The sequence below is a fragment of the Mytilus californianus genome, unplaced genomic scaffold (assembly GCF_021869535.1).
Source record: "Mytilus californianus isolate M0D057914Y unplaced genomic scaffold, xbMytCali1.0.p SCAF_14, whole genome shotgun sequence".
NCBI lineage: Eukaryota > Metazoa > Mollusca > Bivalvia > Mytilida > Mytilidae > Mytilus > Mytilus californianus.
Window position 1 is genome coordinate 28,119,752 of NW_026262626.1, and position 144,179 is coordinate 28,263,930.

The window sequence follows — 144,179 nt, forward strand, 5'->3', positions numbered from 1 at the left end:
AAATTATTGTGTATGCTTTTATTAGGATTCCACACAAATCTATTTATAATCATGAAATCAATGAATATTCAGATGGTTAACTAGGTCATTTATATATATATATATATATATATATACAAACAAATCACACGATAAACGTGGGTTTTTCTTCTTTCTATTTTCTGTCATCTATCTCTTGGATTACACTTGATTAATAGCATTTTTTTTCTTAAAAAAGGGAAGTTAAGATAATCTAATCGTTAAAATTACACCTGTCAAAACTATATCTATCTGGATAATCATTGTGTAATATTCTGAAACTACTTTATACTTATTAACTATAATTACCTAATGACATACCCAATTCAATTAAAAACGTTTCTGATTGAAATATTCATCACAATCTTGATGTGGGAATTATAATTAATTGGCTGACGATACAAATATCGTCTGCAACTGTTTCTTACTTATATTGACCGTCTTCAACCAAAATTAAAGCTGTTAACAGGAACTTATTTTCTGCAAAGCAATAAGGCTGCATTTAACCAAAATGCAATAGATCCAACTTGTCCTCTCTGCAATGAAAACTCAGAAACCGTTGAACATTTTCTTCTAGAATGTAGCTCTGCACGATACCCGTATACCATATACCTGCATGAATTACGTAGCTTTTAAAACTGTGCTAAATGCTTTAACCTAACCAGCTTAGTAATAAATGAACAGCTTGTTTTAGATCCAAGTAGATTATTATGCGCTTGTGACTGTAGAAGCAAATGTACTTTAAAGTAGAGTATATAACCAGGAAACTCTGCTATGCCTTACATGTCCAAAGAAATGAACTATCGAAGGCTTTATACCGTCTAGCAAAAAAAACGGTCAACGAATGTAGCCAACATGTACCCCACGGGGCGTAATCCTTATATTTTTGTATATACTAGTCCACTGTTAATATAGTCCTGTAAATATAGTTATGAACTTTTAACCGATTCTGAAAAGAAATGCTCCTTTCAAGGAGGGAATTCCTTATATAGATACATTTACAGATTGACCGTTTGACCTTTATCGAAAATTCCCTCCTCCGAACAAAATGGCGGTTTTAACGTTACGCCTATGGGGAAAAAGTGGTCTACGGTAACAGGGATGACTACTCAGTATATAATTATATGAACATCACTAATTATAATAAGTAATTATTCAAATTATAACACAGATTGTTTACGCAGTGGTGTTAAGGCAATTTCGATTAGATTTGGTCAGGGGCAGATAACCCCGCAAGTACCTCATTATGTATTCATATATTCATTAATGACGGAGAGTCCGTAAGCTGCGTCTATCGATAAAACTGTATGAAATCAAATTACATGCATGCCTGTTAATTAAAAACAGGTATCCATATGGTGTAATTTGTTTACTGAAACACGAATATTGTATGTTTGTGCTTTAATTTTTATGGTAAACGGTTGCAATAGCTGTTTTTGTGCCGAGATTGTCGGCTTGTGGACACCGCCTCCTTTTGTGGATCAACCAATCAGTAGACGATTGCCGTCGAACAGATGTTTGTAGTTTGCAGAACGGAAAGCACCTTGCAGCGGAAATTATTTTCACTTCTACGTGAAAATCTAGCCAGAAAAGTAAGTGTAAGCCACCAAATATGTAAAATTTATGAAACATACGTTGCTTGTTTTGTTAATCATTCGCTTCAGAAGGAAAACGGCACAGTATTAGATAAAACGAGTTCAGTGTTGGCAGGCATGTTGTACACGTGGTCAAAACGAAACTTGACTGCAAAAAAATATCTGAAATTTGAATGATTTATCGAGTCCCGTAGGTAAATGAACAGAATATCGAATGAAACAAGTTCCCTGCATTAAACCAAGAGCCCATTCTCAACATTTACCCTGAAACTCATTTCTAATTTACGTTTTGCAGGTATCCTGGTTGGGTACATCTGTAAATTATAACACAGTTTGCTCCACCGTTCACTTCCGTCCGGAGCCCACGTTGCTGGAGCCATGATCCCTACCTTCAAATCTTGGAGCCCTTAATTTGAAGCTTAGGGCACAAAAACTTGCTCAAAGGAACCCTGAACACGTAATTTAGAGAGATCGGTCACATATGGTGTAACTCTCTGGAAAATGCCTGCACCTTGAATAAATTATTTTTGAACCAGTATTTTTAAAATCCAGAATCAAGTCAGCAATATGACCAATTGCAAGTTTATATACTTGTTGGTTATAAAATACATGTAGAACAAATTTGAACACTTACTCCAAATAATATCATTTTTCTTGAAAGGCTTTGTTAATGATTTACTGTGACGCTTTCCTATGACCGTCATTCAAAGGAAGGAATCCCAAAAAAAAATAAGGAAGCCTCTCATGACACAATAATATTAGACTTATTTAAAATATCATGACTGCCCACGTTGACATATTTAGGTCTTTCCACTTTTTGTGGAAAGGCCTATTGATTTTCTTCTGATTATTATTTTTTTTTTCTTCCGCCACTTTTATTTCTTGCGTATAAATTTAGTTTCGCAAGATGTCGCTTAGATGTTTGGTATATGATATCGCATAGTTTATGCGCCTTTGAAATTGACCCTGCTTAACCGAATACTTTTCTTTGTAGAAGTTATCTCCCCGAACACTGTTTTCCTTGTGAGTGCATCTCCTCGGTAACCGTAAAAGAAAGCGACAAATTTATTTTACCAAATTGCTCGTTATATCCTCAGAATGTTTTGTTCAACTTTGACCGAAGCAATACGAAGACTCCATATGAGAGTTATTTCCACTTTTGTATTTGACATAAGTGATATATGAATGTAACTCATGAACCGTAAGTGATAGAGACCTAGGGTATCTTGATTTGAAGTCCTCGGTCCAAAAAAAAATAAATTATGTCAAGGTCACAGGTCAAGGTCATATTCTAAATTTTGATTTTGGCTTATTCTCACTTCTTTTTATAAACCGTAAAAGATACCGACAACATTTTATCATTAAATTGTAATTTGCAACATGTAGTAACTCATACATTTTGATTGAAAGGGTGCGTACAAATTAAATGGGAGTTTTCACCCCTCTAAAACTAAGAATTGTGCGTAAAGGGATATAACTCATTAACCATGCATATAACAGACATAGGTTCTTTTGATTTGAGGTCCTTGGTTTATGACCTTGAAATTGAGGTCAAGGTCATATGTATATTTGATGTTCTAGATTTTGACCTTTGCTTTAAATTCATATTTACACATTATTAAGCCATAGGAATTTCTTCATTAAGTTGAAAGCCATATGACCTTGAAAAATAAAACCGGAAGTGACCTTGTTTTAACCGGAAGTGGCTATTTTTGTACTAATTTCATGTAAAATTATATAGAACAATATATTTTTGAAAGCAGTGTCAAATTAACTATCAAATAATACCGGGAATCACATTTTTCAGACCGGAAGTAACAAATTACCTCTCTTATTTTGAAAAGTATTGTATAGAAACTATATATTTTTGGAATCGGCAAACAATGAGCTATCATTTGACACTAGAACTGACATTTTAAACCAAATGTAAATATTTTCATATTAAAATATATCGTAAGGGGTGGAAAGACCTTCAATTGTTCTCTGAACAATTGGTTTTTAATCCTTTTAGATATGGTCATCATCAGTATTAAAATGAAAAAGAGCACTGCATGCATGCTGATGATGTCTTACGTCACAGCACCCAAATTGCACCTATTTAGCAAAAATAGCATGGAAAATCTTACAAGTTTTCTAAGGCACTAAACAATTTGTATTTTTTTAAATTATTTTACATTATGCACGTCTTTCTAATACATGTAGGTAAATATATTTAGATATTCACAAAACGTTTACAGTATATATCAACAGATGAAGTATTCACTGGAAAAGTAAAATCTACGGAAACGTCAGCATGCGATGTCCACAAAAAAACCTTCTTTTAAAAATGAACAAATAGAATATGTTACGTCATACGAGTATTAATTTCTTAAAAATTGAATAGCAAGCATAGACTAATGTCAAATTGTTCTAAATATTTTAAGCAATAAAACAAAACATCTTTTATTCGATTTTCAAGGATATGAATTAAAGCATGGTTGCAATTTGGGTACTCATCATTACAGAATCATGAATCGTTTGGAGGTCGGTTTAAACCCATTTTTCTATGATTCAATATGGATTCAAAATTAAATTGGTGGAACTAAATAGTAAATAAGGATACATCAACAAAATGAACACAGAATGGAAACTTGAACAGTTGGGGCAAAAATGGACACAATATTCGCGCTTGATACAGATCTAAATTTGGATAGTAATTAAATATTTGACACAAAATAGGTTTCTGACACAGAATAACTGTGGTCAAAGAACTTAGAGTTGGTTATATGATTTGAATTTATATTCATTTTTTTGCTTTTGTGCAATACACTATGCTGTTGCGTATTAACAACCCCCCCCCCCCCCCCCCCCCTCTACCCCACACACACTTTTTTTTGCCAAAAAAATAATATTTAAAGAATTTTTCTTTTTAATTTCTGAAATCTGAAATGAGAAATATTACCCCCCACAATTTCTTCCCCCCCCCCCCCCCCCATTTTCCCCCAAAAAAATTCTTTCCCATAATGCTAACTTAATCTATTTTATAAAAGAATTTAAAATACGGTGTCAAATCTACGAAAGCCTATTAGGGTCACAAAAAAAAATTTATCGCGTAATTACGAGATAAATATCTCGTTATTACGAGAAAACTATCGCGTAATTACGAGATAATTATCGCGTAATGACGAGAAAACTATCGCGTAATTACGAGACAATTATTGCGTAATTACGAGATAACTGTCACGTAATTACGAGATAATTATCGCGTATTTACGAGAAAACTATCGCGTAATTACGAGATAAGAAGTTTCTTATCTCGTAATTACGAGATAATTATCGCGTAATTACGAGAAAACTATCGCGTAATTACGAAATAATCAGTTTTTATCTCGTAATTACGAGATAATCATCGCGTAATTACGAGAAAACTATCGCGTAATTACGACATAATCATTTTTTTATCTCGTAATTACGAGATAATCATTTTTATACGCCCGTTTACGAGACGTATTATGGTATACTGTTGCCGTCTGTTCGTCTGTCCGTCCGTCATCAACATGTCGGAAATTAACTCAAAAACGCTTTAACCAATTTGCATAAAACTTTGGTGAATGGTTTATGTCTATTGACGTGAGCTCCCTTTCGTTTTTTATAAATTTTAAATTTTACGTTTCCGAGTTATGGAGTTCTATTCATAAAAAAAGGGGGATTTTCCAGTTTTCGGACAAAAAATAAAAAATGCTTTCAGCAGTTCTTATAAAACTTTGTTGAATTGTTTATATCTATTGATGTAAGCTCTGTTTAGAATTTTATAAATTTTTCATTTATCATTTCTGAGTAATTGGATTTTATTCATTAAGAAAGGGGTGATTTTCCAGACTTCGGACAATAACTCAAAAATGCTGTCAGCAATTGTCATGAAACTTTGGTGAATAGTTTTTATCTATTGATGTAAGCTCCCTTTACATTTACATAAATTTCTAATATGACATTGAGAATTATTTGAACTTTATTTGTTTATAGTCTGACAACAGATTTACTAAGTATTGCGCAACAGCACAGTGTATTGCACAACAACCAGAAATCTTTAATTGAATATAAATTCAATTCATATAACCAATTTCAAGTTCTTTGACTACATTTATTCAGAAACCTATAATATGTCAAATATTTAATTACAATTCAAATTCAGACCAGTATCAAGCTTGAATATTGTGTCCATTCTTGCCCCAACTGTTCAGGGTTGGACCTCTGCGGGCGTATCCAGCTGCGCTCAGCAAAGCAGTTTATTTTATCTCGTAATTACGCGATAGTTTTCTCGTAATTACGCGATAGTTTTCTCGTAATTACGCGATAATTCTCTCGTAATTACGAGATATTTATCTCGTAATTACGAGATAAATATTTATTTTTTTGTGTGACCCTAATAGGCTTCTTTCGTATGTAATAAATAATATCTTACTTTTATATAATACTGCAGACATTTACTCCATGGAACTTACTATAATTAAATTTAATATTAGAGCAATAATTGCCAATTTCTTGAATACTAGTATTGAAATAGGGAATCTCTGTCCTAAAATTTGCGACAAAAGAAATGCTTTTTCTTGCCAAACTGTTACCTTTCATTTTGGAAGGTGATGTTTCTATGGCCCTTCTTATAGTGTGTATATTTCGCAGGAATTGGCTGTACTATTGTGTGTGGTGATGTCTTGTGTTTCAGCATGTTCAGTTAATGTAATCTTATCTGTTAATTAAGTCAGGGATTTTATCACCATGTACACTACTTAATACATAAACACTGTTTAATAAATAAAAGTCTTCTTCGAAGTGTAGGCAAATATCATCAACGGGATATTGCGTCCTAGTTTTTAACATTAGTTATGATTAATGTAAACTTATTGGTGCTTTGAAAAATGTAATTTCTGAAGGTCTTGACGTTTACGAATGTTTCTGTTAGGTTCGTGTTACCCAATATATAAACCTGCACTTTTTTTTTATAAGATATCACTACAACTATGCATGTATCCACCTCAACTCACCCATACTAAACTAACCTCCCTGTCATTTGGTCTCTGGTAGATCATTGTGGATATTTGTCTCCGGAAATTTCTCATTTTTGAATTACTGTTAAATTTATTGACGTCTTGTCTGGACTGTTTGTGGTTTAGAGCTGTATAGTCATTTGCGTGTTGTTACATTGTAAAGATGTTTGCTTCGTGTTTTATGGTTGCTTGTTCAATTGCTTATTACCCAAATTCTTTTTATAGTGATATCTTTACTACGGATCTCGTGATTGCATGCTTTATTTCAGTACGGTCAGACAAAAATAAGTTATTTTAAGTTTTTAATATCTGTAAAATAAGTTGACGCACAGATAATCATACAATCTGGTATTTCATATATTTAATTCATTAGTTATCTCGAAATGTCGTATATTTCGTATACCTGGTGCATGATTATATAAGGGTTTAACCCAGCCACATTCCTTTTATGTCTGTCCAAAATAAGGAGCCTGAAATTCAGTTGTTATCGATTATCAGTCTTCGTTTTTTGTTTATTGTTTTAGCATATATCAGGACGTCGGCTTTTTCTTTTGAGTTGATTCACGTTTTGTTATGCCGATTCTTAATAGCTGGCTCTTCGATGCGAGTGTTGCTCGTTGTTAAAAGCCGTACAGTGCATGACCACTTATCGCGGTGCAAATCCTCGGCCTTTGATCTCTTGTGGATAGATGGCAATTGTACCACATATCTCCGTTAAAGTCTTTTTTTGTACTTTATCGAGAATGTGTATACTATATACGTCACGTACTATCAACTACAAAAACTTTAAATTTCATCGGCGTCGTCAATATTCTATCAACTACAAAAACTTTTTTGTTGGCGTCTTTGTTAAATTATCGAGTACAACACCTTTTTTGTTGGCGTCTTTCTTAGATTTATTTGTATTTTTGTTTTAAATTTTTAGTTAGTTGTGATGTATGTTTACACAATTTGGGCTGCTGGATACCAATATTGTCACTTATGTATGTTTGGGTTGCTTCCCCAATTTTGTCAATATAACGGAAGTTACGGAACTATGAACAATTGTCATACAAGTGGGAGGTTAAGCTAGCTATCCCACCATTTTCGTCGTAAAATGCCTGTACCAAGTCAGAATATGTTGGGGTTTTTTTTTTCACTCGTTCTGTTGATTGATGACTTTGATTTTGTCAGTTTTTATGGACTTCCCTTTTTTAATTTACCTTGGAGCTCGGTATTTTTGTCACGCTTTCTATATTAAGTATGCAAGCCAATAAAACTTACTTGTCTATCATACCGAGACAGAAAAACAGCAACAATATCCTCACAAATCTCAATTTAAAATTCCATCCATATTTGCAAAGTCTTCTGCATCTTGTGTTTTGTAACTAAAAATTTAAATATACATAAAACATAGTTATAACTGAGCTGGTTATTTTTGCCACCGCGTAACAGAACTAAACATTCCAATGTAAACACTAAGTAAAACTAATAGATTTCTTAAAATACAATCAATTCGTAATGAAAATAATGCTTTTTCCGTCAGTAAGTCTGTGTAATGTCTACATTTTGAGGATGTATTGCAATAAATCCAATTTTATTACAAAATTTTTGTTTTCTTAGATCATTAAGTTTATTTTCATATATTGCATGCATCGTTTGAATATTGCACTACTTGATTGTTAGGACACATGTGAAGAATTATCATTGTTGTCAAATTTTGGTTCTGACTATAGCCTAGCGATTTAAAAAAAAAAAGGAAGCATGCTTGTTGATTTTACAAGATCATCGTGGATGGGGGAAAGAATGCTGTCTTTATACTTTTTCATTTTCTTACACCAAACCTTTAAATGGGTTTTTATAGAAGAACATCAAGGTTAAAAACGTTGCATTTACACAGTCTGTGGATTCACCAGTTAACTTTGACAATAGACATTGAGTAGTATCCTCCATCTACACTGCATACTATTCTGTGTCCTGGTACATAGAGGAGCATTTCATCAATTTCTTTCGCTGAGTAAGAAAGATGAGAAGAAAATTACCAAAATTATAATAGGAAAGTTGTGGATACATTTAGGAAATGACCAAAGAGCTACCAAATATAGCAAACACCCTATAAAATGCCAATTAAACATAAAGACATATATCCAAAGACAACCACTGACGATATCAAATACTTTGGACAAGCACATGAACATGACTATGTCAGGATTAAACTATCTTGTAGCATGCACTCAGGTTTCCACTTTTTGATAAACAAAAGTGTTGTATAAATTGAGATATAAAGGTTGTCTAACTGGTTAAGTTATGGGAGATCTTCTTTGGTTCTGTCGGTTAGAGCGCTGCCCTTAAGATCCCCATATTGGGGGTTCGAATCCCGCTGGTACCATCCATGTATTTTTACAATAAAATGTTTATAAAATCAAGGAACTGATCATAAAATTTGTAAGCATGCAATTCTTTCGATTTTATCAGACAACAAATTACACATAGTCTCGATCTAAAACATTGCCTTATAAAAAAAATATTTTCAAATACTGAAAGTAATGTAAAAGTAATTCTTCTGTATAGAAAATACGATTTTTATATACCGCTGAACCTCAGATAATATCTATACAACTAGTATTGTATTCGGAAATGTTCTTATAAAAGAGAGGCGAAAGATACCAAAGGGACATTCAAATTCCCTTCTGAAAGTCAGAAGCAAACAAAAACGAAAAAGAGTCTAATAGTCTGTAAGTTTATAATTCTTTGCACACTTTTGAAATGGGGCAATTGCCCGCTCCTCCCCCTGGTTCTTACAACCATTTTACCATGTTCTTTAAGTTTTTGATATTTATAGTCATTCCTGACTAAATTTTCCGTTTGTCTAATGTCAAGTAGTTGTGCTTAACACGTGATTGGCATAAATCAAGTTTATTTTATGTACGTCATTGCATGCTTTCATTTTAATTGGTTGAATGGTATTTGCTGTACCATTAATCCTATCTAAGGTAAATCTGGCAAGAACTTACTCGCTGCTGTCACCGTGTCAAATCCAGACTTCCGGTATATCCAAAGACCTTTGATGCGATTACCACCTTTGTACTTTTGAGTAAGTCCACTACCCCTGCAAAAGTTCGGTGTTTACAAACCTGTGTCTATTAAACCTTCAAAAGTGAAGTCTTGTCCATGCCCGTATAAAAAACCTCGGCATTTCCCTGGTCTGTCTTGATCATAAAAGGTTGGGACCAAACCCCCTATACACCTAATCGCTATTTATTCCATTCCGGATAAGCTCTAAAATTACACAACTTTTTCATCCAGTTGAAGCTATCTGGTGCCCTGTTTAAACAATGCACCATGCATGATACTTTTTAATGAGATCTGTTTAAAACATCGTAAATACTTCAAACAAAATATTTTTTGACTATAATTTGAGTTTCGAAAAAGTGGATCATAATCTATCAAAGTTTCCTATTGATCGCTTTCTAAATTTTTCCCTCCCTCAGCTCGTTACTGATGACCTTTGTTGTTTCCCTGTTCAAGGCCTGTTGACCCAAACAGGAAGTTGTCTAAATGACTGTTTTTTCCGGATTGGACTAAATAGCGATAAGGTGTATATGGTGATAATACCTGTATAGCGTGATTACCCTTCTATAGAGGGATAAAATACGGATATATTTGTTTAGACTGGATTTACACAACATGGCAAATGCGCATTTTCTACTTATCATGGCAGTGTCAGTAACCTGCAACATTGGATGCACCAATTGATGTACTAGTCCGATTGTCCGGTACCAGACGAAAACAAGATCGGACAAATAAAAGCCATATCAAACTTGTCCAACGGGACAAGTAAAATCATTCTGTACAAAATAAATTAAATCCAACTTTGATGATCAAAGTAATAAACAAAAAACAAGAAAAGAAGATAAAAACAAATATTAAGTGGACATGTTTACTTGCGATCGATAATTTAAAACTGGTTCTTTGTCAGATACTTTATAACAGATAAAAGGCATACTATTCAAGTGTTACTTGGCCTGTATAGCTGGGCTCTGCGTATACCCCGAGGATTATGCTACATACAGGTGTAAATATGTGAGGATATTTACCTTAAGGTTGAGGTTTCCTACAAGGATTGTCTTTAGTCTTTTGAGTATCGTCTTGTTGTAACTGATACAGGTCAAGAAGAGGCTGAGCGTGGTCAGGCGTGACTCTTATGTCATGTCTCCATTCGGGACTCTCTGCTCTCTACCAGTCCATGTACGTCTCCATTTGGGTCTCTCTGCTCTCTACCAGTAGATCACACCAGACAGAGGAAACCCCCTAGATCTATGGGGCAATTACACAACACCCCCTCCATCTTAAAAAGGAGGAACTTTAGTTCCGACAAAGGACACTATAAAACTTGATAACTCCCCTGGGGAAGACTGGCAATGTCTTTTATTAACTCAACCATGACACAAGGTATCTTAAAATTTTCAACCCCATAAATCCTGGATATGGATAAAAAAAAATATTTTACTTTTCCTAGAAAAAATAAAACTAATATAAACAGTTAAACATTTAAAACTATTCCAGAATTAAATAGATCGTCAACCATCCCATTACTTGTCTAACATTGGGAACAATGTATAAGCTATACATTTCAGTTTCCTTATTACTAATTACACCTAGGAATTGTTAAGTACAACTTTAGGAATTATCACTAAAACACAGAATTGCTATAACAATCTTTTCAAATTCCTTTCAAGGAAACCTACAGTTGACTTACTTAGCCACAATAAAATAATTATAATCTTACGCAACTTTACACGTAAATATTAACAAAACATTCTCAATCAAATACTGTCCTGAAGACAAATTCATTACTACCACACTGAATTTCCAATTTTGACTACTACTACGTAAATTATTTCCCTTATAAAAATATCAACCCGACAAGAAAAAACAAAATATACAAAAAAGAAGGCATTCACTCCCAAAATTGGGATAGCAGCTCATGACCATAAAAATTGACCTCTGGTCCAAATCCCACCATCACCGAATTAACTAATAAACTACTTAAAAACTAATATTTACATTGGTCATGATGGTACTACCAAGTCTTGTCGGTTGATCTACTCCAAACGAATTATACACTGTACATGGGATGTGAGGCGAACATTTAAAATTTTCTGAATACTATAATATATCCTTTCAACAGTCTTTAACTCGACGGAATATTGCAATTGTCATAAAAAATATCCATATATAAAGTTGCACAATCAAGTTGTTACCATTAATAAGTTCAAAATCCACATATATTCTTCTATAATTCCATAAAAAAGTTCCATATTTATTCATCTGTCACTGTTGATGCACATGTATATATATAATTATAATGTCACATATAAAATAAATGTTCGATATTAACAACACATAAATGTTCCTCATTTATGATTAGATCAACTAATTCATCAGTTGATGGTATATCCTGTCTCACATCCCGGAGCTGTTACACACAGTAACGCCCATCAAGGGCCAGCCGTTTAATGCCGTATTGTTCTACTAGAGGTTTGTAGAATCCAGGAAACGGATCTCTATCGTAGGCCTAGGCGGCTCATTCTGAATAATGTCCATCAGAGTCAACAAGGGGTCTATTAGCATACCCTGTAAGAAGAGGGTGGCACAGCCATTGCCCTGAAACCTGTCCTCTGCCAATACCCTTAAATTCCTTAAGGAATACACTGGCACCATGCGGCGGTCGTCCTGGTGTTGTAGGACAACAATTAACCTCTCCTCAGGCTCTTCCTCTTCAACTAAGGCTGCCTCCTCAGTTGTAACCATTGCCGCGGCGGCACAGGGGTGCTCTACCACTTCTGGGGTATCCATAACGAAACTTCTCTCAGGGAGAGAAGCACAACTGCCTGACTCGTCTCAGTGGGGACCAAGCTGTCTATCACTGTTGTGGCTAAGAACATCTTATTCATTTTCTGTAGCACCTCAAGGCTAAGGTTATCCTCCCTCTTGCTTTATTTTTTCTGTGAACATCATATCCTGATGCGACGGCGTCAGGAAGTGGATGACACAGGACATGACCCTCCAATGCAAGATGCAGACTGGGCTGCTGATGTCACGCACCGGCTGTATCTTGAACCAAGCCTGTGTAGGCCATCCCATCTCCCTACAGACTGTTCTGAAGACAGGCATCTCCTCCCCTGCTTGGGGGTAACCAACAGACACGCTGGCATGTCTCCTTAGAAATCTCACCAAGTCATCAAAGGTAGCGACGGTCTGACCAGTGAGCCACTGTGCCAGAACCATAACCATATGTCCCCTGTACCGACGGAAACCGGGATCCCTCATGATATGTGGCTCTTGTGTAGGGGCAAACATGTAGGATAGATGTTCCTCCAACACGTGTCTCTTGACACCTCTTGTCAACAAAGGACAGCCGCGCACAGGGCAGTGTTGGTCTCTTTGGCTCAGGATATATGTTCGTTCCATCTTGCCACTTCTGGGGCACCTATAATAATCGTAGATCCCCTCAGGATCAGCTACAGGTGCACTGTCACCTACCTCCTCCTCTAAAATATCTTCAACTAGAGGCAAGGCTGCTTGTTTAAGTGGAGGCAAGGTTGCCTGTCCACCATGGACCTGGAGTGTGCTGGATGTGGAGGCCTCCTCCACTAGCACGAAGCCCACACCCGATACCAACTCATATGTTCCTCCGATGCCCTCCATGGTGGTTCCTCGTCCTAATCTGGGTTGAAGGGTCCCAGTTTGTAATGTAACATTATTGTTTTAGTCAGACCTACCTCCAAACTTGGGATCTTCCTCTACCTTTTTCATTTCTTTGTCTCCCTTGTATGACATTCTGGAAAGACAAAGATTAAAACATTAGCATTTATTTATGACCAGTTATACCCCGTTATTTACAGGGGTAGCTGTCTATCAGTTAACGAACAATTAGGACAAGTATAGATGTCTATCTCTTCCACCTCAATCACAGATATACCTATACAGGTCAGATGAAACAATTCTTTACATTGGTCACATTGCACCATAGTTTCACCAGTATATGGGCCCCTACATATACAGTATTGTTCAGTGCTAGTCTTTGTTTTTGGGGCAAGAACATCTATACCTAGAGTAAACTGTTCATGACAGGTTCTCAGCCATGCAGGAATATTCCTGTCTTTGCATAGCTTTAACCTGTCATGGTTTGTGTTTTACCTTGTACACATAGGGAGTAGCTTTACCAATAATTATGCCAGGCCCCTTCCATGGTGAGCTTAATTTTTTGCTCTTCCCCTTTATCTGGGCTGTATCTAAAACATACACGAGGTCACCGGGCGCGTATTGCCGTTCTAATACTCGAAGGTCATAATCCTTCTTCATCCTGGCCTGGGTAGTCTTTAAGGTTTTCCGCGCTATCTCATGCGCTGTCTTCATAGCTTTTTCAAGGCCTATTATATAGTCTTCAGTCCCAGTGTACTTGTGATCTTCAGCAGTACCAAACATTAGTTCAGCGGGTTGATTCGTCTCCCGTCCTAGCATTATCTTGTTAGGAGTGTAGCCAGTACTCCTATTCACACTGGCCCGCCCTTAAAGCCCCTGCTAATTGAGCTAAGTGTTCATCCCAGCTATCTTGCTGTTGGTCCACAAAACATCTCACAGCAGCCATTAAACTTCTGTTTTAACGTTCCACCTGGCCATTAGCAGAAGGTCTGTATGGTGTAGTCCTGGCCTTATGTATCTGTAGGAGGTCACAGACTGCCTTAAACAAGGAACTCTCAAAATTCCGACCTTGATCTGAGAAAATTTCGAACGGGTATCCAAATCTGGAGAACAGTTCATTGATAGCCGCTTGTGCTGTAGCCTCTGCTGTTTGCGAAGGCAAAGGGATACATTCTGTCCATTTAGAAAATTGGTCAACTAGCATCAAGATGTTCTCATGTCCATTTTTGGTCTTGGGTAGTGGTCCCATAAAATCTAAATGTACCCTCTCCATAGGTAAACCAGCGTGATAATTGGTCATAGGACATCTCCCATACCTGTTGGGTTTCTTATTCTTGTTGCAGGCAGCACAAGTTGCAACAAAGGTCTTTATGTCAGAGGTCATTCTATACCACTGATATCTTGTTTTAACCTTAGCCATGGTTCTAACCATACCCTGGTGTCCTGCACTAGGTAGCTCATGACAGAGCTCCATAACTGTGTCCTTTAGACTGGACGGAATAACTAACCGGACACTTGCTCCTTCATCTTTAGGATAACTTTTTAGGATGCCACTGTCGTCCAAAAAGAATTTCTCCATGTTTATCCAATGACTTTTGACTGCTGGTGAGGCTGAAAACAATGTGTTCTGAGTTGGCTCTACTTTATCTTTTAACCAATTTAGTAACAATAGCAGATCAGGGTCTTCTGACTGTATAATCATGATTTCCTCAGATGTGAAACATGTAAAACTTATACCCTCAGATTGTGTTATAGCTGCTACATGACAAGAATTATCATCACTGATGATGATATGAGCTGTTGTTGGTAGACATATCAAATCAATGCGTCGAGAACCATGTGTTAACTTCTTTCTGCTGATCAAGAGTGGGTGCTGAGACCGTGAGGTCGAGGTTGCAGTCCACATCAGTTAAATCAGGGACAATCTGAAATTCAGTTGTATCTAGAGCTTGGGGTGGAGCCAAGGTCTCACTTGTTGTTGCAAACAATTGTAACATGGCGCTAGACACATTTTTTTTAACTGTTTCTGTCTATTTCTTGGTTTTACCAATGGTATAACTTCGTCTATGTCTGTAAGGAATCTGGCCCAATTTCTATGGGTACATTGGCAATATTCACACCCTCCACAAGGTAATTGCTTTAGGCTTACGTTCGGCTTGTAGTGTATACACTCTTTCAACCTGTCTGATGGTCGAGACAGAGCATCTGCGTTTGCATGGAAACGTCCTGGCCGATGTTTTATAATCATGTCATATTGACTTAGTTCTTCTAGCCATCTGGCTAGTTGTCCTTGTGGCTCTTTGAAATTAATAAGCCAAGTGAGACTGCTGTGACCAGTTCTCACTGTAAACTCCTTGCCTAACAAGTAGTGGCGAAACTGACGTGTGAATCTTATTACGGCCAGTAATTCCTTTCGTGTAGTGCAGTAATTTTTCTGTTCAGTAGTCATGATAAAACTACCATAGGCTATGGTTCTCTCCCTTCCATTTTGGACTTGTATTAGCTCAGCTCCTATAGCATTCTAGGATGCATCTGTGTCCAAAATGATTCTTTCTGTGGTGTTGGGTAAGGCCAACACTGGAGCTACCATTAATTTGTGCTTTAAGGTGTCAAAAGCCAATTGTCTTTGGTGAGTCCAAAAGAATGGTTTTTTCCCTGTAACTTCATACAAAGGTGTTGAAATCTTTGCATAATCTTTGATAAAGGAACGGTGATAGTTCACAAATCCAAGGAACCTTTCGACATCTTTAGTACAAATAGGCACAGCCCAACCACTAACTGGTTGTAAATGTTGCTGTCAAATTTTAAGTCCCTTGTTACTCACACTCCTCCCCAAAAATTCGACAAAGGTTTTGAATAAAGCACATTTCCTGGGTTTAAGCTTCAAACCGTACTATCTGAACCTTTTGAATACATCCTCTAGATTTTTTATATGTTCCTCAAAGGAAGGTCCTAAGACCAAGATATCGTCCAAAAAAGCTAGTACTGTTTTCCATGTTAGTCCCCTAAGGACTAGATTCATTACTCGGGCATAGGTCTCTGGTGCATTACATAGTCCAAATGCCATTTTAACACATTCAAACAAACCATACTTGGTCACAAAGGCTGTTTTCTTCCTGTCTTCCGGCTTGATATTAATTTGCCAATAAGCACTATTTGCGTCCAGTTTGGAATACCAGACGTTTCCGGCCAAGGTGTCCAGGCACTCGTCAATGAGAGGCAAAGGAAATAAATCCCGGGATGTCACTGAATTTAATTTTCTATAGTCAATACACCAGCGCACTCCCCCGTCCTTCTTTCAGAGGCCCATTCAGACATGGAATGTTGTATCACTCCAGCATCTAACATTTTTTGTAAATGTGCTTCTTCTTCGTCTACGAAGCATGCAGGAGTTCTCCTCATTCGGTGTTGAATAGGCTTTGCTTCCCCTGTGTCGATAGTATGTTCTATGGCGCTGAAGCTGCCAAGATCAAAATCTTCTTTGGCGAAAACGTCGCTGTAATTAATGAGCAACTGTCTTAGTTGTACTCCTTGTGAACGTGACAATACAGAACACGAATCTTCGTACAAGTCTTAAAAAATGACTTGGTATCCCAGACTTGGGACTACTTTAGTACCTTTTTTCAATGTACTAGGGGTAGTGCAAGTACCAACATTTGGCAGAGGTTCTTCGTCCATTGATTGTATGATATTGACCTCTTGGGTATATCCTACCTCGTCACCCTTTGGAATTCTGACAGGATTATGTGTTATGTTTAGAAAACATAGAGTTGGTTTTTTTACCTTTTGCACATACTGTTCTAGGGACCAGTAGAGTGGTGTTGCCTTTAGGTTCAACAAGGTAATCTGAGGCCATACTTGCTGACTCCAGATCAATACGTAGAGCTGAATTCGGTGGTACTATTGCAGTTTGTTGTACTGTGACCCTGTTTACTACTGGAGCATTTGTTGGAGAAGTTTCCCCTCCCAGTCTCAAATGTACTTGTGTATTCCTTAAATTCATCTTTTTGGCAGGTACATCAAGAATAACTCCATGTTTAATTAAGAAATCTGCCCCTATCAGCATATCACAATCGATAGGTGCTACGTGTAGAGTTTCTTTGAATGCAAGGAGTTCAATTGAAAATTCAGTAAGGTTAGTAATCCTACATGTCATACGCATGTCTCTGCCTGCACCATGCATGGTAGTTTCTCTTATAATGTAAGGTTTCTGAGTCAATGCATCAAAAACACTGTCCTTTAAGATGGTTACTTCTGACGGTGTAATGGAGAACTCCTTACACTCCTTATAGGTGAGAAATCATGTTGTTGATTCTCACGAGGTCTGTTGTATTCAGGTTCTGACCTTCGCTTATTTCTGATCTGGCGGTATGCTGAAACATCTGACGTGTCAGAGTCATCTGTATATTTATGTCCAGGATCACTTCTTCGTTTTCTCCCATAGTAATCACAATTATATTCCTTCGGTCTGGCTGAAGGTTGGGTATAATGAGACTGCGGTGCTCCTGATGGTGGAGGTTGTTGCTGTGTGCCAGGTATAGGTAACTGTTGATAAGGCACGTGTAATGGTTGTGGCTGATAGCCTGAAAGGTTAGGCTGACCCAGACTTGGGTACGTTAAACCAGATATGTATTGTTGGTTGTAAGACGGTAAATTTGTTGGTGCCTGTGGCGGTGGTCCACCTCTAGGAGGCTTGAACATTGATGTTGGGTGACCAATCATCTTAGGTGGTTGGGTCCTTGGTACAGAACTGAACGGTTGAAACCTTGTTTCTTGATAAGTTGGTTGTTGATGAACAACCGCATTAACCTGTTGATGTTGTTGTTGTAGCTGCTGTTGAGGAAAAGAAACCGGCGCTGCAGCTGGATGTTGTTGCCGCACAGGTTGTGCATAGTTAATGATCCCTAGTTGAAGCTGGTCTAGTCTTTGTTGTAGGCCTTGCACTTGCAGTTGCATTTGCACACTTTGTTGAACTGGCAACAAAGGATGTTGAACTTTGTTGACGCCTTGTTGTTGGTTGGTGGGACAACTATTTTGCCGTTGAAGATAGGATAACTGATGGTGACTGACATCAGTCTGATTTTGTACGGTTGGTTGTTGACTCTGGTTGACTTCCAGTCGGTGTGGACTGTTGTAACCATGTTGACATCCTGATGACTATGTTCAAAAATTGGTTGTTGAAGGTGTGCAAAATTTGACGGTGTTGTTGGTTGATGTTCAACACTAAATGACTGGTAAAGAGGGCTGTTGACCTCTTGTTGATGGTGGTGTTCATGTTGTACACTTGGTGAAAAGTGAACATGGTCAGGTGTAGGTGTATGTAAGAACCGTGGTTGTTGGTTATAATCTGTAGTTGGTCCAGGACTGTTATATCTTGGTGGAGTCTGTTGCACCTCTTGTTGACGGTTGCAATCCTCCTGTTGATCAACTACAGGGTGTGGAATATGCCAGTTCTGGCTAAGTGGTGAGAACATTCTGTCATTTTGGTTGTTTTTGGACATCACGGTCCTGTTGACTGTCTGGTTGAGGGCGAACAACCATGTTGGTCCTTGGTGATGGAGTACGATACTCACTGTTTTCACAAACACTCAGGTTTAAACTCTCTGTAGAGAGGTTCTCCTGTGGTGGTCCACAAAGTGACTGCTCTAACATAGTTAAATGTTCAGAATGCCTTGATGGTTGTTCCAAGCGACGTTGCTCCCATTCAAGACTGGAGCAGGCTCCTTCCTCTGAGCAAGACGATGCTACCTCATCTTGTGTATCACATTCTTCTAACCATTGTCTTATGTTAGAGTTGAAATCTTGCAGATGCGCAATCTGTTTCTGATCTTCTGTCCGTCTATCTCTTGGGACAGGGTGATAAGGTGGTGCCTCATACTCTGAGCTGCATGAAATATTTGTACCCTTCAAATCCGTACCCTGACACTCCTCTGGGTCCATATCAATTATCACATGATCAGGCTTTGGAGTTGACATCACAGATCCTCCCCTACCACAGCTGGCTTCACTGACCTCAGCCTATGGTCTCGGTGAAAAATCAATAATGCCTAGGGTACCTTCTGTCACTCTCATTGTGGAATTTGGGACAAAACATCTCGATCAATGAGGATACCTTTTCCCCTCATATCCATGATCCTTGCTACTATGGCATCCCCTATGCCAGGTATGCAGGAAAGTATAACCCTAGGACAGGTGTTAATGTTGATCATATACCCTTGACCACTCTGCATAGTGACTTTGTACTTTTTACAAAGTTATTAAATTTATTTGACTTAATTTCAATATAATTTACAAAGCAATATATATATATAATCAACAATAATTCTTTATTCAATAAAAATCAAGTCAATAATAAAATACACAATGGAACAATATAAAATCAACCGCTCTTGTGTTTGTTTACATCCGTTTGTTTACATCCGTATTCCAGAATACAAGATGGCGTCCAAATCTCGCGGCAAAAAAAACTCGCGTGACCTCGCTATGAATTTAGCAAACTTTTCAAAAAGTATATTCCGGCCCAAAAGTACTCAAATACGATGTATTTCAACTAACTTTTACCCAAAAAGTTAAACCCGGGACCTGATACTACCCCCCCCCCCCCAAGATAAAACTACAATTCTCAGGGTTGACTGTCTGTACTCAAAATTTTGGAGATGCCAATATGGCGTTCAAACCCCTGCAGGACCAAAATTTAAACCACCCGCAACTACCAGTAAAGTGTTATTTGGCCTGTCTAGCTGGGCTCTGCGTATACCCCGAGGATTATGTTATATACAGGTGTAAATATGTGAGGATATTAACCTTAAGGTTGATGTTTCCTGCAAGGATTCTCTTGGGTCTTTTTAGTACCGTCTTGATGTAACTAAATACAGGTCAAGAAGAGGCTGAGCGTAGTCAGGCGTGACTCTTGTGTCATGTCTCCATTCGGGACTCTCTGCTCTCTACCAGTCCATATACGTCTCCATTTGGGCCTCTCTGCTCTCTACCAGTAGATCACACCAGACAGAGGGAACCCCCTAGATCTATGGGGCAATTACACAACAATATTTAAGGGATAGCCCACTGAAGATCTATGTCTGACTTGGGGTTACTATAGTAATAGAAAAGTCAACAAAAAGAAAAATAAATATGTAAAACAATACCATATACTAGTGAATTCCAAATTATTAACAGTTATTCCAAAAAATTACTGCAAATTGTATACTAGTATACAAAAATGATTGAATCTCATCTGGAATGAAATTTCGGTCGACACTTAAAGTCATCAAACTCTAATAAACCTTTTATCAATGTTATATTTTCAACCTATTAAAACATTGAAAGTATCAACTTAAATTCAATGTGGATTCAATGTTGACAGTTAAACGTTGATATTTTAAACCACAAATCAACGTTGATTCAACAATGTGATTTACTGAACGTTGGTAGGATTGACGTTGATACAACGTTGATTGTACGTTGATCAACGCTACAACCAAATTTCAACATATTTTCAACGTTGGTTCAATGTTGTGTGCCTGCTGGGATGGGATTGAAAAAGTTTACGTATAAAGTCTATATTAAATATTGCGTATGTGAACGCAGAATGTTTATAAAATTGATCATTATCATCAATGCTTATATGTGAGATCGTAAAAAAGAAATCTAGTTTGCATTTATGCTATTTTGTGACTTATTTGACCTATTAATTTGTAACTGTCATTAATTTTGACATATTTTTTTCTGTTGTGGTTAGCAACATTTGAGTTATAATGCTCGATATGAACTTCATAAAAAAGATGATTGCTCGATTGATGGTAGCTTTACGCTGCACCGTAAAATGCTATATCGCGGGGATGAAATAGAATAAGGATGACTAAGATATAACATTAAAATGTGAAGGCCAATTTTTCAAAGATTGTAAAATTCATACTTCAAAAATTCAAAAAGCCATTTTGAACCGTTCCTAGTCACTATTTCTGTTACTAGGTTGTTGATAGTTACTTAGTTAACTATAATTGAATAGACTTTTATTTTTTTTTTTTTACTAGTTGCCTTATTCAGATCTAGACAATCTGATTTGTATACAGGCATATTTGTGGAATAATGTCTTTAATTTGAACATGTATGGCAGTGGCTGAGCAAGGTTTGTATTGCCATGCTCTAGAAGAAACTTCGTTTAAAAAAGAAAAAGTTGATTGACACATATATGTTATAGTGTACTCAATATATGTTGATTAACATGAACTACAATTGAAACTACTTTTATTTCTTACTGTTACTTATTCTTATACGCCAATCTGATTTGCTTTTATTCTAATTTGTACAATAAAATTACAAATTCCTTTTTGTGGTTGTCTTTAATTAAATATGTTTAGCTGTTGCTAAGCAACATGTGGGTTGCTATGCTGAATATGAACTTAGAAAAAAGAATGGAAATATCATATAAGAAAAAAAAACTGTCTAGTGAAGACAAATCTTCAGATAGTGCTATATTCATACCCCAAAGGGTAGAAATCACACACAACTTTTTTAACCGTTGCTAAGCAGTATTTTTGTTGCTAGGTTGTTGCTAAGCATTTATTAGACTGAAATTGAAGTGACTTTTCATTTGAAACTTGAAGTAATTCCTTACCAAACAATTTCATTTGGAATTGTGCTAATTTGTACAGATAAAATAATTCATAAGTGATAATTTGGCTTATTAATAAAACCGTTGCTAGGCAACCTTCCTTTCACTGGAACATAAAATAATCATTGTTTTCTCAAGCTCCTATACAAAGGCTATCAATGATAAGAACAAAAACTTTACTTATTTGGGTAAAATATGTCAATTTCAAAATGTTCATTTTTCGGACGTCATAGTGACATCACATCTGACATTCTATTCTAAAGTGTCTACATTATATCATTTTATCCATTTATTAAAGGTAAATTTTGTAGTCGCATTTTTCTCAGGAACTACAAATCAGAGCATCTTGAAATTTGGAAACAACTTAATGTGAGGATGCTTCGCTGTGTATTTCGTTTTCATATTCATCATCGTCCACTGCCTGTTTACCGAATATTTATATTTTCTTACACATAATCATGATAATGGTCAAGTGTGAAATTTTCGTCGCATTGTGTTAAGAAACTACAAATTAGAGAATCCTGAAATTTACTGTCAGCTTCATGTTAACATGCTATGCTGAGTGATGCTCATCAATTTCCTGTAAACCGAATACTTATATTCATACATTTTTACAAATAATAGCCATGTATGACATTAGAGCTATTAGACATTTGCTATATACCTTGTGATGCGATTTCATAGATTCAGCGTTCATTAAATTCTTGTGTTTACTGATAATAAAGGTGGCGGGGGTATATCTTTGTGAGCAGTTGCTCACAGTGTGTCTTGTTCATGTTGTTTTTGTCACGATGTGCTCTTTTGAAATTGTATAAAATACTATTTCATTTTCTTTTTCAGTCATTGACATATCAGAACAGATGGTTTTGTAGCATTTCTGTAACTTATCCGTGGAAGTATTTATTCATGGTGATAGATTCTTGACGGAACATCAGTATGACGAATGAATTGAAACAGTTTCAAGAATGGGTTGAACTCAATGATGTTCGATCGGTTGATGGGAAGATAAATTCATCATCGAGGGATAAAATGGTAAAATTACTTAACACACAATTAAACGGGAAAACATGCATAGATATAGCTACAGGAAAGAATGTTGGCCTTGAAATGTGGAAGTTACTTTTAAATTGTTTCAACGAAAAAGAAATTTTCGGTAAAAATGTAAAATTAGACTCATTTGAACAGTTACTGCAGAGTCCTACAACACCGGGAAATGCTAATAGCTCATCTACTCCCTCGCATCAAATGCAAAAAGTGGAACATTTCCTGGATGAAACATGTAAGGTTGAAAATGAAAATATCAAACAATTGAGATTGCGGTTTCTTTGTGACCTCTGTCGGATTCAACCATCCTGGTTTTTTACAAGGTTTTTTACATCAAACGCATCAGAAGATGATGTTTTAAAGCTAGCAACAAAACTAATTGAATCGTACAAGTTTGATCTTCTTAACAGTATGGATATGACATACGGGCTATATCCAATGCACTGGGCTGTTATGACATCAAATATACCACTACTCCGTCTGTTTTTAAAGTTTCGCTGTGAAGTGAATTGTGAAGATCTCATGCTACAAGGTACACCCCTTCATCATATACAAACGATTAAGGGACACACAAATATTCTTGAAATAGTAAATATACTGGTAGAGCATAGAGCTGGATTGTATTTTGAGAGAAAACGTCGAGGATACACGGCTCTTCATTCCATTCTAATCAACTTGAGCATATCCGACGTAAGTTACTTTCTGTTAAACCACATTCAAGAAATTGTAACAGAAAGTATGCCGTATCCTGCCGTTCATGGGTTAATAGTACATACTGTTACGTCAATTTCGAAACATAAAAACGGACTAGAGGCTGAACGAAGTAGAGAAGAAATTCAAGTTGAAATTGCTGGAAAAATAAAATTCTTACACCAGAGAGGAATTGACATACACACGAAGGACATAAACGGTATGAATATTCTACACTATGCCTGTTGGTTTAGGTATACAGTGTTAGTGAAATATTTATTATCAGCCCCGTTCGTGAAGCGCGATCGGTTATTGGTTGGTGACAAATTTGGAAGAGGATGTTTGTTTTATGCTGTGGACTACCCAGCACTAAAAATATGGCCTGACGATGAAGGATCACTCACTCTTGAGTATCTACTTAAACAAAAAATCGATAGCAACAAGAACGGCTGTTTTCAACTCAATGTTGTTGATCTTGGCCATTTAGAATTTATCATCATCAATTTTTTGCGCTTGTTAAAGAAAAACGAGGCAATGCAACACATTGAATTATTCAGTAGAAAATTCAGAAACATCGGAAAACCGGTTGATCTTAAAAGCAGAAACAGTAAAGAAATATTAGGTCATGTTGAAGGTCTTGTAAACAAGTTGCATAATAGTTTGAATGAAGTTGTCCCTAAATATTTAGATACGGTTACGTTATCAGGAAGCGTAAGTGAGGACACTAAAATAAACCCACTAGATGAATTCGATTTTCTTTTCAAACTTAAAGGAATAAGTCAAGACGTGTCCGCTGGTAATTTCACTATTGGGGACGAAGTTTGCTTGAAATCAAGGACAAAACATGTATGTCACAATCAAACATTAAATCAGTATTTGTATGCTAACTTTAACAATAATGTTTACAATATGTTAAAACAAAAAACCTTCTGGGAAAACCTCCCATTTTATTGGCGAACATGTTATCATTTAGGAGGTAACCCGCCTGATGCATTGGTTGCACCGTTGTGTTTGAAACTGATCAGAGACAATCAACCTGATCTTGATGTGGACATAGATTTAGTACCTATCATTGCCTTAGATGATTTACCAGCATCAATGAAAGAACAGATTCCTCATGAAATAGTTGATTTCATAACAAGAAAGGAATGGAAATGGGATGTCATCCTCCGCGGAAAGTCGGATAATGCTCGATTATCATTCTCATCAATAGAAAAATTTATATTGAGAAGATTAAGGTCAGAAATAAAAGATGCTTATACCCTTGCAAAACGTTTACTTAGTCGTGTTGATAAAACAACAGAAATCGACCCAGAAATCATAACGTCATACATGTTCAAAAATGCACTATTTCACGAACTTGACCCGACGAATTCCTATTATCTTTTGGACAACGACAAAGATATTTGTCTCCAAACTCCAGAGTATATCAACAATGATCGGATATCATTTGTTGAGTTTTGGACGTTGAAAATATTGAATAGACTCATACAGCTGTTTTCTACGGGAAATGACGTGAAGATTTATTGTCGTCCATCAGTAGGTTTTCCTGACTGTCCATTTTTTGGGGATGATGATAATGATAATCCATACATCAAAGTCCTAAACAAATGTAAAGATTTTCTAAATAACCCTTAAATCGGCATTCGTGGATGTGGCATCTTTAAAATTGTGTTTATGACCACAAACGAGTTTTATATGACAGCAAGTTATCAGGATATTAATACACTGTTTTTATAAAAAAAGAAATACAGAAAATGCAAATGTTAGTTAAATAAATAGATAATAGGAAACTCAAAACTACACATATAGCTTATCTGCCATCAATCAGTAGAGGAAAGTGTCAGTTAGAAAACCGAAACGTTCAAAGAAACAGGTAAACTAATTCCATAATAGGATGAACATGGACAACATGAAAACTAAATAATTTTTTTAAAAACCTTAAAAACATTGAAGATAAGTGACGATTGGCTCACCACAGGGTACTGTCTTGATTATCACCCCATAGTTTCGCCGAATTGATTGCAACATTTCTATATTGTCATCATTGATTACTTAATACAAATGTTTTCTGAGAAAGTATGTTAAACTTGTGTGCATACACTTTGGCGAAACAGTTATACGAGAATACGGTTGAGTGGCGACTTCTGATGTATTGTTGGTAAAAACAGAAGCCAAAACATACGACAGACGGCAACATACATGAATGATTATTCAAATAATATATAAAGTAAATGTTCAACCAATATCAATTGATTTCCTTTAAATTTGTTAAGGTATTGACAAGAAACTGTTCGATTGTTTTATACAGTAAATTTCTTTCTTAAAGTATGATTTTCATTCTAAGAAGCCACATCCGTCTAAAGCATATAAAGGTACAGAAGAATGCCGAAAAATCTGCACAGATTGTCGACTATTTATTAATAAATCATACAAATTGAATTGTAATATCTTTTACATATGGCATCCTGACACCAAATAACACACGTTTTACCAAAATTGTCTATACTTTACCATGTATCACGCTACGCTTTTCTGGAGTAACTGCTATCATTTGTTTTCATCACTTTTTGTAGATGGCTTACATTTTATGAGGGTGTTTTGCAGATTTAGGTACCATCTGTTTGACGTGTTTTACTCAGTTTGAAACGGGTTTTTATTCGGCATTAAGGTCTCCTGAAACAAAAAAGAACAATACGCACCTTGTCTTTGCTTAAAAACTGAGCAAGGAGTTTTTTTGTCTAAATAAATGCATAGTGCTATAGTTGAGAGTGTTATCTATGCTATATTCGTTGGGATTCAGCAAAATTTGCGCTATATTGATTGGAATTTACAACCCGAACAGCTAATGCATAAAAGCAATAGTGAACAGTTGCATTATGGATAATTATAATGAACAATGGCGATACTAAATAATGAATAAAGAATACTGGTGATGATGAATACTTGTTATAATGAATAGTTAATAATGGAAACAATTAATAATGATATGCATAATAGAGAAAGCATAATGGCCATAATGAATAATGCATACTGGTCAAAATGAATAATGCGTACTGAACAATGATTTATGTATAATGCATAATGGCGTTAAGGAAAAGTGCATAATCAACTATACCGAATAGTGGCGATGATGACTAATTCATAATGAATAATGCATACTTTTAATATAATGCATATATGAAAAAGGTATAATGAAAAATGCATATGCATAATGCAAATTGCATATTAAAAATGCATAATGAATATTAAAATTGTATAATGACATATATAATGAAAAATGCATTTGCATAATGCATATTTCGTTATTCATAATGGATATTGTATTATGCATTTTGCATAATGAAAAATGTATTTTGCATTAGCATATTGCAAATTGAATTAGGTGTAATTGATATTGCATTATGCATTTTGCATTTGGAAGTTGCATCATGCATGTTGCATATCGCATTATACATATTGAATAATGCATATTGCCGTACGAAAATACATGATGAATAAGTGAAATGTATAAGGAAATATATATTATAGAAGTTTGTGGATGCCATGTGTAGTAATCGTTAGGGATAGAATAACTGGGTGGAGACTCATCCCTATATCAGGTAATTCATCTTCTGATTTGGCAGTGAAAAGTGATTGGAAGTTTTACATTCTTTTAAATCCTTTGCAATGGAACGCGATTTGTTCACCTGCTTAATGTGGTGTGGAAACCGATTATTTTTTTACGGGAAAGGGTACTTTAAAAGTCGGAATGCGAATATATATATGTTCAAACTCTTTTAGGTCATTTTAACAAACAAAAGAATTATGTCAATTGGACCTGCTTTGATACTATAACTGCCCTTGAATTTTTACTAGATAACATTTTTGTTCGCTATGGAGATTCCGTATATCGTCAGGTTATCGGAATTCCCATGGGGACTAACTGTGCACCACTATTTGCGGACCTGTTTCTGTATTGTTATGAGTTACAATTTATGACTAAAATCAGCAAAGACCCATCGAAACAACATCTGATTCAAAAATTTAATAACACTTTTAGATATTTAGATGATATATTGGCTCTCAATAATGACGACTTCAGTATGTACACTAAAGAGATTTATCCTGCCGAACTGACTTTAAATAAAGCTAATACTAACAATGAACACTGCCCTTTCCTGGATCTTGATATCTTTATCTTTAACGGGAAGCTTAATACCAAAATTTATGATAAAAGAGATGATTTTTCATTTCCTATTGTTAATTATCCATTTTTAGATTGTGACGTTCCCTTGTCGCCATCTTATGGTGTTTATATATCTCAACTTGTTCGATTCGCTCGTGTATGTAACAACGTATTTGATTTCAACGAAAGAAATCTCTGTATTACTGAAAAATTATTACACCAGGGTTTTCGATATCACAAACTAGTCAAAACATTTACTAAATTTTATCATCGGTACAAGGACATCATTCGTAAATATATATCAACATGCAGACATCTTATACGTTCAGGTATTTCACATCCAATATTTTATGGTAATATTCTTTACAAATCACAAAAATGTCGGCATTCACCTCTAAAGCTAACCAAACCTTTAAACAGACTTATTCGGAAATGATATAGTTACGATACTGTTGTCAAATCATTAAGGATTGCATATTTTGGTATTAATATTGATTCACTCATAGGGTCTTTGCATCGGAAATAAACACATTCTAAAACCAGTCGTTGGCATGATACGGGTTATGTTCTTCTCATATATTTTATGATGGTAGGATACTAAACCCCTAACGGGAGGGATTGTACTTGATTATCATATGATGAAGACATAATCTTTCAATCAGTTTAATTGAGGTCTGGAGCTGGCATGTCAGTAACTGCTAGTAGTCCTTTGTTCATTTGTGTATCATTGTCATTTTGCTTAGTTTCTTTTGTTACCTAATCCGACATCGGACTCGGACTTCTTTTAAACTGAGTTTTACTGTGCGTATTGCTATGTGTTTCTTTATTCTACATTGGCTAGAGGTATAGGGGGATGGTTGAGATCTCACAAAACATGTTTAACCCCGCCGCATTTTTGCGCCTGTCCCAAGTCAGGACCCTCTGGCCTTTGTTAGTCTTGTATGTTTTTTAATTTTAGTTCATTTATATGTTTTGGAGTTTAGTGTGACGTCCATTTTCACTGAACTAGAACACAATTTTATTTAGGGGCCAGCTGAGAACCACCTCCGGGTGCGAGATTTTCTCGCTGCATTGAAGACCCATTGGTGGCCTCCGGCTGTTGTCTGCTCTTTGGTCGGGTTGTTGTCTCTTTGACATATTCACCATTTCCATTCTCAATTCTATTCTTATATATTTAGAATAGGATACGTCTCCGAATATTTGACAGATTATATTTGATACAACTGAAGTAAACTTATATAATAATAAAATTCGGACATTAACAAAGATGTCAACGTCTACATTTATCAATATGAAAGTAACATGCGGATTATAAAGCATTTGTTTCATATTTAACAATCAGCATATTATGTTTGGCAATTCACAATACAAAAAAAATTTGTCAAGTAACGATTCAAAAACTTGTCAAGTTTCAATACAATATAAATGGAAACGCCAAGACAGATAAGATTTCTTACTATAATAACTTTAAGTGAATTGTTTAATTTGTATACACTCGACTGTTTATTTCTTGAAAGTAAAATATTTATTGACATATACATTATAATTTGAAACCATATATTCAACATCAAAGTAACCGATAAAATATCTATTCTTTATTCCTTAACTTTGAATGTACAATATTAAATTTTGATACATTTAGTATAAAACAAGTGTGGACACAGATCAGTGTGGATAGTATGTCTGAATGTTTGACAGTGTTTTATGACAAACAGAATTTTCTATGTTTTTCCCCATAGGGTTCTATGTTAAACTGTGTTCCACAGTGACATTCATCCTGAATATCAGACCAGTACCAAACACTAAAAATTAGCAGTGTCGTTTTTTCAATATTTTGTTTTAATGTTCAAGACTGTCATGGAGGAGACACTAATTGTATGGATTACCAAATGATTCTGTTAAAATATGTTCCACAACTTTGCTTTTGGATAACAGCAAAAACTCAAAATTAGTAGAGGAACACATTACTAGGTGCATTTCTGCATGATGTGATTTTAATATACGAGACGGTTTCTGAGAACCTGTATGTATGTACTTCTCGTATGTCCATTGTGGTGGTCATTTCTTACTTTGAACTGTAAATTAGTTTAGGATCATCCCAGTATCATAAGTAAAAGATTTCGTTTAAATGTTCGAAATTGTTTCTTAGAAGATGTCTAATAGTTCTACCTAGCTTCGAAATGGTTTCTTAGAAGATGTCTAATAGTTCTCTACCTGGCATGACGCTTGGGGCTAGATGAGCTAGAAAGTACACTTCTGTTATGTTACACGTGTATTTTAATTCTTTCTTTAAAAATTTCTTTTTCCTAGACTCTTTAAGGCCTGGTTGAAGTTATTTGATATAAAAGAAAATTTTACCAGTACGAAATAATTTTAATAACATGGTAAATCCAATTTATTGGTTTATGATTCTTAATTTCTAGAAATAAATTTTGACAAATAGTGTAGACTAAAATAAATATGAACTATGATTCTTTAGTATTTGAAATAAAAAAAGGTATTGCAGAATTATTCTTGTTTCAAGGTTTTTGTTATGTGGATAAAAATATAAATGGTACCTGTAGGATGCAGTTTTGTTGTGGTATAAAAATGAACAGTGCTGTAATTAACATTTATTTAACACAAATTAACAAATTAACAAATGAATGATAAAAGTTGAAAAATGAAATATAATTTTAGAAATGACTAGGCTCTATACCACTCGACCGCATCCGCTATATAAAAATATAACTTCAATAGTCGTAGTGTTGCCTTGTCACGTAAGGCGAAACTAGAGATAGACATAAGACATGTATTTTAAGCGTGTGTAGATGTTATTCTATTTTTTTATACACAATGTATTTTTTATTTGTCAGCAATCTAACTCAACAATTTTTTATATACATATTCAATATGGGATAATGATACAATTCATTATACAGTCACTTGAAATAAGTATATCATACAAACAAGTCTATATTTATGTTGTGTACAAGTTATCATTTTGTACAAATTATAATTTGTATTTTGACTTTGTAAAAATTGTAATTTGTACAAAAATTTGACTAAATTTCACTTTTAACTTGTACAATAATTTATAGTATGGATTTTGTTATAAAAAAAGCATTGATACACACTATAGAATTTGTATTTAATGACCACACAATAAACCTTATTTACAAAATACAAAAATACCCAGATGTAGACAGGAAATGTACTAAGTCTTGATACATGCATGTCAGTTAATTCTGATAGTACAAAAGAAATCGGCCCCAGTGGCAATTCTGATAGAATGATAAAAATTGTCCCCTGTGGCAATTCTGATAGTATAATAGATATTGGCCCCACTGAGAATTTTGATAGTATAATAGAAATTGGCCCGAGTAACAACCAGGATGACACTGACGTGCCAGAAAGCGTGCGTTGTCTGACTAACAGATCCAAGCTGAATATCTTAACACAGAAAACGAAACAGAAATTATCAGAACTTGCTGTGGTGGATAATGTCATTGTATCCGTTCCTCAGTATGATCGTGCCTCAATCGATCCTCGAAATATCTTAGGTGTAATTGTTGAATATGGAGATTTTGGGTTCCCCATCGGAATTTTAACAGGTTATTTGTCGAGAAATCAAATTGAAGCTGTTAAAGACACATCTTTATTCGCAGCAACGGTTCCTTAGCCTCAACTGTCGCTATGTGAATCAGTAAAAAAGCTTTCAAAAACTGGTGGTCAGTGTTTTCGTTCATGTAAATGCAAAGGGGAATGCAGATGTAAATGTAAAAAGCACAAGATGTTGTGCAATTCCCAGTGCCATAATTCACTCACATGCTCAAACAAATGATACAGAACTATTTTGTACTTTGTTAATAAGGTTTATTGTGTGGTCATTGCATTAAAATCCTATACTGTGTATCAATGCTTTTTTATAACAAAATCCATACTATAAATTATTGTACAAGTTATAAGTGAAATTGTAATTTGTACAAGCACTTTTTGTACAGATTACAATTTGTACAAAGTCAAAATACAAATTATAATTTGTACATTTTTTTGTACAAATTATAAATGTACAAAATGATAACTTGTACACATCATATATATATTGCTTAGACTTGTTTGTATGATATACTTATTTCAAGTGACATGGTAACACTACGACTATTGAAGTTATATTTTCATATAGCATATATAAATATATATACACAAGTCTAAATTGAAAACAACGTTCAAACCTATGATTGCGTTGGATAAAAACCGCAATTTTTATATGTGTGCATGCAAAACAAATTTCTTGGTAGAGGGGTCTAAATACAGAACAAACAACATTTTCCAATAGACCCAAAAAGTGAAAAAGTATATTCAAACAGAACGCATTTGACTAGCAAGTCGAACAACGGGTGTTTCTAAACCCTGCCGACTGCCATGGCGATTGCCAAATAAACGCATCACCAGATGTAGCAAAATGGATCTTAAATATTAATTTAATACCAAACAGAAAACAATAAAACTTGCGGAAAAGATGGTACTATACGCAAACATGAGGTGCAAAAATTTGTACACCATATCCAGATTTCGATAATTAATGTCTCTTCAGTGATGTTAAGAATCGAAACGGTATTTGGAAGGCCATATAATTTACCTCAATTTAGGATAGACTCTTGAATTTTGAAGAGTCGAAATAGGATGAATGGATTATATAAACCCGACGGCAAATATAATACAAGCCCAAACGAAAAAATATAAACAAGTCTAGATTAAAAACAACGTTCAAACCTATGATGAATAAAAACCGCAATTTTTATACGTGTGCATGCAAAACAAATTTCTTGGTAGAGGGGTCTAAATACAGCACAAACAACATTTTCCAAAAGACCCAAAAAGTGAAAAAGTATATTTTAACAAAACGCATTTGACTAGCAGGTCGAACAACGGATGTTCTTAAACCCTGCTGACTGCTATGGCGATTGCCAAATAAACGGATCACCAGATGTAACAAAATGAATCTTAATTATTAATTTATATCCAAACAGAAAACAATAAACTTGCGGAAAAGATGGTAAACCGCAAACAGGAGGTGCAAAATTTGTACACCATATCCGACAATTAATTCCGGATTTCGACAATTAATGTCTCTTCAGTGATGTTAGGAATCGAAACGGTATTTGGAAGGCCATATAATTTACCTCAATTTAGGATAGACTCTTGAATTTTGAAGAGTCGAAATAGGATGAACAGATTATAAAAACCCAAAGGCAAATATAATACAAGCCCAAACGAAAATATATAAACAAGTCTAGATTGAAAACAACGTTCAAACCTATGATTGCGTTGGATAAAAACCGCAATTTTTATACGTGTGCAAGCAAAACAAATTTCTTGGTAGAGGGGTCTAAATACAGCACAAACAACATTTTCCAAAAGACCCAAAAAGTGAAAAAGTATATTTTTACAAAATGCATTTCACTAGCAGGTCGAACAACGGATGTTCTTAAACCCTGCTGAATGCCATGGCGATTGCCAAATAAACGGATCACCAGATGTAACAAAATGGATCTCAATTATTAATTTAATACCAAACAGAAAACAATAAACTTGCGGAAAGGATGATATTATACTGCAAACATGAGGTGCAAAAACTTGTACACCATATCCGGATATCAACAATTAATGTTTCTTTAGTGATGTTAGGAATCGAAGAGGTATTTGGAAGGCCATATAATTTACCTCAATTTAGGATATTAGACTCTTGAATTTTGAAGAGTCGAAAAAGGATAAATATATATTTAGTACATGTATGTATTTACATCAGTGTGAAATTGGACCAACAAGTTGTAACTTGTTTTTAAATGTATATTCTCCAAATATTATACACTGTTATATGGCTGTATGAAAGTTTTTCGCACCTAAATCAATATTCATAGGAGTGGAAAAGATTTCCTGTTGATAAATATATATATATTATATGTACACGAGGCTGGTGGGGACGAGTGGATCTTCTTTTTATATATATATCTCGGCATCATGCATTTTGATATATATATATTGTTGTTTGCCAAGTCTTACAAATTACATGGACATTTGGATATATCAAACTTGTACGACTTTGTCCCCAGCAGAGCTATAGAAAAACAGTACAATAACGGGTGTTACACGGACACTTTTTATGAAGTTACACGGACACTTTTTATGAATAGAGTCACTCAGTTCAGTGAGTTCATGGGCACTTTATCGTACACCTTGTGACCTAATTACCTTGTTTTATAACTATACGGTAATTTATATGAAAAAGTGTTCATAAAAATTATATTTAAAAAAAAAAGCTAACTATGTTCCAAAATGCAGAAATTAAATAAAGTGTCTACGAAGTTACTGACTGCAAGAGTAACTGCAACTATAAAATATTTCCATGTACAAACCTCTCGAGGGTTTGCTTAGCAGTTAAGCTGAAATCTTTCAAATCGTCTAAATCGAACTATACGGAGGATTTCCCCTTTTCTCTTCATGTTCAAGGAATTTGCTTAAGTCGAATTGTGATAGCACAAAATCAGTCTCCACGTCAATTTTTTTGATATATGGATGGAAAATGAAAAAAATATTGTGTCACGTGATCAATACTTGGGTCTACTCGAAAATCACATTATTGTAATCAATCTGAATAAAATCCGATGTTGTGATACGCTACACTCCCTCGAGAGAATCGTAGCGAAAACTAACAGCTGATTTTAATGAGATTGTACTGTTTAAATGAGCATGAAATTAAAGAACGAACAAAAAGAAATTGATTTCCAAAATACGTGGATCAAATACGAGACAAATCAGTTATTTTTCATTACATGTCATTCCCCATAAAGGCAAACAGTTTGTTTTTATATTTATATATTTTGTTCTTTATTTTATTGGTTTTTTAATTACAATATTTATACATGTTGTATTTATGTTTGTCTGATTACTCTTTCTTTTGCATACGTCCTACGGCGTTGAATTTCTAAATGTCTTAAAACTGTTATTCACATTTTTGTTGTTGATTTTGTTTTTTTTTGTTTTTGTTTGGGGGGGGGGGGTGTATGAGCTGGGGAAGGGGGTAATTTCCCCCCTCCCCCAACCTTCAAAATGGGGGAGGGAGGAGGCAAAACATATTTCTTTGTTTGGCTTTGTTTGTACGTATGTATGCTTTTTTCTTAGTGTGGAGGGGTATATATAAATACAGGGGTGTAGGAGCCGGGAAAGGGGACCATACCCGCATTACACATTTGCAAAGGTGAGGGGCAAAACTATAAGCCCCTCTCCCACTTTTGGCAATTTATTTTGTTATTAAAATGTAAAATGGCTACGAAAGAGGACATTATCTTTTTTCTAGACTATTTTCATAGAAATTATATATTAAAGGTCTTTTTTTTTTGCTTGTCACTTTAAGAAGTCCCCTCCCCCCTTTTTTCAACTTTTCAATCTACTCCTACTTCACTGATATGTATCAAAGGAATAAGCAATAATTTTACTCGCACACAACTGATAGAATTGAGAAGCGCTAGTGTTAACGCATAATACCTAATTTATTAAAGACTAAATATCTCCAAACATCGTGGAACATTGACCGGTATGCACATTTTTTTGTGTTCAATCTTTTTAATTATGCAATCGTCTTGAATGCAAAATGTATTACTTTCTAATCTAAAACGTCGTACAAGTCAGATACAAAACAAAAGTAACAAAATAAACGGGATGGTAACAACCAGCCAGTTTTTTGTTACCTTTGTTCTGTATCTAATACTTATATGAGGACAGATATGTTTGGTTGACATGTTCACATGTAAAGCGGGTAAATTTGTGTTTTTATAACAGAAAATGCATCCTAAATATTTCATTTACTATTTGTCTTGATGGTAATACGTTTTATCGTTCGCGAAATGGAAAACAAGAACAATGTCCAAATGCTCCTTCTGTGAAGAGGAGTCTGATCAAGCGTATGTTATGTTTTATTACACATAAATAAAGCACCATCATACATGTAGCTTCCTTTTCATCAGAAATTAAAAGAAAAAAATGACAATGTGTCTTCTTTGTAAGGTGTATGCATATGATATACACATTTCGTTTTTTTTTTATTGTAATTTCGAAAGGATCGTATTAAAGTTTATAAATTATTTATTTCATTGTTTATTAAATTTATATATTTGATAGCTCCCCGGTGTTCTCAGTAGTCTGTACAAACCTTTCTGAAATTGTTAACCTCTAAGGGGGAGGGGGCTGGGAATAGAAATATAGTCACTTAGGTCCTCTTCCGACCGGCAGTAAAACCCTTGCCAAAGTGGGGCGTCCGTTTGGCAGTGCGAGATGCACAAGTACACAGCTACGCACGGTCAGAATGGGGCATTTGGAGAGAGTGCCACGCCTTAAATTACAGATATAACAAGTCCTTCCTATTGTATTTATTGTTAATGTGTTCTCGTTCTGAGCATGCATGAAATATTTGCCACTGGGCGTTAAGCAACCAACAATTAATCATGTAAAATTGTCCGTTTATGAATTTCAAAAAAATTGCGAAGTTGAACCTTAGATGGATTTGGCTATTTCTTAGGTCCCTTTTGGTCGTATAGCTCTTCAACTGTTTCGGGTCTTATACATTCCTAGCTTTCACAATTTCGGCTTTGAGCGTTGCGGATGAAGGTAAAACCAGAAAAGCGCTTCGGACGCATGATATTCATAAAGTGTTGTTTCCATTTTTTATTAGATATTTCATTCAATTCAAATCTTATTGTCAATGTGAAATAGAACATGAGCGGATTGAGTGTGTGTTTTTGTTTTTGTTTATTTTTTATTGTAATTTATTTTTTGGGGAGGCCTTTTTTAGAAAATTTTGGTGTGTTTTTATTGAAGTTTTGGGATTTTTTACTGCTATGAAATGAAATGAAATGATTAAGAGTCCCCTGTACTCGGTTCTAAAGACTGTTTCAAAAAGGACCCTGTGATTTCCTAGTTATCGTAATATTGCAAGGGTATTTTAAAATGTTTTCAGTACAGAAAATAAGCATTAAATCGAGCATGGTTAAATTTGATCAACATTGTAACATGTTTTTGTGATTTATTGGGAATATATAATACAGTAACTGTTCTTCACTAAATTACAGTTATAAACTACGAAAAAAAAACAGTTTTATATGCAAGGAATGCATTCTTTCTTATTCACATTTTCTTTGAAAAACCCAGACCGTTCGTTTAAAAACCTGGACGATTTAAATGTTGCTCTCGAAAAAACACGGACAATGTTAAACGCTGAATTTTAAGTGAAATTCAAGGAAATTGTGTGTAGTTTGTGCTCAAAATATGTATAGTGTACAGCATTAGATACACTGTTATGAGTAAAACTATTATACTTGCGAAATAGCAGCAAATCGATCTGATCGCATGTAATATCAATCGAAAAAACCTGATCTACACTTGAGAAAAGTGGACCGATTCACTCGAAAAACACGATCTCAGCAGGACACTACACCTACCGATGACCTGCACCAAAAAGATCGTTAGGTCTCTATTGTCGTTCATATTCGGATTATTTTACACAGCAAAGTGAAGTGTACATGTCAACTATACTTTAACCTATTATGGTTTATTTTTACAAATTTTGACTTGGATGGAGAGTTGTCTCATTGGCACTCATACCACATCTTCTTATATCTATAAATGTAATGTTTGATTTTTATGTACCTTATCATAGGCGGATCCAGGGGCCCTGGTGGGCCCCCCCCCCCCCCCTTTCGTGTGAAAAATTTGGTTTATTATATATGGAATCACTGAAGCATGACTGTAGCGGGCCCCCTCTTATGGCAGTCAGTGCCCCCACCCTCTTATAAAAAGTTCTGGATCCGCCACTGCTTATTACAAAAATTATATGTTACTCGAAAACAGCACTAAAAATATGTTATCCCTCGCCTCTGAATCTGGTCAACCCCTCAGATATAATGGTATACATATGAAATTGTCCAAAACAGGCAGTACCACCAAAAATTGCTAAAGGTGCACGATACACGTACATTCAGAATTATGCACTAAGAAATCAGATCAGAGATATAAGCCTTACGTAAAGTGAAAATACCAAAAAACTGATGATTCATCGGTTATTCAATTTGCTTGCATATGAGCCTTGAAGTGGATACTAATTATGATCATGTGTATCCTGTCAACCCCCAAAAAATAATAGTGTCTACTTCCGTTCCAATTGACCGATTTTTTTATCTATTCCTATAATGATAATAACAATTATGAAGAAATAACTGTATAGAGACATCTACCAGACTTTGACTCAGTATCATTATCTGCATAATTATACAAAAAATTTAATGAAAAAAAAAATAATTCATTCAAATTTTATTAACTGTCATGTTTAAAAGTACAGGCCAAGTACGGACTCCAATACCAACTTGTTGAATAAAAGCTTTGATTTGCAAAAATATAATTATGCTATGTTTCTGCTCAACGATAATTATGTTAATGAAAACAGTCTAAATGATTTATACATATAAAGCAAATGAATATTAGAACTGCAACGTTGCGTCCATATGTTTCTTTAGAATGGTTTAGCTTCGAGTAAATCCATCAAAATTGCCGAGCAATATCGACTAAAACGGCGATGAATAATTATAAACAAACAACTCGTTGCTTCAAGAATTTTAACATCTTACCCTGTTCTGACATATAGTCTTATCTTTCTCAACTTTTGAGAGCCATTGTCCACTTAAATAAGATCATTTCTTTTATTTGTAATTGAATGTTCAATTACTTGTGCTGTTACTATACAGTCGCTTGGTTGAATTCATAAAATATCTTGCATGTGTATGTTGTTGTTTGTACTGTAATATTGATCCAAATGAATAAAAAAGAACACTTCAGAAATATTCGGCTTTTAAGCTACCACACATTAAAAATCTGTAAGATAAATTACAGTACCCATATCAAAGGCAGTATCGAAAATAGAACATAAATATAAGAACAAGGAGATGTGGTTTGATTGCCATCTTGCTTACAACCTATATTATACTAGAAAGGCATAAAAAAAATCCTTCTTGGTTGAACACATTTCCGAACAATTGAGTATTTTCGCTAAAAAGGGAAAAGAAAGGTAGACTGATCCATGGCTACAGAAAAAAGACGAGAATACAAACAACATTCCACAAGACTTGTTTGATATCGAAGTATTATATACACGATATTTCACATTGGAAACCGTTAAACTGTTACTGAATGGCGTTGAATTATTCAGGTTCTGAAGTGCTTAAAATCTTATGTGTCTATACATCTAGCTTTAAAGTATTCTCAATTTACATATTTTCGCAGATTGAATAAATTGTAACTATTTTATGCAAGGTAATAACTTTTTTAATAATTAACAGCCAATCTTCTTTCGGTGCAAGCCTTTAAATACCTACAAATCAAATGTACACAATTAATACAATTATAAGAATCTTTGTAGGGTCATAAAAAAAATTAAATAGCCACAAATAAAAAAGGGGTGTCAAAATCATTTATAAATTTTGTTTGCCTTATTTGCTGAAAATTTCGATGCAAATGATTATGATATTTCATAATTCTAAATATTGAAGACTTATAAAAATATGAAAATAACATGATAATATGATAGTATTATAAATTACCTTCTGATATTAACAACTGTTCAACAGCTGCTTTAGCTTTATCTAATGAGGATCGATTGTTTGCCATGGCTATTCTAAATTTGTCCAGTGCATTTTCTGAAGAAAAAAATGAGAATAAGCAAGTCAGATTCCATTACCATTCTTGAGCTCTAAAACACAAAAATGTTAAATTCAAAAGTTACAGAGCATGAAGTAAAGTAATCTATATGCATGTCTCATATAAAAATTAACAATTTTTGTGGAACTCTTTTATCTACTAATGAATGTTGGGTCGTTGAAATAAAAACATACCTATATAGTCTCGAAGATTACAAAGTTCGCTTGCTATCTGTGGTGCTTCAATGCTGGCTACCAGAACACTTTCCGGTATGTTGACGTATTGTTTGGACTGGTCAAGCCAATCTACTTTGAAAGATGTAAACTGGGTGTGAATCTTTTCAAGTTCATTGTTGTGGCTTTCAATATCCGTGACTAAATAATCTTTTTTTCTCAAAGGCATTTCAATCCCTGAATTTTTGCTTCAAGAGTCTGAAAAAAATTACATAAGGATTGTCAAAAGTTGATTTTCAATTTAATAGATTAAAGAAATTTAAAATTGAAGAGTCTATCTACACGAATAGTTATTGGCATCGTGCTTATTTAACAGAGGAGAGTATCACTCTATGGAAAGTGCAAATCGAGAAATCCGTTTCTTATGTGGAGAAGCGATATTCTCTTGTGTAAATGAGATGAATTAAGGGGAATTCTCAGACAAATGTTGACATTTGTAGGATTAAAAGAAAATTCATCGGAAAGTACTTGTTTATTCTTTTTAAAACATAGACGTATTTAAAAGGACAAACGTATACACAACTTGCCATGTATTTTGAATATTTTATCCGAAGTATGTTGTATTTATACGAGTAAATATGCATTTGCATTAAATAAAACCTATTTGCACGATCTATAATGTTGAGGTGTCCAAATACTTTGACAATGATGTACTAAAGACAGTGGAATAGCCGTTAAACTTATTCGATTGCATTCTACGCCATACTCACTTGTAATAGGATAATAATGCTATTTTTTTTATATGAATGCGACGTTTTTCTAATAGAATAGCGATATGCTTTTATTATGAAAAACATTTCCAATCCGATATTTTTCTAATAGAAATGCGATACTTTTTTTCATTTGAAAAAAATAAGATAATATGGCACAATACATGAAAACAAAGTAGAAACATCGACAATTCATGACATGTTCGATGGTACAGGCGAAAAATCACTGAAATTTTGTAAAATCGATGAAGTACGTACATAATAAACCAAATATACGCTTATAAAGAAGTAGACGCGATGTTTAATATCCCCTGGGCGTCGATCAAATTTGGGTTTACAAATCAATATTCCACAGTATTTACCACCTTCCAACTTCCGCTGAAAAAAAAAATATCTGGCTAGTGTCAGTCTAGAATAATAAAGTGTTGACACAGATATATGTATCTTCTGCCATGTCTATATGTAATTTTAATAGTTAAATGCAGTTGTTGAAATTAAAAAATAAAAATACTTATCATGCATTTATTATGCAAAACATCCAAAGTCAATGAAACTTGACTGAAGTGGCAGGTCCAAATAATCTCCATAGAATTGAGAAATGATAATGCTGTTACAACTGCATACCAAATATCGTTGACCTATTGTCAATGGTTCTCCTTAAACTGACATAATCAAAAACTCTAACTATAAAAAGTAAAATAACAAAAATACTGAACTCCAAAGAAAATCCAAAACGGAAAATCCCTTATCAAATGGCAAAATGAAAAGCTCAAACACATCACACGAATGGAAAACAACTATCATATTCCTGACTTTGTAAGCGATGCAAAACTTGTGCAGTCAATGAACCGTCGTTCAGGGAACGAGGCCGTATTATCTCCATAAAAATATGCCTATGTTAATACAAATGCGTACCAAATATCCATTGACTTATCGTTAGTGGTCTCCCTTTAAAAAAAATTACCTTATTACAAATTAGAAAAAAATTGTTGCCGCCGCCGACGCCACCGGAAACAGCACGCCTCCATTACTTCGTAGAGGCGAGACAAAACATAGCTATACTAACAATTTTTCGTCCAGAAAATCTACATGTGATGTAATGTTATTGCAATTTTATCGAATTATGCATGGAGATTAAAAAAACAAAAAGCTGCATTCGATAGGTTAAAATGTGGAAAGTAAGAACATAATTTTGTAGTTGTTAACTAGGAATCGTTTTTCTTTTCAATTAATTAAAAAAGTTTTATTTTCCAGCGATCATCTATTTGACATGCCTGAAAACTCGTGTTTTAGAATTATGGTATTATGTAAACACATTTCTGAATAAACACTTTAAATGAACACAGGTCTTGAATCTAAACACTTTTAAATGTGTCAAGAATTAAAAGTTTTTATGACTTAAACACTAATTTCTAAGCTAAAGATGATCATAAACCACAATCCTAAACACTTTCTTCATTCTAAACATGTTATGAAATTAAACATGTTAAAAACTGTGCAAACGGTAAACATGTTTTTAGAATTGTGTTTAGGATTTTAACACCATTTATACAGTCTACATGTAGTAAGGATATCGGAAATGCACTCATGTATCAGGATATCGGCTTTCTCTATTGACTTGATTCACGTTTTGTTATGCCGAATCCTTTAATAGCTGGCTCTACGATGTGAGTGTTGCTCGTTGTTAAAAGCCGTACAGTGACCAATTATAGGTGTTCAAATCCTCATCCTTTGGTCTCTTGTGGAAAGTTGGCAATTGTACCACATATCTCCGTTAAAGTTTTTTTTTGTATTTTATCGAGAATGTGTATACTATATACGCCATGTATACTATCAACTACAAAAACTTTTAAATTTTATCGGCTTCTATGTCAATATTCTATCAACTACAAAAACTTTTTTGTTGGCGTCTTTTTAAAATTTACTATCCAGTACAACATCTTTTTTGTTGGCGTCTTTGTTAGGTTTATTTGTTTTTTTGTTTAAAAATTTTAGTTAGTTGTGATGTATGTTTACACAATTTTGACATCTTAATCATTGTCACTTTAACCCATTATGTATGTTTGGGTTGCTTACCAATTTTGTCAATATAACGGAACTATGAACAACTGTCATATAAGTGGGAGGTTGAACTAGCTATAAAAACATGTTTAACCCACCATTTTCTTCGGAAAATGTCTGTACCAAGTCAAAATATGTTGGGTCTTTTTTTCACTCGTTCTGTTGATTGACAGCTTTTGATTTTGTCAGTTTTTATGGACTTACCTTTTTTTAATTTACCTTAGAGCTCGGTATTTTTGTCATACTTTTATATTAAGTATGCAAGCCACTAAAACTTACTTGTCTATCATACACAGACAGAAAAACGACGACATTATTCTAACAATTCTCAATTTGAAATTCCATCCATATTTGCAAAGTCTTCTGCATCTTGTGTTCTGTAACTGAAAATTAAAATATTCATAAAACATAGTTATAACTTAGCTGGTTTTTTTTGCGACCGCGTAACAGGACTAAACATTCCAATGAAAACACGAAGTAAACTAATAGATTTCCTAAAATACAATCAAATCGTAATGAAAGTAAAGCTTTTTCCGTCAGTAAGTCTGTGTAATGTCTACATTTTGGGAATGTATTGCAATAAGTCATATTTATTTTTACAATTTTTTTGTTTTCTTAGATAATTAAGTTTATTTTCATATATTGCATCGTTTGAATATTGCACTACTTGATTACTAGTTCACATGTGAAGATTTATCATTGTTGTCAAATTTTGGTTCTGACTATATAGCCTAGCGATTTTTTTTTTGAAATGGATGCATGCTTGTGGATTTTACAAGATCATCGTGGACGGGGGGGAAATGCTGTCTTTATACTTTATTCTTGCACCAAACCTTTAAATGGGTTTTTATAGAAAAACATCAAGGTTAAAAACGTTGCATTTACCCAGTCTGTGGAGTCATCCAGTTTAATTTGACAATAGACATTGAGTAGTTTCCTCCATCTACACTGCATACTATTCTGTGTCCTGGTACATAGAGAAGCATTTCATCAATTTCTTTCGCTGAGTAAGAAAGGTGAGAAGAAAATTGCCAATATTATAATAGGGAAGTTGTGGATACATTTAAGAAATGACCAAAGAGCTACCAAATATAGCAAATACCCTAAATGTTAATTAAACATAAAGACATATATCCAAAGACAACCACTGACGATATCACTATGTCAGGGTTAAACTATCTTGTAGCATGCACTCAACTTGAGTTTCCACTTTTTGATAAACAAAAGTGTTGTATAAATGGCGATATAAAGGTAGTCTAACTGGTTGAGTTATGGGAGATCTTCTTTTGTTCTGTCGGTTAGAGCGCTGCCTTCAGATCCCCAGATTGGAGGTTCGAATCCCGCTGGTATCATCCATGTATTTTCACAATAAAATGTTTATAAAATCAAAGAATTGTTCATAAAATTTGTTAGCATGCAATTCTTTCGAGTTCATCAGACAACAACTTACACATAGTCTCGATCTAAAACACTACCTTATAAAAAAATGCTTTTAATTACTGAAAGTAATGTAAAAGTAATTCTTCTGTATAGAAAATACGATTTTTATATACCGCTGAACCTCAGATAATATTTATACAACTAGTATTGTATTCGGAAATGTTCTTATAAAAGAGAGGCGAAAGATACCAAAGGGACGTTCAAACTCCCTTCTGAAAGTCAGAAGCAATCAAAAAAGAAAAAGAGTCTAATAGTCTAAGTTTATAATTGTTTGCACACTTTTGAAATGGGGCAATTGCCCTCTCCTCCCCCAGGTTCATACAACCATTTTACCATGTTTTTTAAGTTTTTGAGATGTATAGTCATTCCTGACTAAATTTTCTGTTTGTCTAATGTCAAGTAGTTGTGCTCCACGAGATTGGCATAACCCAAGTTTATTTTATGTACGTCATTGCATGTTTTTATTTTAATTGGTTGAATGGTATTTGTTGTACCATTAATACTATCTAAGGTAAATCTGGCAAGAACTTACTCGCTGCTGTCCCCGTCTCAAATCCAGACTTCCGGTTTATCCAAAGACCTTTGATGCGATTACTACCTTTGTACCTTGGAGTAAGTCCACTACCCCTGCAAAAGTTCGGTGTTTACAAACCTGTGTCTATTAAACCTTGAAAGGCGAAGTCTTGTCCCTGTCCGTGTGAAAAAAACCTCGGCATTTCCCTTGTCTGTTTTGATCATAAGTGGTTGGGAATCTTAATCATGTTAAACATGTTAAATTTATACGGTAATTCTTCTTCTTCTTCTTCTTGTTTATAATTCAACACTCCATCAACATACTGATGATAACGTGCCGGGCACTGATGTCACTATGCCGCGCGTGCGTGGGATATATAATTTCAATATTTAAAGTTAAATATATACAAATAAAAGTTCAAAGCATTTTCTTTTTCTTCTGTTTTGTACTATACCTTGCTTCTGCTGCTTTGTGCTAGTTTTAGTAACTAACTAAATCTATATGTGCTTTTAATGTGCAAACCATTTTATTTTTGCGTTTGTGCTTTTATCTCACAAGTGCATGTTTCAGTGTGCGTTTAACTTGTAAGATGCTTTTAAGAACTTTTGTGCTGCATGTTTATATACTGATATGAACTCTTGCTTTATATGTTTAATTTATGTGTACATGACTTGATATGTATGTTTTGTTTTATTTGTTGCTCTGTCGGTTTTAAAAGCTCTTCAGAGCTTATGTTTTATAATTGTATTTGCACATACCGACTCTAAATAAAGCTGTATGTCTTATGTCTTATGTCTACTATACATTTTGGTTAAAACTATATACATCGTACTATTAATTTAAATGTGTAGGTGTTTGTTGAGAACAGATATTGGGATCTGTTCTTGGAAGCAGTCTAGTGTAGTACATTTTACTGCAGCTACAGGTAGAAGGTTCCATTGTAATATTGTTCTAGGATAAAATGAGTACTTGTATGAGAGACAACAACCTGACCAAAGAGCAGAAAACAGCAGAGGGCCACCAAAGGGGTCTTCAACACAGCTAGAAAATCCCGCACCCTGAGGAGGGCTTCAGCTGGCCCCTAAACAAAAATGTGTACTAGTTCAATGAAAATGGACGTCACACTAAACTCCAAAACATATAAATGAACTAAAATTAAAAATCATACAAGACTAACAAAGGTATTATCCCCATATAGAAGGTTTTCGTCACAACCTTTATATATCTATGTTGAACATTTGTTGAAAACACAAAGAAAAATGGCTTGGGAATCTTATTTAGGAACATACTATGCTGGAAACCCAAGGATTTCACGTAAAACTTTCTAATGATTTTTATGCCCCCGCCGTAGTGGAGGGGGCAAGTTTGCCTCAACCAAATGTTATGAATCTTAATACACAATGCTTATTACCACATAACACAAAAACACAGATCACGTTTAAAATTTGGGGGCGTCACGTTAATTGTTCTAGAGTTATGCCCCTTTACAACATGTACAAATGGAAAAATTACTGAATTTTTCGGTTCCATTCTCTTACTTACGTTTGCCTCAAACAAATGTTATGAAATTTATGTACACAATGCTTATTACCACCAAACTCAGATCAAGTACAAATTTGGGTAGCATCACTTTTACTGTTCTTGAGTTATGCCCCTTTATAACGTTATATGCAAGCAGGGGCATCATCTGTGTCCCATGGACACATTCCCCATTTATTTTCCATCTGATAATAATTGTCACATGTATTCTTAATCCCTTTTAGGAATTTCAAAAGGAATTAATATACTCTATGGTTAGTCTGATCTCTAGTCCAAATCATTATGACTTCTTGAAATTATTTAAATTTTTTGCTATGACGCCTTCCTTTAAACTTCCAACTTTATAGGAAGACGTCACTGCAAAAAATTTAAGTACATTTTGTGTACTTACCCTTTCATTTCATAGGAAGGCATCACAGCAGAAAACTTAAAGATGCATAATTATTTGGACTATCTGATATCTGATGATTGTTTTCGAAACTATTTGACCCTCATTTTAAGCATGTTGAGTACTCGGCACTAGCAACAATTACGTTGAAAATGTAACAATAACAAAAAATTGTTGCTATGTTTATTTACTTATTAATTAAATAATGATAATTACTGTTAATAAACAAATATACATGCTTTATCCCATAAAATATTTCATTTGATTTGAGTTGTAAAAACCCATATGATAATATCCTGTTCAGATTTTAATATTTTATTTTTATTTCCACTTACATATATATTCATGTCTTACAAAATATTTTCTGCATGGTCCTGTTGCAAATTAGTATGAGGTTACATAATTATTAGTAATACCATGTACTTAAAAAAAAGCTCAACAAAAACTCCTGACAAAACATAAATTTTATACACATGAGACATAATATGATAAAAATTAAACAACATAATCATCATGATCATGATCATACATTTGTACTTCAGAATTATGACAGTTATTTTTAAGATAGTCCCAATAAGTTGTAAATCAGAAATTGAAATTTCATTTAAAAATTTGCCAAAGGGAGGTAATTTTCACAGATCAAATGTTTGATGAGCTTCAACGTACAACCGCATATAAACTCTGGTTGTTTATTCACTGGTTCATGTATTAAAGCAAACAACTAATTTTTTGTCGAGCCTGCGACTTTTGTCGCAGAAAGCTCGACATAGGGATAGTGATCCGGCGGCGGCGGCGGCTACGGCGGCGGCGGCGTTAGCTAACTTCTTAAAAGCTTTATATTTTAGAAGGTGGAAGGTCTGGATGCTTCATACTTTGTATATGGATGCCTCATGTTACGAAGTTTCCGTCAGTCACATATCCAATGTCCTTGACCTCATTTTCATGGTTCAGTGACTACTTGAAAAAAAAGTTAAGATTTTTTGTAATGTTAGATTCTCTCTTATTATAAGTAATAGGATAACTATATTTGGTATGTGCGTACCTTGCAAGGTCCTCATGCCCGTCAGACAGTTTTCACTTGACCTCGACCTCATTTCATGGATCAGTGAACAAGGTTAAGTTTTGGTGGTCAAGTCCATATCTCAGATACTATAAGCAATAGGTCTAGTATATTCGGTGTATGGAAGGACTGTAAGGTGTACATGTCCAACTGGCAGGTGTCATCTGACCTTGACCTCATTTTCATGGTTCAGTGGTTATAGTGAAGTTTTTGTGTTTTGGTCTGTTTTTCTTATACTGTATGCCATAGGTCTACTATATTTGGTGTATGGAATGATTGTAAGGTGTACATGTCTAGCGGGCAGGTGTCATCTGACCTTGACCTCATTTTCATGGTTCAGTGGTCAAAGTTAAGTTTTTGAGTTTTGGTCTTTTTTTCTAATACTATATGCAATAGTTCAACTATATTTGGTATGTGCGTACCTTGCAAGGTCCTCATGCCCGTCACACAGTTTTCACTTGACCTCGACCTCATTTCATGGATCAATGAACAAGGTTAAGTTTTGGTGGTCAAGTCCATATCTCAGATACTATAAGCAATAGGTCTAGTATATTCGGTGTATGGAAGGACTGGAAGGTGTACATGTCCAACTGGCAGGTGTCATCTGACCTTGACCTCATTTTCATGGTTCAGTGGTTATAGTTAAGTTTTTGTGTTTTAGTCTGTTTTTCTTATACAGTATGCCATAGGTCTACTATATTTGGTGTATGGAATGATTGTAAGGTGTACATGTCTAGCGGGCAGGTGTCATCTGACCTTGACCTCATTTTCATGGTTCAGTGGTCAAAGTTAAGTTTTTGAGTTTTGGTCTTTTTTTCTAATACTATATGCAATAGTTCAACTATATTTGGTATGTGCGTACCTTGCAAGGTCCTCATGCCCGTCACACAGTTTTCACTTGACCTCGACCTCATTTCATGGATCAATGAACAAGGTTAAGTTTTGGTGGTCAAGTCCATATCTCAGATACTATAAGCAATAGGTCAACTATATTTGTTGTATGGAAGGATTGCAAGCTGTAGTACATGTCTGCCTGGCATTGTTCATCTGACCTTGACCTCATTTTCTTGGTTCATTGGTCAATGTTTAGTTTTCTTGGTTAAGTCTGTATCTTAGAAACTATAAACAATAGGTCAACTATATTTAGTGTATTGAATGATTGTAAGGTGTACATGTATTTCTTGTTTGGTTTATATGACCTTGACCTCATTTTCTTGGATCATGTTAAGTGTATGTGATAGTTGTAGTAAAGCTTTATATTTAGGGCTATCAACATAATATCAATGATTAGTAAAGAAGGCGAGACATTTCAGCGTGTGCACTCTTGTTTATTACAACTTAATGAATGTTTAATTAATTGAGCAACTTATGCTTAAAATTATAATTCCATTGGGATTTTCATGCTGTGTTTGACTTGTGTGCATATTTACAATATTTTATATAAAATTGTGGTTCAGTCTGCATTGCATACATTGCAAAGGATCCAAGCTACTGTTGCAGATTGTTGCCATAATTGCATGACTAATAAATGCTTACTTCATCTTTTTTGAAACATACAATGTATGGCCTCATTACCTGAAAAAAACAAAAAAATGAATACAGGAATACAATGTTTTAGGAAACTTCTAAACTATTCAGGATTACTGTATTTCTTGGCATAGCTAAGATCCATTTGTCTGTTTGTTATACTTTTTGCAGTGTTTTATTAACAATGTTTAAATCGACACCATAATTTTTTTAAAGACATTTAATTTATATTTACACATTATATTTATATTTTCAGGCCATTTATTACAACCATGAAAAGAATGAATAAAGTTATTTTATATACTGGTACTTAAAAGAGAATAGATTTGAAAATCAGCTTTTGTTGAAAACCATCAACCAGATTCTGTAACATGGACAGTAGGGGAACTCCATTATCAAACCAGTATGAACTTGATTCATTATGTATCCAGGATAGCTGTGAATTGGACAGCAGCATAACCACAAAATCAAACCAGCATGAACTGGATTCATCAGGTGATAAAGATAATTCAGGTGAGCAGGTGAATACAGGTAAACTCTTCTATTCAGGGGTTATTTTTTATGAAATACAGGTTTTTAGAAAATGTTATTCATTATATTTAAGCATGTTAAAAGACAGATGTTCTCACCCTCCTGCAGTTTTTTCACACTTTTATAGAAATAATCAAATAAGGAAACACATAAACTATTATCGGAAATACCTGATACAGGAATACATGTATGTTTTCAAACTTTAAAAAAAAAATGTTTATATTTAGCATTGCATTTTTTTATACATTTACATACATGTAGATTGATTGATTATTGGTTGGTTATTTTTAACGTCCAGTGCATTTTAATAGATGATTCTTACCTACAAATTTAGGATGAGAAATGATTTTATTTTTTATAAAGATCAGCTGTTACACAAAACTGTACATTTAGCATGTTTATGTTTAATTCAGCATTGCACAGTCGATAAAGATAAACTCATACTGTTAAGTTTTTTTGCCAAAGAATGATCATGGGTTGTAACTTTTAGTACAGTTTTGTCACAAGCTGAAATACATGATGTCTTCATTGAGCCAGTATATCATTTTAACATAATAAAAAAAGCAGATGTGGTATGATTACAAATGAGATAACTCTCCACCAGAGACCAAATCTTAAATTTTGTTACATATTTCTGTATATGATAGAATAAGTAAGCAATCACAACATCTAACATTTGTCTAATGTAGTGATAAAAAGTCTTAAAACTACAAAATGATGGTCTGTTGAACACTTAAACACCCATATTCTTTTTTATTTTGCCTTACCATTTTGTTTTAATGAAATATTTTTCCATTCTGATGTTGTTTAACAGTGTAATTATTGAAGAGCCATCTTTTTGCAGGCATTTTGATTCCGATTATGAATTGTGAGAGGGAAAATGGATCAAATAAACTTTTAAATGATGATACCTGTAATAAAAGACAGACCTTGGATTGTAGTTCTGTTGCTGAAAAAGTGGTTGCAAAGATAAATGAAAGACAATTTTGTGACACAAATATTAAAACAGATGATACCTTTCATCAAAACAATTTAAATGATAAATTCATTAACACCAAAGACAATGTTAAAATAGGTACTTCATTGGAAGCAGGAAGTAAATTACATCACCTATATGACATAAAGGTTAAAGTTGAGAAAGATGAAGAATATCAACCTAAATTATTTGATTGTAGTTCCGAAAATAATTCTGACAATTGCAGTGCAACGACTGAACTCGCGATAAAAATAGAGTGTAATGAATGGACTTTAAATGACAGCGGTGATTACCATGATAAAACAGAAAGTGTAGGGGACATCACAAATAATGTTGTCAAACAAAATCCATTTGAAAAGGCCATCACTGTTGACATAAGCAAAGTTAAACAGGAAGTCAGTGATGGGGGAAGAGCTTCAGATGAGAATCCAATAGACAGGCATACAGTAGAAGAGACAATAAATATAAATGATATCAAGCAGGAAGTTTATGATCAGATAAGTAGATTTAATGAGCAGACACCCTCCTTAAGGGATGGACAGGCAGAAAATGATGCTGTAGCTGATGATGGGGATGAGGGAAGTGAAGAACAAATTCATATGTACATTCAAGGTATAAATTATCATGTTTACAATATACATATTATCATGGTTATAGTTATATTGGGATGCAAAATGCTACATGTATAAATCAGATCATTTTCACTCTTACAGATTCTTTTTTTTTTGCATTCCACCATTTCTATAAAAATAAGAAGATGTGGAAGGATTGCCAATGAGACAACTCTACACCGGAGACCAAATGATGTAGAAGTAAATAACTATACAGCTATAGGTCACCATAAGGCCTTCCACAATGAGCAAAACCCATACCACATAGTAGCCCATTACAGGGTTTTCTCATTTTGTTGATATATTGTATATTCATATAAGAGAAAATCCCAGTTGATATTTTCACATACAGTCAGGGGTAATACTTGTACAATTCATTTTTATTTACTTATAGAAGAAGATTTGTAAGTAGCCTTTTCATCTAAATTTGGGTTTTTAATGTAAAATTAGAATAACAGGTAAAAAACCTTTTGTGAGACCTCGAAATTGAAAGTATTATCCTTTTTCTTTTATTTAACTATCATGACTATTGTTAATCAATAAAAAAAATCACATAAAAAATAATTATGCTTTGGTACTGGCTGTTATCAAAGGGAGACAATTCAATCTCAATCTCAATGTGTTTTAATCACAGGAGAGATAAATCATGTTACATGAGGAGTTATCTCATCAACTATAGTCTTTTTTTTAAAACATCTTCTAGGTATTTAGTTTGCTTACCCATGTTTTATAATTAGTTCCTCACTTTTGAAACGCAAAGTAAACTTCAATAAAAACCCTTAATCAGTCAAGGGTCTAACTTAAATAAGTTATTAGAGAAAAATAACATACAGTCAGGGGTACTACTTGTACAAGTAATTTTTATTTACTTGAAGAAGTAATTATAATATACTTATATAAGTAAATTTGTAGGATACTTATACAAGTGTATTTTATTTACTTGTATAAGTAAATTATTTTTTGGCCTAGTTATGTCCCTTAGGCATTCAGATTTTTTTACTTATACAAGTAAAAAAGTCATCCTATCTTCTTTTCTTGAATTCTTAGAACTTCTTTGCTCTAACAGAATTTTGAATTGTCTGTCCTTTGCAGATGTCTTTACTATTCATTTAAGTGTAATTTCATGGACAATGAAAATCTCATTTGTCTTTTATCTTTAGAACACTGCTCATTTACAAGCCCCCAAGGAGCAATTTTTGAAGGCCTTGCACAAATACTTAAGATCTTTGCTCAATCAGTTTCTTTGTTGAATTAATGAGATGAAACATTGAACTCTTATCAAAAATTATGAGCTAACCTGAGAAAAATTGTTAAAGGCATGATTTTACATCTCAAAACTTGAGAATTTTTGTGGGATTGTAAAAAAAATTTACTTATACAAGTAAATTTTTTAGAAAATTAAGGGGAGATTATTCAAACAATATAATTAACTTGTATAAGTATATTTTATTTACTTCCTCAAGTAAATAAAAATTACTTGTACAAGTAGTACCCCTGACTGACATACATGTGTTATTACAGATACTTTCATGAGTTGTCTGCTCTTTATTTCTTAATCTGTAGTAACATATGTTTGTTATTAGTTAACATATCAAAATATATTTTTATTTTTAGTGGGCTCTTGGGATTTCTTGAAACTTTGCGCAGAAACTTAATGCATAACCTTGATAATTAATTTTCCAATTCAATTAATACATTTTTGATCAACCATGGTAAATCAATGAGACAAGGCTTTTAAGGGATACACTAAGCTGTAATAACATGGCTTAGTTATTACAGGTATGTAACTTATAAAATGAGACACTTGGGAATTACTGGGAAGCTTGCTCAGAACCTCATTACATGCTCTGATCATTATTTCTTACAATGAATTAAAATACATTGTGATATATGTCTGAGAGATGGCTTTGAAGAGATGTAGAAAAGCTGTAATAACACTCTTTAGTTAATACAGGCATATATTTTCTGTAATAACATAGGTGTACTATACATGATTGGCAAATTATAAACAGTTATATCTTTCTAAAGTTTATAAGTATACATAAAGACAATAATAATACCAGTAGAACTTGTATACAATTTAACAAAGTAAAGGATGTATATTGCCTCTTTGAAACATGTAACACACATGTTATCACAGTTTTTTGATATTTTAGCCCACAATAACGACATGTATGTTATTTTTCTCTAATAACTTATTTAAGTTAGACCCTTGACTGTTAATATTTATTTGCTATGTAATCTTTGTGGATTCAAAAAAAAAGATTCATTATAGGGTAATAAGGGTGTGATCAAATAAATAGGTAAGAATAACAATTTAAGACATTGAAACATTCAAAATTCAATTGAGTGTATGAAAGTCTGATTCTTTTTCAATTTATTCTATAGAAAATGTTAAAAGTGACTATGAATTTATTGCAAGAATATTTATTGAAAGAGTACATTTTTATTATTTTGACAACACATTTGTGAAGAGATATTTTGTATTGTTCTTGTATGCCTTGAGGCCATTTATATAGTTGACATTAAAAAATATGCATGGGCGTTAAAAACGAGATGTGTTAAAAAAAATGGCCACTATTAAAGCAAAAGTCCTGACTGGAGACAGGGTGGTGTTATCCGTGAGGAAAGGGTTGTAGGCAAGTGACAATTTTCAAAAAGACGCTTAGTTAACGACTTTAATGCACCCACCTAACATACGGCTATATCATATATCATTCGAAAGCTTATTGCCCAGTCGTCAATAATTCGTACGGTGCAATTTTCGTTAAATCAAGGTCAAAGGTCTAAACTGAGCATTCAAAATGTTTGCTATAATTACACAAAATGCCATTTTCAGGTACTTGTATGGCATTTTATTCCCCAAAATTGATCTATACCTTATAAAACAAATTACCATGATTTCAAATCAAGTGCATTTTGCTTAAATGTTGATTGCGCTATTTTAACAAAAAATTGCATTTCTTGAAAAAACTTCCAAAAATGATAAAATTGCAATAAAATCTAAATGTTTTCTGAAATTTGAATATTTGTATGTCAAAAATAGAATAGATTTATTGTTTATGGACCGAGGGAATTTTTTCATCATTTTAAACTGCAATTAATATGATGTAGGTGCAGATGCAGCCTTCTAATGAAGCTTTTGTAGTTGCCCCAAAAAACACCATCTGCAAATCGGGATCATTTAGCTTTTTTTTTGCTAGATAATATTGCTAATATCGGCAGATAATGATCAACCACATTTAAAAAAAAAGGTTATAGAAGAACTTTAAGGAACAAAAGAAGTATATTTGGTAAAAATTAGTTTCCCAATGTGGAAAGACATGTTACGACTATTATGCTCGTTCAATGTTCGAAAGAAAACTGTCTGCACCATGCGCTTTTCAATGTCAAATCCGGCAAATTCCTTTTAATGATAACCCATTATAATATACTTTGTTAGTTGTTTTAATAAATATGACTGAAAATCAATAATTCAGATTTAATTAAGATCGAATAACCTTCATGAACAACTTTAATCACCATACTGGTTTATGTATTGTTCGAAATTCACACAATTCGGTATAGTGTTTAAAGAAGATTTGTTTGTCTGTCTTACTTTTTCGCCATGGTCATGCTGTCATCTGTTTTTCTTCGACCTTGGTTTGAGACTGCCTCCATATTATTTTATTCCTTCTTTCAATCAAAAAAAAAGAAAACCATAAATTTCAAAGCTGAGCGAAAAAAGACAACAGAACTTAAAACTCAGATATTGATGCAAAAAATAAGTTAGTAAAACAACATAAATTACCGAACTCAAAGTGAAATTTCAAAACAGAAAGTCTCTTATCACATATCAAAACCAAAAGCTGAAACACACCAAACGATTGGAAAACAGTTGTGATAGACCTCGTAGTTCTCTCTCCATATCTATCTATCTTTATATGATATAGCGGAAATGTAGGAATCATCTTGTCCTTACATCCTTTTTTCTTTTGTTCTTTCAATTCACATATCCATATGTTAGTCTCAAAATTGTAATGAGCAATATTCCTTCGACATTGCTTGGCAGAATTATTGAAGTGCAAAGTGCACATATGGAGGTTATACGTGAAGGGATTTGCTTCATAATAGACATATTCAAATAGCGCTAAAACAGTAATCGCTTTAAATTTACCAGAACATACTCATTTGATTGATCTTAATTTTAGTCAGATTGTTTTAACCCATGTATACATAACATTTTGTACGTTATTTTTCATGTCAACTTATATAACTTATTATTGTCGTAAGATCTTCGCACCATTAGAAACTTGAACCAAAAAATATGAACATGATGAAAATAAAGTAAGAAAATCGCAAAAAGTCGCTGTCAGATCAATAACAGAGGGCTCAGTGCACAATAAATATCCACGAACATAATATAAGATCAGATGACATAAAATTAAAACCAATTAAAAAAAACTGGATAAATTCAACCACATTTTTTTCATTTCTCACAATTGTATAGATATTTTAGAATAAAATAACTTCATTTTAACCGTATATATTCTTAATATACATGTACTATCTTTAATATGCCAATGATCAACCAATGCTTAATAGATGATCTACTAAAATAGTAGATCGTGCTCTTTTTTTAAATGCCTAAAATGAAAATATTATGTGGCAAATCTACATTGAAATTCTAATGCAAAATCATGCCCAATTAAATTTGAAATAAAAGTGGTTCAAATGCATTTATATTTTTGTTTCTATTAGGAAACTTTATTTGTAACATTTAGCTGAAGTAAACATCAACATTAACACTGCTGTGTTTGGTTAGAGGTTGCCTACTTTTACAAAAGGTGATCAATGCTGATTGGTATATTTGTGCTGTAACACCTACACAGTAACTTCATCCTTGACACTAGTAGCTATAACTAATGTATTTTTGATGGGGATTGCCAGTTTTCCTTCCGAAGGTCGGTGGTTCCTTGGGGATTCCATGGGCCTAAACCATTTAAAACTGGTCGCCGCAAAATACTTTAGAAGCCAAAAGTGCTAAACCGAAAATTGCGACAAACACCAACAATCAATCAATCATCTTTATATTAAAATGTATTTATATGTAAACTATTCAGGGAGTAAATTTGACTAATGGAAATATATGTATTGTTATTGCGAATTGCTAGATTTCCCAATTCAAAAATTAATGTAATTACATTTGTAAGTATAATTGCGAGGTTATCAATTTATTTACAAGAAATTACGTAGTTGGATAGGATTAAATATATTGGCCAGGCATGAAGAACATTTCAGTCGCTAGCTTATAATAGTTTTCACTTCCTCATTCAATGCAAGATGCAGTATAAGCAACCAAGAAAACATGTAAATATTGAATTATTGAATTATCAAAGTTTCACTCCCAAACTTTTCCCTAAATGCATGAATTTTCTGTGTATTGTATCCTTTAACATTTTTGCACTTTTAAAATTTGTGTTTTTCAACATAATATCGACTACATACAAATTATTTTAACAAACAACAGCTAAAAAAGCTATTTTCTTGCAGATGGCTGTATTTTGGGCAACTGCATGGTTGTTATAATTGGCTGTTTAATTAACAAGAAGCGTAATTGCAGTAATTTAATGATGTCAAAAACATCCTTAGCACTTAATAAAATATGTTATTTGGTTTTATGGTGAATACCAGTTGAATCACAGACATAAAATTTGATTTTCATGCATTTTTGTCATTTTCAATGGAATTTCTGGAAAACAGCACTATTTATTAAAAATCTGACATTAATATTTCAAAGTGCTTTTGATAAGTTACTATTAACATCTGTTCTAACAGATTTCCATATGTCCATACAAAATATCATTATTCAGAAGACAGAATATGCAAACAATGCTGACATCTTGTAAAATTAGAAGTCTGTCCTTGACCTTTCGTTGTGATTTGACAGAAACTGCACCATACAAATTTTTGACAACCGGGCAAAAAAGGTAGTGCAGATGATGTGCTTTCGAATGGTATATGATTTAGCCGTATGTTAGGTGGGTGCATTAAAAATAAAATTTTATGGTTAATTTCACTCGTCTATTGTTAAAACAGGGATAATTCATGTTGACGAAAAAATAGGAGTGCAGAGGAACAGAATACGGAGTGAAGTAGGAGTTTTGGGGAGGGAACTGGGAATCAATCCTCCCTGTTTACCCCCTTACTGATGGTCATATAAGAAAAGGGTTGGGGTCATGAATGTAGAAGGAGCAATTCTGCAGGGGATGCGGACCACAGCTTGTTCTAGTTTGTGAACTGATAAATAAGAAGACGATTAATGCTAATGTAATAGCGCTATCTTAATAAAAGAAAAACAACAATGAAAACAATATATAATGTATTCAATAAGTACAATTTGTATCATGTAGACCAAAAGTAGAGAAATGGAGCATTGAATGACTGCCTTTATTATCCGTTTTAAGAACGCATATGGCAGATGCACTAACCACATAGGGAGATTTTGGAAGAGCACAGCTTCCCATGGTTGGACTGAACGTCAGTCCACAGACAATGACAGACAATTCATCGATTATGATGGAAGATTAAAACCACCTTGACTGGCTATATAAAGCCTTCGCCTAGTCAGCCCTGCATAGCGCCATTTACAGTTTGGTTTTTTTTTTGATCGCCCTGCATACAGTCAAGGATATAACTCTATAGGGTTATTAGAGAAAAATAACATACGCTTGTTATTGTGGACAAAAAAATCAAAGAACTGTGATAACATATGCATGATATGTATGTTACATGTTTCAAAGGGACAATATATATTATTTGTTTTGTTAAAATGTATACAAGTTCTATTGATATTGCTACTGTCTTTGTGTATACTTAACTATAGAAAGATATAACAGTTCATAGTTTGCCAATCATGCATATCACACCTATGTTATTACAGAACAAATATGCCTGTAATAACTAAAGGGTGTTATTATAGCTTCTCTACATCACTTCAAAGCATTTGCTCAGACATAGATCATGCTCAATTACAATGTATTTTAATTTATTGTAAGAAGTAATGATCAGAGCATGTAATGAGGTTCTGTGCAAGCTTCCCAGTAATTCCCAAGTGTCTCATTTAATAAGTTACATGCCTTTAATAACTAAGCCTTGTTATTACAGCTAAGTTAATCACTTAAAAGCCTTGTCTCATTGATTTACCATGGTTAATGAAAAATGTATTAATCTAAATTAATAGTTAGTTATCAAGGCTATGCATTTAGTTTCTGTGCAAAGTTTCAAGAGTTCCCTAGAGCCCACTACAAATAAAAATATTTATGATTTATTTTACAAATAACAAACATATGTTATTACAGATTTAGTAAATTTAAGGATTAAAGAGTAGACAACTCATAAAAGTATCCGTAATAACACATGCAAGTTATTTTCTGTAATAACCCTATAGAGTTATATCCCTGATTGGCATAGCGCTATTTACAGTGTTTTTAAAGAATTTAATTCGATATACACAAATGTAGTAATTCCAAAAAAATTATATTAAATTATTAAGTCTTTCAACGAAGGTTATAAATGATAAGCAAGGATGCAAATACTAAACTTTAGAACCTAAATAAATATCTTTAACAAATGAATTCAAAATAGCAATATCTATTTAATTTAACAAATATGTACTGAATAAGTGTCATGTAAATCGTTAAATATAGAAACACACAATTTCTATTTTTAAACAAGGGAAATAACAATTACATATGATAATCCTATATCTGCCAAATGTTTTTTAGAAACAATTTGTTTTTATAAACAATTACTAATTAGAAAAAAACACACACACTGAAGATAACATGTGTTTTAGTTGCAACAACTTTATTGTTAATAAACAACTGCCAACTTGTATTAGAAACAAACACTGGTTTGGAACAAACTATACACTACGAACCACAACTCGACCAAGTATGTTACTCTTATTTGTTGATAATATAAACAAAAATTGATTTAAAAAAAGTGGTAATATGTAGCAATCAATAAAAATCAGAATGCTGTAGTAAAAATCACCAGGAAATTGATCTGCTTTGCCGCCCGGAGATGCCGATAAGTGAACTTGTACAAAATCATGTTTTCTGCGTAAGTTATGAATTGTCCTTGCCAAATAACAATTAATTTAGGTATCTAACATTGCTAACATATATTGATACCACGATAATACATTGATAATACTGTCTTGTTAAATATACCTTATTGTCAAAGAATGCAGCAATAGTGTTGTCATCGACGGCCAAAGAAAAATCCGTGATGATAAAGCATGCAATTCCGGAAATTGACCGTCTCTGAAAATATTAGATTCTAAAATTGAGTTATCGTCCCTTTCGCGCCAGGCGACTATTGAAAAGGCTATTGTAAGATTTTAATTTCATTTCAAGATTTGAATAATCTCCCCTTGATCTGTTCAGGAGTTATTTTGCATGAAAGCTTTTCCTTTCCATCGCCATGCTTTTGTTGTGAAATTTTCTTTCCTTGATAATGTAGATGCTTTGATGTTACTTTTGTGCTTTGTGTATGAAGTGTACATCTCCCAGCTCATAAGTTGTGCATATGTTTGTAGCCAATTCTTAGATTTTTATAAACAGATGATGAATGTAATATTTCATAACTTATAAACTTTTTCAACATGTATAGAGATACATGTATTGTGTACTAGTGTTGATATGTTTGATTGGACAATTATATCATATTTTTTAGCTCAGGGGGTAAAGTTCTTGTTGATTTTTTGCACTTTCAAAATCCAAACCAACAAAAAATCAGTACCAAATAAATACTTATGGATTTTATATGTTGTCTATAGAACACATGTGACATTTTGTCCCTTATGTTATTTTTTGTCCATCTAGCATGTCTTGTATGATCTACAATGTTATAGGGTTTACATGACCATAGTATTCTTATTTCATTGACCAACATTAAGTCAACTTGATGTAAGACCATCATTACATTTATTTTATTCAATCGTCATGGTCATATTAAAATCAATGGACAAGTATTAGTAGACATTTCAGTTTGTAAACATTTTAACTGTTTACTATTTGTTTTTCAGACAATAGTCCATGGAAGGACCAATTTCCAAAGATTGGGAAGGTGGATAAGAAGATGGTAGGATGTGAAGTTTGTCACAAATTATTCAGTGCAAAATATATCTCCATACATCGAAAAATACACAAAGATGACATGTATATGTGTAGCTATTGTGGAAAGGGGTTTAAGATAAAGGGCAGTTTAAACTGTCATGTAAAAATACACACGGGTGAAAATCCTTACAAATGTGATCAGTGTGGTAAAGCATACAGACGGTCAGACCTTCTCAAGTCACACATGATTCAACATACGGGTTACTTACCACATAAATGTGATGTCTGTGGGAAATGCTTCACATTGAAAAGTAGACTAAAAAGACATCTTATAATACATTCTGATGAGAAACCATTTAAATGTAGCGTGTGTAACCAGGGTTTTACACAACGACATCACATGACCGAGCACATGATTACACACACTGGGGTCAAAAAGTTCTGTTGTAACTTATGCGGGAAAAATTTTGGGATAAAAAGTACACTAACTAAACATCTTAGAATACACGATGATGATAGACAATATAAATGTCGAATATGTGGTAAAGGTTTCATAACTAGTTTTAATTTGAAAGTACACGAAAGAATTCATAGCGGGGAAAAACCATATAGTTGTGTCGTCTGCTATAAAAGATTTGCCAACAGTTGCCACTTAAATGAACATCTTACTGTTCATACCAAAGAAAAACGCCATCGATGTCAGGAATGTGGCAAGTCATTTTCAACTTCGTCAAAAGTTACACGACATATGTTAACACATACTGGTCAAAAGCCTTTTATTTGTCACATTTGCGGTGGCAGGTACAGTCAGAAAGGTCACTTGACAGAACATGAACGAACTCATACCAATGATTACCCTTATAGATGTAGTAAATGCGATCAAGGATTTGTGTCAAAAAGTAAACTAGAGGCTCATGATATGAAACATTTAACTTCAAGTGCATACAAGTGTACAATTTGTGGAGATATTTTCAGTACTAAAGACGAAAAATTGATTCACATGAGAAAAGACCATGAAGATGAATATAGATTTGGCTGTAATCAATGCCTAGAAGTTTATAGACAAGAAAAACAATTTGAACAACATATGAGATCACATTTAGGAATTAAACCTTACAAATGTGAAATCTGCAACAAGCACTTCACACAGACAAGTAGCTTAAACCTCCATTTGAAAATACACACAGGAGAGAAAAAGTTTTCTTGTGAAATATGTGATAAACTATTTAGGACTAAACATGGTTTAAGAAAACATTCCCTGACCCACACAAGGGTCAAAGACCCTGGAGAAGAATGTGAAACGTGTGGTTTAATGTTCAGAAATGAACAAGCTTTACAATGTCATATGCACATCCATAGTAAAGATTATGTTAACTCTACCATATCTATACTTAAATAACAAATTTCTGAGGAGAAAGTCAATAGCCAAAAAATATTTCTTTCCAGGAAAAATCACATGGCAATAATACTGACCTTAAGTATGGGTAATTTTTTATAAATGCATACTTTTGTTGTTGTTTTATGATATGGTATGGGTGTCATTGTAGTCATGGGGAGTTTTGATGTAGTAAATACAGATTAATTTCAAGTTTCCAGAAACCTGATGTGTCTATTTAAATCCATATTTATAGTACATGTATTATTGGTACATCTTTATTATCATATTTCGTCTGCAGTCACAATTAATTTTTTAAGCTTAATATTACTTCCTGGCAACTAAAGTCTATTCAAGAAATATTTTAATTTTATACTAATCTTCATACTGGTACACAAAAGGTACCTTTGGAAAAGCATTACTTACATGAATTATGTGTTTGGCAAACCCAAGTAATTTAAAATTTCAAATCTATTTAATTTGAAATTTATAGACAAAGTTGAGCAAAGTTAACCATGTTAATATTACATAAAAGGATAAATCAAAGAAATTTCAAAGGTAGAATGAAGCAATTAAGAATCACAGTTTTCTGTTCCCAATTTTTATACGACCGCAAAAAAATTTTTGCGATCGTATATTGGTATGATGTTGGCGTCGTCTTTGTCTCCGGCGGCGTCGTCGTCGTCCGAAGACACACTGGTTTTCGCACTCTAACTTTAGTTTAAGTGAATGGATCTCTATGAAATTTGAACATAAGGTTCAATACCACAAAAGGAAGGTTAGGATTGATTTTGGGGTTATGGTACCAACAGTTAAGGAATTAGGGGCCAAAAAGGGGCCAAAAATAAGCATTTTTGTAACTTCCAGACACAACTTGTGTGTTAGTGTATGGATCTCTCTGACATTGTACCACAAGGTTCCATATCACAAAGGGAATGCTGGGATTGATTTTGGGGGTAATTGCCTCAAAATTTTAGGAATAAGGGGCCATAAAAGGGGCAAAAAACAAGCATTTTTATATGGACAAATACTTTAGTACAAAACATAATTTAAAGCAGTGTAAGGGAGATAAATCAAATACATCATTTAAATTACCTCCCTTACACTGCTTTTAAACTATGTATAAAGTAATGGTTAATGAACAATTAAGGTAGATAGGGTGTCTTCCTCCATCTTGGATTTGAAATACCAGAAAATAATCAGTCTAGACCTTTAATAAAATGTGCAAATTTTGAGAGTAGTGGGTAATTCATGTGTAAGAATTTACATTTTAATATAGAAAATGACATGTTTAATTATATTTATGGTTGTATTTTACAAAAAAACAGAATACTTTTGTTTGATTCAATTTTTTCCAACTTTGCCACATAAGGGGAGGCAACTCAAATGTAAGGGCAGATAATTCAAATATTGTTACTTTTACAATAGAATGTGTTAGGAATTTATCTATTTTATTATGTAGCAAGAAAACGGGCCCGGTGACCCCATTTTTTCTTTTTCTTATCTGAAAGTATAATATTAGAGCTATTTTCTCATATTTTATCTCAAAATTCTATGGTGCAGTTTTCGTTTTATGGCAGAAAATTGCGTTTTCCATGCATAATCTATAAAAAATCTGTCAATTTTGCACAACCTGTAGCGTGAAAATAAGCCCCGTGACCCATTCTTTTTATTATTTTTTCCAAAAAACCATGATATAAACTACATTTTGGCAAATTATTAAAAAATTCTATGGATTATAATTTAGACACCCCATCTACCTTAAGACAATTTAAAACAGTGTAAGGGAGGTAATCCACATACAACACTTTGATTACTTCCCTTACACTGCTTTTAAATTATGTTTAAAGAAATGCATATTTTTAAAGGAAGACCAGTAAAAATATCTACAAATGTTGCATCTTTTTTTTTTTACAAAAAAATCCATATGAAAGATTTGACACCATATTTTAAATTCTATTATAGAATAAATTAAGTTAGCACTATGGTAAATTTAAATGGGTAATTATGGTTGCAAATTCCATTGGAAATTTGAATTGAGATTATGACCATATCTTGAGGGAAAGAATTGAGGGGGGGGTAAAAAGAAATTGTGGGAGGTCAATTTTTTCTCATTTCAGATTTCAGAAATTAAAAAGAATTATTCTTCAAATATTTTTTTTTTTTCAAATTTCAAGAAGTAATCTTAAATTGCACAGTATGGCGCATTAGATTTGTAAAATCTTTGACCACATTTATTTATTTGTTATGCCAAATCTGACTGTGTATTTAGATTTTTAATTTTGGGTCCAGTTTTCAAATTGGTCTACATTAAGGTCCAAAGGGTCAAAAATTAAACTTAGTTTGATTTTAACAAAAATTGAATATATGGGGTTCTTTGATATGCTGAATCTAAACATGTATTTAGATTTTTGATTTTGGGCCCAGTTTTCAAGTTGGTCCAAATTGGGGTCCAAAATTAAAGTTTGTTTGATTTCAACAAAAATTGAATATATGGGGTTCTTTGATATGCTGAATCTAACCATGTATTTAGATTTTTTATTTGTGGGCCCCACTATCAAATTGGTCCATATTGAGGTCAAAAGGGTCCAAAATAAAACTTTGTTTTATTTCATCAAAAATTGAATTATTGGGGTTCTTTGATATGCCAAATCTAACCGTGTATTTAGATTTTTAATTTTGGGTCCCGTTTTTTAAATTGGTCTACATTAAGGTCCAAAGGGTCCAAAATTAAACTTAGTTTGATTTCAACAAAAATTGAATTCTTGGGGTTCTTTGATATGCTGAATCTAAACATGTGTTTAGATTTTTGATTATGGGTCCAGTTTTCAAGTTTGTCCAAGTTGGGGTCCAAAATTAAACTTTGTTTGATTTCAACAAAAATTGAATATATGGGGTTCTTTGATATGCTGAATCTAACCATGTATTTTGATTTTTGGGCCCCGTTATCAAATTGGCCCACATTGAGGTCCAAAGGGTCCAAAATTAAACTTAGTTTGATTTTAACAAAAATTGAATATATGGGATTCTTTGATATGCTGAATCTAAACATGTATTTAGGTTTTTGATTTCGGGCCCAGTTTTCAAGTTGGTCCAAATTGGGGTCCAAAATTAAACTTTGTTTGATTTCAACAAAAATTGAATATATGGGGTTCTTTGATATGCTGAATCTAACCATGTATTTAGATTTTTTATTTGTGGGCCCTGCTATCAAATTGGTTCATATTGAGGTCAAAAGGGTCCAAAATTAAACTTTGTTTTATTTCATCAAAAATTGAATTATTGGGGTTCTTTGATATGCCAAATCTCACCATGTATTTAGATTTTTAATTTTGGGTCCATTTTTCAAATTGGTCTACATTAAGGTCCAAAGGGTCCAAAATTAAACTTAGTTTGATTTTAACAAAAATTGAATATATGGGGTTCTTTGATATGCTGAATCTAAACATGTATTTAGATTTTTTATTTTGGGCCCAGTTTTCAAGTTGGTCCAAATTGGGGTCCAAAATTAAACTTTGTTCGATTTCAACAAAAATTGAATATATGGGATTCTTTGATATGCTGAATCTAACCATGTATTTAGATTTTTTATTTGTGGGCCCCGCTATCAAATTGGTCCATATTGAGGTCAAAAGGGTCCAAAATTAAACTTTGTTTTATTTCATCAAAAATTGAATTATTGGGGTTCTTTGATATGCCAAATCTAACCGTGTATTTAGATTTTTAATTTTGGGTCCTGTTTTTTAAATTGGTCTACATTAAGGTCCAAAGGGTCCAAAATTAAACTTAGTTTGATTTTAACAAAAATTGAATTCTTGGGGTTCTTTAATATGCTGAATCTAAACATGTGTTTATATTTTTGATTATGGGTCCAGTTTTCAAGTTGGGGTCCAAAATTAAACTTTGTTTGATTTCAACAAAAATTGAATATATGGGGTTCTTTGATATGCTGAATCTAACCATGTATTTTGATTTTTGGGCCCCATTATCAAATTGGTCCACATTGAGGTCAAAAGTGTCAAAATTAAACTTTGTTTGATTTCATCAAAAATTGAATACTTTGGATTCTTTGATATGCTGAATCTAACCATGTATTTAGATTTTGGATATTGGACCATAATAGGTAAATTAAAAAATTTTAAGTTCTTAGACCACATTCATTCTGTGTCAGAAACCTATGCTGTGTCAAATATTTAATCACAATCTAAATTCAGAGCTGTATCAAGCTTGAATGTTGTGTCCATACTTGCCCCAACTGTTCAGGGTTCGACCTCTGCGGTCGTATCAAGCTGCGCTCGGCGGAGCATTTTATTGATTCAGCCATGCTGGATCTATGCGATCACTCCGGATTTGGAGATGGTGCAAAATTCTAAGTTGAAGACATATCATGAAAATAATTTTGTGTTTCTATGACTTGCAAAAACTTTATAGTATAAAGTTTATACACCATTTTAATCATTAACTGCCAACTTTTGACATGTCATTCCTTAGATTAAGCGTGATTAAGAAAAGATTGGTCAACAACTCTTTTATTTTAGATATACACTTGCATATAGTTCCTTTGTATATTTATAATAATTTACTATTTATGAATTAATTTAATCAGTGGAAATGAATTTTGAAAGTATCATAATAGTATCTTATGCTTGTGTAAATAATTGAATAAAATTTGGGTCAAGATGTGTATTGATATATATATATATAAGTTGATTCCCACACTTTTTTGAAATACTATCACTCCAATTCTTTCCTTAGGCAAGTAAGAGTCAGTATGATTATCAACTGTCATGATTTTCAAACAATTATCCTCAAAGGTGAAAGTATTAATTGGAATCAACTCCAGTCTTGATTCACCACAGTTAATATCTCATGACCTGTTACATTATTTAATAGCACAATTTATTACACACCTAACTGAATACACAAATTCTTGACCTCAATAGTAAACCTACAAATGTATTATTTCTTTTGATCTACACTACATTAAATTATTCTGTTAATTTTGTGTGAAAGCTGAATGATTAATCAGCTTTTGTTTTTTTTTTCAAAGAAAAGACAAAAAAATATAAAAAAATGAGCATAAAAAATGCAAGCAGATTTTATTTCACTTGTGAAATCAGTGTCATTATCACCTGACATAGGTCAATAATCAAGTTCTAAGTAATAAACAACTATCAACAATTTGGTTGAAACATCATACAAAAATTTCATAACTCTTACCAGAGCATTTTCTGCAATAAAATTTATTTGTTTATTCTTTATTTATATCTGCTTATATTGCTATTTAACAGCAATTGGAAATATCTCAGCATTAGGTATTTGTACATTTAAATACAGGATATGTATTTTTTTTCTAAATGAAGAATGAACACCACTTTAGATAAAAATTAGTAATTTATGTTTTTATGCCCCCGCCGTAGCAGAGGGGGCATTAAGTTTTACCATTGTCCGTCCATACATACGTCCATCCGTACGTCCGCCCGTACGTCCCAAAGTTGGTTACCGTTCTCTAACTTTAGTTTGCCTCAACCAAATGTTATAAAACTTATACCCATGCTTATTACCACAAAATACAGATCAAGATTAAATTTTGGTGGCGTCACTTTAACCGTTCTAGAGTTATGCCCCTTTACAAATGGAAAAAATTGCTGAATTTTTCGTTTCCGTTTTCTAACTTTAGTTTGCCTCAACCAAATGTTATGAAACTTATACACAATGCTTATTACCACAAAATACAGATCAAGTTTGAATTTTGGTGCAGTCACTTAAATAGTTCTAGAGTTATGCCCGTTTACAAATGGAAAAATTGCTGAATTTTTCTTTTCTGTTCTCTAACTTAAGTTAGCCTCAACCAAATGTTATGAAATTTATACACAATGCTTATTACCACAAAACACAGATTAAGTTTGAATTTTGGTGGTGTCACTTTTACTGTTCTAAAGTTATGCCCCTTTACAAATGGAAAAATTGCTGAATTTTTCCTTTCCGTTCTCTAACTTAAGTTTGCCTCTACCAAATGTTATGAAACTCATACACAATACTTATTACCACAAAACTCAGATCAAGTACAAATTTGGGTAGTGTCACTTTTACCGTTCTTCAGTTATGTCCCTTTATAACTTTATATGATATGCAAGCGGGGGCATCATCTGTGTCACATGGACACATTCCCCATTTATTTTTAATATTTGTTGTTGTTGAGAAAGTGCATTTCTAATGCCTCTTTCTAGAAATTATTAAGCCAATTATTAATGGCAAATAAAAAATATACTACTTTTTTGATGATTACCCTTTCCATTCTTCTCAAAATTATTAAATTGCAAATATTTATAAAAAAAAATATGTTTAAAAAATCAGACGGTGTCTAAAATTGAAATATCAAAATAAATATTTGCATCAATATTGCGAATTCTCCATCTTTGGGCAATAGCATAGAAATTTTACAGTAAGATTATGGAAATGACAAGAGCAAAAAAATATTTAAAGAAGTATAGTCAGAAAAAATATTAGACTAGCTATAAAATTGGCTGGATCACAACATTCACGATGCTTTGATTTTTTGCATGTTGTGATGAGCAGTAAAATTGTATACATGTATATTGTGATCAGATATGATGTTTTTGAAACAATAATATCTGTGTTTTGAATTGTATGTCAAAATCAACATTCGGTATTCTTTACTTATTGATGTATTGTCATATATTTTATCTTTGCATAAGGTGTTGTGCTAATATATATTTATGATTTATTAATATAATAGTTAATTGTTCAGGTATCATTCCTATAAGGCAAGTAGCTTGGAACTTTAAGAAAATTATGGAGCCAAAGACATTAGACATTTGACTTTGTTTTTCTTATTTTTGTTATTGTTTTATTCCAATTTATTAATAACATTGTTTGTTAATTTGTTAATTATTTTATTTATTACCTGTATACATTTCTTATATTGACTAAATGTTTAACATTTAGAGAAAATACAAAATACGTTCAAAATTTTGTTTATAAACTTGTCTGGTCACTGGGCTTGTGCATCATGTGTATGGCTAATATTTTTCATCATCTAGTGGCATCATCCATGCAACTTGAAAACTTTCTATTCATCAGTGACTAATGATGAGACACCAAATCAGTTGATAGAGAATCATATTTGTCTTTCCTCTGACAAAAACTGTTGAAGTGCGACTTGGACATGGTGTTCCTGGTATCAGTGGCACCAACAATTTTGTCCAAGTTTAAGATAAGATTACACAGGCAAAACATATTTATGTATTTTCATATAATTTGATGTTTTCAATTTTTCAAATATTCAGAATTCTGTTTCTATATCTTGACAACACTGCATTACATAAATACCATATTGCATGTACATGTACACTTATATAAAGCCACAGTAGTAATATATACTTTTCAATTACATATTATTAAACCATGAAATTGAAAAAAAATAGTCCCATGTTCATGAAATTCCTCAACATTATTTAGTAAATATGATGTGATTCAGTGAAAAATACTCTTAGTTGAGAATTTTCACAGTGAATGCTTCAATTGTTAATTAATTATGAAATATCTCTATTATTTTTTTTTATTTCTAACTAATTTTCATTGGAAACACACCTTTTTTCACTTACCTTATTTAATGTTGAAAATGGGCAGCTATGATGGTGTTGGTGGCCTATAGTCCACATCGCATTAACACCTTATGACAAATTAAATTTGCTCTAGAGTTAAATGCCAAACTTTAATCACACTTGGCAATGATGATGTATGAAAGGTCTTCGATAAACGTTCTCCATTTGGTTCCGAAAAGCATAATTTCTGGTTGAGCTGGTTAAGATTTTAGTGAAACTGAAAATTAAAAAAAAATACATACTCAGTAAACTTCATTGCAAACTACCGAAGATGGACAAGTTCAACTGTTAGCTATTGTTCACTTGTGATACATGTACCTTGTTATAAATAAACAATATATATACAGGAATTTGATGAATGATGTAAAACTCTGTTAAAAAGCAACACACGGTAGAGTAGAGGTGAAAGATACTAGATGAACTTTCAAGTTCTGTAAGTCGAAAACAAACGCCATTGGCAAAAAAACGATAAAAAGACCAACACCAGAATACAAATCACAACATAGAAAACTATAGACTGAGCAACACGAACCCCACTAAAACTAGTACCGCGGGTGATCTCAGGTGCTATGGAAAAGTACGCATATCCTGCTCCACATGAGGCATCCGTCGTGTTGCTCATGTAAGTCCAAACCCGGTGATAAGTCAACTCGGTAGGTCACATTCGATGAAAAGAGGACGGGGTTGTTGTTACAACAATGAAACATATTCGTCGTCATCTGTGAAACATACTAGTATTCAATATCGGTCAACCAACTCGTGATGGCGTCCGTAAAATTTTCGAAGGGATGATTTCAACTTCACCACTTGAAACTCTTGATTTAATGGCTTCCTTTTGAGCTGCAACCCTTTATCGTCAGAGTCAAGATATAATGGCAGACTTAACTGTATCAGTTGTATCATTTATTTCAAGTTCGATAGGATAGATGAGTACAACATAGTCACCAAACTTTGAATTATTTAGTGAGAGGACATCATCTTTATATTGGAAAGTGAAGTTAAATGATAATGCTAGCTTCTTTTCATTCTTTCTAAGAAGCTCCCGTATGAAGTCAGTCCCATACATAGAGCATGCTCAAAAGAAGTTTAATTTCAAATTTCCGAATGCCTTGATTAGTAGTTTCTGAAAAAGTTTGACAACAGTTACATACATGACCATTATGTGAAAGAATACATGAGTACTTAGTCAATAGGAAGTTGATAAGCGATGAAACTTATCTGGGACATAAAATATTAGTATAATAGTCCCAGATCCAATAATGCAGCTCTGAGTTGATAAGCGATGAATCTGATCTGGGACATAAAATATTAGTATAATATTCCCAGATCCGATAATGCATCTCACAGTAACGCAAGCTTACAAAAAGCGTGATACCAAATGGTTAGGTATGTTTAATTTGCAGTTTTATTTAGATGAACGCGTCCAAAATTTGATGGCCGTTATATGTTACAATATATAAGTATTTGATAAACAGGATATAGATGAGCTTTGGATGTGAAATGCATCACACAATATATTTGATATATTAGTAACATGCTCACATAAAGCTTCACCAATGTGTAAGACTATATAAGTTTGTTTTTTTTTTTTTTGTTAACAGGAGGAAGTAGACAAGCAATTAATCTAAAAAATTAATACATCACACAGTATAACAGGCTCACGTGAAGCTAGATACTAAAGTGGGCGTATGACATTTGCGCCGATTTTAAAAAGTTTCGATCTTTCATTGCGCCGATTGATTCTTTCACTTGCGCCGATTAAGCACAGGTAAATTACAGGTGAATGTTATTTTTTAGTTATCAATATAAAAACCTCTTCCGTTAGCCAGTTGTACATATGTTATAAATTGTCAATTATAACATGTATACAACTGTTGTCCCCTGCAAATAGATTGTTGTCGTTTTCATCTGGCACATAAACTGGTGGAGGAAAATCCAGTCTGTTGGTTATGTATACATTTTTAAACGGAATATAAAGACAAATCAAGTGACACTGGTAAATGGCTATCTCAATTTTTGGGCTATCATTCCTCCCCCAGAGGAAATCGAGGACTGCTTCACGTTTAACATTAGGTCTGAAGCTCCTTCTGATGACAGATGTCATGCATTCTTTGACTACGTATTTTTAAAGTATTTATATATGCTTAACTTCACGTTATTCGCCTTATTTCTTGGCAGCTACACCCGTTAAAAATTGTAAGAGGACGAATAACAGTCCTGAATCGTTTCATTCGCATAAATTGACTTCTATTGCTTGAAATCCTTATTTCACCTCCCAGTGTTGAACAGGGGACAACAGCTATATACATGTTATAATTGTAAACAGAAGAGATTTATAATGATAAATAAGAAATAAGAATTAACATTCAATTGTAATCTACCTACACAATCGGCGCAAATGAAAGAAAAAATCGGCGCAAATGAAATGCAAATCGGCGCAAATGCAAAAGTTCTGATTACAATATCTATATTTGTAGTTCCAGAAAAAACGCACCCAACATTGTATGGGACGAACGGATTGAAACACGAACAGACGTTTACCAGTATACACCCTCCTTCGTAGCAGGGGTATACAAAGTAAGATAGTTGTTCTGTAAGTTTTGAATTAACCATGTTAACCGAACAGTTTAAGAATTAAATAAATTTTAAAACAATCAAAAATAGTTTGGAAACAATTCCATTTTAAGACTAGACTAAATGCACTCTTTTTTTCTGTTGTTGTTCATCTCAGAATTTGACTACTTCTGCCTCTATTAATTTTCCATGGCGATGCAACGTAATGTGTCAAATAACTAGTTTTGAAAAAGTATTTTCTCCTTTATTGTGGTTTTTTTTTTTACGATTAGTTTTTCATTATAATGAATATATCATTTATTCCATAGTCATTTGTCAAATAAAATACAAACAGCAGCATTGTAGGTCATATACTTATGCATGTTATGCACCCTTTGCTTTCCTTTTAATTTTTTTAATTATAAATAGAAACATGTTTTTTTTTTAATCTGAAAGTTATAGTTACATGAGAAATACAAAAACCAGTTTCTAAAAATGAACATTGAGTGTATCATGTTTACAGTGACAAACAGAGCATTCAAATCATTTAAACAAAGTTGCATGTAGTATTTAGATTGAGAAGACCGAAAGTAGGAGTTGCGCAGTTGTGACTGCCTGATTGTTAGCAAAAACTAAGTAAAATTTGGCACTTTGCTGTACATAGCAATAGGCCATTGTCGACGCTTGTTTGCTATGTTTGATGGACAATAGGATTTAATTTACACACAACTCTAGTTTATAATCGGATCTAGGCGTTTATGTTTACATAACTTGTTAGTATTGCTGTGTATAAGAATTAGAAAGTGAAAGTAGAAGAATTTGATTGTGAAATATGAAAAATGCCGTATCAAGACATTCGAAAGTATTTTGAAAGTCATGTAAAACTTATCACCCTTGTTGTATTTGTTATTAACGTATTAACTCTAATAATTGTTTTGATAATTCTATGGGCTATGCCAGAACCATCAACCCCTGTAGAGAATTGTGGATACATGTGCCTTAAAATGGAAATGACTTCAGACTATATGAAATGTGGTTGTAGAGCTGAAATATTACAAGAATACACACACAAGGTAAACATTTCTTAATATTTTATCTTAGGTTTTTTAACCGGGAAGTGTTAAAATTTATAGTATTAATGTTTGACCTATTTTCATATACCCCGTTATACTCGACAGATAATTTATTTGACAATCGTTTATTATATATATTAACATATAAACCCAAAGTAGTGGAATTAATTTTTAAAATAATTAAAGTATATTAATTTTCTGAATGAAAAAAAAATCTTATCTTTTTATCAAGTATGTCATAAGCATACTTTAAATTCTCAATAACAATTGAACAACGATGCAGATCTTTTAATTAGATTAATTATACGATATAGAGTCACTGTGTGAAATTACAGAGCCCTATTGGTCTCATACAGATAAATATTTGTGGTTAAAGTCCAGCGATCAACATGCATAAAGTCAATCGCTGTAGATTTAAAGTCAAGCGCTGGAGATGTAGTACAGCGCTGGAGATGTATGCAACGTCCAGCTCTGGTGATGTAAAGTCCAGTAGATTGTAGATGCAAATACCAGCGTTAGTGATGTAAAACTCCAGCGCTGAAGATGTAAAGTCTACCGCTTGAGATGTGAAGCCCAGCGCTGTAGATATAAAGTACAGCGATGGAGACGTTAAGTCGAGCGCTAGACTTACTTTACATTTTAAGCGCGGAGTGTACATCTTTAGCGCTTGACTTTATATCTACATATATGGATATTATATATATCTCTAGCGATAAGATTTTTAATATCTTTATACCGCTAGAACTTACATTTGCAACGCTAGAGTTTACATCTTCAGCGCTTGACTTTAGATCTTCAGCACTGGTCTCTGTATCTGTATGAGACAAACAGGGCTCCGTATAAGATAATACAGTATTGTTTATTTATGTTTGTAACATATTCTTATCAATTTATGTAGTAAATTGTATTTCATACAGACTTTCGATGAAAAATTCATGACTGTATCAAAAGAATACAAAGATATGTTCAAGAGTTCTACAGGTAATAACCATAATAACTACATTTACATAATTGTCTACGTTATTGTTAGAAATACATACAAAGGATGATTTGATTATTCTCCCACTTACATTAATCTTGTAAATAAAATTGAGAATGGAAATGGGGAATGTGTCAAAGAGACAACAACCTGACCAAAGTGCAGAAAATAGCCCAAGGCCACCAATGGGCCTTCAACACAGCGAGAAAATTCCGCACCCGGAGGCGGGCTTCAACTGGCCCCTAAACAAAAATGTGTACTTGTTCAGTGAAAATGGACGTCACACTAAACCTCGAAACATATAAATGAACTAGATTTAAAAAAAAAACTAAATATCTTGATGGTAAAATAATCGTTGACTCCGTTCATCTATCCATTTGATATCCTCAATTCTAGATTGTAAGCAAAAGTCCGAGACTGAAACTTTAAGAAAACCTTCAGTACCCAATGACATTGTTCATTTTTATTTTCTTATTAACGGTTTCCAATAACAACAAAATGAAAAGTTTATATTCATTTAATTTAGAAAGGAAACTGTCGAATGCATTCGGGAACTCTGTAGAAGTTTACAGTATAAGTTTGAGTACAACTATAGAGAGGGGAATGGGACTAACTTTTTCTTATGTAATTGTATATAGAAATTATTTACTGAAATTATAGAAATGTAAAAATGATGCAAAATTCAATGACAAAACTACAAATTTTATTTTTGCTTTAATATAATGTACACAATTCCTTTTCGTTTGTCCCTATATATATATAGATATGGAAAGTCCATATTTTAATTTACTTCCCTTAATTCAATCTATTAAGGAGAAAATGCATATACAAACACTACAAAAGTCTAAAAGTCTGAAAAGACCAGTTTTTGTCTTAATTTGCATGAACTTTTACTCGACATTCTCCAAAAGTATGACTTGTGTCTTAATTTTTCTTGACAAATTCTCATTTATATTAAATTTGTATGAAATTTACTCGACATATTCTCGACATTCTGAATATGGTCTTAAAATTTCTTGACAAATTCTTGACATTTGAATACTGTCTTGAAATTTCTCGACATATTCTCGACATTCTTATTTTTTCTCAGTATGGCTTGACATATTCTGAACATTTTAAATCGTGTCTTAAATTTACTTGACAGTTCTGAGTTTTACAAATCATGACCAATATTCATGATATAACTTTAATCTTTATTTCTCTTTATATGATATACTGTTGTTTCAAGTTACACTTCTTTACAACAAAAATAAAAGCTGGGCATGTAAAATAATTGAAAATTTGGGTATATAAATATTTTTACAAATGCAAATATGGCTATGAAATCTAAAGTATAAAATAATTCAAATGTGGGTGTGTTGATATAAAACAATTTCAATGTGGGTTTTTAAATAATTACAAATTTTGATTCCTAAATCTTATAAATTAAATGATTCAAACCAATCATACTGTAGGCATATTTCATTCTACATTCATAATATTCAATGTTGATATGGTAAATAATTATTATTCCAAAATGTGGTTTATATAAATAGCAAATTATGATGATATACAAATCATTCATTTAACAGAAGAAAAATTTGTGTAATGTCATCTGTTGGAATATATTAAGTATTACACATGGACAGGATGTTCCCCATAAAATTAAGGTATTCCACACCCAAGCGTACACGCAACTGTCAAATAGAAGTTATTGCTTTACCTGTAATCAGCCATACAACTTATCAGTTGACTGACCATGCCACTACAATTTAAAAAGTTTGTTGATAGATGAAAATGAAAATCATCATTTTGATGAAAAAAAATTGAATTGAAATGGATTTTCTTCATCAAAATTATGAAGTTAATTATTTTAACATAAAAACAAATTGAATAATTCCCAAAGATTAAAAGAAAATTATTATCTACTCCAGGAATAATAAAAAAAATGTATTTATAATGGGTCCCATCAATGATTTCTATAGAAATCATCGGTCTTATGAAATGGTTCTCAAACAGACATGCCTAATATAGATCTAAACATTTTTTTCTTTTCAGGAAGGAGTTATCACAAATATTTATTTTTGATAAAAAAATTATAAAATTCAACACTCAAATTTGAATAAAAAATGTTTTTGGGTTGTTCTAAAAAATGAATAAGGTTTTTGAATCAAGACGGGAACAAATTCTTTGACCTAAACGAAAGGCCCCCCCCCCCTCTTTTTTAGCCACACAAACCCAAAAGATGAATTGTGGGGTCCAAAAGAGATACAAGACACCTATTTTAGAAAAGCAAATTTGACTGGCAGTTTTGCGAACTGCAAAAATCTAAAAAATTTAGTTTAGCCATAATAAAAAGGAGTATATAACAGCAATAGAATGTCATAAACAGTGCAGAATAAGTCTGTTCACATTTCAGGCGAAATTTATACTGTTGAGATAGTGTCAAGACATATTTAGGACTGTCAAGAATGTGTCGAGACATATTCAGACATTATTTAGAATGTCAAGAATATGTCGAGATATATTCAGACATTATTAAGAATGTCAAGAATATGTCAAGACAGATCGAGACAAATTTAAGACAGTCAAGAATTGGTCGAGACTAATCCAGACTCTTATCAGATGATACAGGAAGTGTCGAGAAATTTTAAGACAATGTTCATACTGTCAAGACACTTGTCAAGAAAAATCAAGAACCTTATTAGACAAATTCATACTATGTCAAGAATTTTTAAAAATTATTCAGACAAATTAAGAATGTCGAGTAAAAATTCATGCAAATTCAGACAAAAACTGGTCTTTTCAGACTTTTTGACTTTTGTAGTGAAAACACCTAGCATTTTTAAGAAAAAGCAAAATCCACGTTTTATCAAAAGGTTACCGTACCTCAATAAAACATTTAGTCAAAATGTGCACATTCCAATTACAGATACCACATACGTCTCTGACAGTATCCATGTATCGTTAAAATCAAGTCGTTGGTGAAGGAGACTGAAGTTGATACAAAGACGGATCCATGCATATACCCCCACTTTAGAAATAAAGAAAAAATCCAAGTTTGCTTTATTCGCAACGATTTATTTTCGCGGTTTTTTTTCTGCTCGCAAAAGTCGCGTCAATAAAATGCACACGAAAATTGATACTGTATCTATAAACATAATTCATATGCGTGTATATACTTTTTAGTCAAAGTGTATGAAGGTTACATTGGAGATGTAAAACCTGTAGCCCATTTGATTGGTGAAGAAAGAGATAAGCCAACAAAAGGTAACGCTCAGCATTCTTATCATACAGATACAAACAACAACAAAAAAAAATACCCACGGATAGAATTGGCCACAAACTATGAATTGTATTGCTTTACTTCAACTATTTGTTTTCTTCTTCTAATGTTTGCTAATTTCAAAAAGATGTTATCATTTTAGAGGAAAAAATATTGCCATCAACCTACCCACACTTAAGTCAATATAGTTCGGGTAAAAAAGGAATACACAATTGAAAAGAATTGTCTAATCAAAAGAAAAGTCTATTCAAAATGCTTAAAGGGATAACAGAAGTAAACCCCCCTCAATTGTGTACAGTATAGTAAACACCAATTACACAAACCCGGCGCCTCCGAAAAATTCCATCGATGTAAACTTTATGACTCTTCTAAATGTCTTGATTATTTTTGTCGTTTGGCTGCTGTCTCAAAGACGTACAAGTCACATCTCCTTTTATTCGTACATACAGACATACTCAAACTACAGCGCATGACAAATATAGCTTGACTAGTACATGCAGTTGTGTTAAACGACTTGTACATAGTAGATTTACGTGTAGCACAACGTCGACCATTTCACAAAATATCTTACGAAAAAAAAATACTCGCAAGTCATGAACATTTCAATATAATTTACGATCATTTTTGTTGTCGTAAGATATTTTGTGAAAAGAACTCATATGGGATAAATGAGGATTATGTATATCAAAAATACTAAATATTATAGATTGTTATAAAAGATTAATTTTTATGACTTAGAATCAAATTCGGCGACCAATTCGTACATGTATAAATAATGCTTGTGTTTTTTTTTTTAAGTTGAAACTATTCAAATAGTTAAAATAATTGAGGATCGTTTGTTATTTATGTGGTTAAACAACTGTCAAATCTTGTCAATTTAAATTCGATCAGTACAATGGTTAATTATGCATAGGAATGTGTAACAAGTACAATGGCTAATTATACATAGGAATGTGTAACATATATGGTCATATATAACGCATTGAATTTTTTAACGCTATACATTCAGAACATTTCTTCATTTATATGAATGAATTAATATCTAAATATTAAAGTGCAACCTAAGTTATAACAAACAATTATATTCAATTATCGCACCTCGGATAAATTATGACGTTATGATTCAATTTGGTTTAAGGTTGATTCATGATATACCGCCGTCTTGGATTGTACAATCGCAGTACAAAATTGGTCTAGTTATTTGCTCAATTCTGCAAATTTGGAGACAGATTTGCAATTTATTGGTTAGACTTTTATTAATATAAAGACAACTAGGCGATTTATAGTATTATACAAAATATTTAAACAAATATCAAATTTTGTGATTTTAGAATCAATTTTTTCAAATAAGCCAATTAAGGGGAGATAACTCTTTTAGTAAAAAAATATATCCTGGACTGATAGGGAAATTTTTAATTTTTACTTGTAGCAACAAAACAAGTTCGGTGACACCATATTTTCATATTATTTTTTTTTAAAACATTATAAGACCTATCTTCTCACAATTTATTAAAAATTCTATCTCATAGATTTCTTTTTATGCACACAAATGTGTTTTTTCATGAACAATCTAACCAAATTTAGGCAATTTTCAACGACTCATAGCTTGGAAAATAGCACGGTGACCCATACTTTTTATTATATTTTTGAAAAAAGCATAGTAAAACTTTCATTTTTGCAAAGTATAAGAAAATTCTGTCTCAAAAAATATATACTTATGTCAATATGATCTACCTTAACGCCGTCACGTGGTGACTCCATATGGATCCGTATTGGGTCAGTAGATTTCATATGGGGTTCATGACGTCACATTCACTATTAATGGTGACGTCATTTATTAATGTTATAGTATTTCATTGCTTATTTTTATACATAACTTAGCAGGAAAAGTCCCGTGTGCGATAAATTTGTTATACGGTTCACCACTGACCCCCTAAGGACCCATAGAGGGCGAGTAAAATCCATAGGAGATTCGGCATTCGGCCTCATCCCCTATGGATTTTACTAACCCTCTATGGATCCGTATGGGGTCAGTAGCAAACCATATACCAGTAATTATCAGCCATCCAAATAGACATGTGTATGATGCACTGTCATGATATGATACGCATTATGTTTTCATTATTGAAAAAAATATAAATAAATAGAGTTCAAATTTAGACGAAAATATAGTACGGCATGATATCAATTGACCATATTATGGCATAGATTTATTTTTAGATGACACAAAAAAGGAGATATTACCGGTCAAGAAATGGTACAGAGGAAACAACTGCCTTTTGTTAAACGGTGTAAAACTACACAGAGGGCGGGTTCGTGTCCCGGTCAGTGGTTTTTATCATGTGTACAGTGCTATTGAATTTAACTATCAGTTAATACGGGACACTGAGCACAACACAATTGAAGTACATTCTAAGAATCCGAACATGAAACATGCAATATACAAATCAAACATAAAAAATTCCAAGAAAGAGGACGAGATAATGTGCACACAACATCCGTATGAAAGTTCGAAGAATCTTATTTTCTCAAGATATGATACATACATCAGTGGTGATATTTATTTGGAAGCAGGAGATGAAATTTACGTCAAAGTGGCAAACATATCTTATGTTTTAAGTCCACCCAAAAATATATTTGGGGTACTTTTAATCTGATATCAGTGCAAACCATTTGTAACGTTTTTAGGTTGTTAAACTAACTCAAAGGACTTTTTCATTAATAACAGTTTCTGTTGCTTTTTAATCTGCTATGTTATTGGTTTTAAAAAAAATATATACGGGTTGACTTTTAATATAAAACATTAAAAAAAAGGAGTATTTTCCATAAACAAAATGAAGCAAAAATATTTCCAATGATTGTCTTTGATCATCAAGTTCGTTGTTATTACCATTCTCAAGTTTGATAACATCAAGCGATAATATCGGGTACTTTTTTTCTTGCAGCTGTTTTTGTGTCGTATATATGTTTTTCAATGAAGTATTTTGTGCCATTTTTTCTGTATATGAAAATAACACTTTATGAATTTCGTGCGTTCGAAGCGTTTCTTTTAAATTTACCTTCACCAGGAACTCTCAAACGTGAAAATGTAAAATCCAGGGATGAATAAATAAGTAGAAACATTAAGAGCTACAGATATAACCATAAAGGAACCTATAAAGAAGAGCAATATTTAACGAGTTGGCATCTTTGTTTCCTTAAGTCATATATTATTCCACGGTACATGTTTGTGCTTTTTCACCTGTAATGCGAGAGGACATTTGCGCTCCAAACTCTATGGACGTTTGCGCTTTAAACTTTGATACACCTGTATTAAATTGACAGGACATTTGCGCTTTTACCTCTAAAATGTTAATGAGTTTTCATTGTTACGCAAATTAAGATCAGCTGATATTTGTACCATTTAAACGAGTTAAGCGCGGAAACTAAATTCCTCTTGTGTTAATTCTTTTGCATAGTAAGTCCGAGGAAATCTAACATCGTTGTTTATGTAAGCTTATTTCAATTTTTGGAGATCAAAATGATTTTCCTACCAATGACTGTTTCTACATATTTACATCCCTGGCTTTCAAATGTTTGGGTTTGAGTATTTCCGAGGAAGGTGAAGCCAGAAAAAACACTTCGGACACAAGAAATTCTAAAAGTTATCTTCGTTTACAGTTCATTATGAATTTGAAGAAAAGTGTCATGGTTTTGTTATTAGGAATTTATTTTTATTCAACACGAGCATGGTGGCGAAAGATTCAGTCATTATGACTCTCTTAGGAATAGTCTATAGAAATTAAACATGTGAAGGAAAATGGTTCCATACATTTCTTCCAGCTTGGGTTAATGAGGACGAAAATCATAAAGCACATCACTTAAATGGCTAATGTCCTATAAAAAAAAGCGCAAATGTCCTATAAAAAAGCACAAACGTCCAACGTATTCCACTGAAGTCTATCCTAAAGGAGGAGGTTGAGTACTGAAAAAATATTTCGACCAGCCATATGTTTATGTGTCAGTCCAATGTAAGAAACCTTCCCAATGGTTATCCTCCTTTATAACATATCTTTCTTAAATTCTCAAATTTCTAAATTATTCAGAAACTTAGGTCCAACTCTTTTAGGAAAATTTGACCTTAGATGACGCTATTTTATCATTCTCTTTATGTCCGTTTTGGTCATCCAATGCACTTTCCGACACAAAAATAAAACAGATTGAATAATACATGATTTCATATTCAAAAGGCAAGGTTACGCTGTTCATCATAGATCAAAGGCTCTACTTTTAAAATATAATAGCTCACTCAAGGTCAAGTTAAATAGTTGTTTGAATCGACAAATATAAGTCTTGGTTGCGATTTGCTTTGCACACCATTTCCTTTTATGTCAAATGTATGTTGATAATAATAAGTATCCTGTCAATATATTGAACGACATTATGTTCTCTGGGGAGAAACCATTTTGATTTTCTTAAGGGCGGAGGTGGAAACTCTTATTCTGCATTTTTTCACTGCATAAACAGAAAATAAAAGCGCTGTTCCTTTGATATTTGGTTTTTTTTTTTTTTTTTTTTTTTTTTTTTTTTGCTGTGCATGTTCAGATTTTGTGTCATGCCGGGATGGATACCCCATATCCTTTGGTTTTTTCTATTATATTTACGGAGTTTGTCTCTCGTGCTGTGTGGAGGCCGTACAAAGTTTCCCCGTGCTTGATAGGTATGTTCTTCTGTATTTTTAAAGTTATGGTGTTTTTATTCTTGAGATAACTTCTCTTATGTGTGCCACATCATTCTTTAAATTTTAGGCCAGTTTGTTTACTAAAACTTTTACAAGACGCACACCACCTATATATATATGGCCGTCATTCCTATCCATCACGTCAAATTTTTCACTTCCAAACGTTTTATGGGGGCGGGATCAATGTACCGGTATTTATACATCAGACCGTACTGGCTACCTGAATTTTCGGATACAACATATGCCCTCAATTTTAGAATTCATTCATACATTTTTGTATTATTCAAAATTATCAGTCACTATATGTTCTACCAGGATCCTCAGTCCTTCATCTTTCATCTGATACCTTAATTACTAATATATATTCTTCATAGCTTTATATTTACACCGGCCTATGCGTTACAAAGTCTATCCAAATTATTTTTGTAAATACTTCCGCCCCCGTCGGTTCTAGGGGCCGTCTTAAACTTGCAGTGAGATGATCTTTTTTTTTTTGTTCCGTGTTGAAGGCCTCAGTGTGACTTTGAGATGAAGAACAGCAATAAAAGCGCTGTTACTTTGCTTTTTTATGGTTTTTTTTTTCTCTTTTTGCTGTGTATGTACAAAAAATGTACTGATTTTGTGTCATGGATGGATATCCCATATCCTTTGTTTTTCTATTATAAGTAAATGTTTATTCTGTATACTTACAAAACACACAATTACTTAACAAAATTGGATCACTTTAAAATTGAAAAAATGCACAACTACAAATATCAGTTTCAAAGTACATTTGTAATTTTGTCAAAAAGGTAAGAACAATTTCCCCTATATTTTTTTCACACGGGTCAATTTTAAAAAAGTTATTCAATCTTTACGAAGATCACCGTGTTTACGCCGAGGTTATAACACCGTAATGATGTATTGTATTGTTCCCAAATTTTATATGGCATTGCTTAAAAAAGAGACAAAAGATACCTAGGGACATTCGAACTCATAAGTCGGACAAAGCCATGGAAAAACACGAAAAAAGACGAAAAGACAAACTGGTTCATAAAACACTACATAAAAAACTAAAAAACCGAGCCACACTACAATTCATTAAAAGATAACCAAAAATTGCATTTTAGATATAGTTTAGCAAATTTTGAATACTGATCCAAAAATATAAAAGAATTACATTCTTAAGTCAAATTTCATTGTGTACGTAAAGCTTTATATTTACGTTAAGATACTATTATAATTCTTCATTCGTGTAAGATAAATTATTAGAAGGAAATTTGTCCTCAACATATTAAGTGAATAACATCGAAAAACAATTTTATTTAATCCATGCATGTGTATTCTTCCATTTAAACAATTAGGTGTATTTTTGTTTTGTTTCTTATATATTTGTTTAAAAACTTCCAGTTTGTAGGCAAAAAATGCATATCAACAAAAATTATTTAATGAAAAAAAAAATATATATATATATCACTGTATCTTGTTTGAAGATATACTAAAAATATTTTTTCCCGTCAATGTGTACTGTTTGTGATTGTAATAACATTAACGGTGCTAATTTTTCTGCGCCAGTGCGCATTTGGACAATACATGTCTCTTCAGTCAGGAACTATAAATCAAAATTCAAACTCTGATTATTTGCATGATATTCTACAAAAAAAAACAACACAAATATATGAACTAATGGTTTTCGCCGGTCGAAACTGGGCCTTCAAACGCATGATTTAACACTGGTATCTTTCCAGAATCCGGTCTTTTTACTGCATCTGAATGTGACCTAAAATGAAAGTTAGTTAATATAAATCTAATTTGAGATTAATAAATACATTGAGACATTTAATAGATACGATTGTAGTGTAAACATATTTATGGTACCGATTTAATTCCACAAGATACATGTTTTATCAAAAATTGTCTTCATATAGGCTTAAAGTTTGTAACTAAAAAGTATGGAAAACAAACATTAAAAAATCATCAAATATAACTAAAAAAATCTAGAGTTACCGGAACAGAAAAATTGTTTCAATTTGTTGGATTTTGAAATTAAATTTTCCGCGGCATGCTTGAACTTACTTTTCTTTCATCTCCTTTGAGTGCCTCAATTTGAACAAAAGCAAGATCACAGCGATAACAACTGTTACAGCAATTCCTATAATGACACCGATAATTATTTTTGTTTTATCTGTGTCCTTCACTGGATCTGTCAAAGAGAAAAAAATTATGTTACATTCAGTGTGTGTAAAAACACTTCATCATTCAGTTGCTGTTCATCTGTGATTATTCCTTGAATAATAATTTCGAATACCCAAACAAATTGAAATAAAGTTTCCTTGATGTAATAACTGCAACCTGTTCATTTGTCGTCTTTGTAAACGTACTTTCCAGGCACTCCGGCATCCTCTACCAATAAACACTGACCACCACGACATAGCAATTTGAAGAAAGTGGCGTTATATACCAACACTCAATCAATCAGTCAATCAATCAATCAATCCATAGAAAAAGGGTCACCACTGAAAAATGACATGTTCGATTCAGAAAGTTCTTAGATCATTTAACCGCAAGGTTTGGAGCCGTGATAACTATTTCGTTTAAAATGGTTCTTTCTTTTGGATCGCTTTTACGACATATGGTCTTGTTAAGCAAAACGAGGTTTGTACGTCAATCTCATTAGATCTTGTGCTTTAACCAAAGTGAGGCTATTTGGACCATGTCTTGTCCGTTATAGTTGGTCTTTGTTTGTACATCTATCGGGTGATGATGATAAATTGGTGTCTAAAACGTATTTAACCCACTACATGTTAAGTTTTAGGCTCCAGGTTATTAAGCGCTTGACATTGTGTAGTAACTTTTGTGATTCGTCTAATACACACGTTGATATCTAATTTTATAACGGCATTTTTGTGTTGCGTTGTTGTCTCATTGATATTTACACCACATCCCCTTTTATTCATACCAAAAACCATCATCTCATTTATTTCGATGTAAAAGACGACGAAAAACACATTACCAAAAATTCGAGTACTCAGTCTGGTTTGATAACGCTTCTGGAGGACTGGTAGTTCCCTAGGGTTTTATCAGCTCAGTATAGTAAGTGCTTCGGTATTGAGGCATTCTCTTTCTTGAATTCTACGTTGATAAGTTTTGAAATTATAAATAAATACTATGATTTCAAATCTCCTAGGACAGTTGACCTTTGATGAATTGGCTTATCCTTTAGTTCTATGTCACTTCTATGGTAAAACTCCAAGGTAAATTTAAAAAGGGGACAAACAAAGAGAGAAAACCAAACGTTAGACTTTATCAATCATCTTAGATTGCTTAAATTTTTTATTACTTTACGTCAAGTGGCATATATTTCCTGCTTCGAGTTCGAAAATCAGTGCCGATCAATGATTTTAAAAAGAATTATGCCCCTTAGAAACATTAATTATATGGAAAATTGCATCGTTAGCGCTCTCATATGTACAATTCTAGCCAGATTTTTATGAAACTTATAATGTAGGTTTATATCAGCAATGTCTCGGACAAATTGGAAAATCAGTGCCGATCAATTATTTTTAAAAGAGTTATGTCTCATGGAAACATTAATTATATGGAAAATTGCATCGTTAGTGCTGTCATGTGTACAATTCTTGCCAGATTTTTATAAAACTTATATTGTAAGTTTACATCAGCGATGTCTTTGACGAGTTGCAAAATCTGTGCTGATCAATTTTTCAATAAAGAGTTATGCCCCTTGGAAATATTAATTATAAGGAAAATTGCCTTGTAAGTGCTCTCATGTGTACAATTTCCGCCAGACTTTAATGAAATCTATAATATATGTTTATATCATCAATGTCTTGGATAGGTTCAAAAATCTTTGCCGACCAATTATTTTTAAAAGAGTTATGCCCCTTGGAGATATGGAAAATTGCATCGTTAGCCCTCTCGTATGTAATTTTTTTCCAGAATTTTCTTATTTTGATTTTTGAATTTATATCATAGGTTTATATCGGCAATGTCTTTGACACTTTCGAAAATAAGTGCTGATCAAAATTTTTTAATTAGTTATGCCCCTTGGAAATAATAATTATATTGGAAATCACATTGCATTTGCTCTGAAGCATTCATTTCTCTAATATATGTTTCAACAGTTTTAAAGAACAAAAAAAAAGTGTATTTTTTAGTTATTGCCCTTGATCCTTGGATAGATAAAATATGCGCAACGCGGGGACAATAGGAACTCTGTTCTTTTTTTTTTATTTATTGTTTTGATTTATAAAGACTAGTGTCAAGCAAGCACAACATTGACAATAATTTATGTTGAATAGTAAGTTTGACATACACAATTACTACATTATATGTCTTTCTATTTGACATTTCTACTAGAAACACGACAAATGATCAGGCATATCAAGGAGGAGAAAATGTTTTGACAAATGATTTCTCTATTTAGATAATTTTCCAGATCAAGGGTCATTTGGACACAAAATCCACCTAAATACCAAAAGTGTAATAACTTCTATTCTACCGTTTAATTTTTTCTGGTTTACTTAATAACTCTTACAAATGTTTTTTTTTAATCGTTATTTTATGCATTCGTGGAATCTGATGTTCAGTAGTTGTCGTTTTTTGATGTGGTTCATCAAAGAGAGACGAAAGATACCAGAGGGACAGTCAAACTCATAGATCGAAAACAAACTGACAACAGCATGGCCAAAAATAAAAAGACAAACAGACAAATAATAGAACAGATGACACAACATAGAAAACTAAAGACTAAATAACACGAACCCCACCAAAAACTGGGGGTGATCTCAGGTGCTCCGGAAGGGTAAGCAGAACCTGCTCCACATGTGGCACCCGTCGTGTTGCTTATGTTATTACAAATCCGGTAAATAGTCTAATTCGGTAGGTCACATTCGTGAAAAGGGAAGGGTATTGTAGTTACGACATAAGGAACATATCCGATATCATCTGTGAAACGGTTATTCCATAACGGTCACAAACTCCTGATGGCGTCCGTAACATTAACGAAGGGATGATTTCAACTTCACCATTTGGTCTCTTGGTTTAATAGCTTCCTTGTAAGTAGCAATCCTCTATCAAGGAAATCATGATAGGAAATACAAGCCCGGGAATATCGTATCAATTGGGAGATATAATACTCCGTATGCAGGCGCTGCTGGAATGTTGCTACATAGAAATGGAAGTTCACAATTGGGAAGCTGAAATCATCTCTTTTGTCGTCAAGTTTTGTTCTCAACCGACCCTCATTGTCAATTTCTAGGTGTAAATAGATATAAGAAGATGTGGTATGAGTGCCAATGAGACAACTCTCCATCCAAGTCAAAATTTATAAAAGTAAACCATTACAGGTCAAGGTACGGTATTCAACACGGAGCCTTGGCTCACACCGAACAGTAGCTATAAAGGGCCCCAAAAATTACTAGTGTAAAACCATTCAAACGGGAAAACCAACGGTCTAATCTATATAAAAAACGAGACACGAGAAACACTTATGAACCACATCATGCAACAAACGACAACTACTGAACATCAGATTCCTGACTTAGGACAGGTGCAAACACATGCAGCGGGGTTAAACGTTTTAATGGTACCAAACCTTCACCCTTTTTCTGAAACAATAGCGTAACATCACAACATAGAAAGACACACTATAAAATATCAACTGAAATAGCTTAACTCAATCAAAGGACATATTAACACCAGTGAACATACACTGAACAAATAAATTTGACCTATGATACAATGTAAATACAAAATAAATAAACTAACTAAAGGGAAGAATAATAAAAGTAACATGTTATACCGCCAAAAAATGTTAAACAATTTAAGAAAAACAATATGCTCGAATAAAAATATCAGCCATTTGCAATAACTTTAAACACAGGTAAATGAAAATAACTTTGTTGTTAGGTATACGTGTACAGTTCAAAAAGAGAAAGGAAATATTTTTACGAAATAAATAATTTTGATGTTCATAGTACGAAGTGAAAATTTATAGTAATACCAAACACTTATCAAAGCTGGTATATAAACCAGATATAGCCCTGAATAACATTAGATAACACAAAAGCATTACATTTAGTATCAACAGGTCAAATAAACAAGAAAGTACGATTTGAAAGTACTCGCAGTTACTGACAGCTAGTTAAAAGCCAAAAACAATTAATAATAAAAATTCATGCATCAGAGACTAAAATCAACTAAAACACATCCCAGGGATTTAGTATTATAACGTCATGGACAGTCAAAGAAGACATGACTTGTGCAATGCCAAAAATAAATGTATCGACAGGCAGTAGGATATTTAGGAGTTTAACCTCTTTATAGATCAAAATGAACGTGGGTGTGTCTTTATACATCCCGTTTGAAAAGAATACAATTTAGTTATTTTTTCATTTCCTGATGACAAAATCGATATTAGTGCCAATGTAAACTATATTCAAAGATCTAATTACAACATTGGTAAGATAACCTTTACTAATAAGTTTGTTTAAAGGTTCGATGAGTTTACACGGATGACATAGTGATTTCCGCGCTTTAAGTACAATATTACCGTAAAATTTAGGATGTGAAATACCGTTTTTAATCAGTAAGTCAAGATATGAGGCAGACTTAACTGTATCTGTAGTATCATTTATCTTTAGTTCGATGGGATAGATTTTTTCAACATAGTCACCAAATTTTGTATTATTTAGTGAGAGAACATCATCTATATAGCGGAACGTAAAGTTAAAGGATATTGCTAACTTCTTATCTTTCTTCCTAAGAAGTTCCTGTATGAAGTCAGCCTCATAATAATAAAGAAACAAGTCGGCAAGAATAGGGGCACAATTGGTTCCAATTGGTCTCATAAGTGTTTTTCGTTTTTTATATAGATTAAACCGTTGGTTTTCCCTTTTGAATGGTTTTACACTAGTAATTTTTGGGGCCCTTTATAGCTTGCTGTGCAGTGTGAGCCAAGGCTCCGTGTTGAAGACCGTACTTTGACCTATAATGGTTTACTTTTATAAATTGTGACTTGGATGGAGAGTTGGCACTCATACCACATCTTCTTATATCTATGTATCTTAAAGATTCAAATAGGTTTCTCGAGGTTAAAAAAACTCTAATGCCAGCACTTTTTTTAACGACTAAGAAAATTTTGACCCAAAAAATTGACGTTATAATTAAAGAATGATTGTTGCATAACCTAAGAAGGTTATTCGGAGGCAGATCTAGGGTCATTTGTAGACAAGATTCAACTAAATACTCTGAAAAATATTTTTTTTTGAATTGTCATTTCATGCATTCATATTTTTTAAGGTTCAAATAGGTTTATCCTTGATATAGGTTTTTTGAGGTAAAAAACCCAAATACTAGCATTTTTCTCTGAACCACGAAAAAAATACAGTCTAAAATTAGAAAAAGTTTGTTCATTTCAGATCTATAAACTGTTTTCGAATTAACCCATCCTAAGTGAAAAAATAGTTTTGTAAAAAGCAAAACTGAGGCAATAAGTAAGGCCATTAAAGACTGAACTAGATTTTAATGAAACTTTGTTTGCATCTGCTTAAATCGTTACATATTTCTTTTCTCGAATACCAGGCTTTATTTATGTTAAAATCCTGAAAACCCCACGGATGTCTGAAAATCAAAACATATTTACTTATATCTTTTCACCTTCTTAATATTTTTCTTAAATACACATTATACTTTACCAAAACATCCAGAAATTTCTTTTGATCCCACTGCAGATGTTTTGAGTCCTGATCCACAAGCAATGCATTTTCGCTGATTCTTTTCGGGTTGATACATACCAATATTGCATAACGAACACATACCATTGTCAAAAAACGTACCAGGAGGACATTCTATGATGATAAAATATGACTTCACATTAAAATATCTATTTTGCCTCTTTTTGTATCTTCAAATTTCATTTTGGTAAAGTTGCGGGTCATAACCTCATTGTTTTGTTTTACAATACAAAATGACTATCTGTGGTGCAATTATTGTTCGCGTGGTCACTGTGAAGACAAATTTATTCTAAAATTACTAGCTTGTATTTCTGTAATCTTTGAGTAAAACAAAACTAAAACGATTTTAAACGATATCTAGACATTAAAATGCTCAGCTTTTTGGAGAATAAATAAATAAGTGTACCTTTAACAAAAATCTCAGTGTCATTTGAGGATACATTCGCAACAATATTTTCTGCTAAACATTTGTATGTTCCTTCTTGAATTTGTTGAATATTGATTAGCAGCAGTACATCTTGATTTGCATCAAATAGTAGAGTTCCATTGTGATACCAGCTGATAATAGGTCTTGGGTCCCCTATGACATTACAAATTATACTTATGGATGATCCAAGAAGGGCTATTGTATTCGGAACTGTAATTGAAACACTTGGAGGAACTGCGCAGAATAAATTAGAATTGTTCAATCTGGTTAACAATTCAGTTACTTCTACTAAAAGTCTATTTGTATCTTTAATTGATCTACTGCTGTTGAGGAGGATCTCTGAAAACTGATCTTCAAGGATAGTTGTCACATTTCTACTGTATTCTAGGTCTGGTATTGTTTCATCATCGAGTATATCATGAAGATGAAAAAACGAGTACAAAACGCAGTCCTTAAAATCAGAGCATTCTGTTTCGTCAAAAAAGTCTCTTGAAGTATTCGTCATTCCATGAATCCAATGATCAATTACAGATATGGAATCTGCATCTGCCATCTGTGAATCAAGAAGATCCGCTGCAAAACTGGAGGTATTTGCCATTTGCGAGATATATGAATTATCCGAAGACATATCTGTAGCATTTTCAATAGCACTTTGTAAATCTTCATCTGTAATGTTGAATTCTTGCAGTGCGTATTCGGTGCTTATTCCAAGAGACTCTGCTGTTAAATTTTCGGTATTTATCGTCATATTTATATTATTTATCGTATGTCTTACATACATTACGTCATTAAGAGCAAACTTAGATTCATTTGTCATTATATTAAGGCTTTCAATTGATTCTGATAGAAATGAGTATGTGTGACGAAACGATTCACAATTGAAAGCAAAGTATTCAATCCGACTTTTAAATTTGCTTTTGAAGTATATTTCAGAGCTGTCATCAAAATATTGAAAAGAATCATTTGTATATCTACTAGAGAAATTCATATATTCAGACTGATTAGTCACATCCCTTTTATAAATTTGTATTATGTGATGCAACCTAGACATAGATTCATACAAAATTGCCCTTCTTTTACGTTTTCCAAATATGTCTCCAATGATTTCCATCAAGGTTTTGATAGTAGATTTGGCTATTCTCCACATGCTGACCGCTGGATGTTTGAAATCAAATTCAAATTTAAATTTATGCCAATGAAGGTGAAAAGCCTGAAGTTCGCACGATACATCAAAGACGGCCTTGTCTTCAGTTGAAAGTTCAAGATCGAATTTACACTTCCTGACATCAAGTAGTGATTGAAGACCATACCTCACAATTAAATCAAACACATGTAATGCTGCTCCTACAATAAACTTCACGGCTTCAACGCCAGCCTTCGCAACCTCGAGTATTCCCTTAGCCGTTTCTAGTCCAAGTTTTGCAACATCAAGCACACCTTCTGCTAAAACAAGAACAACTCTCGATTTGTCAACAACAAGCTGAGCAACAGTTACCGCGGCTTTAGCTGCATCTAATGCCAGTATTGGAACACGAACAAAAAGTTTAGCAGCTTCTAACGCAACATAGGCTACTGCCCGTACTGCTCGACATGCTACATTGGCAATCTCGCATGCAATGTTTGGTATTCGGAACATACATCTGGTCGTTCTTATGCATGGATAACGGACCCATCCCCATTTGCATATTTTAAACTTTATTCCAGGAACACATACACGATGGCAACGTTTTATTTTGCATAAACTATCCAAGTGTTTCTTTGCTTTATTGAGTTTATCGATGGCCCTTTCAAAAGGACCTTTCGCACGATCTAGGGCTTGTTTTGCCTTATTCATAGAATAAACAGCCGTATCGAAATCAGCGTTACACTTCCATACTTTTTGTTTCGCTACTGTTAATTTATCTTGGACATTTGAAATGCTATGTTGTGCTGACGATAGCTTCTCTTTAGCTGCATTTAAACGTTTATTTGCAGTATCAGCTGCCTTTTGTGATAAAATACGAAGTCCATCTAAATAACTGCCTCCAAAATCATTTTCTCCCCTTTTCACCACTAGTTCTCCTTTTATATGATAATTTAGATCGTACCAATCATTTCCTAGCTCGGTCGAAAGAGATAGTCGGGCAAAGTATACATTCCATAAATTTCCTTCAAGGGCTAGAACAAACTTGTTATTGCTTATCAACACGTCCCCTGAGGCCTTCATTCCCAAGAGTTCAGCATGTACATGCAAATGGGCGACAAACTTGTCCGATATTATACTAAAAGCAATACTTAGAGAGTCACTGAGTTCAAATTTAAGAAAATATCCCAAGCTTCTGTACTTTCCAAGACTCTGCATTTTCCCCAATCGTTTTTGAATGGTTGGACTACCAAGAATTTTTATTGATGGTTCACCGTTCAAAATTTCATACACTTTTTTGAATTTACTGCACTGACCAAGCCGGTCAACTGAATATATAAATTCAATGTCCATTTGCCCAAATCCCAATTTGATCAGATATAAATCGACTGAAAATCTTATTCCAAATCCGTTGTAATTTTTAATTGCACTAAAAACCTGACTTCTAACTTTTGACAATAATTTATCGACGTTTTGACTAATGATTTGTTGTTCGTTTTTGATAAATCGAGCGATTTTATAAGCCACGACACCTCCCTCAAACTCTAACAAATCTAAAACACCCTGTCCCTTTCTTTTAAAATTGTCGATGTAAGTAGTCCATATATTACCAGAAATTTTAGATATGTTTTTTATGTTAAATTTTCCTGTTTTTATAATATCTGCAAGCATTTGGACAAATGATAATATTAACGTCTGAAAATCATGTAGGAATGTGCGAACGGCTTGAGACAAATCCTTCCCAAATCTTTTAATTAAATCTATTAATACACCACCAAATCTATATATTGCTGCACTCAAATCCTCTATGTCAGTCAGAATATTTATTGTAGCATTCGATGTCGGAATATGGTTTGGACTTGTAGTAAAAAATGCAAACAATCTTACATTCATATCAAACACCCAGTCTTTTACAAGCGGAACATCTCGGAATGGATTTAAGTTCGACATGAAAGATAAAAAGACACCTTCTGGATTAGCATGATTTCCACACCAAGTACGTTCCGTTTGTCCTGAAACAAATAAAACATGTTATCAAGTTTATGAGATATTTGACCAAAATTTATGATCATACACTTGATCCGAAATATACTTTTTCGTCTCAATTTTCATAACGGTTATTATTATTATTATTATTATTATTATTATTATTTTTATTATTATTATTAAAGTATACAATTTTGTTTTAACTTATAATCTTAAACTTCACTGCGAGTGTTGTTTTGGAAAAACCAAACCATAAACAAAAATATGTAATACTAAATGGGATAGTAACCAAAATCAAAAAGGTTAGCTGGCTTATAATAATAAAATTAAAGGTACAATTCTCACTGCATCAAAATCCACATTCCGACAATATTTTTTTCTGCAGTAAAGCTATAGGCCAAAGTATTTGAAAACACAAAAGAAAATATAAAGTTTTAAGAGAAGATAAACAAATACAATGACTTTCATATCGGACTGTATACAAATATTCTTAGACTTAGAAACAAAGATATATTTCGAAAAAAATTCAAGCAAACTTTTCAAAATTCTGCAATAATAAAGATACATATTGTCCAGATTTAAAAGGAGCTTACTGAATATTTATTGCAATTAGAAAACAAATTTGGGCAATGAAAAATCGGGCTACTGCACGCATAGGAAATTACATTTCCCCCCAAGAGAGTGCGATTAAAAATTGTGTGTCCGCATTTGGTACAAACACTAGGTTACTAGATTGTAAAAATATGAAAAATAACACACAAAAACACCCCAGCTGTGTTTTATGATTGCAAGAATTGAAATAGACGTAAAAATAACCTCCTATTGCCAAGTAAGCTTCTATGCTGGCAGTCATTATGTCGTGAAGTGCTAAGGTTACATCTTTGTTAAACAACTTGAATTTCAATGCAGGTGTTACATCTAATTCTTTAACTTGTAATAAGGCGTTCCATTCGTCAACAAACAATCCTGTCAGCATCTACAAATAAAACAAAATATGAAAACTTAATGAAAACGTATAACGCACTGCACACTTTCTCTTTTATATTATTTTGTTTACAATATATTATAGAAGAGTTAAACTGCTCATTTAATTTTAAAATTGTTATTACATGCTTTCGACCACAAACACATACACTTTATTCAGGAGCCTGTAATTATGTGTTATTGTCATTGTCATTGGTTGCTGTTTGTCATATCTTGTTTTAATTGTTTGCATAAATCCGACCGTTGGGTTTTTCGTTTGAATCGTTTCACACTTTGTCGTGCTGTAGTCTTTAATTGTTGACTCTACAGGACGGGTTTACCTTTTGGTAAAAGCTGTCCGATGACCTAAAATGACGTACACCCCACTTCGTTTCTGGTATTAAAATGTCTTAATTTAATGAAACAAATTGCATTTGTTTTTCAGGGTATTTTATTATTGGAAGATTTGGTTAGTAGCATCTGGTGATCTCTACTTATTCATAGCAGTTTGATGAGCATACCACATATTATAGTCCTCTAATACGTTTTTCAAATCAATACACTTATGAGAATCTTTCATATCTTGTAGTTTAGTGACATATTTATCTTAAATTATATTTTGAAAATACCCAGGTATAGACTATATTACGGCAAAATACATAGATTAAAACTATTGTTTTTACTACCATTCTTCCGAAATTGAAAATATATTGATAAAACATGCTAAATTGATTCACAAGGTGTGTTTATTGAAAATTTTATAGTTTCATACATTCGATATACTTGGCATTGCTAGGAATAATTCAGTCTCCCCTTCTAACTTTATGCTGAAGAAATCTGCTTCAAATCCCCATTCAAAGCTACTGTGAAGCCATACGTTAGCGGATGGGAAAACTCTGTAAATATAAACTGAAATGAAAAAAAAATCAAATACGAAGAAAGTAAGCTTTAGGTAACATTTTTTTTTTAAATGTTTGGATATGAATGTTTTTTTTTATGAATTCAAAGTAAATCCACAAAAGCTCTTCGGACGCAATATATCTTTAAGTATTTTTTTTTTGCACTAGGTCGATAATGCTGCTGGTTTACTGCTCTTCCCGAAGGGAATAAGCAACCCACTAGTGCTTAATATGGTACTGGCATAATTTATAACGCCCATTTCATAAATTTGCCGTTGCTATATTTATATTGAAAAGAAAAATAAGAGCCAACTCCCTCAGGTAAAGTTAAACTTGAATGGAATACACAATTTTTTTTTGGAAACCTTTTTGTCAAACAGCTCATCACGTTTTAAAACACTAATTCACTCTTGGTTTTACAATTTGTACGTTTGAGCGTTACTGACCGAATAACATAAATGTCGAAAGCCTTCGTTTTATTTTCATTTTAGTTATAAATGAATAAAAAAATTGTTATCTTTATAATTCTTACATGAGAGAGGTTTAGCAAGCTATAAAACAAGGTTTAATCCACCATTTTCTACACAAGGAAAAACCTGTACAAGGTCAGAAATATGACCGTTGTTGTCCATTCGTTTGATGTGTTTGAGCTTTTGATTTTGCCATTGAATAAGGGACTTTCCTTTGAGTTCGATATTTTTGCTATTTTAGTTTTTTTCATTCATATTTACACAATCAAGAACAAATATTGTTTCACCTTAAACTTATAGTTTGTTCCCGATTACATTAAAGAGAGCTAATGTGTGATCTATCCTTGAACACATGATTGACTACTTACGAGTATTGAAAGAAATTATCTCCATTCCATGCAATTATTTGTTTTTTACTGTGAGTTACATCAATATTTTTAGCCAATGACAATCCTACCCCATAAGGTCTGAATATCACTCCATAACTCTGATGTAAAGATTTGAAGAAATCAAATTTTTCAAGAAAGCTGCGCGATTCTGGTGGTATGAGCAGAAATGCTGTTCCTCCATTATCTTGACAAATGTCAACTACAAGGCAAAATCTATTCCCTGCCAAAGGAGATGGTAAATGAACTTCGTTCTCAAATAAAGTAATTGACATATTAGTTCCAAACCTAAATACACTGTATAGACGTCCGTCGTAAACTGGAGCCCCTTTACAGTCAGAAATAGCTCTCAATTCCTCTCCGTTCAGCAAGTCTGTTTTTAAATCAGTAATTGAGAGTCCTTCTGTCCCAGATTTGCTGAAACGAATCCAATTTGGCAACACTCCATATAATTTATCAAACACTGTTGGTACAACAGATGCAATTAAGGCATGAACATCCCTTGGTGTGATTTCAAAAAAGAAACACGTATGATTTCGTCTATTGTTCAATTCCATTCCATCTGCTTGAGTGTACTTCAAAGATCCGAAAATTAATTCGAAATTAGAGATCGTTGAAATCACTTCTAACCCTGATATTGAAACTGGCAAGGCGTAGTCTCCAGATTCAACAAATACAACTCCCATTGTATAATAAATGCTTTTATTAGTTGATAGTTTAAACCAAGATGATGTCGAAGACAAAATAATATTTTTTGAAATTCCTTTTTTTCCACATGATGCTAATTCGAGAACAGCGCATCCTTTAGGTAGCAATCTGCGTGCTATCTTATGAACTTCGAATAATGTGTGTTGTAATCCACCTTCTGTGATATTTTTTTCTGATAAAATCGAGAAATAAATTAATGTTAGTGTTTTATATATATTTGTGATACATAGTGAGGACATGCGTTCTTTGTTTTGCACATTGCATAATTTTAGGAAACACTTGCGTTATACATTCAATTGTATTATTACCACGTAGTTAACTACTCTAAGTACAATCTTCCTAATAGCCAGTGATTTGTACGAACATGGTTACATTATACATTGTGATTAAATTATCTAGTTTATAACATTTCTTTTTACTTTTATTGTATTAAATTTTACATCAGCCGCTGAAGATTTCGGCTACACTTTTTGGGTAAGGTTTTGGATTCGACACCCTAAATGCTACATTTTTTGACTCTCTAAACATAATATGCATTGCGCCTAGAAAATGTAATACTTGAAACGCGTACTTTATAATCTGCCTTATGAATTCATACTATAGCTCCATGTAAATGTATTTGTATTGCACATTTTTCATTTTTCAAATAGTTTTAGACAGGTAAATTCTTAAATTTGAATTAAAAATATATAACCATTATAATGAATTATAAATGTTATCAAACTAAACAGTTCAGTGTTAAACTATCATTAATATACCTAAGTGTTGGATAGTTATCGTTTGACATTATGATAAAATAAAAGAAGAATGTGTCTTAGGACACGAATGCCCCCGATCAAGCTTTGCCATTTTACAAGTTAAAAAGGTGCATACCTCTATACGGTAAATGACTCACTCCCCAAATTTGAACTCTGTCTTCGAGTTTCGGTTCTTAGCATTGTGTATGAGTTTCATAAAATTTGCATGAGAAAAACTCAAGTAAGAGTACGGAACCAAAAAAAATAATGAAAATTTAGAAGTTAAAAAGGGGCATTAATCTAAAACGGTAAGTGGCTGACTCACTGCCCAAATTCTAGCTCTGTGCAATACAACCCAATTTTTGTCTTTAGTTTAAGCTTTAGTTACGTGTTTTGCTAGTTTTACTTTAAATTATGGTCTATTGGTTGAAGGATGTATCATAAAAATGTACAATGATGTTCAGCTTCATATATCGTATACTTTTCTTTAAATTATTATGTGTAATACTAACTCTGTGTTACCAACAAGACATATATTGTAGTACAATTGAACTTTTTTCTTTCAATCGTCGTTTAAGGATAAAGCACATAAATTTTTATCATTGAGGGTTTCCTTTCCCTGAAGTATTTATGAATATATCGTTTTCTTGTCTTCATATGTTTTCCTATAACTTTTATTTGACAGCAGATTATTTCGCTGATATATCGAATGTAAAACAAGACTTATCTAGTTTAAGCAAGATACATAGAATATCTGTACTTACTTTGGTCAAATTAATCCAGATGTTTTAATCTACCAAGAAATCGACGATAGCATAAGGCATACGCAATTTCTAGTAGAAACAGTACGGAAAAATCCTGGATGTTACAAGCATCCCTTGTAACGCTATGCAGAGGGGAACTGCATAGAAGAAAATGAAAAATGGATATCCCTTTTGATAGTTTAACAATTGCAGACAATATATATATATTGCTCATTCTGTTTTTTTTTTTTTTTTATATCTTACACTTACCTGGACATCTACCATCAGCGTTCAACAATTGTTCATTTTGACACTGACAATGATAAGAACCAGGTGTATTGACACATATTTCCTCGCAACCGCCATTGATCAGCAAACATTCATTGACATCTAAAAAAAAGCCAAACATTGCATTGGAATCATTTTATACTTCAAAAAATTTTATCAATGGTCAACTTGTCTGAAGGAGTTGGACCCTCAGTTTCTACATAATGTCTTAATTTATGAACGGGATATTCTAAATAAGTATACATTTTTCACATTGTCAGTACCGAAGCACTAACTACTTAGCTGATGCAACCCTCTGGCTCAAACAGCTCAGCGCAAGTAAATGGAATAAAAATGTTTTACATTTTGTGCTTCTGAATTGCTTTTCTGGACTTATCTTCATCAACGCTCAAACCGAAGCATTTGAAAACAGGGAAGCGTAAATACGCTGCAACGTTAGGAGCTATGTGACCCAAAAGGATCTAAATGGAATAGACAAATGTATCTAATATGAACTTTGCCTGAGGGAGTTGCAACCTTAGTTTCTAAATAATTTTCTTTACTTGTGAACGAGGAATTCTATATAAGTATATGTTATAAATCATGTCAGTACCAAAACACTAACTACTGAGCTGATTATGCCCCCTGACGATAGATTAGATATAGCGTACCTTTCTTATTATGTAAAAACTATTGACAAAAGTCTATTTTATCGACTTTTTTTTATAAAGTATAAATGAATTATTCTAATAAAGATATAACAGATAGAAGGTCTACGTCCTTTGAAAATAATGTGTGCAATAGCTGTAAAATGAGCTTCAGATTCTTCCCAAATGTAGTTAAATATCATTGGATTGATCTGCTATCTAAATCCTTTTTTTTTCAATATTACCCTATACACTAGAAGAGAGAAATACAAAACTGATCTAAATATGATATGCAAAATGTACCCTTTTCACAGTGTGGTCCATCAAACCCAGGAGCACATTTACAACTGTAAGATCCAATTTCATCTATACAGCTGCCACCATTCAGGCAGTTTACACCAACACAATTGTCAGTATCTACAATACATCATACAGTTATTGCTTCTGTTAATGTAAATAAGTAACATATAGTATTTTCTAATATAACCAGGCCCTTTACAAGTACGGACAGTAATTTATAACGACCAAGTGAAGATATTTCCATACTACTCATGCATGGTCATTGTATTTCAAAAAGATCAGCCAATATGCGATTTAGAAAAGCATACATACGCCAGAAGCATATCCTTGACGTCAGTCTACTGATTAAATGTATATTTTTTTTGGAATCCACTCTTTTAACTTATGTCAACTTTTAATTCAACTTTTAACTTAAGAACGTTTTCATCTCAAAAACTAATTTGCAATTTTCAGGTTCGAATATGCCCGCATTTTCTTCAATAACCACCATATTCGTCAGTCAGTGCATGAAACAACTTAACCGAGAAAGCTGACAAATAACATTTGATAAATTATAAAGCGCTTTATTGATAATCCTTGCACGTACACGCAAAAACAAATGTAGTGCCGTCTAATTGAACCTCTCTCACACACGTGAGAGGTTAATCTAACTATAAAACCAGGTTCAATTCACCATTTTATACATAAGAAAATGCATGTACCAAGTCAGGAACACGAAAGTTGTTTTCCTTTCGTTTGATGTGTTTGAGCTTTTGATTTTGCAATTTGATATGGGACTTTCCGTTTTGAATTTTCCTTTGAGTTCGGTATTTTGTTATTTTACTTTTTATATAATACTTGTAAATATTTCTTCTCTTTTTTTCTCCTCCATCTATTTGTTTTCATTTGTGTGTTTGCTTATTACACCACAGTTACCAAATCTTTTTTGAAATAGACATCAATATAACATTACAATTGCCGCTTATCTCGAGCCAAAAAATTAGACATAAACGTTTTCATTCTGGTTGAAGGATTCGAACCCGTTCAAATATTCATCGTTCCTATCTTTCAATACCATTGTCCATACGATCACTGCTTTTGTTTCCTGGGTCAGATATTGGATATATTCAAATCAATAATTTAGTTCTTTGTTATAGCTTACAATTGCTTTAATCTGTTTATACATTATATCTAACATCTATGAACGAACGTACTTTCGTACATTAGTAGGATCAATAGGTATTACATTTTAAATTGTTATACAGCTTACATTAAGTTGTCGGGTGCATAACCGTAGAACCGTATGGATACAATTTTTCTAAGCATAAAAGAATAAAAAAACAAATTATGGTCAAATCTTATAATAAACAGTCTTTTACATGAAATGGGTTAAGTAAGAGAATTTTGAAGAAGTGGATTCGGAAAGGATTATCAATGAAAGAAGTTAGTCTCGAGTTGATTATCATTTCAAAATTCGCTACTTCTTGTCAATTCCCTACTTCAGAAAAATATATTGGAAATTTAAAACCCTGTCTCAAACTTGAAAAATTCAATTATTTTAAAAATAAAGAAGCGATTTTTATTAATAATAGAATTATAATTGACAAGAAACATTAACGTGAAATTAGTAGATAAACACAATATACACTGGGAACAATAAATCATAAATGCAGAAAAAAAACATCTAATGTCAAAGGAGAAAGAAAACCAACATAGTTATTGTATACAAACTTAAACTCCGGGACAAAGATTCAGATGGATATCGATTAAATCATACCTTCCAAGAAAAACACTATGCAGAATTTTACCAGGAGGAAATTTAGTCGTACTTTATTCCAAGAATCACCATCATGACCATTAGCTGATTAGCTTCTTATTTTTTCCGAATGAAGCGGAAGTGGAAATGCCGGCAACCAAAGATTATTTTTGTTGCGGAGATTTAAATTCATCCATCAAAATATAGATCAATCAGTGTAGTCCACAAATTGACAGTTTCGAAAATCTTATTCTAATTAAGTAATGGAAGCATGACAACCGGAATCGAAGCTGTTACATAGAAAAATACATGTTTTATACTCTTCAATTTCGAATAAATTTACAATATATTTTTCAGCAAAAAAAATAATGCATAGCCGATACATAACATAAACGTAAAAACACCTGAGCAAGATTTTCCATCCAATGCAAGTTGGTATCCAGTTCTGCAGCTGCACCGATATGAACCAACAGTGTTTGAACAGAAATGGGCGCATTTTGAATTTGTACATTCATCAATATCTAAAAATGAAAATAAATTGATGACAATGCTCTTTGGTTAGATATTGATAGCATTTGACATACACATATGAAATACACATAAACCATGTAGACCAATTGCCCAATGACACTCCAACAACTTCATAAATCTTTCACAATTCAATAAAATAATCATAGCATGTAGAAAGTTGAACTTTTAAAAGTTAAGGCCGATAAAAATGGTTTTGTAGTAGTTTAAATCTACTTGCACCAATTTTGACTTTTACTTATTCTCCGGATTGAGTAGTTTAACTGGTTCCCGTAGAAACTATCCGATCTTAATTGTAACGTTAAAGTTTATTTATACTGCTAAATTGACAAATTTTTTTAATAGATTTTGAATATTCAGAAATAATGAAAGCGCAAATTATATAATTTGAATCGATTAGTTTTTATACGCCTGTCTTAGTCGGGGCGGAAAATGGTCTACCGTAGTCCGTCCGTATTTCTGTCCGTCCGTAAACACTTTAGTGGCGAAGGAGTAGACTTGAAAAATTGACTAGGACAAACTTCTAAAATTAAAGAGCAAAAAAAAAAAAACATCATTACCGATACGTAAATGTTATCTCTTAAAAAACCGGATAAAAAAGTAGGTGTATGTTGCTAGTTCATTTATGTATCATTGTCATTTAGCTTAGTTTCTTTTGTTACCTATTCTGACATCGGACTCGGACTTCTTTTGAACTGAGTTTTACTGTGCGTATTGCTATGTGCTTCTTAATTATACATTGGCTAAAGGTATAGGGGGAGGGTTGAGATCTCACAAAACATGCTTAACCCCGCCGCATGTTTGCGCCTGTTCCAAGTCAGGAGCCTCTGGCCTTTGTTAGTCTTGTATGTTTTTTCATTATAGTTCCTTTATATGTTTTGGAGTTTAGTGTGACGTCCATTTTCACTGAACTAGTACACTATTTTATTTAGGGGCCAGCTGAGGACCACCTCCGGGTGCGGGATTTTCTCGCTGCGTTGAAGACCCATTGGTAGCCTTCAGCTGTTGTCTGCTCTTTGGTCGGGTTGTTGTCTCTTTGACATATTCCCCATTTTCATTCTCAATTTTATGTTGTAATTTTTGCAAATAAAAAATGAAAATTGCCGGATTCTTGTACTATGACGTCTGAAACAGTGTTCTGAAAAAAGACAAACCCTTTTCTTAAAAAAAGGGAGAAAAAAATGACAAATTTAATCCTAACTTTTTTGAGAGGTCGGTGACATATATTTTGGGGCCTTTATTTGAAGGAGTACACAAAACAGTTTCCTTCTTTAAATCTTTATGAAGAAATCACTGGTTGATATCTTTTAATACTGGAAACGCTTTTCATTCCTACGTATTATTCTTGGCGGGAATGAAATAAATCATACTTTTTAAAAACAGCAAGAATCATAAACTCTAGAATCTTTAATGTATATATGTGTAAATCTACTGTTTAACGTGAAAAAAAAAGAATTATGCTTTTATGTTCACTATCATTGGATTATTTTAAATTTAAATAACAACTAAATAATTTTCATATAGGGGAAGAACACGAAACTGAGGTTGCTATGTTGACGAAACAAAGGGGGTGACCCCAAATTTTTTATTTTCATTATATTTTATTCCCCAATTCATGAAATACCATCACACAAAATTTTAAGAAAAAAATCACTGGTAGAAATGGATAGGATGTTTGGTCTTTAAGAAATTTTCGGCTACGTTCCTGGTCTAGCATTGACACATAAACATGTAACGAGTTTGAAACATTTTTTTTACATTTCATAATCCCTAATTTCAAACTCTTCTATGGACAGAACAATTGGTATCTATAATAACGTTTATTTTTGCATTACACAAGGTCATGTTTATCTCAGAGTGTTTAAGACATCCTAACACTTAATCTGTTGATGTGTACTGATTAATACTTTAGTCTGTGAGAACATGATTTATTTATTAGTTGTTTTATGTTGGCTTTGACCTAGCTTTCAGTAACTGCGAGTAATCTTAGATTGGTGCTTTGTGTCTTTTGCTTTTATGCTAACAGTTTGTGTGTTTTGTGTCGATCTTATTTTTTATGTAATTTTCAACTGATTTTTATGGTTTTTTTTCTAGTGTTGTGCTGTTACACTACTGTCCCAGGTTAGGTGTGCGCCAACAAAAATGTTTAACTCCGCCACATTTAATATGCGCTAGTAAGGAGCCTATTGTTCAGTGGGTTACGTTGTTTGCTGTGTGTCATAATTGTTTTTCGTTAATTGTTTTATCCTAAGCAGGTCGTTCGTTTTTTTCTTTTGAAGTGTTCCACGCTTTGTCAATTCGGACCCTTTTGCGGTATGGGTTTCACTCATTGTTGAAGCCCGTAAGGTGACCAAACGTTGGTTAAATTCGCTTTATTTGAACTGTGTTGCATAGTTACCTCATTGGCAATCATACCACATTTCATTATTTCATATACCAAAATTTGCAAAGACACTACACAACTATTTTACTACAATGAGACTAAATGGTCTTTAGATAACAACTGAATCATTTTGTACAAAAGCTACTATTGTACTAAGGAGATGTTGTATGACTGTAAATTAGATCAGAGACCAAATGACAGGCATGCGAACAACTACAGGTTATTCAACGCTGATGGAAGACAAAATGTGCAACAATTGAACATATAAAAAATCATCGGCTTGATTTATTTTAATGATAAGATAAGTGAAAGAATTTACACAGACATCACTTGGACATTTGGCGAGTAAATAAAGAATGTGGTGGATTTAAACATGTTTGTAAGAGCTAAATACTGTCCCTTACCTTGGATATCGGTATAACAACACAACTTTAGACCAAATCATACGAAAAAGTTTAATAAACAATTATGTACTCAGCACAAAAACAAAAAAAACTAGAATTGCCATTGCAAGCAATGGCGGATGTCACCCTGGTTCCCCAACTGCCACTAAACGGCAGCCATTTTAAAATTTTCCATCAGTGAATGCAGATATATGCATTACAACAGATCTTTCTGTCAGATTTCATAGCGTTATGTACGTTTTTCAATTTTCAACAATTGTGCTGTTTCCATGGCAACGACGGCCATTTTGAAAATTCAAAAGTCAAAAGCTACATTTATGTATGGTGTTTAACATTTTTGTAAAGTTTTATAAAGTTTTAAGCATTTTGATATTTTTGCCTTGTTTCCATGGTAACGGCAGCCATTTTGGAAATTCCATAGTGAAATGCCACATCTAGATTTGCCAGTCAACCGTTCTGCAAAGTTTCATACATTATTAAAGAATTTTTTTAAATTTTGATATTTTTTATCAGTTTCCATGGCAACATGTATATGGAGGACAGCTACAATGTGTAAAAATTTGATGATCCAATGTTCAGGCATACGCAAATTATCCACTAAAAACTAAAATCTCATTTTTTTACTCTTTTACTGTTACCATGATAACAGTGGCCATCTTGGAAGTGCCAATTCTCACTGCACTTCGGGCAATGGTCTTTAACATTATTGTATAGTTCCATTACAATTGGTCCATACGATTCCGAGAATAAGTGTGGACAAAATGTGTGGAATAATAATAAAAATAAAAATTTAAAAAAAAAGAATCGTACAATAACAATATGTCACCCGACCTCCGTCAGGGTGACATAAAAAGTCAAATTACAATAGAGCAGATTTTAAAAATGCAAAACAGATATTTAATTTTCCGAAAGCTGGTTTAAGGTTTGTCATCCTTAAAACATTGATTACCTAGGCAATATTTGGAACAACTTTTGAACTTTTGTTTTTTTCACCTCTTGTTGTTTTATTGAACTAGACCTTGCCAATTTTTTATTCGAGCGGTAATGCTGAGGCTTATGTAGACGTTATACGCGTTTGGATTTCCAAAATCATAATCCTGGTACAATAAAGGATTCCTTTAAAGCCCCTCAATATCGATAGAAGATTTACACCTCCGATAAATTAAGTGTACAGACGTCAGAAAAAGCATGATCTGGTGCATTCCAAAATAAAAGTATAGACATGAATGAAAGTAAATGAATTCTAGTGAGTTGTAGTTTAGTTATGTAACAGAATATGAAAAATAGATAAAAATGTTGGTACCGATAAAGGAAATATCGAAAAAAATTACTCCAATGTTTAACTGATGACCATAAAGTTAACATGCAACTTAAAAATAACAAAAACGGTACTTATTTTTATTTACCAGATGCTCATTTTAACAATTAATGTGTCTTCAATGATGATAGAGGCAAAACTATTTGCATATTCAAAATCTAATATAAATTTAGATCTAACATTTATACCTAGTTTACGTTCATGTTATTCCTAAAATGTTATTTCATTAATGTGGTCTTGGTGAACGAATTGTCGAGTATTGAATCTCTGCCCAACACCAATCATTCCCTCTCTGCATGTGCAAATTAACTGTTATAAAATATGAAACAACACGTAATAAATTTAATGCTTCCGAAGCGCTTTTCTGGATTTACCTTCATCATGAATGCTCAAAGCTAAATATTTGAAAGCCAAGGATGTATAAAACCGAAATAGTTGAAGAGCTATATAATAAAAAATTGACCTAATAATAGCCAAATCCTTCTAAGGCCAACTTTGCCTGAGGGAGTTGAAACCTTTGTTTCTTTATAATTTCAAAATTAAAAAAAAAAAAATTTAGAAAGGTTTGTTATCAATCATGTCAGTACCGAAATACTCGAAGTACCGAAAAAAAACAAACTACTAATGACCAAAATCACTTATTGAACGAGTTTTGTTGCAAGTGAAAATCTTACTGTGACTCTCATCGTTGCTATTGCTTGCACTGATTTCAAAGAACTAGCTGCTCGTATTCTTAACAGTTCGGACACAAGTGGACCAAAATAATTCTGTATAAATATATCAAAAACCGCATTTTGGACATTTATCTGACTATTCAATCACCGGTAAAACACTTTCAGATAATGCAATGATTTATTTTTAAGAAAGTAAACGTCATATTTTTGTCACTCTCAATCTGAAGCATAATTTTTGTAACAGATTGGCATGTGCATTTGTAGCTGATTTAAAAGTATCATTATTCATTTTTGTTGCATTTGATTGAGCAAAAATTCAATTTTAAATTGTGTTAATTTAGACACGAATTTGTATTTTCACAATACATTTTATTTTTTGCCGAAATGATTGGATGTCACCACCAGGATACGAAATTTGTTATCTAAATGTAGATCATCTGCTTGCTGTATAGCTGTTAGGGTTAATATGAATACATTCTATATCTGAACATTTTTGACACGTCAGAAGTTTGACTAAACTATGACATTTTCTCAGTATTTGACAAGTCTATATAATATAAAATTAAGGAGATGCGGTATCATTGCCAATGAGACAACTATCCACCAAAGTTAAAATGAAGTGGATGTAAGCAACAATAGACAACCGTACGACCTTCAACAATGAGTTAAGACACAACTGCATTATTTTACCCCAATTTCGTTATGCATTTAAAAGTGTCGATTTTTTCATAATCTGTGCATAGGATAACTACAGTTGAAATATACATTTATTATGTTTCTTTTAAGTTAGATCAATATATGTCATTTTCCCAATCTAATGAGATACATGTATTAGTTTTTTCGCACAGGTCGTGGGGTTAACTTTTTGTAGCTAAATTGACTTGACCATAATGTAACGCATCGTTTTCATGCATAAAGCATAATAAGACATAAAAAATCTATTGACACTATGTCATTACCGATAACCGAGTGTTACTTGAGCAATTGACATCAGCTAAACAAATATTCAATATTCAATATTCAGGTCAAGCGATCACATAATTTCCTTGACCTTCCAATTAAAGCAGACCAAGGTATAACATCCAATTCTTATATATCTCGCAGATGTTACATCAAAGAATCTTGCAGGTTGTAACGGTAGTCAAAAAAGCATTTCATATCATTGATGCATGTATTTCTAGGGTAGAAATGAAGTACCCTAATAATTTAATCTTGTTTTATATTTTTTACTAAACCATACCTGTACACGATTTTCTGTCTGGGCCGAGAACAAAACCTGATTTACATTGACATTCGAAATTACCGTCTCTATTAATGCATGTGTGGTTACATCCACCATTTTTATCTAAACATTCATCAACATCTGAAAAAAAATAATCAGTATAGAATAATAATGACCTTGTACACTCAACAAAGATATACAGAAAAGTGTTAATTGTACGTTTATGTTAACAATGGTTAAATATGGAAATATCTAATATAATCAATATGATTGAAACATATTTTAGAGAAAATTACGAATTTGAGTTGTAATTCTGGCTCTTGTCTTTTGTTGGAAATTGATCGATTGATTGTTAATGTGTAATGCCTCTTCAGTGATGTTTGGAATCGAAACAGTTAATGGAAGGCCATATAATTTACCTTAATTTTAGGATAGACTCTTGAATTTTGAGGAGTCAAAATAGGATGAACGGATCATATAAACCCGAAGGCAAATATAATACAAGCCCAAACGAAAAAATATAAACAAGTCTAAATTGAAAACAACGTTCAAACCTAAGATTGCGTTGGATAAAAACCGCAATTTTTATACGTGTGCATGCAAAACAAATTTCTTTTTAGAGGGGTCTAAATACAGCACAAACAGCATTTTCCAAAAGACCAAAAAAGTGAAAAAGTATATTTTAAAAAAAAGCATTTACTAACATATATATATATATGATCCGTTCATCCTATTTCGACTCTTCAAAATGCAAGAGTCTATCCTATATTGAGGTAAATTATATGGCCTTCCAAATACCGTTTCGATTCCTAACATCACTGAAGAGACATTAATTGTCGAATCCGGATATGGTGTACTAATTTTTGCACCTTTTCTTGATCTTTTGGAAAATGTTGTTTGTGCTGTATTTAGGGTCCGTGTATATTTGCGTCCATTCGTTTTTCATTTTGAAATATCAAAAACAAAAAACAAAAAACACAAAAGTGTTTTTGTTTTTCATTTTTGATTTCTCTAAAACCAAAACGGAAAACGAAAGCGTTTTCATTTTTTGTTTTTGATTTCTCTAAAACCAAATTGAAAATTAAAAGTGTTTCCGTTTTTCGTTTTTGATTTCACTAATGATGAATCTTGTATGTAATTTTAATTATTTCTCGTTTTATTATGTACAATGATTTCCTTTCTTGTTTCACAGTCATTGATGGTAAATAATGCCAATGTAAACACCCCGGTGTTCTTTCAACATAATGTAGACAAAATAGACCGCCTGACTTATGAATTGAACTACGGTGATAAATGAATCAAAGCCTTTCAAATTACCTTGTTTATATCTTTATTTAAAAAAAAATATATTATATTTAAATTTTAAACGAATCATAAATTTAAATTGTACAATATAATATTATATAAAGATGGTACAAATAGATAGATATATTACAACATCAAATTAACAAGGGAGATACTACTTTTAAAACTGATAAGAAAACTAGCCCAGTCGTTAAAGGGTATACATGCACAGCGGTTATCAGATCTATAGTATTTAAATCGAAGTTAATGTCGACGGATGCAAAAGTCTTTATCAATCTGAACAATAAAGGTGCGTGATCTTTATTTTTAAGCTTAGAAAGGTTGATCTTAGATGATTAGAATTGATGACCAAGGTCCATCTGCCAGTATTATACGAACATTCAGGACGATAAAGTGTTTTGCCTGATCAATTGATTGAAAAACAAATTTGCGCAATTTCACAATTCAAACCGGGATTAGCATTCAATTATTTTGCCATTCGGAGCCTATTCGGTGTTAGTTTTGCTTATTTGTGAAAGCTATATAGTGACCTTAACTGGAGGGTGTGGATGGGGGGTTTACGGAATAGAGAATAGTGGGCAAAAAATATAAATAAAAGAGACAATGAACCAAGACATAAAAAAATAGAATAATGAGGTGTTTAAATATGAATAGAACAAAATAGTTGGCAAAAAGTAAAAAGAAATAAAGAATAGAAATAAATGGCCTAAAACACTAGTTAAAGAATAGAAAAAATGGTATAACATATCAAAGAATACAGAAATGAAGAACCCCGCATCCAGACCATCGTACTAGTTGCCTTAACCAACGTAATTTTGTCTCCGGTAGATTGTTATTGGTTATCATACGTTTTCTTTTTATTTCTATGCCTATCAATTAAAACTTGAGCTTTCATAATTTTCCAGCTTATTACATTATAAAAAAAGAGTAAGCCGAACATCACCCTAGATTTTTTCTCAAGTAGACCTCAGCTGTTACCCACCCTACCACACCATTACGGAAAAGTTAATAAAAAAATTTCTACGGCAATACTTTTGTCCGCACTAGGTGCAAACGTAAACTAGAGATCTAGCGCCTACTTGATCAAAATTCCTAGTTAGGTATAGCACGGATTATTTTTTTTAAAGCTAATAAATAATTTCCTTGTCCACCATACTTTGAGTACAAAAAATAAACCTTTCGTCCAATCATAGGTAAGCGAAATCCACTGGTTTAGAAGTAGAATGTTTTGTCAAAACAGTTTTGTGTGGCAAAAAAAAAAAGTTAAAGCACGAGTGAAACTTTCTTTTCTTCTAATGCAGAAGAATAGTTACTTTTCATGAACTATTTGACAGGATGCAGAGAATATGGAAAGCTATTTCACACAAACGTGCAATTTTGCAAACATTTAAAAATAATTTCATAATTATTTACGATTCTATATACCCTCAAAAGTGTTGACTATTTTAAATGTAAAGCGTGCAGCACGCTGTGCGATATATTGAAAGCGATTTCTATTGCATTTATATAATTAATGAACAAGAAATGAAATTTTAAAATTCATTGAATAATGTCTTTGACTGCTAAATTATATGTTAAAAACTGATAATATAGTGGTTATATATTAATAAAACATCTGAAGAACGTTTGAATCTTATGCAACATTTGGGTTTATATAAATATCTGAAAACTGGCTGCTAGCGAAGTGGTTGCTAGCGAGTGGCTGCTTGCTTGAGCCTGGTCTTACAAACTCCGCATTTTCAATCACGTCTACACATTACATGTTGCAACACCTTGCCAAATTATTGGGTTCCAATAAACGTTTAGCAAATTATGCCAATGTGCTTTCCCATGGGGTTTTATGCAGATCAATTACCGGAAATCTATGGTAGATTGCAAAATAATTGTCAAAATCGAAATCTTACTGAACAAAGAAGATACCCACATTAAAAAAGGTTGAGGCATTTAAGGTCAAATAAGTTTTCATATTTCACATTCTTGCGTGTCTAATTGTAATCAGACGGTCATTGTAGAGTTCCAAGAAGTTTACAAATTAATTTAATACAAAGGCAAAAAATAATGTGAAGTTTCATTGGTGAAATTAAGACTGAGAATGGAAATGAAGAATGTGTCAAAGAGACAACAACCCAACCAAAGAGCAGAAAACAGCCGAAGGCCACCAATGGGTCTTCAACACAACGGGAAAATCCCGCAACCAGAGGCGGGCTTCAGCTGGCCCCTAAATAAAAATGTATACTAGTTCAGTAAAAATGAACGTCACACTAAACTAAAAATAAAAAGAAACAAGACTAACAAAGGCCAGAGGCTCCTGACTTGGGACAGGCGCAAAAGTGCGGCGGGGTTAAACATGTTTTGTGAGATCTCAACCCTCCCCCTCTACCACTATAGCTAGCCAATGTAGAGTAAACAAACACACAGCAATACGCACAGTAAAACTCAGTTTAAAAGAAGTCCGAGTCCGATGTCAGAATAGGTAACAAAAGAAACTAAGCAAAATGACAATGATTCATAACTTAACAAAGGATTACTAGCAGTAACTAACATGCCAGCTCTAGACCTCAATTAAACCGATTGAAAGATAATGTCTTCATCACATGAAAATTAATACCAAAATATGTCGTCTTTAATGAGCCTCCTCATGGAGTTTTTGATTATGTGATAACTTGGCTGTTTTTTTTTTGTGTGTGATTATTTGATTACTAGACCAAATATTTCATGATTATTTGATTATCTAGGACTGTATTTTAGATTAATTAATTACTAAGTTTAAAAAATAAATTTGTGTGTATAGCAAACATATAAAATTTGGCTTGAAAGACGTCAATGTTTTTCGCCTCGCTCCGCTCGGAAAAATGTTAAGAATTAAATCCGAAGATTGAACGCGTTTGTCTAGTATTCTTATTAAAATTCATACATATATTAACGTGCTCATACATATAAGTATAACGAAGTCAGAGATAAATCTGGTAATTAGATTGGTTCGTCTAATTAAGTATTTTTATCTGATGTAAATTAACTAACTTCTTTAATAAAGGATTTGAACAAGAATGTGTCCATAGTACATGAATGCCTCACTCGCACTATCATTTTCTATGTCCAGTGGACCGTGAATTTGCGGTCAGAACTTTAACTTGGCATTAAAATTAGAAAGACCATATCATATGGAACATGTGTACTGAGTTTCAAGTTGATTGGACTTCAACTTCATCAAAAACTACCTTGACCAAAAACATTAACCTGAAGCGGAACAGACGGATGAACGGAAGAACGAACGGACGCACAAACCGAAAAACATAATGTCCATAAATGGGACATAAAAAAAGTACTGAAATTGAAAGAACGTCTGGTAAATCTCAATGAGACCATAACAGGCATATCCAAATAAAGTTCCCTGAAGTAAAAAACAACTTCCCCCGCCTGAGATCTATTTCCACTACTTCTGCAATATTGTATTTATCAATAATAATATAAATAGAAATTGTATGCATGTAAATTAAAAACGATCAGGGTAAACTTATCAATCCTTTAAATAAACTTATTTTAAAAGTTTACCAATTGAACACTGTAAATAGATCTTTGAATATTGTTTTAATTGGTATAAATATTAATTTTGTTATCAGTAACTTAAAACCATACTACATATTATTGTTATACACACCAAGGTACTACAATCTGCTGATACCTATGATTTGGCATTGCACAAGGTCCCAGGTTAAGGGGAGGGTTGAGCGCTCACAAACATGTTTAACCCCGCCACATACTGTATGTGCCTGTCCCAAGCTAGGAGCCTGTTGTTCAGTCGTTGTCGTTTGTTGATGTCTGTCATATTTGTTTTTTGTTTTATTGTGTTATAAATTAGGCCGTTATTTTTCTCAATTGAACTCTTTCATATTTTTCATTTGAGGGCCTAGTATACCTGACTATACTGTATGGTTTTTTTCTCATTGTTGAAGGTGGTACGGTTGCCTACATTGTATATATAACTGCTTACATCCACTTCATTTGAACTTTGGGGATAGTTGTCACATTGGCAATCATACCACATCTCCTTATTAAAAAAATGTTGAGGGGGTTGAAATTTGTATTTCTTGGGAAAGTTCCAATGTTTTCCTCCCAGATCACCCAGTTTTAATTGGATATTTTCACATTTTGTACCCTTGGATTTGTGTTTAGAGCCAACCAGAGCTTACTACCTGTTGATGGGTAGGTAGTTGAAGACCATATTGTGAGCTCTAGGTGTCTTTTTGTGTATTGCATATGGTGATTTGGTGATGTCTTCATGCCATTGTCCCATTACTTTGTATAGACAGCTTATAAGTCAACCTTATCTATCAAAGACGACAAATGATGGCCAAAGCTCTCCTGGGCTTTTGTATAGTCAGGCGAGAAACAAGATATAAACTGATTTGGCTTGTATAAACATGTATATTTAGTAAACTCGTATAAATTCAAGTCAAATTAATATTTTAAAACAACAAAAAATATAAAAGTGTAAAAAAAAATGTTTTTAATAAATGTTGAAAATATTATTAGGGCCCCGCCGAATGGCGGCGCCCTATAGTGATCAGTCTATCTGTCCGTTCGTCCGTCCGTCCGTCTTTCTGTTCGTCCGTCCGTAACCAATTGTCCACTCTATATCTAGAGAACCGTTACGATTTCAAAGTTTATACTTGACATGTATATTATCCAACACCAGAGGGTGTGTCATAATGTATGAACAAATTCCTAGGTCAAAGGTCAAGGTCAAAAACTTTGGTTTCAGTTGACAACCCCATGTCCTATGGTAAAGATACAAATTTTTTAATGCACATTATTCACAGCGGGGCCCACAGAGATGGCTCCCATCTCAATGATATCTAGTTGTGTTTGTGAGTGGCCGTGGATAAAGACATGTTTTATGGTCTGGGTTAAAAAAAAGTATTAACTTCGGGTACAAATCCCTGCCCCACCCCAGAGATTCAAATGGTTGCTTCCTTGGGAACAATAGAGATTGAAGATGTTGAGAATAAATATCAGATAATATTATTTTGTTCTGCGGCGACGTTAAAGGAACACCAATCAGTCAATCGATCTTTATTACTATGGCTTCAGTTATGTAATATACCTTGTTGTAAAAGTTCATGTTCTGCTTTGTGTAGACTTATTAAGACTTGGAATAGATCTACAAAGACTAATGAACGGTCATGTGTGGTTTTGCAATTTTATATGCCTACCGATGTCTAGATATGATACGATGCTACTGAACATAGAAAACACTGTCCCTTTTTCATGGAAAATTAAACTGTTACAGTATATTAAAGAATACAAAACTGGCTCTCTTTTCTGTAAATACACATAAAATGCTGACATGGGTTAAACGAAAGCTAGAAATCCCAATCTCCCGACATAAATTCATTTAAAAAGACCATATACATATAAGAAGATGTGGTATGAGTGCCAACGAGATAACTCTCCATCCAAGTCACAATTTGTAAGAGAAGAACCATTAAAGGTCAAAGTACGGTCTTCAACACGGAGCCTTGGCTCACACCGAACAGCAAACTACAAAGGGCCAAAAAAATGAACAGTGCAAAACCATTCAAACGGGAAAACCAACGGTCTAATCTATATACTAAACGAGAAACGAGAACACTTATGAACCACATCAACAAACGACAACTACTGAACATCAGGTTTCTGACTTAGGACAGGTGCAAACAAATGCAGCGGGTTTAAACGTTTTAATAGGTACCAAATTCACCCTTACCCGAAACAATAGTGTAACATATGACCTTAAAATTTAACATTGAAGGGCTAAACTTGCATTGAGCCTTCTTTAGGCCCTAAAATAGAAAAAAAGAGATGTGGAGTAAATGTGCATGGGACAACATCGCACACAATACATAGAAAAAAATGAAAATTATCAATGAACAGGGCTTTTATTACTGTTCTTCATCTTGAAAGTTGCCTCGACAATATATCAAAATATATAGATTCAGTGTAAGACTTTTAGTATTTAGGGACAACATCAAAAGACATATGTAGAATAAAGCAAAACATTGTAATCCACATAGTCAGGTGTGTGGCTGTTGTTTTTAGGGTATGAATGGTTCGTTGCCTCGTTTTAGATTAAGAAAAGGTTCGAAAGAAACGTTCAAATGCACGATTTTGCGTCATTTTTTCCAGATCTTTTGGGGGCCTTGAGCCCTAGACCCCTCGCCCAAAATATATTTTGCTTCACTTGTAATAGAGGCTAGTTACGGCATGTCTTATCATCTTAGATCAACCTTTCTAAACTTAAAATTAAAGATCACGCACCCTTATTGTTCAGATTGATAAAGACTTTTGTATCCGTCGACATTAACTTCGATTTAAAAATACTATAGATCTGATAACCGCTGTGCATGAATACTTAACGACTGGGCTAGTTTTCTTATCAGTTTTAAAAGTAGTAACCTCCCTTGTTAATGTGATGTTGTAATCAATCTATCTATTTGTAACATCTTTATATAATATTATATTGTACAATTTAAATTTATGATTCGTTTAATATTTAAATATATAATTTTTTTTTTTGTAAAGATATAAACAAGGTAATTTGAAAGGCTTTGATTCATTTATCACCGTAGTTCAATTCATAAGTCAGGCGGTCTATTTTGTCTAAATTATGTTGAAAGAACACCGGGGTGTTTACATTGGCATTATTTACTATCAATGACTGTGAAGCAAGAAAGGAAATCATTGTACATAATAAAACGAGAATAATTAAAATTACATTCAAAATTCATCTTTAGTGAAATCAAAAACGAAAAACGGAAACACGTTTGATTTTCATTTTGGTTTTAGAGAAATCAAAAACAAAAAATGAAAACACTTTCGTTTTCCGTTTTGGTTTTAGAGAAATCAAAAACGAAAAACGAGAATACTTTTGTTTTTCGTTTTGGTTTTTGAGAAATCAAAAACGAAAAATGAAAACACTCTCGTTTTTTGTTTTTTGTTTTTGATATTTCAAAATGAAAAACGAATGGACGCAAATATACACAGACCATTTAGACCCCTCTACCAAAAAATTTGTTTTGCATGCACACGTATAAAAGTTGCGGTTTTTATTCAACGCAATCATAGGTTTGAACGTTGTTTTCAATTTAGACTTGTAAATATATATATAGATATAGCTAAATATTTATGCATTCCACAATATATCGTCTTTTGGACAAAGAATTCGTTTAATCTTTATAACGTACTTTTTGCATATAAGTTACCTATTTTCAAAACAATTTCGATGTTTTTCTGTATAAGAAGGATTCCTTTTTTGATGATGTTGATTTTCTGAAAGGAGTTATTTCAGAAGTATGGTAAGTAAATGATTCCTTTCAATATGCACTTGTTAATATAATTTATCTTGTTACAAATATATTATATCCATAGTTTATGTTAACAATAAAAAAGACCTCATTAGGTAACATTATTGAGCTTGGAAGGGGATGAGGTTTCGTTTTTTTGGAAAACAAATCTGATTTTAAAAGGCGGACAAATAAATAATGAGTCGTAGCATTTTCTATTTTACAAGTAGGTGGAACACATTTACTGGTTTTGATGTATTTTTACTTTTGTAAAATTGAATCCAAAAAGCTCAAAAATACCAATCATTAAAAGAAATATTTTAGACCATATTTACATACCAGATTTGATTTATTTTGAATTTTAAGTTGTTTTATATGGTTAATACTTGACCTTTCAGTGATTTGACACCAAGATGGAGAGCAGCAATAAAGGCATTTTTCCCTTAATTATACATTATGCATGTACATATTAATTCCCGAAATATCTGTCTAATTCCACTACAGAATGTTTTGTTAACTTTGCAGGATGCCAAAGATATATTAATGCATTATAACTTAACCCTATGATGAATAAATATTTAATGTAAGGGATTGTTGTCTCGTGAATAGCCACTCGCATTTCTACCATGAAAAATAATGTTCGTAAGTTCTGTCACTTGTCAGTCAACGAAATTCTGTATGGTTTAATTTCTTATGTATTATTTTTGGGGGTTCTCTCCGGGCATTATGTCTTCCCCACGAATAAAAACTGACCGCTACGAAATAGCACAATAGTGCTGAAAGTGGCGCTAAACACCAATCAATTAAGCAATCAGTCTTGTATGATTTAAAAAAGTACAAAAAATAGAAAAAAACTTTAGGCAAATGTTTCATTAAAACAAATTAAAAAATGAAAACCACGTTATTAATTTCATGCGTCCGAAGCGCTTTTCTGGATTTACCTTCATCAGGAACGCTCAAAGCGTTTATAAAAAATTAATACTTCATTCCAGCTTCATTTCTTGTTAGTTTTTCATAGGAATTCACATACCTTCCATTTTCTTAGAATTGAGTAAAAAAATCTGTTTCGACATGATAAGAAAAACAATGAATTTGGTTGGTTCTAAGTTGAAAAAAATAAATAAAATGTGTTCATCTGTTGTAAAATTATTTTCAAATCAATAAAAAACCGTTACCACCCCATGGGCTTAAATGGTTGTTCCCTGATATGATTGATATATAATGTAGTCATAACACTAGCTTGACCAAGCAAAATATGAATTTTTCACACAAAAAAACAAAAGAAGATGTGGTATGATTGCAAATGAGCCAGCTCTCCACGAGAGACTATGACATGGACATTCAGAGACAAAGAGGCCGTGAAATATCTTTCATCTCTTTATGATAAGAATGTTGTTGTTCCTGCGGACAAAGCTTCAAATAATATTGTCTTTGTATGTAAATCGTATTACTACGAATGTCTTGTAAAAGAATTAGGAATAAATGAGCACTCAGGTAATCCCACATACAAAGACATATCATTTGACAAGGATGAGATTTTAGCAAATCATAAGTCCTTCATGGCTTCAATGAACATTACATTGAACACCAAATCGGAGGACTTACCTTGTTTGTATTGGATACCTAAGCTTCACAAAATTCCGTACAAACAACGGTACATTGCCGGCTCATCTGCATGTTCCACTTAAGAATTGTCCATTAGATTGACTAAAATTCTGTCCGCAGTGAAAGAGGGTTTTCAGAAATACTGTGAAACTGTTTACTCGCGTAGTGGTATAAGCCATATGTGGATTCTTAAAAATTCTAAAGAACTTCTAGATAATTTTAAATCTCGGTCTTTTTCTGAAATTAGTTCTATCAAAACTTTTGATTTTTCAACCCTGTATACCACCATTCCCCATGTGAAATTGAAAAATCGCCTGAAAGAAATAATCCACAATGCCTTTCATCATAAAAATGGTAGCATACGCTATAAATTTATTACTTTGGGATATCATAAGGCATATTTTGTTAATAGTGAACAAAAGAGGAAAACATGCTACACAGAAGAACAAGTGATCAGTATGCTGGAGTTTCTTATCGACAACATATTTGTTGAATTTGGAGGTAGACTTTTTCAACAAATTGTCGGCATTCCTATGGGAAGAAACTGTGCGCCTCTCCTTGCCGACCTCTTCTTATTTTCATATGAATCGGAGTTCCTTCAGACACTTGTCAAAAACAAGAAGATAAAAAAAAGCCAGATTATTTAATTTCACTTTCAGATATATTGATGATGTTCTATCCATTAACAATCCGAACTTTTCTGATTGGGTTCCATTAATATATCCCCCAGAACTAGAAATTAAAGAAACAACAGACACGGCTTCCTCCGCCTCATTTTTAGACTTATATCTCGAATTTGACATACACAGTCATCTCAGTACCAGAATCTATGACAAACGAGACGATTTTAATTTTAAAATTATAAATTTCCCCCACCTTAGTAGCAATATACCAACTTCACCTGCATATGGGATATACATTTCCCAACTTATTCGATATTCAAGAGCTTGCAGCTCCTACTCAGACTTTGTAAAACGTCACCAGTGTCTGAGCAGAAAGTTGATGAACCAGGGGTATGTCAAAGAACGTCTCGTCTTTTTTCTAAAAAACTTCATCGGGAGGTACCAAGACCTTGTTGATAAATATTCCGTATCAACTTCACAAATAATACATGATGGTCTTGAAGTATAGATTCTGCGTACTGACGTTGTTTATCATCTTAACAACGTGTTATATTGTTCTTTCATTTGTCTTTGTTCTATTATTAATATTACTTTTACTGTTTGGTTTGTTTTCTGTGATATCCATTTGACGTGGCTCGGTACTTATACATCCCGTCAATGTGTTTGTATTATCTTTCATTTTTGCTGGTGTGTTTTGTATGTGCGACTTTTTGTGTTTCTTTGGTTCTTATAACGTGACTCTGTACTTTAAAAGATCCCGTCATTATGTTATTGTTCTATTATATGTCATTATGTTATTGTTCTATTATAAATTTGAAAATACTTTGAACGACAAACGACAAATTTATTTTACTCGCGTAGTGGTATTAACCATATGTGGATTCTTAAAAATTCTAAAGAACTTCTGGACAATTTTAAATCTCGGTCTATTTCTGTAATTATTTCTAACATAACTTTTGATTTTTTAACCCTGTATACCAACATTCCCCATGTGAAATTATAAAATTGTTTTGAATAAACATTGAACGACAAAATTTCTTTTTACGTGACGTTAACATTTTCTTAAGTCAAACACGCGAAGCAATGAATGTGGTTTTTAATTTGTAGATGCTTTTGTGCTTTTTTGTAAATGATTGTTTGTTTTGATATTTTAACACAGTGATGACTGTTGTACCCATATTTTTACTATTTCATTTATTATGTCTGTTTTGTTCACGCATCGTTGTAAATATAACGGAATTTGATGAGACTGTCGTACAAGTGAGAGGTTTAGCGCTAATAAAACCAGGTTCAATCCACCATTTTCTACATTTGAAAATGCCTGTACCAAGTCAGGAATATGACAGTTGTTGTCCATTCGTTTGATGTGTTTTGTCATTTGATTTTGCCATGTGATTAGGGACTTTCCGATTGAATTTTCCTCGGAGTTCAGTATTTTTGTGATTTTACTTTTTACAAAACCCATACCGCATAGTCAGCTGAATCATTACGTTTTCTTTCTGAAAAATGCGACACCATAACGCAGACATCTCAAGATAGAAAATGCTGCTTTTAAATAACTCTACGACTGCGATATATATTGAGAAATATTTTACAATTCCACTTTTGTGGCACCATAAGGCTTGTCACCGAGTGTTACAATGTCTATGAATTTTAGTCCGTATGAAATAAAACATAAGTTTTCCTTTTGGTATCTTGAATTCAACTATTCCAGTGCTCATTTAATGTAACGGTATGAGTTTTGCTTATTTTAAAATGATAAAGTACGGTATCTGCTTTTTGTCAGGCACTTTTTAAGATTCATGTGACCTGTCTATGAGTTGTCATTGTTGCCTTTTTCGTTACTTCGAATGACAAAGCCAGAAAACACCATCAACTTTTTGGAAAACGATGAATGAAATTGACCAAAATACACATTCAATACTAAATTAGATCATCTTAAATCAGTCAGGGAAAATATTAAGTCCGCTATGATTTAGAAAAAGCCTGATCTATATCGTTTGTATTATACTAAAGGGCCATAAGCTGCCAAAATTCGATATCGTCAATACATAATAACATATTGGTTCTGGACGGCTTGAAATATACCAACTTCATAACATCCGAAAATTGCCGAAAGGGATGGTCCCCGATATCAATATGGAAAGATAAATATAAATCAGGATACATGTAGATAGCACGTACAACAGTATTATGACAATTTACTATTTAATGTTTTTAGAGATAAACAAGTTTACATCATCGTATTACCCGCGCTGTCACATGCATAAGAGTTAATTTTGCATTTCAAATCAGATAACGAAATCTGCTATCTCGCTTGTTTTTTTTTCAGCAGACATTCTTTTAATAACTTAATATGCTTAGTACATGCACAATCATCTCCAAAAGAGGGACGAAAGATACCAGAGGGACAGTCAAACTCACAGATTGAAAACAACCTGCCGTACCTTGACCTATAATGGTTTACTTTTATAAATTGTTACTTGGATGGAGAGTTGTCTCATTGGCACTCATACCACATCTTCCTATATCTATTGACAACGCCATGGCCAAAAATAAAAAGACAAACAGACAAATAATAGTACAGATTGAGGCCAATCATTGTCGCATGTATATGGATCAAACTGAGGTCAAGTTATTATCTTGCAAGTCAATAACTCTTCAGCAAAGTTATTTGATGATGTACTTAATATGACAAATTGAACTAAACTACCACATTCTGTATGTGCCTGTCCCAAGCCAGGAGCCTGTAATTAATGGTTGTCGTTTGTTGCTGTACATCATATTGGTTTTTCGTCTATTGTTTTGTACATAAATCATGCCGTTAGTTTTCTTATTTGAATTGTTTTACATTTATCATTTCAGGGCCTTTTATAGCTGACTATGCGGTATGGGTTTTACTCATTGTTGAAGGCCGTATGATGACTTATAGTTGTTAATTTCTGTATCATTTGGTCTCTTGTGGAGAGTTGTCTCATTTGCAATCATGCCACATCTTCTTATTTTTTTTATAATTGCTAATAAGGAATAGTAATTCATTTTACCGTTCTTGTAAATGTTTTAAACAGAAAAAGAGGGACGAAAGATACCAGAGGGACAGTAAAAAAAAAGTATTAACTGTTGAAATCCTAGGTAATTTTAGATTTATGTACAGTTTGAATATATGCATATTGGGACTATCCACAATGGTTTCTTGGAAGTCAGTACTCATATTTCCAGTAAACTAATTTTAACTCTCGAAAAAGCTTACCTTCACATGTTTTGTTGTCACTGCCCAACATATATCCTTTCTCACAAGTACACCTGAGGGAACCAAACGTGTTTGAACAGAAATGATTACAACCGCCATTATCTGATAAACATTTGTTCATTTCTACAACAAAAATGCCAAATGTATATTAGTTTGCATATATGTATACATACCCGGACGTAGCTAGTACATGACAACAGGAAGTAACCAAAACATTCAAATATTGACCGACATCAAGGCGTACCACTAAGCTTAATCATCAATACATCTTAACGTTATCAAAACACTGACATAAATGTTCATCCAATATATTGACATCATAATGAATTTAGTGCATTGCCATGAAAAAATTATTGACATCATAATGAATTTAGTGCAATGCCATGAAAAATACAATTACATCATAAACGTAAACAATACATTGAAATTGTCAATTTGCAAATAGAACTACATCAATTTACTACTTTTAGACATAAAAAAAGATGTATTAATATATATTAACATAAAGATGCATAAGATAACTTGATATTTAGACAAACCAATAAACAGACACAAAGACGTACAATGAACATAATCTATGTCATGTACGTATAACTGGTAATTTATAAAGTCTGTGATTTTGTTTCCAACTAATTACTTTAAATCTTTATCTGTTTGTAACATAGATAGGAGGTTTGGTTTGAAGGTTTGGCTAAACCTCATTATTAACGGGATATTACAATTTGATTTTATACATTGATTTTGATGGTAGAGACGGTAAATGTAGGTACGATCCATGTAAACTTGTTTATTCTTTTAGGTGAACTTATTCTTTAAGTTTACCCCTTAACACTGTAGTAAGATGTTTTAACATTGTCTTTATCGGTATTAATGGTGGTGTTAACTTCAATAAATTGACGCATAACTATACATTTATTTCCATATATTTTAAACATTTGTATTTCTATACAGATCTGCATAAGTATGTTCCTACATCCTGTCGATACTTTGCATTGCACAAGGTCAAAAATACTAGAGGTTAAGAGTATGCTTTGTAGTTTAAAACAAAGAAAGACTTTTTCTGAGCTTGATTATAAAATTACAAAGAAAGAATTGACAAAGGCAATACATGCATTAACAAATAGTAGATCTACTGGATTAGATTGCATTTCAAACGAAGTGCTCAAATTTAGTGAGTTAATTTTGCTTCCATGTTATTTAAAACTGTATAATAGTATATTACATGTATTATGCACTGGTTTTTATCCAAAATATTGGAAAAAGGGTATAGTATACCAATATTTAAATCAGGTGCAACATATGATCCTTCTGTTTATAGAGGTATTGCTATTATAAGTTGTATTGGAAAATTATTTAATTCCATTCTTTATAATAGATTTGATAGCTATTTGACAATATCTAAACATATTGACGCAACACATACAAATAACGTACTTAACACACGTAATAAAACGTTATTAGATGTAAGAAAAATATTTTTTGGACGTATTGACCTCTGAAAGTGAATGTAAATGTTAGCTGCATGTATATATAGCTTTAGGATGAAAACATAAATTTTGTGAATTTTTCCAAAACAACAGTGAGATTGTAAACATGTCTTTTCGAATAATCTGCAGATTACTTCATAGTATCAATTTTACTTTTTTATTTAAAAGTATTTGATTTTAGTCTTTGTCTATGGTTAAAGAGCAATAATATTAATTGTAGAAAGTTATCAAACGGTAGTTAAAGCGTGCATTACTAAATTGTACGCAGAACAATATCGCTTCAAAATGTAACGTTACGCGCATCTTTGGGATAATATGATTGTCTTACCATTTCGTACGATTTGTCATACATAAAGAAAATATGAGCTGCTAAGCACACCTAATGACAACAAGCATTACTAAGATCATAGGGCTTGACCGATATAGGAAGATTGCAATCGATGTTTGCAATTTGTACGAATAGAAAAGATAAAAATTTCACTGTTTTGATTATATTAATTTCAATTCTATTTGTATTGTTAAAAAATGTAGACAGCATAAAAATAGATATAGTTATATCGAAAAAGGTACAAACAACAACCCGAAATATGTCTCTTCATTACAATTTGGATTTTCAAAGCCCGGCTTACAGGAGCAGTTGTCGGGTGAGGTGCAGGTCCCTCTATTTGGGCAACTCGTTGAGCCATGACAAACAGCAAAAAATAATATCCACACATTGAAATAATAACCATGGCGAGTTGATCTGTATTAAGAAGAAAGAGGCGGGAAGTACCATAGGGAAAGTCAAGCGCATGAATCAAATACAAATTGACAATGCCATGGCAAAAAAAAAGACAAATAGAAAAGACAAACGACAGTCTACCAAACACAACATAGAACACTAAAAACTGAGCAACACTAACCTGACAAAATTCCGGATGTTCTAAGGTGCTCCGGAAGAGTGAGTAGATCCTGCTCCGCATGTGGCACCCGTCGTTTTGTTCAAGTAAGTACAAACCTGGATATAAGTCTTATTTGGTCTTATAAAAATTTGTCGTTCAACTCTGAATTTTGCAATTCCCTTTACATAACATTTTACAAATGTCTGTCCGAGTCTTTATGAGAAGGAACAGAGGAAATCAAACAGCAACATTCTTGTACGAGAAAATTTTTGATACAAACAAAAGAGAGAAAACTGTTGTTCTGTAGATATAAGATAACCTGAGACAAATGTTCATAAAAAATTAGCAGAAAAGATCTATAACAAACAAAAAATAGACTACAAGACTGAAATTACTCTTTTAAGAGTTGTTTTGATCAGTTCAGTTCAAAATCGTTTCACCAGTATAATATCTTTTTCATTCAAAAAGTTCAAATTGAAATATGCCTGATTTTGATGTGAACATTTATAACGTTTGATCAACAGGATCTTATATTTATGTGATAAATTCAAGACTACTCGACCTATAAAAAATACTGTTTCCAATCCAATGTGTTACATTGATTAAAGTCAATCGTAGAAAAAAATGCTCTCTTGTTCTAATAAATATAGCATACTGTTCAATGTAGTTCACCATACATACGTACATCATTATTGCTTACCAATCGACCAGACAGAATTTTGTGTCGTAAATAATCCTTTTATCAATAATTGTTGTTTAAAAATTTTCCCAAATTCAATTACATGCAGCTCTGGGTAACTTCTTTTATTTGAAACCCTTGTTTAAAGTAAAACGAAATTAGATTTTTTCTTACATAGAAATTGATGGCTAACAACAAAGTCATCTTTTAATAACATTAACGGTACCAATTTTACTGCACCAGATGACTATTTTGACAATCAATCTTTTAAGACCCTAATGTTAAAAAAACACCTGTCCTACCTTCATGACAAATATGTCGTTGTTCCCGCAGATAAATCCACAAACATCGTTTATGTAAGTAAATAACAATACATAAACTGCTTCATAAATGAACTAGGTATCGATAGGTATCGATAATTCACTTGGAAACTCAACATATACCCCCAGGACACTTACCAAAGAGGAAATCCTTGATAATCATAGGTCTGTACTATGTTCCTTTTGAATTTCAATTAAAAATGAAGAACTGGATCTTCCTTCACTGTATTTGACACATAAACCACAAAAGTGTCCTTACAAATAACGTTATATTGCTTGGTCTTCCAAGTGCACTACGAAACCTCTTTCTAAATTATTAACATCAATTTTATCAGCAATCAAAGCCGGGCTTCAAAGCTATTGTGACACTATCGATTCTAGAGGTGGAGTGAGAAAGATATGGATACTTAACAAAATTCCAAAGATCTTTTAGAGTACATATAATCTAGGACTCTTTCATCTTGCAATAGTGTTAAAACATTTGACTTTTCTACACTTTACACAAGTATTCCCCATTCCAAACTAAAGACAAATTAGAAGAGTTGGTCCTGCTTTGTTTCATAAAAACGAATGGCCAACGTAAATACAAGTATCTTGTCTTAGGGAGGGTTAAATCGTAATTTGTAAAAAATCAATCTGATTAAAACAAAAAACTGAAACTGACATTACCAAGATGCTTGATTTCTTGATTTACAACATATTTGTTACGTTTTGAGGGCGTGTTTTGAACAAACAGTTGACATTCCCATTGGAACCAACTGTGTTTCTCTTCTTGCTGATTTGTCAGTTATTCATATGAGGCTGACTTCATACAGGAACTTCTTAGGAAGAAAGAAAATACGTTTAACTTTTACTACTCTTTCCGCTATATAGATGATGTTCTCTCAATAAATAAACCAAAATTTGGTGACTATGTTGAACGCATCTATCCTATCGAACTTGAGATAAAGGATACAATAGATACAGTTAAGTCTGCCTCTTGTCCTGACTTACATCTAGAAATTGACAATGAGGGTCGGTTGAAAACAAAAAAGTACGACAAAAGATATGTTTTCGGCTTCCAATTGTGAACTTTCCATTTATATGTACCAACATTCCAGCAGCGTCTGCAAATGAAGTATATATCTCCCAGATATTCTAGGGCTTGTATTTCCTATCATGAGTTTCTTGATAGAGGGTTGCTGCTCACAAGGAAGCTATTATACCAAGAGTTCTAAGTGGTGAAGTTGAAAATATCCCTTCGTAAATCATACGAACGCCATCCCGATTTGGCTGACCATAATGGAATATCTGTTTCACAGATGATATCGGATATGTTCCAATTGTCGTAGCTACATACCTTCCCCTTTTCCTTGAATGTGACTTACCGAATTAGAATTATCACCAGGTTTATACTTACATGAGAAAAACTACGGATGCCACAGGTTGAGCAGGATCTGCTTATCCCTCCTGAGCACCTTGGATCACCCCCAGTTTTTGGTGGGGTTCGTGTTGCTCAGTCTTTAGTTTTCTATGTTGTGTTTATTGAACTGTTGTTTATCTGTTTATCTTTTTCTTTTTTAGCTATGGTGCTGTCAGTTTATTTTCGTCTTATGAGTTGGAATCTCCTTTGGTATCTTTCGCCTCTCTTTCAATGTCCTTCAATGGAGCTCGAGGTCAAAATATTTTGAAAACTGAAATTTTTACAAACGTTGAACATGCTGAAAAGCTGATCAAACCTAAAAGGACATAAAATATAGCCACAATCCTAACTAGGAATCTGAGCTTTGCATAAGGGAGATATATTCCTCATCTAAATTGATTAACAAAAATTTTATAACAGCAATTTTCAATCAAACAAGTACTGGTACTAAGTTGGTGACACCCTTAGGACTAACAATCCACTAGCAGAGGTTACGACCCAGTGGTAGTAATACAATTATTTGTACCAATTAACGAATCATAAATACCCAAGTAAAAATGTGTACGCCAAACGCGCGTGTCGTCTACAATAGATTCATAAGTGACGCTTGAAACATGAAGTTAAAAATGCCAGATAAAGATCGAAGTTGAAGAGCACTGAGGCTCCAAAATTACGAAAGGTTTTGCCAAATAAGGCTATGGTAATCTATTTTGGGGTAGAAAATACTTAGTATTTCAAAAATGAAAAGTTTTGTAATTATGACTATATCAATTCGAATTCATGTCAACACAGAATTGTCAACTACGGGACTGTTGATAACCTCGAGGAGGAAACATCTACCAGCAGTGGCATTGACCAAGTGGTTGCAAATAAACTCATCATAATTTGACTGCACCAGATGTGCAACTGGACAGCAAATGTCTCTTATTATTTGAAACCGTTTTTACGTCCATACAAGATTCGCACTTAATTCCTATACTGACCCCCATTACTTTTCAACCCTGTAGTAAAACATGTAAAAAGAAAATAAGTGCATTCAGCATTCATTTTTTAATTTGTTTTAACTCTAGTTTTGATCCATCTATCAAAAATTATTAATTACAAACATTATCTACCAATCAGAAGAGCACGTGACTTCAGTAATACACAGAAAGCTCACCCCCAAATGGGCGGTCCTTGATGACGTATATTTATTTACTGAATTTACTCCTTTTTTCCTCATTTCCTATTTTTTTTTTTTTTTTTTTTTTTATCACGTAATTTATCCAATTTTCAATGAATCAACCTACCAGATAAAAATAATGCTTGTAATAATGATTGCATGATCCGTTTTGTGTTCTGTGTTTTATTGGAAATAGAACATTTAACATGGCAATCAGAGTCAATACGAAATTTAGATTGGTTGAAAGTAAAAATAAGTTTATCATATAGCAAATTGATCTGTAGTTTTATATTTTGGACAACAAAACATACGAAGTGTATGCTTCTCTACGGAACTCATAGATCAATGATTCTCAATTATTGCAGAGTAAAAAAATACCATAACGATACAAATAAAAAATACTTCTCTTAAACCCTCTCGCATTTCCGATAATTTCTGACTGACTGATAAACTTTGCATACAAAATGTTTATATCTCAAATATTAGTAATTGTGTATTCTAATGGAATTTTTAAAGGAATTCTTCATGGTAACACAACGTTTCTGAGTACAGAATACACAAATGCCCGTATACATTCTTAGATTTAGTGGAAATGAAGTTTTGCTACCACGATATAACAATGAAAACACCACATTATCTTGTTGATAAGCACTGTGCATAAATTTAAATACACCTCGTTTATAAATCCGGAACTACATATCTATAGATAACTTTACCACGTATATTAGTCCTAAACTTTACAACAAAAGATATGTAAGTTACAATTTTCCCACAGTGAACTTTCCATTTCTCTGAGATAAAAAATACACAAGAACCTGCATATGGAGTTAAATCTCCAAATTGATATTTTATTCCAGATCACAGTTTTCTTGATAAAGGGTTAATGTTTCAAAGAAGCTTATGCATCAAGGGTTCAATACGGTAAAAGTGAAGTCATCCCTGCGGACACCTTTCTCTTTGATGGACTGGATGAAAATTTAGTGACACAGTTGATCAAAATATATGTTCCACTTGTCCTAAACACAATCTAGTCCTCTTTTCCTCGATTTCGGCGATATTACTGAAAACGACATATTACCAGATTGGTATGTACATGGTGTCGGAACTGTTTACCGTCTCTGAGCATTTGCGTTCATCCCGTTAATGCCTTTATAGTGTTGGCGTTGCCCGGTATTTTTTCTCTTAGTAATGTTGTATTTTTGTGGTTTTATTTTTGGCTAAGGTTTTTCCTATTATTTTAGACTAAGGTTGTTGGTTATATCGTTCTCTTTTTTTAATTCATAAAAGAACAAACAACTGGCATTAATAAACTTACACTATGAAGAAATAAAAGTCATATGATTGTCAACAAGACAACTATAGATCAGAGACAAAATGCCGTAGATGTTAGCAACTACAATGCAAGTTTCCGTTCAACCTTCAACAATTAGCAAACGCCATACTATACATATAGTAATCTATGAAGGTTCTCGACAGATAAAATGTAAAATAATTCGAACGAGAAAATCAAAAGCCTGATTTATGTACAAAACCATTAACAAATAACATTTAAAAGAGACAACGGCCAGCAACAACCACTGAATCACAGGGTCCTTATTTTTGACAGGCATAGTTAGAATGTGACGGAGTTGAATGTGTTAGAGTTAAAACAGAAGTTGATATTGTGCACATTAAATACTCAAATGAAGCGGGAAATACCACCAGAGTTACAAAAAACTCATGAGTGGCAAAGAGATTGACATAACAATGGCTAAAAGTCCCTACAACACCTGTGATCTTCGATGATATCCATAACGGTGAAAAAGCTCATAATTATATCCGTTATGATAATATCTTTTCGATAGATATATTTTTTTGTACAAAATATTTCTGAATTTATTGAAGTTTATTTTATTCTTTTATCTATTTATACATTTATGAGTACATGTAAAACGTATTCGATCTTCTGTTTGATCAAAACATTTTCTATTGCTTCAATCAGCTCCTTTTTGCTGTATTCCTAATGAAAACTTTTGAACAAAATTTACAAAAGGCCCCAGAGTCGAAAACTACTGTCGAAACTAAAATCCAAAATTCCTTTCCGGATTAAGTAAGCACGTCATGTGGTATTGCGATTCGCCGTTACTGTAAATGTGTAAAAACTTTGACATTTTTTGTACCACAAAAACTTGTACTACACATAGTTCAGATTAAAGAAGCTTATCAATAAAAAGCGTGTTTAATTCTTACATATCTTTAAGATAAGCTCTATGCGTTCAAATCATTAAAGGTAGTTTACGCTGTTTGTAATACTTATCACGCATTACTTTTTGCAGATGGCGTTTACAACATTTTTATAGCAGTAGCTATACTTAGTGTGCGCTATGTGTAATATAAATGAATATTATTACACTTAGTAAATTAATTTTGGTATGAAACGGATATTATGAACTGAACATCATCTGAGACAGTCGTGTTCAGTCTTTCAGTTTACTTTAAGATATCCACTTTCCTAATGTTACATGTACGGTTTAAATTACACATATACAATGTAATTGCAACAGCCGCATACTAACTGCACCTTATTTATAATGCTGTCATTTTTAAACATAATAATGCCAAATGCGTTCATGCATGTTAGACATCTAGACTATCTTACAATAAGCATGATTAAGGTGTTACAGATTTTATCAAAAAATTTCCTCTATTTACCTTGTGAGCAGGATTGCCCTGTATATCCAATACAGCATATCGTGGCCTCGCATTTTTGATAATATGGTGAGTCTAGTATCCTACAGAAAGTCATGTATTGAATTGGAAATTATTGACATGATTGTTACATTGTCTGTATTCGATAATGCTCATCTAGGAATATCAAATGAATACAAATTGATGTAAATGAAATCTTTGTTCTTGATAATAACAAATTGTATAATATATATTTGTAAAAGTACAATGTATGATAAACGGTCAAGATACATGTCAGCGAGGCAGTAACTGATGTTGTTTTTCATAGTTGACACTATCTTTCCCGATCCAGCTCTATACTTTAAGAGCGTCTAAAGTAAAGTGTTCATAGAAATGTTTCGTGGTTTTTGTAATATATAAAAGAACCGGCCACTCTTTCTGATTCATATTTTCATCTGATGGTTAATATACATCATAATGTATATATGGTGCATCATAATATGCACCGTTGATTTTTATGCCCAAGGCGCTACGCTAAGGTGAAATTAAGTGTTACCCTTGTCCCTCCGTTTTTCTTATTCAAATTTTATGAAACTCATACACAGTGCTAAAAACTAAAACTCACAGCAGAGTTCGATATTGGGTAATGAGTCACTTACCGTTCTAGAGTAATGCTCCTTTATAACTTAGAAAATTGCATTTTTTTTCCTTTCCGCATTTTAACTTAATTGGCTAAGAACCAAAACTCGCAGACAGAATTCGAATTTGGGTACTAGATCGCGTACTGTTCTAGAGTTATGCCCCTTTATAACTTGGAAAATTGCAAATGACATTCACAGAAATTGGGAAGAAAAGCATGGTATCATTTTGAGGTGATCATAGAAATTGGTTGGAAACCAATGTGAGGCCAAAATGTAAGTGTTTAGAAATATTAACAGTTGATTTCGAAACCTACAACCATATCAGGAACAATGATAGATCTTGTTTTCTCACAACAACCAGAACCAGGAGACACTGCTTAATTTTTGACTTCTCAATAGGACCATCATATTTTGAATATTTTGTTTCAATGAAATAGCTTTTATGCATTAGATAAATAACAGCCTTTATGATAATTATCATAATGCATAAAAATAAACCAGAGGAAAAAAAGGGTGATTAACTACTATTAAGGTAATAAATGCTTCGTTTACCAAAATAAACAAGTAGAGCTAACAAAGAGATTAGAAGCAAAAGAACCGAAGCATTATTCAAGAACTGAGAAATTCACTAGACACATCAGTATTGCATCAGAAAAAAAAATAAAACAGTGAAAATATGAAAATAACACACATCACAAAAATACCTATGAATAGAACAATAGAACTGTTTAAAAATTAGCATGGACATGAAATGGTCTCAAAAAGTATATTTACGTATTATAAGCAAGCTTGAGCGTGGCATTCGTGTCCTCAGACACATTCTCTTTTTATCAAAAGTATTTGCAGATAGTTACTGAATGATATTCAAAGCGGTAACGTTCGTTCGATGTATGTATGACATGAATGCACCATAAGCTGCTTGTTAGAGATTTTCTAGTGACTGCCATTACTCATTGTTTTGTTTTAATTGTCTTGGATTATTTGGTTAAAACTTGAATGACGTATTTTACAGAATTTATAGTTTGAAAATAACCAGTCTCATTTAATTCGTTTTTTTCGTGTAACAAAAAATTGTGTAAAGCACGTCATTTTATTGTAAACCTCTAAAAGGAATTAAATAGCATACCCTAAAATTCAATAGAAATAATTAAGCATGGTATCACAAGCCTTATGACAGAGACTCAATACAGCTAGTAACAAGACACTACATACATAAGATAGAAAACGGAACCTAAATTTAAAACAAAGCAAAAACCACCTTCACCAATAATAAGATAAAATCTCTAATGTCAAACATATACACTACAAAACAAGGTACTCAGGAAATTGCAAATACACTTCACCCAAGTCTTTTTGACTCAAGTGGATATTTGTATCATTGGACAATTAACACATCTTTTTTTTTATAAAGGAATACACTGTATTGTATTTACCCTGCCACGTGTGTCTGAGACGTGTATTTTTATAGCTTCATTGCTTATGTTGCTATTAATGTCTTGTGGCATAATTAAAATCCTCGCAAATAACATATTTTCTATCTGTAGTCAGTTTCAAATAGATGAGTATTGAATAAAACCGCTAATTTTGTAGTTGTGTTTGATCATAGTTGACAAATCACGTCCACAGAATTTTAAAATGATTTCATTCAACTTTCCAATTACGAATCAGTTTTCGTATTTGGTATTTGGACATACATTAAGTACAAAAAACTACACATCTAATATGAGTTTCTGAGATATGAGCTACACTTTAGTTGACTAAGGTCAATTGACTTTTTTATCTAAAATAACTATCCCATCTCCGTTTTGCCCTTCTTCTATAGATATGCGGCGTGTTTGTAGGTATTGATGTAAAAAGATAAGGTACAAATCCAGAACAATTCAAATATGGATGAGCTTGTTGTTACTTAAAGTCATATGATACCTCAAATTTAACAAAACAAATGAATACGTTTTATATACTTGAATGACTAGTTTTTACTATAAAAAAAGCGTATATAGACTTTCTTATAGGACGCACTTCGGAAAATATAGACCATGCAAATTCTCATAGAAATTATTATTACGGCTAAATCTATGCCACTTTTATTAGTATGAAGTTTCGTAAAAAAAGGTCTATCCTGAAATGGGAAGTTTATACGCACTTCTTTTTTTTTAGTAAAGGTCAAAGCATAGGGTTGTGCGGTATATTTTCAACAATTAAATGCCGCAACCTTCTAATAGTTTAAACTTATACTTAAAGTCTGTTCAACCCCTCTCTTGACTATGAGTCTTCCTGAAAATTCAATTTGACTGCTATCCAACTGTATTTATACTAGGGAAATTTCCAAGGTGTGTCTCTATGAGACGAAACATGGAGATACTATCTGGGAACCAGCAGGAAAACAAAACAAAATATCTATGAAAATTAAATATCTCCCCAAAAGAGGCGTGGTTTGTAAATCAGCTTTATTTTCAAAGTGTAACCTATAAAAGAAAATACTTTATTTCATCAGAATCTTCCGAAACGTACTGTTATTGAATTATTGTCTTCCCGTACTCTAATGCGCCGTATGCATTGGCCTTAACCATGACACTTTTCGTTATAAATCGTTTATTGCACAAGTGCAAGGGAAAAAATCATGATGAAAGAAAAGGTTAACAAACGTGTTCAAAAAAGATAGTATTAACTGGTTCTGAAATAACAATTTAAATACACCAAATCATTTAACAACTGTTCAAAAAGTTTTATCAAAAATGGGAACTAATGGCAAGCATAAATTACTAATGTATCGGCTTTTTTATCACATATTTTTCATGCGGTCCATGATTCTGTGTTGTTTGTTTATCAGTAGGTAACGATCGGTAAACTTCGGCATCAAAACCCGGAAGTTAGTTTACAGATAAAGTTTTAGATCAACAATTATAGAACGTAATTTGAAATTTTTTATCGTTTATACTGATCGAATTCGTAATAAATGTAAAAAAACAAACGTGTACAGAGGGTTTAGTTACATATATATGTCTGCATTAGTACAATAATTTCCTCAACATTTAAATTATAAGAAACTCGTTTAATATATCTTCATCCAAGGAGCCAACTATTGTTTAGTTAATTTATCTGAAGGAATTTGAATACTGGCAAATACGTTAATGGCAGTTGTTATCAAATAGTTCGTTTCTATGTATGTTGCATGGGCGTGTGTTTTTGTTTCATTTCATTGTTTCTGTTGTTCCGTTGTTTTCCTCTTATAGTTGATGTGTTTCCCTCGGTTTTAGTTTGTAACCCGGATTTGTTTTCTCTCAATCAATTTATGACTTTTGAACAGCGGTATACTACTGTTGCCTTTATTAGATTATAAACAGCATGAACATATGATATATTTGTTTATGCAGTATTACTTACTATGCTGTAATCAACCGACAATATATTTTGCAACAAAACACAAATTATGTTGTATATTGAATTCAATTGGTCGTCAACAATAGGCAGTCTTTACACATGATCCTTAAATTCTCAAATGCCCTTACATGTAGGAGGGTTTGGATGGGGGTTATTCATTTTTGTATTTTTTTATTCTATATACCATTTTGTATATTCTTTATGAATTGTGCTTGTTTGTTATTCTCTATCATTTATGTTTGAGCACCCATTATTCTCTATTTCTTATTTTTTTGCCTATCTTTTTCTATGTTTTTTGCCCTCAAGTCTGCATATTTTTCCCACTATACTCTATTCTGAATACCCCATCCACACCCTGATATAGTTCATTTTAAAATGAACTGTAAATATTAGAACATTAAAAGCTGGCACGTTCACAAGTCAGGAACCTAATTGTAAATGATTGCATGTCTTTACCATGTCCCAAAATAAAGTTGTAATCAGTTTATCAATTAAGTAGTTCAATTCGACTGCACTATCTACTGTAAAAATAACTGGTTGTTTCGAACATTATCAACCAAATATGCATCTTTTTTGTCCAAAACATTTTGCAGAATTTCTTGTTAGTATTTATTGTATGATATTTTCTAGAATTAAGTAAACTTTGGAATATAAAACGAAAAGTCATGGCGTCGGCTTTTAATTCATATCTAAAATCCGTGTATTTTAAATACAAGTTAAATATTTCAATAGGAAAACTCCTTGTAAGAAAACATGGTAACATTTCAACCCAAATGTAGTGCGATTGCGGAATGTCGCAAAAAGACAAATGCATTTGGACAGGCGTCGTCGTTATTTGCTTTAATATCTGCTTCTGTTCAGTAGCGATTATACCTGTACTTGAGAGCATTTTCAGTTCATTTCATAACGTAAATTTCAATGTGTTCCTACTTTTTTTGGCAAATTGAGTTTAAAATGTTGAAGATATTCAACTTCGGAAGTTAAAAACAGACTGCAAACGCCATAGAGAAAAAATGAAAAGCCAATAAGGCAAACGACATTTTAATCAGGTCACAAATGTATGACAGCGTCCGTAAAAGTTTTGGAGGGATAACTACAACGTTGTCAAAAAAAAACTTTGTTTTAATGCTTTCTTTCTAGCAGCAACGCTCTATCGGGTCGTGTACCGAACAATTTAATGTTGATGTTTCTGGCTCTGTCGAACTGTCCGGAATCATTCATGGGTGTTTGGGTAACATACAAGTTCTCAAAAACGAACACAAATCGATATTTATAAAGCATGCAATGCTAATATTTCCATTTATCTTTCGAAAGAGGTTACGAGACTGAAGTTTAGGATTGCTTTTTTACCGGCCGCAAATGTACGATATGCGTTGCAAACTCATCTCAGAAATACCATTTCTGTATCACATGTCATGCGTTATCAGTATTCGACGATTTCAGAATTAAAAAAAAAGACTTAGTATATTAAAACCGTACTAAATATTGCTGTTATACACATATGCATTTTCACGATACTACATTCTATCGATACCTATATTCTGGCATTGCAAAACGTCATGTTTTTCTCTGACTGCTCATGACGCCTTTAAACTAAATACACAATAGATGTGTACTGATTGATATTTTTGTCTTCGAAACATGTTTTTGTTTAGTTGTTATTGGCTTTGAACTAGCTGTCAGTAACTGTGAGTACTCTCAGACCTGTACTTCGTGATTATTTGTTGATAGAGATGTATTCATACCCTGCCACGTCCGATCTGTGTATTTGTTAGACGTTTTTCTACTAAATTTGTTGAAGGTCGTACGGTTGCCTATAATTGCTTACAATCACTTCATTTGAACTTTGGTGTATAGTTGTCTCATTGACAGTCATACCACATCTCCTTTTTTATATCGAACATGGGTTCGTCAAGCTTAATCCTGGTGATAACTTAACGTATGTACCACAACATGATATTTAATTATCCAACGGATGGTTTGCACATGCACGGAAATGTAATTAGATGTCTAATTCAAATTGTAATATAAAACTGAAGGATAAAGGCATAGATGCCCTATTTGTCTTAAAACTCGGTACATCGATATAGATTACTACCTATATGTATACTAACATGAGAAACACGACGGGTGCTACATATGGAGAAGGATCTGCTAACCCTTCGGGAGCACCTGAGATCACCCGCAGATTTTGTTGGGGTTCATGTTGTTATTTTTTTGCCATGGCGTTGTCAGTTTATTTTCGACTTATGAGTTTCATTGTCCCTTTGGTATTTTTTGCTTCTCTTCTATACCTACTCTATAAGACATACACATATTGTAAAATACATTCCTTCTTCATACACTGGTAATATATATGCCACCTCATTGTCACATGTATTTCATAATTTTTGGAATATGATAGTTCAGCACAATTTTTACATTATTATTTTGTTTCCTAATAAAACATTTTCATCATTTTAGAAATACTATAGACGGATAAATATAGAATACTGGTACATCAAAGGGGAGTCTATCTTCAACCGCAACTTCTATTTCACATTGCTGATGTTTAACACAACGTTATTCTTTTTTTTAAATTATTATACTGACTGTCAAATAAACTAGTGAAGAAATAATCTCAAAATATCAATTATTCTTACAACAAAAATAATCGAATCCAAATCTTAAACTCTTAAAAGTTTTCATACGACCATTTTATGACATGCAAACGTCAGTAGTTAAGGTTTTACTTCCGATTGTCCTACTCGCAATCCTTTCACAAAACAGTTGCCTTGACTATCAGGCAGTTGAACGCTATTCAAATACTTTATTTAAACTCAATGCAAAAGTAGAGATTTATTTTATTACATAGTCCGTTTCTACGTATGTTGGCGTTTGTGTTTGTAGCAGTTCAGTGTTTCTGTTGTTCCGTTTTGTTTCCTCTTATAGTTGATGTGTTTCCCTCAGTTTTGTTTTGTGACCCGGGCCGGATTTGTTTCAGTTAAATCGATTTATGACTATTGAACAGCGCTATACTACTATTGCCTTTACTTATTACATTAAAAAAAGATTCTTACAGATATATAATTACTTTAAAAAATTCTCTGTTACCTGTGTTCAGTACAATTTTCTCGACTCCAAAATTTGCAGTCTACAGTAAACCTCTCTTGGGAAAAAAAGTCTTTCCAACATGAAAAGTAATAATCGCAATAGCCTGCTTCAGAAAAGCTGAAATAAAAAAACAAAACAAGTGTTAAAAATAACTGGCAAATAAGAGGGTAAATAGTGATATATGTTAGTTTTTACTTAAGGATGTAGTTAGGTAAGGGTTAGGAATTTTTGTCAGATGTTCGGACTCCTTGGGTTTTCCTACGATACAGGGTAAAATGTTTTGCCCCATTTTCTTTTCATATAAGACTTCAATAGCTCATAAAAGGTCATTTACTAAAATTTAAGCAGAATTTTTTCTTTTGATTTGAGACCCAAATAATGCCAATGCAAATATAAGATAAAAGTCCGAGTCAGCCTTATCCGGCTATTTAAAAAAAAATAAATAAAAATATCTCGAAAAGGAGCTCCATAACCTATCAATACTTTTAGCTTATTTAGTTCCTTAACTAATGCTCTTCTGACTTATGGTATCAATTTTAATTATAAATTCTAGATCTATTCATTTTCACCTAAGTACATCCTTAAAAGACTTTATATCGGAATTCCAATCACAAACGTACAAAATATTAGATGGAGTTCGATTATTTTGTAATTTTACTTTTTACAACAGGTTCTCGAAATTAAGACATTCTATTTAATTAGCACTTTCAGATAGATAATAGTTATCAAAGGTACCAGGCTTATAATTTGTTACGCCAGACGCGCGTTTCGTCTACATAAGACTCATCAGTGACGCTCAGATCAAAAAAGTTAGAAAGCCAAACAAGTATAAAGGTCACTTTAGCAAACAAAAACTGCATAACGATACGAAATAAAAAAAACAAATTTACTTTGTTTCTAGATACATGTGTGTGAATGAAGTGTGTTTATACTAAGTTTCCATTCAATGTACAGATTTTTTTAATAATGGCTGTTAAATGTTTTCTTAAAAAATCCATAGCTGGAGACGCTAACCATGTCGACCCATCCGGTCTCGCTGCTTTGGAGTTCATGCGATTCATTTAGTTTTTTGTATTTTACAGTACTACCTGTAACATTCTCTGATTAATGGTGGCAATAAAAATTATGTCCACCATAATGGTCCTATATGTTCATCATTATACTCCCTGTTGCTTAATCGATACACAAGGTTTTACTCAAAAACTACTCAAGGGTAAAGGCAAATCATGATTGCACTTAAGTGATAAAATTAAATAGCTTACAGGTGAAGTGTCTTAGATACATTGTAAATGTACATGTATATGTATATGATATTTCTCAGGAAAACAATATGTGTTTGTCAAATTTAATTACTGTGATAATGACAAGAAAATTAAAAAATAAAATAAAATAATAAAACTAGCTGAACATATAGTTCAATATTATATTTAGAAACAAATGTCTTATGACCTCAGTTTTATATGTAGCTTATACTGCCATGACTGTTGGTTTTCAAATAATTCTCTCAATTTAAGTTATTTCTTACATGGATTTTTATGAAGAATAAATGAATCTCATCTATAATATATTGCACACTTGTTCAGTCAACCATTTCTATGGATCTTATAATGTCTGCCTTTTTAATTAAAAAGTTGCTTCTCAATTTTTTTCTAAAATCAAATTTGTTAAGATTTAAAGATACTGATCGCCATTCATCATTGATTAACAAATGTTTGAGATTATCTTAGGACTTTATTTAAATAAAATTAAGGCAATTCTTTCATTCTCTATTGACATTTCAAAATATTCATTAAAGCAAAATTTAATGATATCTTTATTGTCATATAAACATAATTTGTTTGTGACAAATACAAAAAAAAAAGAAACAAACATAATAACGCAAAGAAATGACAATTCTATAAGAAATGAACACATGGAATATAATAGCGACCTTTTTCTATTTCTAAATTATGGTCTCTTATTCTTGTCTTAGTGAAGCATTTACTTATATAAAAGGCATTGGACGCTAAATAAAACTCTCTATCCATGTTAAGTTTTAAATTTTTATAAAGTAACAGTTTACTTTTTCATCATAACTTTTTATTCTATTTTCAAAAATATTCTTATGTTTTTAAATTCATTTTAAATCAAGGGCTTTAAAGAGTTTACTTCATTCAATTCCCTACAATTATAAATTTTATCTTAAAGGTCTAGTTTTTTGTTTGTTTTTTTAAATATTCTTGGCATATGTATATAAAGAATATGTACCATGCAAGTCCAGCAGTTTTGACAATATAAATGCATCTTTGAGTAAAGTATTTATTTTTAAGAATTCAGATTTCAAATTTTTGTATTTTATAACTTGCACATGTACACATGATGTATGTATTATCAGAAAATATATCCATATATATAACATGTATAATAGTATTTTTTTTTCAAATTGAAATTGTTTGTTATATAATTCAAGATAATCAAATAAATAATTTTATTAAATATATAATTTAATAATCCTTAATTGCGTATTATTAATATGACAAAAATCAGGAAATTATTGGGCAAGGGGGAGAAAAAATGATATTTAGTTTAGAATCAAAACATCTTTGATAACAAATAAGGGTAATTAAATACACAAAAACAAACAATGTTTTTATTGAATAGTCCATCAAAATGTCAATAGATGTGTACTTTATTTTTCCTGGAGTAAATTTTGGCTGCTACCTGTCAGAAATTAGCCAAACCGAAGCTGTCATATTTGATTAGTTCAGAATTCTTTCAATAAACAAGACAATTTTTTTTTAAATAATTTCTTTTCATTCAGAAATCAGGAAATTCTTCATTAGCATGTTTAATGAAGATTTATCAAATTTTGATGATTTACTTGTATTTTTGATTGCAGGACAGAACGCTGCTGAACAAGAAGTATGGTACTAACTTATCTGCACCAGCTGGGCATTTGGAAAGTGAGTTTGGGCAGTGATGCTACAGACACAACTCTAGTTTTGAGATTTGAAAAAAAAAATGAAAAACAAAAATTTTGTCAAAATAAGCTAAGAAACATCGCTGGTGAATTATTCACTTCCAAGTGAATAATTCAACCTAATTGAAACGAGCTAAATAACCGTCGGCAGTCTTCGGAGGTCACCTCGATGGAATTGGTGCCGTTTAAGTTATTGATTAGATGGCGTCAAGACTAAAATACACACGAAATGATGATAGATATTATCGTGTTCATGCATCGTAAATTGTTTATTTTAGACTTTTATAATTCGGATATACGTTTTAATATGTTATAAGTCGAATATGAGAATTTGAGTCAAATCGGTGAACATGAATTTGACAGCTAATACCCCTTTAATAATGCAAATGAACAATTGACTACAATGTACATGATGTACAATAACTTTTTTTTGTCAAAAAATATATATTATTTCAAGGATTCTCTGTTTTGTTTTCAAATGCTAGTCAATAACTTATCTTTGACTTGTTATCTTATCTACTTTGTGTATTTCTGTCTGTATACATACATTTCTCAACACCATGAAGCCAGTCAAGGAAAAACTTTAAATAAACCATATTGACAGATAGATTTAATGTTTATTAATTAATCATTATAATATTTTTAGAAGAAGTTTTGTATACAAGTTGTAAAAATTTAAAAAGTAATAAAAAACACCTTACTTCCTATGGCATAAACATTATGAAAAGATTCAAATGAATTTTCTACACACTGCTTGAGAAAGGGAATTAATTTGCATCTCATAAAAATACAGGATGATAAGATTAGTATCACATTTACAAAAATAAAAATACTACATTGTTACTTATACATGTAGATGATTTCTAAACTTTGGAAATGAATAAATAAAAAAAATCTATTTCAATCTTTAAACAAAACTTATTCACATGTAAGTAATTCAAAAGCGACAAGAACAATTTACTTGTACAGGTAAACTTTTGATACAGGATGCACTCACCATTTTTAATCAATAGATCAAATTAGTGCATCTCTCCAGGTAACCTAATTAGACTGACGAACAGCCCATGGTATATGACCACAATAAATGACCAATATAATCCTAGGTTTTATGACCCCCAATAAATGGTCAACTTTTGATGTTGAACATAGCAGATGGTGACCATTATTCAGAGAATGTCACAGGTTGTACTGTACCTAGATAGTTCTTTTCTTTATCGATTTATGATATGTGTACACCGATAAACTAATCCCAATTTTGTTTATCTTTGAATATAGAATTGAAGAAGATATTTCTGAACATTAAAAGTTGCCTTGAAACGGTTAGGTTGCTTGATAGTACACATCCTACATATGCTCTTTGGACACTGTACCTTTGAGTTATTATCGGAAAAGGTTTATGAAGACTATCAAAAGGTCATCAACTCAATAAAATGCCGTGTTCTCACGCATATCGAAATACACGAATAATCAATCTTATATATACTAATATAAATTTTACCTCCTGAAAATAGTACATCCAAAAAACACCACAAACAGGTGCAGCTCCATGCTTTATCTAAGACGTAGATGGAATCCCCAAAATTAAATGATACGATATATTTACCTATGAAATACGTTTTATTTGTCATCAAGTTGAAAAGAGGAAGACGACCGTTGGAAACTCAAGACTTTTAATGTTCTCCTGTCCAATCATTTTTCAACAAATTACATAATCCGTTATCACATTTAACATTAAGGTAAAATCTTTAGTAATCTTAGTATCTAAGTTTTTCTGTTTTTTTATCTCTTACCAAATCAACACAATTAGCAAGTGATAAATGTAAATTTCAGTCTATCCTATGCATGTTGTTAATTCTGTTTAGATCAAATCAGCTATAACCAATCGAACTACTCAGTATGTATTAACCGATGAATTAAAAAAAAATTGAATACATGCATTTAATCATATTACGCACAAATATGTATACATTTATTGGAAGAAACTAGTAAAGCAAACTACTGACATAAGGCTCCGCGAATTGATTTAGTTTGTTCCGTCAAACTTGCATGAACTATGAAAAAAATATGTTTTACATTATTTTTATATGGATTGCTGTACGCCGAACTAGTAAGAAATTTGAGCATGTATGAATATTGAGTTTTGTGACTAGTTTTTACAGAGCTTTGGACATAAGATAGTCTAAATTACTGTTAATACAGCGTTACTGATGAGACTTTTGTAGACGAAACGCGCGTCTGGCGGTCACAATTTTAATCCTTGTATCTATGATGAGTTTACTTGATGGATAAGACTGGCTTTAATAAGATTAGTCATACAATTAGTACATGTATCATATTGATTTGAAAAATAGATATCACACAAGTCAGCTTTTAAAAATATTGAGAGCTAACAAAGTCGACGAAAACACATGTTCCTCATTTTCGTCGCGGGAAAAAGGGAAATTTACACACTTTATTATTTATATTGAATACAAAGAAAAAAATCAAAGTTTGAAGAGCGTTGCGACCAAAATTGCAGAAAAGTTTACATATACCTAAGAATATGATGATCCAAAAGCTTATAAAAAGTAATCAAACCAATCTTTCCCATTTGCTAACATTAAAATGCTAAGAACAAATGAAATGAAATATGAGCAAATAATACATGTAATACTTGTTGTAAAAAAAGAAAAGACTTATTGAATAGTAGTATTATGCTGATTGCAGTCCCAATACGTAACTGAACTAACAAACTTGTCGATGTACAAGAACTTAAATTACATTTAAATGATTACAATAACATTGACAACTATTTTTTCTCTAAATAATAAATACCGCGATTCGTTATTTCTGGTCAACTGTTCTTTTCTTCGTCAATTTTCCATTCTGGAAATCGAAACTTTTACAAATGAAAAGTCGTTTTTCAAGACAGTCCATTGTTGTTAATTTTCAATATAAATCTAGCCTGGTTCCATCCTTGACCTTGAAAGTTTAGCTACTTCATTTTCCAGGTTTGTAACTTATGCGTACCGGTAACATATGCATTCAAAAGACCGTTTCTGTGTTCTTCTGAAATCAATTTAGCATATATCGTTACCTAGGAGATTCTGGAGTATCTGGTACATTAACATTCCAAAATAGTTTGACAAAAACTGTAATAATATATGAGTTCAAAGAGAAGTTAAATTCTGCGGTTTTTATACATTACCTTGGGTAAATGTATGGGTAAAAAAGAGCTATCCTTACATGTGCCTTACAACAAATACCTTTTAGGTAGATCAATCCATTTGTGACTTTTGTCATATGATATTGGATTTCATTGGCTATTGTTTGTCAATTTCGGACCAATCATCAATGGAACTCAATCTCATATCTGAAGACAAATTGCTTGATATGAAAAATAAAAATTCAAAATTTTAAAATTTTAAATCTGCGCAATAATATCTTGATGACATCATTAGCGATGACAAGCATTGTGATTTTGTATTTGCAAAACACTTTTGATTCAATAAATGTTTATGCTAACTCCTAAGTCAATGAAGGGTCAATTTTAAGCCTTCGTTCACTGTAAAACGGAGGAAAAAAAGTCAACATTTTTATATTTATCAGATATGGCTGCCATGATAGGATTCACCAATATTAAGCAATACCTTCTCACTTGATACTGCATTCTGGATTTATTTTAATCTAGTTACATCAAAATCATTGTGTCCAAGTTATTTAATATTCTGCAGGATATAAACTTCTCAGTACAAATTATAGGTTAAAAGGAAGTAAATAAAGATGACTGGCGCCATCTAGATTTCACATCCAAGATAATAGATAGAAGTAAATTTATTTTCTGCTGCCTTGGTAATTAGAAATCAAAATTAAAATAGTGAGAAATGAGTGTTGGCCATTGGTGTAGAAATAGCGAGAA

The 144,179-nt window shown here is 32.8% G+C and overlaps 4 protein-coding genes across 6 annotated transcripts; 3 read left to right on the forward strand and 1 right to left on the reverse strand.

Moving 5' to 3' along the window:
- Positions 1–9,636: 9,636 nt before the first annotated feature.
- Positions 9,637–26,877, forward strand: LOC127724652 (uncharacterized). Its single transcript, XM_052231682.1, has 2 exons — positions 9,637–9,710; positions 22,779–26,877. The coding sequence occupies exon 2, from the start codon at positions 22,875–22,877 to the stop codon at positions 25,308–25,310; it is 2,436 nt and encodes an 811-aa protein (XP_052087642.1). The 5' UTR covers positions 9,637–9,710; positions 22,779–22,874; the 3' UTR covers positions 25,311–26,877.
- A 12,326-nt stretch (positions 26,878–39,203) lies between these two features.
- Positions 39,204–39,990, reverse strand: LOC127724751 (uncharacterized). The gene is made up of 3 exons (XM_052231849.1): positions 39,759–39,990; positions 39,468–39,563; positions 39,204–39,238 (listed from the first exon to the last, which is right to left on the reverse strand). Exons 1-3 carry the CDS (start codon positions 39,964–39,966, stop codon positions 39,231–39,233), a joined length of 312 nt encoding a protein of 103 aa, XP_052087809.1. The 5' UTR covers positions 39,967–39,990; the 3' UTR covers positions 39,204–39,230.
- A 4,581-nt stretch (positions 39,991–44,571) lies between these two features.
- On the forward strand, positions 44,572–66,345 carry LOC127724655 (zinc finger protein 345-like). 3 transcript variants are annotated; one of them, XR_007992634.1, is made up of 5 exons: positions 44,572–44,620; positions 49,293–49,549; positions 50,412–51,155; positions 60,228–63,948; positions 64,602–66,345. XR_007992634.1 is itself a non-coding variant. In XM_052231685.1 (4 exons), exons 2-4 carry the CDS (start codon positions 49,408–49,410, stop codon positions 61,655–61,657), a joined length of 2,316 nt encoding a protein of 771 aa, XP_052087645.1. In that variant the 5' UTR covers positions 44,572–44,620; positions 49,293–49,407; the 3' UTR covers positions 61,658–66,345. The 3 variants fall into 3 exon arrangements, 1 of the variants encoding a protein (XP_052087645.1); XR_007992635.1 differs by having other exon boundaries at positions 64,999–66,345; XM_052231685.1 differs by having other exon boundaries at positions 60,228–66,345.
- Positions 66,346–72,316: 5,971 nt separating this feature from the next.
- Positions 72,317–77,273, forward strand: LOC127724945 (uncharacterized). The gene is made up of 3 exons (XM_052231947.1): positions 72,317–72,887; positions 73,805–73,868; positions 77,035–77,273. Exons 1-3 carry the CDS (start codon positions 72,654–72,656, stop codon positions 77,271–77,273), a joined length of 537 nt encoding a protein of 178 aa, XP_052087907.1. The 5' UTR covers positions 72,317–72,653.
- Positions 77,274–144,179: the final 66,906 nt, after the last annotated feature.

Coding starts and splice junctions, on each gene's coding strand:
- LOC127724652 (XM_052231682.1), top strand. CDS start 22,875: ATGACGAATGAATTGAAACAGTTTCAAGAATGGGTTGAACTCAATGAT.
- LOC127724751 (XM_052231849.1), bottom strand. CDS start 39,966: ATGCCTTTGAGAAAAAAAGATTATTTAGTCACGGATATTGAAAGCCAC. Junction 39,564..39,758: donor TAATCTTCGAGACTATATAG/GTATGTTTTTAT, acceptor TTTTTTCTTCAG/AAAATGCACTGGACAAATTT.
- LOC127724655 (XM_052231685.1), top strand. CDS start 49,408: ATGGACAGTAGGGGAACTCCATTATCAAACCAGTATGAACTTGATTCA. Junction 49,550..50,411: donor AGGTGATAAAGATAATTCAG/GTGAGCAGGTGA, acceptor ATCTTTTTGCAG/GCATTTTGATTCCGATTATG. Junction 51,156..60,227: donor AATTCATATGTACATTCAAG/GTATAAATTATC, acceptor TTTGTTTTTCAG/ACAATAGTCCATGGAAGGAC.
- LOC127724945 (XM_052231947.1), top strand. CDS start 72,654: ATGCCGTATCAAGACATTCGAAAGTATTTTGAAAGTCATGTAAAACTT. Junction 72,888..73,804: donor TACAAGAATACACACACAAG/GTAAACATTTCT, acceptor TATTTCATACAG/ACTTTCGATGAAAAATTCAT. Junction 73,869..77,034: donor TATGTTCAAGAGTTCTACAG/GTAATAACCATA, acceptor TATACTTTTTAG/TCAAAGTGTATGAAGGTTAC.